This window comes from Pituophis catenifer, unplaced genomic scaffold, assembly GCF_029215685.1.
Source record: "Pituophis catenifer annectens isolate HBS135680 unplaced genomic scaffold, rPitCat1.0.hap2 SCAF_3, whole genome shotgun sequence".
Taxonomy (NCBI): Eukaryota; Metazoa; Chordata; class Lepidosauria; order Squamata; family Colubridae; genus Pituophis; species Pituophis catenifer.
In genome coordinates, this window is record NW_027256883.1 from 56,374,330 (window position 1) to 56,518,508 (window position 144,179).

At 36.8% G+C, this 144,179-nt stretch overlaps 1 protein-coding gene across 1 annotated transcript; it reads right to left on the reverse strand.

Annotated features, from left to right (window-relative positions):
• Positions 1-2,684: 2,684 nt before the first annotated feature.
• LOC139315910 (cadherin-19-like) lies at positions 2,685-71,665 on the reverse strand. Its single transcript, XM_070942412.1, has 12 exons — positions 71,613-71,665; positions 47,870-48,097; positions 44,112-44,208; positions 31,862-31,963; positions 30,131-30,289; positions 25,561-25,745; positions 23,055-23,311; positions 22,054-22,190; positions 17,443-17,564; positions 9,114-9,231; positions 4,441-4,692; positions 2,685-3,325 (listed from the first exon to the last, which is right to left on the reverse strand). Exons 2-12 carry the CDS (start codon positions 48,065-48,067, stop codon positions 2,832-2,834), a joined length of 2,121 nt encoding a protein of 706 aa, XP_070798513.1. The 5' UTR covers positions 48,068-48,097; positions 71,613-71,665; the 3' UTR covers positions 2,685-2,831.
• Positions 71,666-144,179: the final 72,514 nt, after the last annotated feature.

The window sequence follows — 144,179 nt, forward strand, 5'->3', positions numbered from 1 at the left end:
CCATTTCAACCCCAAATAACCTCATAAAGAGCCATATTTTAACTTAAGAAGGGGGTTTGAGCTGAATATCCTGAATACTTGGTTCCAGATGTGGGAGGCCTTACTGAGAAGAATCAGTTCCAGGAAACTTGCAGACGATTCTACAGTGGTGAGATCCTATATACACCTTTTCTCCCCGATCTTGCTGGATGTGCAGATTCATGCCAGAAAAGGCAAATTCAGAGTTATCCATTATTTTTTTTTAAGATGATGGTCATTGTCTTGAATTGCACCAAGATGCTGACAACAACCATCCAACTTCCATTAAATGAACCAAGGGGTGCTATTGTACTTCAACTGTTGCCTGCTGAACCAGCTTTCAAATTTATTTATCAATTTTCTGTAACATCACATTTACATGACTGACTTATGACTCATTACCTATACCCATGTAGATCATTCAATAATCCAGATATAAAATGACAAAGGAATGAATGATCACGAGTAAAGACTCTTGGTCACAAGTAACCAAGGGGGGGAAAGTGTAATTGTGAAAATAGTTTTTTGCCTCATATTATTCCCTTGCCAATGCCATGAGCTCTACAAAAACCCAAGATTGCAGGCTAGCTACATTTGCAGAATATAACCCAATCAGAGCAAGATGATTTCTAGAAGGTTTTGCAAAGCTTTGAAAGGATCTTCAAGTTCATGAGATTCTATCAGATTTTGCCTTCAAATCAAATCTCTCTGAGACATTGAACTGAATCAGATGATTTCAATTGTTTCAGAGTTCAAAGAAGATTTGGGAATCAGCATATGTTCCATGTTTAAACATTGTTGCAGAATGACCTCATGGGGCCTGAATGATGTCATGGGATCCAATATTGATATGAGCCATTGAGGTTTATCTCCTTCATCAACACTGCTTATCAGAATACTTGGGGAAATATTATTTTGTTATTTGTTTCTTACTTTTCAGTTAGATTTTTTAAAATGTAGGTCTGCCTGGAAGGACAAAAGAAGGGACAGCTTTGAGTTTATTTTGCTTGGTTTGCTCTCTCTCTCTCTCTCTCTCTCTCTCTCTCTCTCTCTCTCTCTCTCTCTCTCTCTCTCTCTCATCACCTCTTCCTCAAATTCATATCATTCATTAACTACCAAATAGCTGAATAGTAAGACAATATCTATTCTTTCAGTTTTCCTAATATTGTTTTGCATTCTCTCCACCATCCCTTCAAAATATTAAACAGGACAAAAAGCCTGCTTTTCTTTTTGCCTGAGAGTGAGTATTTTCAGCAAATAAATGACTCTTAGATAAAGTGCTTGGTTTTTAGTCCATTGTGTATAATAAGAGTATTCCTTTATATAATATTGTATCATGTACAAAGAAGTCTTGATGCACTTGCTTCTCATGCATGCTTTTAAATTGTTCCATAAACAAGTGTGGCTAACCTTGACAATAAGGCACCAATAAGCTTGTAGGTTCTAAGTCCAGATGGTAAACTCTTTCTTTCTTTCTTTCTTTCTTTCTTTCTTTCTTTCTTTCTTTCTTTCTTTCTTTCTTTCTTTCTTTCTTTTTCCTTCCTTCCTTCCTTCCTTCCTTCCTTCCTTCCTTCCTTCCTTCCTTCCTTCCTTCCCTTCCCTTCCCTTCCCTTCCCTTCCCTTCCCTTCCTTTCATTCTCTGCAGTGGTTCAGTACAGTTCTATGTAGGCTATCTGCTAACAATCTAAAGACTGCTTTAGTCTTTTTTGTCTAAACCGATTGCTGCCTTAAAAGAGATACATAGAATATTTTAAAATTTGATTGTGGTGGAATTCTTGAAGCTATGTAAGTCACATTTTGGTTTTAATATCCTATATAGATTTTTGCTATTTTCATCCCATTTTCCCAAGAGTAGCAGTCACAAATATCTTAATATTTTCCCATAATACTCCATGATCAATGTTTTAAAATGTAATTAAATATTGAAACTTGAATAACTTTTATCTGATCCTTGAATCACAAATTCAAATAATATCTTGCAACTGCTCAATCTCTAATTCCAGTACAGTGATTCCACAAAATTTATTAACAAACCGTGCTTTTATTCTAGAGTGTTTTAGAAAAATAAAATAATTTATATTCTAAAGAATATGTAGAGACATAAGCAACAATCAAATGCTAAGTTTTGTGTAATAGCAAACTGGTTAATTTATCTGGGGGGAAAAAGCTATGAGACTTAAGACAACTGTAGGAAAATATAGGAGGTTTGATCTGGGGATTTACCTATACCTGATAATGTAAAACACATATTATTTTGATCTTCCTCCAGGTTTCCAGTTCATCCACATTATTTTTCATGTTTCTAAATTCATTCATATATAATTCCATATAATTGCATTTATCTTTTAAAACAAAGTGTGTGTGCATATATTAGTTTACTATGATGATAATTAAACTGTAGTCAATATAGCTACAGTTTTGTAAATAGTTCAAAAATTAACATTCTGCACTCTAATGTCTTTCTGAAAACTTTCTTAGAAAATACTTTTTCCGTTCATGATTTTAATATGACTTTTGCAAAATAAAATATCCCCGTGCCTACTAAAACCCAAAAGATAATCTGAGAGTATCGCAATTTGTTATTTATTTCAGAATCTTCTTTTTAAGAATGTGTGTGGCTGATCTCTTATTCCCATGTGTTGACATATTTTTTCCAGTTGTGATAGTGTGTATTAGAAAAGGATGTGTCAGCAATAAGATTTGTGCTGAGTTTAACAGTGCTTGGCAGAGCCATCAATTAATCTGTTTTCAGATTATCCTAATCACCCTTCCAATTCTTTCCCACTCTTTTGATATTAGCACTTCTTAACACTTCACCATTCTGCTGAAGTGTGGTTATTCATGCTTCCTGAACTTTTGACTTGAGGTCTTAGTTCAACAATGTAATCAAAATGGTCATCTATAAGTGATCCCACTGAGTTTGATTCCAATGAACTAAGGGATCCAGCCAATGAACCAGTTCCTTCAAAAGCAAAAATCTGGAGAGAATCATAAGGAGGAACATCTGGATCACAATTAGCTTCTTCTAGCTTTTGATGAATGAATTCCCGGAATATTGCACTTTCAGGACCAACTTGGAGAGATTGCCTGTAAAGGCTCTGGATTTCTGTTGTAATATTTCTTCGTGGCTTGTGTTGTCGCAGAACAGTTTGTGGTCTCAGTGCAGAAATATCAAAAGCCTCAGTGTCCTGTTCTCCACCTCCTTCATCATCATACTTGAAAATATTCTCTCTGAATATTTCTCCTTTCTCGTGAAATGCTGCTGGCTTTGTTTGGTGCTTCAAAGCCACAACTGCTAAAACAAATACTGGCAAGCAAGCAAACAAAACAGGGGAAAAAAAGATTAACAAATATTTGAGAAGTCTGCAAAGAACAAACATGCAAATCCTAGCCAACTATGTGGTTAGTTAAATTGTGTCTGTGATGGAATGAGGTCATATTTTTAGGTGTCAACTGATAATCTAAGTAATGTGCAAACAGATGTTTAGATTAAATAGTGTGACTGATGAAAATGTCTAAACATAATTGATACATTATGTTGGAGCTAGATATCCTTCTGTAGAACAGAGGAGGTTAAAATTGACTTTCCATTTCTTTTTTCCCCTTCTGACCAGCCTCCAGCGTCCACTGAAATGAGCTTTAATGAACTGTGGACAGTGGTGAATATTATGAGTTAGCTTGGGGAAGAGATGAGCAAAGAGGTCACATTGAAAAAAATCAAACCAAAGTCATTGTGGAGTGTTTTGGACAAAATCTATCTTTCTCCACCAGTTTTCAACATTTTTTCCCTTCTCTCTTCATTCCAGTGCCACAGCCACCAAGTTATTTGCCATAGGTTGGGGGTTGGGAGTTGGGAGGGGATCACTGGAGGCTGGTAAGAAAAAAGGGCAGAAGAGCTCAGATATTTCATTCATCTTATCATGTTCTGGATCCAAGCCATAATGTTGTCATCTACCAAAATAAGCAGCATGGTCTAATCCAGGGGTGTCAAAACGGGATTTCTTTGAGGGCTGGATCAGCATTGCAGTTCTCCCCTGGGGGCTGGCCTGGGGGGGTGGAGATGAGAAGGACAGCACCCTGCAGCACCCTGCCGGCCAAAAGGGACATGGGGACCTGGACACAGCCTCTGTGTCCCATTTTTGGCTTGGATGGCCACCTGAAGCCCACCCCACCCCCCACCCCCGCTGCCCTGTTGTGGCTGGCAAAATGCTGCAGAAGGCCATCCAGCCAAAAATGGGGTACAGGGAGCTGCATCCCATTTTGGCTGCCAGAGGCACTGCGGGCTGGTCCTTTGCTATTTCCAGGCCGGCCCCATGGGCCAGATTTAAGCAGATTTAAGGCCTTCAGTTTGACACCCCTGGTCTAATCAGTGAAAAGGTAGCAGAGATGTGTTTTGCATAAAACAGAAGAAAAAAAAATTACCTAATATTATGAGTAGGCAAGCCACAATAGCAACTAAAGCTTGTATGCTAATCCCCATTGAAATCAGGAATGCTCCATATCTACAGGACAAAAGGCTAACTTCTTCATTACAATCACATACAGTGACTGTTAAAGTGCTGGTGCCAGTGAGAGCAGGGATTCCATTGTCCACAATTAGTATGGGCAAGGGATAAAGAAATTGTTCAGAATGATGGAATCGACTTCTTGTAGTAAGGATCCTGGCAGTGTTATCTGTAAAATAATAATTTAAAAAAAAAACTATTTATGGACAAATCAATTTCAGTGCAAAATTCTCAAACTGAATTTAAAAGATGCAAATTTGTATTCTTGTAAATTCTACCAATATAACAAATAGTAAAAAAAAAAAAATGTAAATTATAACAAGAGGGATGTGGTGGCTCAGTGGCTAAAATGCTGAGGTTGTCGATCGAAAGGTCGGCAGTTCAGTGGTTCGAATCCCTAGTGCCGCATAACGGAGTGAGCTCCCATTACTTGTCCCAGCTTCTGCCAATCTAGCGGTTCGAAAGCACATAAAAAATGCAAGTAGAAAAATAGGGACCACCTTTGGTGGGAAGGTAACAGCGTTCTGTGCACCTTTGGCATTTAGTCATGACCACAGAGACAACTTTGGACAGTGCTGGCTCTTCGGCTTTGAAACAAAGATGAGCATCAACCCCTAGAGTCGGGAATGACTAGCACATATGTTCGAGGGGAACTTTACCTTTATAGTAAACAAAAACCTGACTTTCAGTTCTGCAGTATCTAATAGTTCTTCACTTTCTCTGGAAAGAGGGAGTTGTATAAAATATTTCTTTTTGCCACTATTGCATCATTTTCCACAATTCCTGACACTGTCATTGGTGTCCCCATTGTTTTTGATGAATACATAAAATTTCACTTTCATTTTTAAACAGATGATATCTTTGCTTAGACTGAACTTCTGAGCTTAAAATATTTTGTTTTATTACTATTTTAAAAATGTGCTTTGGAAAATGTGCTTTGGAAAATGCTTTAAACTGGACTTGAATATTATATTTATTTATGAGTAGCTGGGGTAACTTATAAAATGGCATAACACTAATAAAGCTGTGAAGACTTTCAAAGACAGTGCTTAGAGCAAAATACTCCTTCAAAGCTGCTTTGTTGAAGAACACAATTGTGTTCTGCTTCTAAAGAACAAAGTGAATCTTCTGTTCCTTTTCCATAACTTTGTCTGCCTCATTTGGCTTCTAGACATGATGGAGGAGGCCCCAAAACAACATGAAGTGCCTTGATAAATCATATTATTGCTGCACCACTGTGAAGTGAAATTTGGGCATGTACTATACATAGGTTATGAGTAATGAAATGCCTTTATGTAGGGTGCTATCATTGACAGTTAATCATGGAATACTAATCTCTGAATTTAGAGGATTTACTGGTGTGCTAATTCCTGAGTTATATATTAACTTAAAGCCCAAATCAGGGCCAGATATAAATTACAAAATACACATTTTACCCATATAATATCAATAGTCCTTTAGGAAATTGTACTTAAATATGATGGTGTGGGATTCAGGATACCTTATTTTGTTATGGGACATTTTAATCAAGTCCAAAAGTGAACAAGTCACTTCTTATTTATACCACCATGAACTTTCCAGAAGTTAACTTTCTTGATTTATTCAGTTAGCCAGAACATTTATATAATTAGCAAAGTAAATATGAGCAATGTATGCTTTGGCTGAATTAGAAATAGCTCTTCTTCTCTGCAGGCTACCTTTAGTGATCATTTTTGCTGCAATTTTTATCAGCTGTTCAACTTAGATTTTCCCCTCAGATTTTTTTTTTTTAAATTGGTATCCCCTACATTATTCTTTCTCAGTTTTCAGTATCCATATGAATGCTGCATATCACCACAGCACAGAAAAGTCATCCCCACCATGACATCAGTAGAAAGAACTAAAAAAAAGTTATATAATTATGAATTTCATTTCTTTCTACTTCATTTCATTTTAGCAAATGTAGTTTAAGCATTTATTAATATTACACCTTTGCTTCATTTTAAATCTCTTTGCTTTTCTATATACTTTTCTAGTACCACTCAGCACTTGACAGCTTTACCAAATAATAGAAAGATCTTCCTATGAAACTTTGCCATATTTAGAAAGCAACTATGAAACTATCAAATAGGTTTGTATCAGCGGTGAAATCCACTTATCTTCGCTACCCGTTCGGGAACGGGAACATGTGGGAGTATGCACGCGCTATGCATGCGTGCGCTCCTTCTGCACGTGTGCAGAACCTTCTGTGCATGCACAGATGGTAAAAAATGGGATGTAATGACATCCTGGTGGATGGGTGGAGCCTCCGGCCACCGGTGCTACCAGTTCGGTGAGCTGGATAGAACTGGCGGGGGGGAATTTCACCACTGGTTTGTGCATTTTTTAAAAAGAAGAATCTGATTTACAGATTTATAAAATAGCTCTTAAAATTCTTAAAATAAGAGCCTAATCGATTAAACTTTTCAATGATGCCAAGTATATCTCAATAACTTATTGGAGGTCCTACCAAGCACCCTATTTTCAGCCATTCTTGTGTAGATTTTTTTTCCATAAAAAGAAAGTAAATGTAACAGACCACAACTCTTTTTCCTTTATATTTGATATAACAGACAATATTGAGTTGTCATAGGCAAATAAGTTAATAGGGTATTTTATAGAGGATAGATTTAATAATCAAAATTATAATAATGAAGAGAGTTACATTTTCTGTCTGCTGCTCATATACAACATATCAAATATCATGAAAATAATATTCGTATCTTGTAAATCAGTAGTCTGATTCACAAATACCTATTTCCTTTTCAGAAAGCATTCCTTAACCCTGGGGGAAAGTTATCTCTCGAGGAGAACAAAAGTTTCCCCTGGGGGAAAGTTATCTCTCGAGGAGAGAAAAAGAGGCAATGCCAGAGGACAGAGAAATTAAAAAAGGAAGGATGAATAAAAGGATTATGTCTATACAGAGGAAAGTACAAAGGACCACAAAAATGATTTTTCAGGGGCCTATAGTTGGCTTCAGATCAAGTATTTATACTAGTGGTTATTACTTCAGCTCATGGCTAATGTAAGATTCTTTATGCAGGAAAACTATATCTCTAAACTTACTATCACTGACTTATCTGCACCCTTGCCTACTAAAAAAATAAGTCTAAGAATAAATGCTGTTTAGAAGCCAGAGATCATGTACCCAGCTTGACCAGTATCTTAAGTCATATATGACCCAGTCACAAAGACTTGGCCTCTGGTAAAAAAAAATCCCAACAACACAAGACAGAACAGATAATATTTCTTAGCTAGGAATTCCTCAAGGGATTACAATCTTATACTTTAAAGCAATGGATAACAAAACTGAACAGAGTTTATGACTTTATAGTAGAGATGACCTAGAGCTTAGAGAAAATAGTGGAAATAAATTTGGGGAATAAAAAATAGCATGCTGGTTATAACAAACTAGAGGAAAATTATTGGGAGATCTGGTACTTTCTCTTGTCACCTCTAATTCTTCCCTGGATAATTTCTTCTATGGTTGTCTGTTTTTGTTATCAATCACACTTCACAACATTTTACAACCAAAGCTCTTCGAATAACTCAAATCCGCTTGTCAATCCATAGCACCTCTGATGACCTTCTAGCCTCTGGATAATTATTTTTGGTAGTGAGAATTTACTATGATATGAACAATCTCTCAAAATAGATCACTGGACTCTCGAAGTCCATTTTTAAATGTCTCATTTAAACATTGAGGTTTATTAGCAAAAGATCCACCATTATTACCATTATTAACAAAAGATTCCCATTAAGACATCCCACATCTCCTATGGACTACCACAACAGTCATACCCACTGTGGGGCAAAACAGTGTTCAAGATAAGGATGTCCATATAAAGATGTCCACAACCAGCAGCAGTGTCACTGCCAAGGACATATGCATGGCAATAGTGACCTCCAAAGACAAAGAGGAAGAGTGGCTGTCAGTTGTCAGGCCTCATAATCTGGAGATGAATTAGGCCCACATATTACATGCAATGAAGCAGGCACAGAGGAAATGGAAGCGAGCCCCTTGGAAACAGGTGAGTAGGGTACTTAGTTGAGTGTTGCCATGTTACCCAGCAGGGAATACAGCTGAGGAACAAGAGCAGGACTATAACAGTGTTCTGGATGACCAAGTAAATGGGAAAGAGAGGTTGCCAAGTAGCCAAGAGACACTACTCAGTGACAATTCCTGCAATTGGCACACAGCAAAGAGAAGTTTTCAAAGTGCATGGAGAAGGGATCTTTAATAGCTCTCAGGAGTCTATGGACATTCTCAATGAAAAGATGGTCGTCCCAAAGGTATTTTCCAAAAGGCAATTGGACTTTTTTTTTTCCTTTGAGGAGATGTATCTCTGGCTGTGATTCTGAGCCATGGCAGCTGCTGATGTCAACAGGGGTGGGGGGGGGGAACCCAGAGTAGTGGTGCCCTTGGAGGCCATTTTTCAAAGTAAGCAAAGTAAGCAAAGTAAGCAAAGTAAGCAAGTAAGTAAACACTCCTTTGATATGAAAGTTCTGTTTCTAGTCTAATAATGAAAAAGAAATGAATTAAAATATCTCAAAACCACATTTAATACCTACTTTCATTATCTTCAAGTTCAAAACTGGAACCGTTTTTGCTCTCTTCCATCAAATAGAATGAAAAATTATGGTTTTCCATAGCATCATCTTTATCTACTGCACTGATTGTTTGGATGAGCTGGAAACAAAAATCAATAAACAACGTGTTTAGTGCCAAACATTATTGCTTGGCTTTTAATGCAATGGGTCACAACTGCAGGCAATATATTCTATTCAATTAACAAAGTTACAATTGGGTTTGTCTCCAAAAGGCAGAGAATGTTTTAAACTGCTGCTACAAACTGACATTATTTAATTCAATCTTTTTTAAGGGTGTTGATTTTTTTTTTAAATGCCCTAAAATTATGCCGCTTGATTTTCTATTGATTGGAAGGAGATAAGCAGTAAATTCTTGAAGTAATGCAAATTACTTTTAGAATAGCAATGCAAAGGTTAACTAAAGTTTCCATAAGCAACAAAGAGGAACAGGAAAAGGAAATGAATAAAGTATTCTACCTTTTGTTTTTTAAGATGAAAAGTATAACTTTCTATGTTTGAACAAATCCTTCAATACCTATTTCCTTCCTGCACACAAACCTCATTGGCATAACTTAAATGATGTATTATGGTAGTTGTGACCCAAAGATTGTGACAGGTTCATGTGCTGAATTGTTGATTCTTTGAGATTGTAACAGATTGAATATGGGAACACTCAGTTATGCTTTCAAAGAAGGAAAATAATCCCCACTGACAAACATATCAAACTAAATTGCCATTTGTAAGAAAAAGTAAAAATTAGCATGTTTTCATTAAAAAAGGGGTAAGTTTCACATCTCATAAACAAGTCATGTTACAAATGCCATAATAACCCATCATTTCCATTGCAGAAAAAAAAATCTGCTACTATTGTCAGTAGAAGTTGTTTACCACCTCACATACTATTTTGAAAACACTCTTTATTTCCCATTTCAATTCAATTTTATAAAGCACCCCTTAATAATTAACCAGTTGGCATTAGAAAATCTAATTTGACTAAAACCAGATAATGTATGCATATTTCCATTAAGGTTTTAAAATTGTTTTCCCACTTTTTTCCTTAAAAAGGAGCAATACCTTGACTTTGTCATCATAATATTTAAGAAGTGCACATTTCTTGTTACGCCTGACATAAAAGAAATATTATGATTGCATCAGTAACATACATTTAATTCACCCATCACTCATGGAAAAATGTGCGTTGGAATAGCATATTTTGGAAACCCAGGCATTTAAGTATTAGTATGTTATATTGTGCCTTGGGGCTGAATCAACAAATTTCAATTAGACTACTATATGAATGAAATTATTGATTCAGCTTACCAGGATTGCAATAGGTGGCAGTCCGACTTTCCTGTCTCAGCATTCCTCTTATGGACTTTCTAAGGATCATTTCCTGTTGCTATAATTGCATGAATAACAGAGTTGGAAGGGACTTTGGAGGTCTTCTAGTCCAACCCTATACCACTTCAGATAAATGGTTGTCTAATCTCTTCTTAAAAATGTCCAGTGTTGGAGCACCACAACTTCTGGAGGCAAGTCATTCCAAATATTACCCTGTTTTCCCCAAAATAAGACATCCCCTGATAATAAGCCCAATCGGGCTTTTGAGTGCATGGCAATAAGGCCAAGTGCTTATTTCAGGGTTCAAAAATCTTATGTTTTAACTATCAGGAAAATTCTCCTAAATTCCAGGTTGCTTCTCTCCTTGATTAGTTTCCATCCATTACTCTACTTTAAAGATGTGAAAAAAGAAACATTTTACACACAATATAGGTTTTATGGTTGCTGCATGTTTTCCATACTTTTTCTTCTTTTGATATATTCCTATACCAGCAAGTAATCTACCTCATACACTGAGAAACAAACACCAATTTCTCAGGGTTAAATAATGATGATGTAGATGTGCTAATCTTTTCTATGTGCTCACGTTTTCTTAGTGTTTTACCTATGAACATATAGATAGCTATAGACAATAAATGTCAGGCATTCAACTGTTTTGTCTCCTATATTTTAACTAATCCTAGGAAAGCTTCATCTCATAAAGCAAGATACAATTAAATTAAAACATGCATCAAGTATTTATTTGTCTATTTGGTATGTGTGTGTATAGATAAAACATTTGGGGCAGAATCCAGCAAAATCAATAGGTTACTAAAAATATGAATTCTGATGTTGTGGCTGAATTAAAAGTGGAAAAATAATCTAGAGAAGTACATAGTAAGATATTTTTGGCACTTTCTTAGTTTTTTAAAGCAAAAGTAGAGCCATAGTTTACTGGATGAATATATAATTTCCATTCAAAATACCCCAGATTCAATTTCTGGCATCTCCAAACTGAGCTGGGGAAAAAAAAAAAATCTCTTCCCAGCAACCTTGGAGAACAGCTGCCAGCCATTAACTACCTAGGATTAGATGGACCATTGGCAGCTTTCCATGCTCCTAATTTGGCATCTAACAGCCAAAGGAGGAGGGAATTGCTTAGTAAACAGCTGGATTTCCTTGCATTTTTCCCCAGATTTAAAGCTTCTACTGGCAATATAAGAAGAAAAAGAAAATTGTCTATTTTCTAATTCAAAGTAGCTAATGATACTGAATAAATAATGACACCACTGGGTTTGAGTCGGGAAATTGGTGATGAAAGAAGGTTAATTCCCCATTTTGCAGACTGAACTGGTCTATAGTCTTGGATATTCCACATTGTGTTCAGTTTGGTCTTAGATTAATTACTTAAATGTAGCAAATGATTGGATTTTCCATAGACTGAATTTTAAAAACAACCGTAGTGCACTAATTATGTTTGAATCAAGGTTTAGAATGAAAAAGTAATATAGTTAGACTATATTTTGGAAATCCAGCATCTGCAGTTGGCTTATTGATTGTAATCTAATTGCTAAGAACTGTGTTGTAACAAGCCTCATTAATCTGAAAACTGAAATTATCTACAAGGCAGTGAAAAAGACAACTGGGTACCTGCCTAACATTTGCTTAAATGGACTATGTGTTTGAAATAGTAATTTAACACTCTGAGAAAGCTATTCCTATTGATGCCGGCTAGACACATTTTCCCGCATTTATTTCTACATGTTGTCATTCAATCTGATAAAAGGCAATTTGCATTCAACATTGTTTTGAGAGAGTAGAGAAATTTGGAAACACTTTATGGTTAGAGTAGAATTTTGCACTGATTTAGCAAGGAGATGGCTCTGTATCTGTTGTCCTTTATTTTGTCCTTGTATCTTCATCAATTTACATCAGCCTCTATTCTTCTCACACTTCCAGTAAATCCTAAAGGAAGTTATCATGGTGGAAGAGCAATGATTAGGCTGTTTCAGTAATGATATTCTCAGACAAATTTGGAGAAATTTTCCCCCCAATATCTTTTCCCAGATTTGGAAAAGAGTTTGGACAGGATGATTGGCCTATCTTTAATATCTACTATGGCAAAAAGCAAATAGATGCATCATGCAGGTACTTAGGAGAATGATGAAAGAGCCACATTTTAAAAATATGTGATCAGAATCATTTTTAACTGCCAGAAAAGAAAGAATGTTCTATTCTGTGTGGGCACTTGATTCGGCAAGGTAGGATAATGGAATCTCACCAGTTGACCTAGACTTAAACGGTTATTGTTTATAATATTTAGGATATTTTTTGAAAAGGAGCTTATGTCAAGTCAACAGGCCTTGTTTTTATTATAATTGCTGATTTATGTTAAGTGCTAGGTAAATAAGTGTTGTTTTACCATTTCTAACCGAAAGTGCACACTTTCACCCACTTTACAATACATTAAATTGAGTAAATTGCCATATTAAATTCAATCCACAGATGATCCTCAAATTACAGGGATTTGTGTCAAATTAAATGTGGAAAGACACAGATAAATTCAATGTTTTGTGTTCAGCTGGATCTGATTCTTGCGTTTGAACAAACAAAAATCATATCTGCAAGGCATAACATTAGTCACCAGAATGTTTTCAAAGTGATTTGGGAAAACAGTTTTCTCATTTCTGTAGAAAATGCACAAATGATGGGTAAATATGATTTTTTTTTGTACAAAAATATGTACAAAATAATATATATTGGGTAAACATATGTCAATGTAAAATACATTTTGTAAATTTTTCATTTTTTAAGCAATTTACTGAAAATAAATAATGTAAAACTAACATGGGCTAGTTTTATAGTGATTTGTATATCCTAATTCTATTATGAGCAGGAACAAAATTGGAAGCAATATTAATACAAAAAAATAAAAATTGCAATATGCCCTATCCTCTTATAGTAAGGTCAATTGTAAAGTACTTCTTCCTGTTACAATAGCTAAACAGGAAATATTTTCAAGCTTTTGCTTTTCACATTATTTTTCTACTGAGAGATTTGAAGCAGAACATTCCAATCCTTTTTTCTGTATAGTTCCAGGTCATCATAATTCTAACACAGTCCAATTCTTTCCTTTGTAATACCTTAGACCAATTTGGTCCCCTTTTATATTGTTTGATAAATTGCTGCCATTCTGGCATACTTGTTGGAAAGGAAGCATTTTTGAAGGCAATAGAATTTATCTGCAAACTGAAGCCCTTCTGTAGATGTGGTGACCTACCTGCCCTACTATTTCAGGTGTGACATTATGCAGCGGAATAAGAAGTGTGACTGCTTGGTGCTTCATGTTCCTCATGCTATGACATCCAAAGGGCATCTTTCCATCTCCTTTAACAGAAATATATTAACTTTTCTTCTTTTTGATACAAGGAACAAAAAATCAAGGGCAATTGCAAAGTTTAATTAGTGTAGCTAGTGCTTGGCCACCTACCACTGACAGCAAAAGATTTATGCCTTCAATGCAGAGCTATCATTAATCAATTTAGTGCATCTATAAAATTCTTTTAATCCTAGGTCGTAGAGTTGCCAGGTGTCCACTATTTGAGCGGACAGTCCGCTTTTTTCACATTATGTTCACTATTTTTTTTTCACAAAATAGTGGGCATTTTTTTTATTCAAAAGCTTTATGATGAAATGGTACGTAATCTAAAGCTGTACAGTCTAAGAGAATAAGGATAGGAGAATCGCATTTTGTCTTTTTTTTCATAAGTTAGAATGAGACAAAGATCGAATATCCATTGAACTCGATTCTCCGAAAAAATTAATGATGAGATTAAAATAAAAATATATTATAAAATTATGTACAGTTCACATTTTTAAAATGTATTGTAGCTTGTGTCGACTGATCTAAAATGGCATCGAGTGATGAGAGTGACAGCGGCAAGATTTCGAATTCTTTAAAATGAAAGAGAGGAGTGTGCAAATACACCAAAGACTGGGAAGCTACTTTTGCATGGATTACCAACAACGAAACCGACAGAACAAATATGACAGCCTACTGTAAATTGTTTGTAAGAAAATATATAATTTAATTGTAATTTTTTTTAATTTTTTTACCAGTTAACCCCCCCCCCTGCTTGTCCGCTATTTTTTGGAAGCAGACCTGGCAACCCTACAGGTGAGTTTTGATACTCAAGTTTATCTTCAGCTAAGCCATATCAGAATTTGATACTTGTATTGTGATATCTGGCTCAGTCCTTCAAACATCACGTGCAATGTAATGGACAATCTGTTCTGTGACTCCCCCCCCCAGCCCCATAGATGGTACTTTGCCACAAATTATGTTCATGAGTTTGTTTGGGTTTTTTTGATGCACTAGAGCAGTGATCTCTAACCTTTTTGCCATTGTGTGCCAGGAGAGGGGAGGCGGGGGAGGTCCACATGCACGGAGGCCCACACCGATAATTCTATGCGCCTTGCCCTGTGCATGCGTGTGCAACCTCCCTCCCCCCCACTCCTGGCACTCAATGGCCCGGTAGGCCCGTTTTTCTTCTTACCTGGTTCCAGATCCTCTCTATTTATCTGGGAAGGATGAAAACAGCCCATTTCCCAACTCCCAGTGGGGCCTCTCTAGGAATCTCTGGAGGCTGGGGACAGCAAAAAACATCACTTCCTGTCCCACTGGGAGTTGGGAAATGAGCCATTTCAGGCCTTTGGAGGGTCTCCGAGGGAGTGAGAAAGGCTGTTTTCGTCCTCCACAGATGCATAGAGAGGATCTGGAGCCAGGTAAGAAAGAAAAACGGGCCTTCCCCATGCCCCCACCCCAGGCCCTCCGGAGGCAGGAAACAGCCTGTTTTCCTACTTCTGGTGGGCCCAGAAGACCCGAAAATCAGCTCATGCCAGAGCTGAGCTGGCATGCCCACTGATATGGCTACGTGCGCCACCTGTGGCACACGTGCTATAGGTTTGCCATCACGGCAATAGAATAATGTTTCTGAATCTTGGAAATATTAAGATGTCTGGCTGGGGAATTCTGGGAGTTGAAGTCCCCACATCTAAAACTTGCTAAAGTTGAGAAACACTTTGCTAGAGTTCTGTATCTTCCAGGACAGTGACCAAAATGTAGAAAATGAGTTGGAATACTGATCTCCTATCTTCTCCTTTGACCTTTAACACGGGGCAAGAAAATTGTAGAAAGAAAATGTATAGTTGTTTACTCCCCTTGACCATTCTTCATCAATTCATGCAATAGAACAGCAGTAGAAAGTAAAAGGCAATTTAGCAGTTTTGTCAAAACCACTGAAAGTCTAGCACTTTGCACATTGATCAAGATACCGTAACATGCATACACAAAAGAGGTGTTGTTTTGCTCATATTGCTATAGCAATCTTCTTAGCCTTTTTGGCTCTGTTCTTGCTAATGTCAGTCATACATGTATGTATACAACACATATATTGTCCCATATTGTCCCATCCTATTTTGAAGATCTATACAGGAATCTGTAAAACTAAAATTATGGACTCATGGGGAGATTGATCTATTCACACAAAACAGATGATATTCTTGCTCAGCTGCTAAACTATGCATCCAGTTACTGGCTTTTTTTTTTTTTTTTTGAAGGAATCTAAGATAGCAAGGGAATCTTCCCTCATAGTTAGTATGCTCCCATTAGACAATGGCATTGCCTGCTTATAACTAATGCACAATGCAGAGATCAACATGTGTTGATCATATTTTCATGATAATGATGATTCATATGTCAGACATCATGGTGCAGTTGCATTATCATATAATTTATTGAATGGTATGATGATACACATATTCTTGTTTTGATGCTATCAGACCCTCCCAGGTAAACCCAGTTTTTTTTAAAAAAGAATTAATTTTTCTTAATCATATGATGCCATGATTGTGAGTGGTGCAGTGGCCTAGAGGTAGAGCTCTTGCCTCACAATCAGGAGGCTGTGAGTTTGATCCTAGGTAGTGGCAGATATTTTTCTCTCTGGGCACAATGAGTAACTATCTGCTGCAAACTCTGCATTGGTGACAGGAAGGGCATCTGGCCAGTAAACACTCAGCTCCATTCAGTTGCCCCGACTCAACCCCAATGCAAGGGATAACGGGATCATTAAAAGACAAAAATAAATAAATGATGCTATGATTGTATCAACTGAAGACACAGATACACAGAAATAAAGCTTTGCTGAAGGCAACAGTACATCAAAGAGTGAAGATTTCTATTGCCCAAGTAATGTAATTTAATATTTCAAGTGGAGTAGGGAATGATGCATTGTTTTGATTCTTAAAAGTATTAAGATTCTAAGAATACCTCTACTCTGCAGGTTTATTAGTCTTGTGTAGAACCAAGAACCAATCAAATTCTGGCCATAAGTGATGATAGATGCCTTAGCCAGTTGGTGCTCAGTTTTGGCCAGGAAATGAAAACTAAAACTAAATGAAATTGAGATTATTCTGCACATACATTTGATCTGATTTGATTAAATCGCAGGAAATGATTCCGTAACCCTAAATTGGAGATAGAGGACAATGTAGATCAGGACATCTCTTGGGACTCCTCAATACTGTTTTATTTTATTTTCAGTTCTATGCCAACTTTATAACAGTGAAGGATAAAACATAGAGAGAGGTAAAGGAAAACTAAGCAGGGGATAAAAATCACTTATTTTTTGTAGGTAACACTTCATTTTTAATCCTAGCATACAACCATTCTGTAAAGACAAACAGAACAATATACGGCTATCAAGATACAAGTAACCTGAGGTCAGAACAAAGCCGCTCTTTGCATTTCTGATGTAGAAGTAAAAAGAATAATATTATAACTAGATAAGTCATCAGTGACAGCTGGAAGAGTTTACTTCAGATTCATGCATGAACAAAAAATTCTTACAAGATTTCCTATAAGTAGAAGAAAGAAACATTGGCAGATCTCAGGAGAATTTTAATACTTTTTATGAAATAATGTTAGTCTTACCTGTCCAGCTCTTGAATTCTCACACACATACGTCTCATAGTATTCTGCAAATTCTGGTGCATATTCATTTGCATCAAGAACTTTAATATAAACATTTACTTCTGACATTTGTTTTGGGTTTGCTAAATCACAAGAAAACAAAAATAAAAAACCAAAACAGAATGGAAAGTCAAGAGCTTTTTCTTTACTGTTATAAGTTCTCTCTCTTTCTCTACCTCTTCAAAAATCCTTTCTAAGGAACATTGTGAGGTTCAGTTTAGATTTTAATAAAAAGTATTATATACAAGATTATATTCCACATTAATATATGACACAATAAAATCACAATAAAACAATAAAGAGTTTTGCATGTTATCTTTTGTGTATCATGTTATAAAAAAATCTTCAATAATGATAATATAAGAAATGATTCATAAATGATCTAATACAACCTTGGCAACCACAAATATTAATTCAGGAATATTCTGTTTTAGATTATTGCTATAATATATATTATAGAAATTAAACAGCAAATAAAAAAGTTCATATTCCTTCATGCGTTCAAAAGTTGAGGGAGGGAGGGAGGGAGGGAGGGAGGGAGGGAAGGAAGGAAGGAAGGAAGGAAGGAAGGAAGGAAGGAAGGAAGGAAGGAAGGAAGGAAGGAAGGAAGTTGGTTGGTTTTGTAAATAATTGAGTGAATATATGTTAAATTCAAATACTTTTGCACAGATGGGTCTTTGCTTAAGGCATTCAGAAAAGCACTATATAACAGTGAATTGCCCTATATTTAAATTAGCTTAATTATCAAGATGATTTGTGAGCTGTAAGCTAGACAAATGTGTAAAGCCACACTTTTTCCTTAATTACTTAAGTGAATTAAAGCACAATATGGTACAATTTGCTCTGTTATATACTCAACTGAATTCAGTGGAGCTAGAAAGTAGGCCTTTCTTATTGCAAGAAAGTATTCAAAAATTGCAGCCGTTACCTTCTACTTTCTAAGACACCTTTCTATTAGTGAATGATTAAATAAATAGTAAAGTAAAAGATTATTCACTAAAAAGAAAGGTGAAAGAGTTTCTGGAAATAATTTCAACAGCTGTCTGTGAGAATTTTCCATTGTGCCAATGTGCTATAAATGCATACAATATTATCAGAAATTTGGATAAATAATTTCTTTTGACTATTTATGTAGCATAACATGGAAGCTAATGTGATATCATGCAGAAGGATTGTGTAGTAAATCTGATATTGTTTTAAACAAAATATTTTAGGGTATTTGTTACAGCATTTCTTATTCTGTCACTGGTTGGTAAGGCAACTAATATGCAATTAATCTGGTTTATTTTTAAGAACTGGAATATAGGATTACTAAAATTAATTCACCTTTTATTGGTAAATCTCTGCAATAAAGAGGTATGAAATGCAATTTCCAAATATAATACACATTTAATATTTGAATATATGTTTATTCCTCCCCTACCCATCCCACCAAAGTTATGTTTTACATTTGCATCTTTGTTTTTCTTTCTTTCTTTTCAGTTAAAGTTGATTTACAATCAATTATAAGCAATACAGTTAATTTATAATATATAGATAAAGACAAAGTGTGGTACAATTATAGCAATTATTTTTCTCACTCGAAAAAATTTACTTCCCAGATGATTAAGCAACTCAGGTACTACATGGATACTTATAAGCATCAGGGCATTTGTTTGGGGCAAATGTATTGTAATTTTGTTTTCAGCATGTATACTTGGAATTTTGAATAGATAATTCAAACTACTGATTCTGTGGGCGTGGCTTGATGGGTCTGGTTTAGCTTGGTGGGTGTGGCTTGGTGGGTGTGGCAGGGGAAGGATACTGCAAAATCTCCATTCTCACCGGTTCTCTGAACTACTCAAAATTTCCACTGCCGGTTCTCCGAACTGCTCAAAATTTCCGCTACCGATTCTCCAGAACCTGTCAGAACCTGCTGGATTTCACCTCTGGTTTAGGTTTACATATCATTTCTGCCCTTAGTTCTGGACTTAGCTGCCATTTTTGAAATACATTAACAAGCAACTCCCCTATTCTTTCTTGGATGTTTACTACACATCTATCTTTCCTTCTATTACTCTCCTTGCCTCTCCCATTTTTAATGTGATCCAAAAATACCATAATTCTAAACTAGAACCTCTGAATTAATTTTAGGTCATTCTTTGATCAAACTGATTCTGATATTTGATTTTCACATTTTCACAATATGTAATCCCTTTCAAAAGTACTCATATGAAGTAAGCATCACACATGCGCTAATAAATGGAAATTTGTATTTCTTCCCACTGTACCAGCATCAGGTAAACTAACTACAACAGACTATTTCTTTATATTCATTCTACAGAAATATTTTATTTTAATTTTAGCTGCTGGATTTACTGGCTGTCATTCAATTCACTTACTTTTGTCTCGTCTATGAAGATTCTCGGTCATCCAGGTCATGGTTGTCCCAAAGGTGCTTTTTTCAAATGGCAACTGGACTTAATTTTTGGCTTGAAGACGTTTCGCTTCTTATCCAAGAAGCTTCTTTGGTTCAAAATTGAAGAAATTTCTTCGATAAGAAATGAAATGTCTTCAAACCAAAAACAAAGTCCAGTTGCCATTTTTAAAAAAGCACTTTTGGGATTACTTTTGTCTTATTTTCTTTAAAAAAAATAGTTTTTTTAAATTATCTTAATTGTTTACCTCTTTGGAACAGTGCACATTCATCAGCATAGCAAGATATAAGTGCTTATTTAAATAAATAATTAGTAGAATTATAGTTAGATAGTTTTGACTTTTTTATAATTATTAAGAATATTTTATGATTAAAGTTCTTTTGCTATGTTTTTGTGATTTTTAAAAAAGCAAAAAAATCTAAGAATATGAATGAAAATAGTCACATAATGCCTTGACGTTGTGCATATAAAATCCACTATTTTAGCACATTTAAAATGCTGTATCCACCCAGCTGGGATTCTGAAAAAAAAATAATGGAAATGAGTTCTCCTTTTATTTGGCTGAAGTGTTTGTGTTATCCTTTTAATGAAAAACCATACAGCTTGTCCTAGTGAAGAACCAATCTTAAGATAGATAAAACTGTCCCTTTATGATTTGCATTTTACCTTTTTATTATGAGGAACTAAGAATTTAGCAGAGACTGTTTAGTTCTAATTCTAATTCTAGTTCTAAGTATTTTTTTAAAAAAAACAAGCAAGAAATAACATCTGAAAGGCAAGGTGACTTACAAAGAAATGCATAGATTAAGCAACTTGCAATTTGCATTGGAATTTAAGGTAACACCAACAGAATTTTTATTTTCTTGCTATTTATCTATTGTTATGCATTGACCAGAGTCTCCTTGGGTGAGATGAGTGGCTATGTAAATTTGATTAACAAATAAATATAGTTGGAATTGAAAAGCGTTGGCTATATATAGTTAAAGAAAATACAACTATAAAAACCTATAGATATCCTAACAAAAATGCAACCCATAATTGAAGAATATAAAAATACCTCCCTCAACAAGAATGCTATCTAGACATATCTCCAGTTCATAGGAGGCCCAAGCCTGGTCACATAACCAATTCTTAAGAAACTTTCAGAATATCAAAAGGGATGGAGCTATAAGTCTAACTGAGGGAATGTGCCCTCAGTTTCATTGCCCTCACTAATAAAGAATAAAGTGAAATTAATTTTATTAATTCATAAACTAATAAAGAAGTCTGTGAAATTAACCACAGTCTAATATAATATAAGCTCTTGTATCAAGAGGACAATTTCATATCCTGCAATGTGCCTTAAAATGTTAATTATTTCCATTATACAGGTAGTCCTTGACTTACAACAATTTATTTAGTGACCATTTGAAGTTACAATGTCATTGAAAAAAAATGACTTCTGACCATTTTCCACACTAATGACTGTTGCAGCATGCACTTGGTCACGTGATTTACATTCGACAACTGCTTGACAACTGGTTATGGCGGTTGCAGTGTCCTGAGGTCATGTGATCATCTTTTGTGACCTTCTGACAAGCGAAGTCAATGGGGAAGCCAGATTCACTTAACAATTGTGTTACTAATTTAACAACTGCAGTGATTCACTTGCCACAAATGTGGCAAGAAAAGTCATAAAATGGGGCAAAACTCACTTAACAAATTCCCACTTAGCAACCTAAATTCTGGGCTCAATTGTGGTTGTACATCAAGGACTAACTGTATTACATTTTTTTTTCCTTTTAAATGTGCTATTTTGATCGAAGAAAAGAAAATTTTAGATTTAACCCTAACAAACACATCCCTTTTCTTAGTGTTACCTTTTGAAACAAGCAACAAAGAAACAGGAAATTCTCAACCGCAAAAGATGAACCCTTTGGAAAATAATTACTATAAAAAGATATTGGCATCAGAGATATCTGCAGGGGTAGTTAAGTAAGTCAAGTTGATGATGGTAAATGCATGAGCCAAGTTCTAGTCCCTTTTTACAAGCATCATAGTAAGGTGGGTTTGGATTTCACCATCAGAGCTGCCATCTTGACTTTTTGACATCCTTTCCTGCAGATGCCCCTGCATGATGCACATTTGGGACAAGTACCTTAAATCTCCTACTCACTTGATTCTATGGCAGTAACAGTTAGATTGTGCCAAATCTGTTTCTCTCGGTCCAGAGGTCCAGTTATACTAATTGTTCCATTGTGGGCATTAATACTGAAAAACGTCTTTAAATACTTGCGATGGGCAATAGAATATCTACACACGAAAGAGAAGGGGAAAAAGAGAAGAAAGAGGAAGAGTGAGTTTCTGAGACCTGGAATATAAAAATTTCTTCATAAAGAAGGATGTATAAACTATTGTCAGTGAAGGAAACAGAATTGTGTAGCCATGAATATGGATATGTGTGCTTTGGCTATTCAGAAATCATGAAAAATGAACAGTGATAAACATTTAAAATTCACTGCTGCCAAGATCAAAGCCCCTCTTTTTATGCGCTGAAATATGTTCATACCTGTATTAGACTGAAGCAAATCTAAAATGCATTATTCATTCTTCTTTCACAGACAGGCTCCCAGCAGGTGAAGGACTCGATTAAAAAGAGACAGTGAAGTGCCACTTGTGAAGTGACTCACACTGGCAACTAAGTTGGGCTACAGCAGTGCATTTTTATTGTGGCTGCTTTGAAACAATGTCAAAGGGAAGAAAAATACTAAGAGGAGAAAGGCAAAAGAACAACTACCACTTCCATTAAACATAAAGGATAGAAAACCCTTGGAACAGGGAGAACAAAACCGATAGATTTATTTTCATAGACTTAGTGACCCATTTATTTTGCTTAGTTTAGCTTTCCTTCCTTCCCTACCTTCTCAGAGCAGGAAACTTTATGAAAGTTTCCTTTTTCTGAATCCCAATGAAGCAAGGGATACAGTGCAAGCAGGAGATTTATCTATAATCTCCATTCTAATAAAATAACTACATGTCTTATATATCAGATATACCGCACCCAAAGACCTACGGCAACGATCTTGGGGAGTAATCTTCAATGGCATTAAAAACCATATAATACTATTATTTTCAGTCCTATCTATATCCAGGCATATCTTAGGATTTGTGGTGTACCTGATTGGACTATCAATATCATCTGGATCTCTGGCACTCACAGATCCCACAAATGAGCCATTCAAGTTGTCTTCAGCAACCTCCATGAAGAATTCCTCTAATACAAAAACTGGAGGTTCATCAGCATCCTTCACTATGATCCTGAGAATAGTTTCATCTTCAAACTTAGCGTCGTTTTCAAGGAAGCGCTTTTCAACATGCCGGTTAATGCCTTTCACATTTATTTTGTATGCCCTTTGGCTTTCATAATCAACTGTCTATAAAAAAAAAAAGAAGAAGAAAAATCTGATACTGAGAAATTGACAACAATAAGCAGGTAATTGAGAAACATTGTTTCAGTTTCACAGGGAATGTTTTCAAAATAGGCATGTTATCTATTTCATTTTTCTCCCTTGAGGGGAAGAAAATGTTAGTGTAATCCTCATGTGCATACTTTTTACAATTACCTTACTTACTAGTTGGTTTTTGGTAGTATAAGTTATTGTGTGGTGTTTCATCCTGTCCAGTGATCTGACACCTTCCCTGGGTTTCCAATCCAAGGGAAATAGAATCATTATGAACAAATCCCTCCAATGTTTCCCAGCCAGGAAGCATGGGGAGATAAGGAAGAAGCAGAATTGTGGAGAGAGGTTGAGTCTGGAATGGAATGCAACAGCCACATCCATCTTGCCACGGTCAACTTTCAGACACCATCTTGCCACAGCCAACTCACTGTGGCCATCTCTCTGTGGCCAACCCAATATGGCTATCTCAATGTGACCATCTCGCCACAGCCAATGCACTGTAGATAACTTGCTGTAGGACAATTCCATGCAGGATAACTCAGCACAATAAATGTTGTCTGCCACTGATTCTTCAACATTATTTCCATTGACAAAAAATGGAAATAATGTAGAAGAAACAGTGGCAGATAACATTTATTGCATTGAGTTGTGCTTTGTGGATTGTCCTGTGGCAAGTTAGCCACAGTGAGTTGGCCACAGCAAGTTGGCCATGGTGAGATGATCACAGTGAGTTATCCTAGACCCCTTCTGGGGGGAGACAGCAGAACACATAGTCTTTGCAATGAACAGGTATGATTACTCCATAAAAACAGAAGCAGCATTGGTTGCTTCCCTTTACTGCCATTTCATCCTGGGCTGCTGGATTGGGTCATTATGTTCTGTGCTGATTTCATTTACCTTTCTTCCAGTTGATCTAATGGTGGTCTGTAAAAATTACTCTTGTTACTCTTGGTCATTGTTTCTTACTCTTTTTCTCCAGCATATCTTTGCCCATCCTTGAACTTCCTACCTGGCATCCATTTGCTTTCCACCCATTCTGTGTCCACTGTACCGCAACCTTTTTAAGTACTTCAGTAGCAACACAGGCAGTTCGGAAGGAAGTTGTACAATTGCAATGAATGCTATTCCTTTACTTCTAAGAATCTGGACCATCAGTTTTCTGTTTCCCCAAAGTTTCTATGGGCCTACAGTGGAATGAAGGAATAATCTGTGTCTTTTGGATTGATACAATAAGGTGAGTAATGAGTGGGAACACTAGAGAATATATGAAGGGAGTGTAAAAGTATGCATGTGTGGAAACATTTTGGAAAGCAAAGGAAAAGAATGGGGGCTATTGAGAAGAAAACAGTTCCTTAAAAAAAAAAAGAAAAGGTAGACCTTGGGAGATCCGCTCAATAGAGGCCATCCGTTAAGGCAGTGGTGGGATTCAGCCAGTTCACACCACTTCGGGAGAACTGGTTGTTAACTTTCTGAGCAGTTTGGCAAACTGGTTGTTGGAAAAAATCATTAGGGCCAGGGGTGGGTTCCACTTACCTTTACTACCGGTTCGCAGTGGGATCTCACACTTCTGTGCATGCGCAGATCACCAATGATGATGTCATGGTGGGTGGGCAGAGCCTCCCGCCGGTTTTACTACTGGTTCTATAGAACCAGACTCAACCGGGAGCAACCCACCACTGATTAGGGAAGAGAACCTGTTATTAAATTACTTGAATCCCACCACTGTGTTAAGCCTTGCCTTTTTTATACAGATCAGAAGGCTGAAATACAGGGACAAACTGATCATAGCTTGAAAAAGTCACAGTCTGAGCACCAATCCAGCTTCATTGCCAAACCACTACAAACCAGACTGGAATTTTAAAAGCAACATGGGAAGTAAGTAGTTTAGCCTGCAGTGCAAAATTAGACTTAATAAGGATTGCTCAAAAGAGTTAAGACAAGAGAACACATTTCTTGAGACAATCTGAAGCCAGCAGAGTTTAGCACAGAATATTTAACTTTCTCAGTCAAGAGTGATTAACACTGTTCCTAGGTATGCCACAAATAAACTGCCCATTTTATGAATACATTATATTGATCGTGCTAATGTAGGATGAAATCTTGGAAAAGAGGACGGAACAGCTTTTAGATTTATTACAACTTCTTCCCATATGAATTTATAATGAGTAAAGCTGTTTGATTTTGCCTGTTTCCCGTTTGTAATGTAACAGATCACATCTCACCTTGTTTAATATGACAATTCCTTCCTGGGTGTCATTATTAGTAATGATACAAATGATATGAGGGTTATCTTCTTCTATTATATAATCCATAGCTGCATTGTCTCCTATGTCACTGTCATTTGCCATGATTTTGCCAAGGATGGTGCCCACAGGAGCTGCCTCTGATACATTCATTTCATAGCGCTCTTAAAGAAAAGGTGATTATCAGTACAAGCCTGATTAAATGTTCATTGTTCATTTGACAGCAACAAAATGTAAATTGTGATCCTTTCTGAGAATCGCATTGTTATGTAAAGAATTGTTGTAACAAATATTTCTTTGTTTGGGCTATTAGCTCATTGTCTTTAATAGCTTTTGACTGTTTAATTTAACCATTCTTGAATTTCAAAAGAAGTAGCTGTATAGAGGTTTTTTTTTAAAAGTATTGCAATATAGAACTGCTAAATCTCTTGTGCCTGAAGTTTTTCCTTTTAACTTGACACATTTATATCCTTGTTTATAATTAGAATAACACCAGTGAACAGTAGAACTTCAAAATATATCAAAGTTCTTAATTTAAATACTGATCAATTCGAAAATCCATTTCCCAAAGCAGATAAAATAAAGAAAATTCAATCAACTTTTTCCTGTTATATCCATATTATTGTCACCTTTTTTATTGACTCATATCAAGAGATTGCTGTCTCCTCTCCTCCCCCATCCCCTGGAAGCTATTTTCATATATCAATCACATTAGTTATGCTTCTGCTACCAGAGCATGAGATGCCCTCAAAAGCCTTTTCTCCCCTTGCTTTTATCTGATTCTTTTTTCTCTATTTTCTTTTCCTAATTGGGAAATGAAAGTCCTGGTCTTCTGATGTGTCTCTTTCATTCAGAGCAACCAATAATAAATACATAAATAACAACCGCAAAATCCAATATATGTATTAAAATAAAAATAAAAAACAAATACATTAAAGCAACTACAGTAAGGTTTCATCACATAAAAGTCTTCTGCTCTTACATATGCAAATCAAGATTCTTCTGAACTGTTTTATAAATTTACTTATAACAAATTAAGAACAGAGGCTCTACCCCCCCACCCCTTAGTTAGTTACTTTGTTATGTAGCATTATTTGATTTTGTTGCCTATTTTTTTAACTTAATTTCAAAATGGAATTTTGTGGATAACTGGGAGCCACCGTTTAAAGAATTTTATGTAACATGACTGTTCTTGTTACTCACACTCATGCCTAAGGAAGTTTATGGGAACTCTCCTGAGATGTCTTGGAAACTAACACTACGAATTTGAGATCCTATCTCTGTTTTAAGCCAAGGGATGTTTTCATTTTCTTAAATTAAAAAATCTGTTGGATTGCTATGAACTACTTTGCTTTCCATGTTATCCCATATTGGTTTATCACTACTTCATCTTCCTAGGGTTTTTGTCCTTAGATAACTCTTATTTCAGCTCTTCAACATATATTGTGTATATCGTATAGCCAAACCTGAGTACAGTAGTTGTGTGGTAATCGTTTAATAAAGAAAGACAGAAAAGGAGATAGCTTTAAAGATGAAGCAGAGAGGAAAATAATTCCTTCCGGTAGCATAATAATTACTATTTTAGAAAAATTCTGAGCTTCCAAACTTTTTATACATGACAACTTGCTGCAACATTAGCATAAAATAACCGACATTTAGTAAATTAAAGTTAGAGGCAGATTGTTATGCTTTATTTATTTAAATTTACTATATGCTCAGCTCCAATGGAGTTTTTAATGTTTTTAGAGATAGATGATGGCAAACAAATAGCAATAGCACTTAGACTTATATACCACTTCACAGTGCTTTACAGTCCTCACTAAGTGGTTTACAGAGTCAGCATTGCCCCCAACAATCTGGGTCCTCTTACTACAATCTATTCTGTTTTATTGTTTTACTGTTTTTACAGTTTCATTATTGTTTTATTTGTTGGTTTTATTACCAGCAATTGGTAACTGGTTATTGTTGTGAGCCCTCCAGATTTGCTTAAGATGCATAGCCATATAAATATTTTTAAAATAAATAATCAGTCAATCAATCTTGGGTCCCTTCTATGGAACCAGTGTGTTTTGTATGAAGTGGGGAAAACTCAGGTGATAAATTTTTGTTTTTAACAAGACTGGTACATCATGTGGATGTTACCTGGGAAAGACACATGGTCTCTCCATTTTATTTATATTCTGGTAAGTGTTAGGGTGGACTACCATGATCTACTTTATCACAACTTCTTCTAAAAATGATTAAGAAATTTCAGGCAGAACAACATACAGCTGCTTTCTCAATCCCAGTGCTAATTTAAACTTGAAATGTTGGGTGAGGTACTTTCACTTGTAGTAAGCTTAGTTGCCAGTAGAGGTCCTTCTCAGTTATTGTAAGAGAGAGATTGGCAAGTACAAGCTTAGGAAATGTATGGAAGGACATTTATATATTATCCAATATGTATCCAATATGTATTGATCTTAGAAGCATCTTCAGGTCATTTTTCTCATCAGAAAAATCTCTAAATCCGCTTGTTTTTCCTTAAACTGTATTCTTAATAATAAACCAATAGTAAATTCTGATTTACTATTGGTTTTAATGGCAATGTTTAGTATTTATAGTTTGTATTGATTATATTGACTCATTTGAAATATGATTATAATTTAAAGGTTTCATTTTTAAACATATTCCAGTACATAAATAAAAAATGCAGCACTGACAATGCCTATGGATACAATGATAGCTGTATTAAATTAGTGACAGCTCTGCTTGTCCTAGGCAAGGATGAAAAAAAAAAATCTTCCTAACTTCCTTATCCACTTATTATTATTATGGTTGGTTGCACAGTCAGCCAGATGTTTAGACTAGATTTGGCATTTTTATCTACCTATCAAATTCTTCCCAAGGACCTGGAATAGGCAGATGCTGTTGTTTGATGGTGTCAAAGTATTGTTGCAGGATGTAAGCTGTTCCAAGAAAGCTGCCTTTTGCAATTCACTGATGGTGATATTGTCAATGATAATGGTGTTCAGATGGGGCTCCAGATGTTTTAGGATTGTACCCAAGGCACTATCACTATTACAACTATCTTCGCTTTCTTTTGCTACAAATGCTTATATCTACCTGTATTTTCAGGCCTTTGTATTCTGTTATTTTCTTGAACTCTTTCTCGCTATTCTGCTTTCTCCAGATACTGCCATGCCCAATAACCAGACTTTTTTGTCTTTCTTTTTTTTTTCAAATGCAATCTTTTTATTTATTTTTTTAAAAAATAATTTTTATTGAAAACAAAAACTTTTAATTTGGTTCTTTTAAAATTTGGTTTTTAAAAAAACAAAAAAGTTTTTTTACAATTTTCTTCTTTTCAACATTTATGCACCAGTAAACATTTCTTACATATCCATTTTTCTCCCTTACTTCAATTTACCATTTATACATATGATTCTAATATTGATTTATATACATAAATATAACAATGTAGTCGATTTCAATCATACATTCTGTATCCGTTCCATTTCCACTTGTTTGTTACTACATTTCAACTCCTATATCTTCCTCATTTACTCTTTCCTTACCCTTTATACCTCTCTTCTAACCATTCATACCATTTCTCCCATACCATGTAGTATTCTGTTTCCTCCTTTTCTTGTATTTCTTTTGTGAGCTTGTCCATCTCATCTTTTTTGTCTTTCTTATTGACAATTGTTAAGTCTGGGGTTATGTGGCAGGTGCTTGTCTGTTTGAATTTTAAAGTCCCAGAGCACTTTAACTTCTTCATTTTCTATTATTTGGTCTAACTACCCATCAGTTCTTGCTTGAAGACAAATGATTATGGAAATAGAATATTTTAGAATGGAATATTTTAGAATATTTTAGAATATTTTAGAATAGAATAGAATAGAATAGAATAGAATAGAATAGAATAGAATAGAATAGAATAATAGAGTTGGAAGGGACTTTGGAGGTCTTCTAGTCCAACCCCCTGCTTAGGCAGGAAACCCTACACCACTTCAGACAAACGGTTATCCAACATCTTCTTAAAAACTTCCAGTGTTGGAGCATTCACAACTTCTGGAGGCAAGTTGTTCTACTGATTAATTGTTCTAACTGTCAGGAAATTTCTCCTTAGTTCTAAGTTGCTTCTCTCCTTGATTAGTTTCCACCCATTGCTATTTTTCCTACCCTCAGGTGCTTTGGAGAATAGCTTGACTCCTTCTTCTTTGTGGCAGTCCCTGAGATATTGGAATACTGTTATCACGTCATCCCTAGTCCTTCTTTTCATTAAACTAGACATACACAGTTCCTGGGTATGCTATGATTATATTTATTATATTAAAACTTATTCCAGAAATTATTGTTACATAGTATTTATATATCAGTACTAAGAATTCAATGGCAAAACAAATTTGTTTAAGGTTCCTTGATGAGGGTAATCAAGCTCATACATAATAATTATTAAATGTAGACACAGTGTAATACTAGCTTTCAATTACTGTTAACATACTAGGAATACAATATTTATGCATAGGTATTCAAATGGTAAAGAATAATGAAAATACATTCAACTTACTATGCTGAAAACGAGGAGGATTGTCATTAACATCAGATAGATTAATAGTCACTGTTGTTGTACCTGAAGGTCCACCAATTTGTTCAACTGTAGCTTTGATAACAACAAAATACTTATCTTGGGTTTCTCTGTCGCCTGGGTAGGCCGTTCTAACCACACCTATAAAATATAGAAGGAGCAGTGAACAGCCATTTTGTGACAAACAATAAACCAAGGGCATGATCTGGATAATTCTTTTATACTAGATTTACAAAAGAAATTTGTCAAAACTTGGATGAATCTTGTGAGAAGGAATAAAAAAGAAATAAAAATAAATCAAATTCTCTGACATTATTTTAATGGACTAAAGATTAAAACTGTTAGAATTAAAAAGGAAGAATAGAAAGTTAGATCATTTGACCAAGGTTAAAATATACTGTTCTTTTTTTCTGATCACCTGTAATAGACTTTTGCTGAAATGACAATATTGTATGAATTTGTTTATAAATAAGAGATGGGTCATGGAATGAAGATATTATTGTTTATACATTAAAAGGAAGTAAAATGTTACTAATATTGTTTATACTTCTTGTGGGAATTACTTCTTTATATATTTTTTTCTTTACTATAAACATTTTTTCTTTCTTTTTTTTCTTTGCACTTTTTATTTTCTCTCTGCTCTTCTTTCTTTTGGTTTGCATCAGTTTTTACTATTGCAATTATAATCTTTAACAAAATCATTATTATTTTTGGTAAAAAGAGAGACTAGTCATTGTGGATTAAACCAAAAATACAACTACTATAATTGCTTATTTCCAGTGGTCAACCAGATGTGATGTAAAAGCAAATAGTAAATATAGTCAAATTTGGGTGGCTGTTAATTTTATACATAAATTTAAAATGACCAATCAATCAATCACTATGATAATGATCATTATTAATAGTGTTATTCTCAACAGCTTTATCCAAACAATTGCCATATTTTTTGACATTTTAGTTAACTGTGTGCTACCTGAATTTTTTTCCCTTTCTGTATGACCTGAATTTCTCCCATTGAGTTTCATTGCAGTTTACCTGAATTCTAATACTAAATAAAGAAGAAAAACCTGGCATATTCACTTTGTTTTTTTACAGCTCTGTCTTCATTTAGCTTCTAAGATGCAGAGTTCCAAACCTTATACTCTTTTCACAAATGTAAATTCTCCAGCACCTCAATATCTTGCTAGCTCTCATTTGCATTCTACACTATTATTTTGAAATGTCACGGTCACATAGCATTCCAAATACTCTTGCATTTTAAAAAGATCTGGATGATATTTATCAACCTCACTCTCTGTTAGAAACCAAATTTCGAACTTATAGTATAGGATATTTTGTTTTATAACAACCTTACATTTCTGCATGGAGAAAAAAAATCATATAATTTATATTCAGTGTTATAATTTATTAAATAAGGGAGGAAAGTCAACATTTGTTTACCCAAGGAAGATTGTTAGATTGAAACTAGATCACGATAGCTCAAGCCCTTGATTCAGTAAATAATACAGTACATGTGGCTTTCCAATTTTCTAAATGAGATAGGATAGGTGGTATGTAAATCAAATAAATAAATAATAAATTATAATCTTACTGAATTAAATCTCATTTATTTACTCTTTGAAGTAATCATAAAAATGAATCTAATAAAAATTATAGAGTATAATATACTTAAGTGATTTATTGGTGATACTTAACTTAGAAAAGAAACAATACCTGAAGTTGGTTCCACAGAAAAATAGGGCTGTTCTGGCAGAATACTGTAAATCAGACGAACACCTGTTGGGTATGTTGCCGTCACCTGAATGACTGAGGTACCTGAGAAAACATTGGATGAAAAATCCAGCTGTTGTGAGAATATTGATTTTTGGATAGAGACATGCTCCCCTCAGTTATGATATTCTGTTACATTTCTATTTATTCTATAACATTAGTCCTTTAAAGGCTTTTTTAGGCCAAAGTGAGAAAAGGCCAATATCCCACCCACCCACCCTTTTTAAAAATAATAATAATAATAATGTCACTAAGATCACGGTCTTAGTTCTAAAGATGTAAAATTCCTTTAGAACACGAAATATGATCTGCAAACGTGGCAGTCACTTGTTTAAATCCTTGGTGGAGGTCCCTATTTCATGAGTGATGAGGAAGTAGAATCTTTCTTTATTTGAACGTAAGCGCTGCCTTAATTTCATCCATTTGCTCAGTGATGTACAAATGTTATAACTCTGGCCCTTTATTGAATTTCACATTCTGAATGGATAAGGAAGCTGATTTTGGTTGTCCATGACGGTAAGATGGAGTTTCTTTGTAATTATTTTATGTTCTGTATTTTTGCTTTTCTGTCAGGAATGAGGGCTATTATGGTCATAAAAACTGTACAATGTTGGAAATGCAATGATAGTTGGAATATAACAAGCTTTAAAGCTGCTTCACAAATCAATGTGCCACCCTTGGTTCTACAAGTAAAATAATGTGCTGCTTCATGACATTTGCTCTGTCTTTGACAAATCCAATAGCCAGAAGAAGCTTCCAATAAGATATGAAAGAAGCTGGACTACACCTTGGTGCATGAGTCTCTTGGGAGCTTTGAGGAGACATAAAACACACTGAAGATGTTCATAACATTTGGTGGACTGAGGCAAAGCTGTGCCATCCGCACCTGGGCAGATAAATAAATCCATTTAGAAGCATCGCCTACAGATACAGTGATCATATTTTCTTGGAAAATATAAAGGATGAACCTGAAAAGGGGGCAAATCTGAAAGACATTCATGAGGATAAACATGTTGCTTACTGTTTATAATAATTCTTTTTATATTTACGAGTTTGCTTTACAAATAAAATTAAAGAGCAAAATTTAAAAAAAAACTTTAGAAGAAAAACATTTTCTGATAAAAATACCTAAAATGAAACAGTAAACGTAACTTTATGTTAAAAAGACAATCTAATTTCCCCTTTTTCCCCACATTAATGTAGAAGACTGGGCACTAAGTGTACCATTGTACAGTAAAAGTTAAATGACCAAAACACTTGCCAAGGTCAAAAGTGACTGTTTGAAAAATAAAGAAATCTAAAGGACAGTTTTCTGAAATAAAGATCTGCCCTTTATTATAAAGGATTATTACAGTATCTATAAGAGGGCAGAACAGCTTTTTCAGATAACTGAATATAAGACACCAGTTCCAGTTAAGCCTTTTTCAAGGGACAATTCCTATGGATTCTGTTTCCCTATCTATGCTATATCCTACTTTCATGCCTTTGATGTCACTATCTTAAACAGTACAATACAGTACAGTCTAAACTTGGCAATTTTAAGAGTTGGGAACTTTAACTTCCAGAATGGTTGTCTGAGGAATTCTGGGAGTTGAAGTCTACAAGTTTTAAAGTTGCTAAGGTTGGACAACTCTGGTCTAGTCCTACTCACATTTGCCTAAATTATATTATTTTATCTACATGGTGGGGAAATTATTTTTAATGAAAGCTTAATGAGAACACATCTCCTTATAAGCCAGGTTTTAATTTAAGAATAATAATAGAATATGACAATTAATCATAAATGGGAAAGCTGAATATATCTATCATTGGAGACCCTTTGCAATAAATAAATTAGCAAAGATACTTGAATTACATTCAGATTTACTATTATTCTCCACGGAAGTAGTAAACCTGACGGAATTCAGGTTAAACAACTTAAACTGATGTTGTCAGTAATTTTAATACTGCTATTAACATTTATTGGCTATCCCTATCGTTCCTTAATTTTGGCTTGTTTAAAATTATGTTTTATTGCATTCCAGCCTGAATGTCTATACATTTAATAAATCAGTAAAATGAAGAAAAAATGGATACAAAATGGTCAAGCTGCTAAGGCATACTTTTCCCCTTCCTCCCCTATATTATTTATCCATTAATGGTCACTCTTCTTTTTATATACTGTATATACTTTCTGCTTTTGAAAGTATACATGTTCACGTGTAAGCATGTGAGCTGCTCTATTCTTTTAATTTTCCAGTTGCAGTAGAGTGAAAAGATAATAATAGAAGATTCTGGTCAGGAAGAAAAAAAAGCAATTGCAGTGTATCAATTCCTAATTTAATGCCTATGGTATGGCTTGAAATAAAGAAAGAAACTCCAAACAAGTAATGCAGCTATGATCCTCAACAGGATTCTGATAGCTTTTCATATCCTTGAGGTCTGGAATGAACATTTTCTACTGAAGAACAGATACTACAATCCATCTACTGAAGACAATTTCATCTCTACTTGGGAATTGTCTGTCTTCTGGACCTAAATCTGATACTATCCCAAGGGCCTTTGGGGAGATTACACCCATGAGAAAATATTCCCAAGCATTCTCTCTTTTTTTCTCAGATTGCTATGAAAAAAACTCATATCCAACTCATTTCTCACCCAGGTTTTAAATTTAAATACAAATCAACCTCCCTGTCAGATGAAAGAAGACCTACAGCATTTGTTAAGGCTTGGAGTATCACATTTTTCCATTTGTTACTGGATGTTTTACCTATAAATTTATCCGGAGAGCCCCAAAGGATTTTTATTTTCTGGTTAGAAAAACTAAGATATTATCTGTAAAAAAAAGTTGATAGGGAAAATGATTGCTGTTAAACCATTAGAAAATCCCCAAGCATTCTTTAAAATAACAACTTCCATAATGTGTTACAGACAACCCGTGCTACAGAGCCCACATTGCTTACATTCTGGGCTTAATTTAAAATGTTTAACCCATAAAGCCCTTTATGATTTGAATAGAATAGAATAGAATAGAATAGAATAGAATAATAGAGTTGGAAGGGACCTTGGAGGTCTTCTAGTCCAACCCCCTGCTTAGGCAGGAAACCCTACACCACTTCAGACAAATGGTTATCCAACATCTTCTTAAAAACTTCCAGTGTTGGAGCATTCAAAACTTCTGGAGGCAAGTTGTTCCACTGATTAATTGTTCTAACGGGCAGGACATTTCTCCTTAGTTCTAGGTTGCTTCTCTCCTTGATTAGTTTCCACCCATTTCTTCTTGTCGTACCCTCAGGTGCTTTGGAGAATAGTTTGACTCCCTCTTCTTTGTGGCAGCCCCTGAGATATTGGAACACTGCTATCACATCTTCCCTAGTCCTTCTTTTCATTAAACTAGACATACACAGTTCCTGCAACCGTTCTTCATGTTTTAGCCTCCAGTCCCCTAATCATCTTTGTTGCTCTTCTCTGCACTTTTTCTAGAGTCTCAACCTCTTTTTTTACATTGTGGTGACAAAAACTGAGTATAGTATTCCAAGTGTGGCCTTACCAAGGCATTATAAAGTGGTATTAACACTTCATGTGATTTTGATTCTATCCCTCTGTTTATGCAGCCTAGGACTGTGTTGGCTTTTTTGGTACTCAGACTTCTGTACCACTCCATAATGCTTTACAGTGCTCTCTGAGCAGTTTACAATGTCATCATTTCAAAGGTGTCTTAAGATCCACCTATATCAGCAGGCCTGGCATTCCCAGGGATGGGTGAATTCATGAGGTGGCTCCGCTATTATTAACATCCCTCCACTTATAATTTCTTTTCATATTTTAGTTCTGCTTTTAGTTTTTAATGCTTTTAAAATAATCATTACTATATAATAGTTTTAGGTAATTAATTTAGGTAATTTAGATGTGTTTAATGTTTTATTGGACTGTTGCATGCTGCCCAGAGTCACTTTCATGAGATGGGTGCTATATAAATTTGATTAATAAATAAATAAAATGAACAGCTGAAAAATGGACATGAGTTTCTGGATTGTAAGCCACCCAGAGTTATCTTGAGGCAAGATGGGCAGCCATAAATTTTACAAATACATATATACATACATACATACATACATACATACATACATACATACATACATAAATACATACATACATAGTTGGCTACTGGGGTTGCTTATGTTTTATATATGCATATGTTTCTAATTTTAACCTAACTATTGATGTTTTAATGGATTGATTGGGTACCATCAAGTCACAATTGACTCTTAAAAAACCACATATATAGATTTTCTCCATAACAACCTGTCTTTAACCTGATCTTTTGGGTCTTCCAATGGTGTAGTCATAGCCACTGTAACTGAGTCCATTCACTTTGCTGCTCTTCTTCACTTTCCTTCTGCCTTTCCCAATATTAAAGCCTTCTTCAGAGGATTAGGTGTTCCCATAACATTTAGTTCATAGAATAATTTGAGCCTGGTCATTTGTGTTTTGAGTGAGAACTCTGGGTTGATTAATTCAGTGATTTATTTGTTTGTTTTGTTGGCTTTGTCCATAGTATTCTCAGGAGTCATCACCAACATCAAAATCCAAAAGTATCAATACTCTTCTTATCTTGTTTCTTCAAAGTCCAATTTTCATTTCCACAGAATATCATGGGGAACACCATGGCTTACATGACTCTTCCCTTTGCACATATACACACATCACAGCATTTTCTGAGTTCTTTATGGCTGCTTTGCTAAGTGCTGGTCTGCATTTATTGTATGCCTTTTCCTTTACTGTTGAATGTTTTGTTACTATATATCTCATGAGTCGCAAATTTTGGGATTCTTTCATGATTGCAGCAGGATATAAATGTAATAATAAAAATAAACAAATGTCACGCTAGGTGTGTGGCATTTTATTAGAAGAACATGTAAACTCTTCATTCAGCTTCAATCACTGGGATACCTAGTTAATTAGTGATGTTAATTGGAGGATGCACTCCAATTTGATGAAGCTTTAATTGAAATGTGCCAGTGAATGGCACTCCAGACTGAAATATTTTTCTCCCTCTTCAAAGCATTAGATCAGTAGAGGCATGCTGCCTCATTCTAGATGCAAGGAGCATGTCCTTTACATATGCAGACCCCTGCCGAAGGAAAGCAGCCAGCTGAATTGTGTTCATGTCAGCTTCACTGAGGCCCAGTGACTTGATTTTGAAAATCAGTGTGCCATTTTGAATAAAATCATTTTAACAGTCAAGACAGTTAAAAGTCAAGACAAAATAGACAGTCAAGACAAAATAGAATGGAGGTTCCTCTGAAGCGATCATTAAAAATAATGGTTTTTTTCAGGCTTCCCTGTAATCCTTTGGGGGGGGGAGATGGAATCTTCTGGAGCTTTAACAGCTGCATGTTTTTTAAATGAGCGGACTTCTTAAAGCAGCCACATTTTTTTTTTCCAGTTTGAGAACTTGTGACTGTTTTGTGACAGAGAGGTGTCACATTCATGTGGTGTTTTTCCTAATCAGCTTCTAAACTTTTGAAAGCATTATTAAAAACACTAAGTATGAATATCATGGAAGTTAAAAGAGAATTATGGGAACAGTTTTAAAAATGCTTTTTAAATAAAACTTCTAGTCCACCAAAATGCCTAATAAATATGGTGTATTCTAATCATGCTCATATACATGTTTGTTGACATTTCAGCTACATAAATGAACTATGTTTTGGGAAAATGCCTAAGGGAATACTATACAGTTCCATTTGCAAAAGACATGATTCACTGTTATGGTTTCCTTGAGACTAATGAAATGTATATGGAAGAGGAGGAGGAAGCTGCCAGATAGTGTGCTGAATCTTGAAACAAATGTCCATTCATAATTTCATATTAAAATATTGATTCATGAACAATTTTACCCGGTGTTCTGTCTGGCAAGGGTTCATGAGTTGTTGTTGTTGTTGTTGTTACTGTTGCCTCTTCCGCATTAAGTCACACGCGTGGGATATTCCCCTCCTCTGATTGGTTAGCGCAGCCGGGCTCTCCCTATATAAGAGCTGTCAAACACCGGCTGAGGTGTTCTGTTCCCCGTTGTGTATTCTGAAGTAATAAACAGTTCCGTTGGTTCATCTAGTCACCTCATGCTGAGTTTGTTCGGATTTAACACTGGCGACTAGGATGGGATGTTTCTGAGGCGCCCATCGAGTATATAACGGTCAGACACACACACACACAAGCCGTTGAAGTAAGGATGGCTCCTCCAACTTTCGCCCCATACAATGCTGCTGCCGAAACTTGGGACGCGTATGAGGAGCGGCTTGAATGCTTTTTAGAGGCTAACGATTTTACAGACCTCTCTAGCAGTAAGAAAAGGGCTCATTTTTTGAATGCTTGTGGACCTGAGGTGTTTGCCACCGCCAGAGCATTAGTCACTCCACAGCCTGTACATACTACACCCTGGGATGTTCTAAGGGGAAAACTGAGGGCTCACTATGCCCGACCCCTTCACGAATAGCACGTAGGTTTAACTTGAGGCAAATCCTGCAGCAGGAAGGTGAGCCTGTTAACCAGTACATTGCCAGATTGCGAACAGCCGCCCTGGACTGTGAATTTCGGGATCTAGACGATGCCTTGGTTGAGCAGCTGGTTTGTGGGGTGTATGACATAGAGTTGCAGAGGCGTTTATTAGCAAAGAAAACCTTAGATCTTCAAACTGCCATCGAGGAGGCTCAGGCGGCAGAAATGTCAGACAAATCTGCTGTGGAAATTTGGAAGTTCCAAGCCCCTGTTAGCCAAGCTGGGGCTGTCCATTCTGAGGAGGTGATTTCTGAGGACGAGCCAGATGAGTCGGAGGTCAGTCACCTTAAGGCATTCGCTGGAAAGGGGAAGCGGTCAGCCGAGAAAAAAAATCCTCCATCCTCCTGTTTAAGTTGCGGCGAGAAACACCCCAGAGCAACGTGCCGATTCCGTTCTGTGACCTGCCGACGTTGCGGCAAACTGGGCCACCTTGCAAAGGTTTGCCGTTCAGGACACCAGAAGCCACCCACTTTTAGACTCAGGGACACAGCGGTCAACAGCAGTGAAGACTGTTTTGCGATTTTCTGAGGCCGGCGGGTCACGGAAGTGACCACCCACCATGGCTCCGTTGCACGATTGAGCAAGCTGTTCCTGACTGTGAAGATCGAAGGCGTTCCGTGTTGGATGGAAGTCGATACCGGCTCATCTAAATCTATCGTTTCTTGGACCAACCTCAAAGAAATGTTGTCTAGTCTGCAGAAGAACCTGATACGCCCCTGCCCAGTTAAACTTCGAGACTATCAAGGCAATAGGATTCCAATTATTGGGCAGGGTCGTTTCCTAGTGGAAAAAGATAATTTTACTGGTCGCCTCCCTTTAATTGTGGTAGACGGTTCTCTCCCCAGTTTGTTAGGTTTAGACTGGTTTAGTTCCCTGGGGCTTGCTATTTCAGGTATTCATTCTACAACGTCTGAAAGCGAGTTTGATGTGTTAACCCATGAATTCGGAGATGTTTTCGACAATACCCTGGGTAAATATGTGGGCTCCCCAATTTCACTAAATTTAGACCCCAACGTTGCCCCCAACGTTGGGGTCAAACCCCGGAGAGTTCCTCAAACTCTCCGGGGTTCAAACCCCGGAGAGTTCCTCTAGCACTCTGTCCTAAAGTTGAGGCAGAGCTGGATAAGCTTATCACCCAGGGAGTATTAGAACCCACTGACCATTCCAGGTGGGAAACACCAATTTTCATTCCTATCAAGCCAGACGGCTCGGTCCAAATCTGTGCTGACTTTAAGAGTACCTTAAATAGGGCGTTACAAGCCAACCCCTATCTGGTTCCAGTGGTTCAACACCTGCTCCACTCCCTGGGTGCTGGCTCCATTTTCGCTAAGTTAGATTTAGCCCAAGCTTATCAGCAGCTCCCGGTGGATGATGCCTCGGCCGAGGCTCAGACAATTGTAACCCACCGGGGGGCGTTTAGATGCAAGCGCTTGCAATTCGGTATCAGTGTTGCCCCGGGGTTGTTCCAAAACTTAATGGAACAGCTCCTGCATAGACTCCCTGGGGTTGTGCCCTATTCTGATGATGTGCTCATCTCCGCTTCTTTGCGGAGTGAGCTCGTCAGCCGTGTTAGGGCTCTCCTTATTTGGTTTATGAAGGCTGGCCTCAAGTTGAAAAAAACTAAATATCAAATTGGAGTGCCACAGGTTGAATTTTTAGGGTACTTAATTGATGCCACGGGTATTCACCCCATTCCTTCCAAAGTGGCAGCTATAAAACACGCTGCCATTCCCACGTGCAAGGCTTTTCTGGGGCTCCTCAATTTTTATAGTGTATTTTTACCCCATAAGGCTACTGTTGCTAAACCCCTTCACCGCCTTCTAGGAAAAAACATACCCTGGTCTTGGGGGGAGGCGGAATCCCGCTCTTTCCGAGCTGTCCAGGATTTATTAACATCCTCTGCTGTCCTGGTACAGTACAGCTCCCACTTTCCATTAGTTCTAACGGCTGATGCATCCCCTTTTGGCATTGGTGCTGTCCTTAGTCATCGTTTTCCAAACGGTTTGAAAGCACCTATTGCGTACTATTCACGCACTCTTTCTTCTGTGGAACGTAGGTAGAGCCAATTGGACAGAGAGGCACTGGCCGCTGTGGCCTCTGTCAAGAAATTCCATGATTATATTTATGGCCGCCATTTCGAACTGGTTACCGACCATAAACCCCTTCTAGGACTTTTAGCAGGGGACCACCAAACACCTTTGATACTCTCCCCTAGAATGTCACGTTGGACTGAATTTTTAGCAGCTAATAACTATACCAAGGTCTACAGGCCGGGTAAGCAAATAGCGCACGCTGATGCACTAAGTCGTTGTCCCCTACCATTGTCCGTCGTGGACCCTGCGCCAGCATCCTTGGTACTCCTTGTGGAGGACCTGCCACTTCCCTTGACCGCAACTGACGTTGCGGCCCACTCAGCTGATGACCCAGTCCTGGCTCAGGTGCTTGACTGGGTGGGTAGGGGGTGGCCATTGGGACGTGTGCCCGAACAGTTCAAGCCGTTCAGGCTCTGGCAACATGAACTGTCTGTCCACCGGGCTTGTCTCTTGTGGGGGCATAGAGTGGTCATTCCCCCCAGCTTACATACATCTATATTAGAATGTCTACACAAAGCCCATCCAGGGATTGTTAGGATGAAAGGACTGGGTAGAAGTTATGTGTGGTGGCCTGGAATTGATCAAGATATAACCGAGTGGGTTGGTAAATGCCATATGTGCCAACTCTCAAGGCCAGTGGCACCATCTGCCCCCCCCCCCCCAGGGAGTGGGAATTTCACGAGTTCATTTAGATTTTGCGGGTCCTTTCATGGGTCGCCAATTTCTTATTGTGGTGGATGCCTATTCGCGATGGGTTGAGGTGGAAATAATGCCATCCACTAACTCGGAGGCCGTTATATGGGTATTGAATAAGTTGTTTGCTACACATGGCCTTCCGGACGTCTTGGTGTCCGATAACGCCCCACAACTGACGTCCACCCCATTCCAGGCATTCTTGGCCAGCCTAGGTATCCGCCATGCCCAGGTATCCCCTTATTGTCCATCCAGTAATGGTTTAGCGGAAAGGACCGTGAGGTCAGCTAAAGAGGCGCTGGCCAGGCTTGGGCCAAGGGGTTGGCAGGAAAGGGTGTCCACCTACCTACTGTCTCAACATATGATGCCTTGCATGAGTACTAACTGAAGCCCAGCCGAGATGCTGATGAGCCGCCGATTACACACCATGTTAGACCGTCTGCACCCCTCGTACGCACCGGAACGGCCCATGACAGGCTGCTTGCCACCCAGGGTGTTTACTGAGGGGGACCTGGTTTTTGCTCGAAACTATGGGGGCGACCCTCGGTGGTTAACAGGACAGATTTTACAAGTTACGGGCCCCTGCTCTTACAGGGTCCTGCTTGTTGACGGCAGAATATGGCAGCGCCATGTGGACCAGTTACGGAGACGCTCGTTAGTCCTGGTTCCGGCGGGGGTGGACAGACCGTCATCTGGTGGGCAACCAACCCCCATATTTCATCCAACTCCAAGCCCACATACGACTGAGAGATTACAGTGACGCCCCAAAGAAATGCAGCAGTCTCCCGACTTACCTGACATAGATGCCCGGGGGTCCATTCCAGAACACACTCCACCTGTTGAGCCAGCCACTCCTCCACCAATACCTGAACCGAGCCTGCCAGTGGCCAGTCCCGTATTAAGGCAATCCGAGCGAGAGCGAAGGCGCCCGGAGTACCTAAATGATTACGCTTGTGCGATCCAAGGGGGGAGGGTGTTCTGTCTGGCAAGTGTTAATGAGTTGTTGTTGTTGTTACTGTTGCCTCTTCCACATTAAGTCACACGCGCGGGAGATTCCCCTCCTCTGATTGGTTAGCGCAGCCGGGCTCTCCCTTTATAAGAGCTGTCAAACACCGGCTGAGGTGTTCCGTTCCCCGTTGTGTATTCTGAAGTAATAAACAGTTCCGTTGGTTCATATAGTCGCCTCATGCTGAGTTTGTTCGGATTTAACACCCACCTTTGACTGATATGCCAATTGTAGCCCTTTTTGTAACCAGAGATCCTTGTGATGGTGATCTATGGTTTTATCACCTCTAGGTTAGACTACTACAACACAATCTTTTAGGGCTACCTTTGAAGACCATTCAAAAACTACAGTGCCAAAACAATAGCAGAGTAACACCTTTGCTACTTGTGGTTGCCAATTGGTACTTAGTTAAAAATGCTGGAGATCACATGCCTTGTCCTTGAACTACCTTTGAGACTGTTTCTTCCAAAGAAAATCTTCCTGTCCTTTTCTTCTTTTTGAGAAGAGATGCTTCTGGTTCCTCTCCTGGATAAGATTATGGGATATAGATATGGAGATATTTACAATATCTCCGAACCATATTGTACATTAGTATCTTTTGCACTGGAGATAAATTCCTTGTGTGTCTAACAACACTTGGCTAATAAATTTGTTCTATTCTATATTTTAAATCTTTTATATCATGGTCTTTCTGTCAAGAAGCAGCTTCACCTCTGAGGCTAGATTAACAATTTCCATGCAGAGCTTTCAGAAGGTAGTTAAATGCTCATATTCTATTGTGCTTTTGTTAGTTATCTGGTATGGCTTGCTTATTACCTTGATTTCCCCACCCCCAATTAATTTAATTAATTTCAGAAAAAAAAACTATTGTAATTGTTTCTTGGCATAGAAATCTGAGCAAGAAATAAATTAACATCTCCTGGAACTAAATAGATTATATGTGTTGTAGGTGTAACAGCATCTGAAAAAGAACTGAAATGAATTTGAATGCACTTTAGGTATAAGATGCTGCTTTTCATTCTCCTTCCTCTTCATTACAGCATCAATTATTTTGAAAATTGTCAGAAACTGAGTGATCTATACTGGATCAAGACCTCATAAAACTGCCCAGATATATCTACAGTACCCAAATACCATGCCAATTCTAAGAAGCAAAAATTAAACAGAGAGAAGACACGGTCAGAAAGATGGAGCTATAAACTGAATCTAGTGCAAATTGGAAAGGCAACAACAAGAACAACAAGAACAACAAGAACAACAACAACAACAACAACAACAACAACAACAACAACAACAACAACAACTGCAACACTCATCCAAATTACTGCTAGGTGTCATTTTTAGTAAGACTCCTCAAGCTAGATGAAATAGACTAGGTTTTTTAACTCTATATTCTTATCAATACTTGTTCAGCTAAGTAAACCAGATTACAAGTCTCTAAAGAGTACAAGTCTCTAAAACTGTAACTTTTTCAGGCCGAGGGTATCAGAAAATAAAGGGTTTTCTGGATGCAAGCCCTGGGAATTTAAGTTAAAGGGTTTGATTTGGGGAGGGGGGTTGTTGTGGGAGGAGATCCTAGAAGGCCACTCACTCACTGATTCTTATTGGACCAAATCAGCAAAGCATATTCTTGAATGCTTATTTTAAAGAAGCAGAAATCTCCAGAAAGTAGAAGTCCAAAAATGGTGTGTCCAGAAAATCCAATCAGGGTATAATGGAATGTACAGGATCTTTAAAATAAAGAATCCTTGTGAAGTCTTGGTACTTGGGAGAAAAAACCACATTCCTGTAGCAACTGCAATAGTTATTTTATCAGTACCCAAACAGCATCAATAAAAGAGCTAAGTACAAAATGCCATACCTTCTGGAGACATTTCAGGAACTGTAGCTTCATAAGGCCCATCCAAGAATTGTGGACCATTCAGATAATTATCTTGCTTGTCTAAGTCAGACTTCAGCTGGAAAAAAAAAAGTATTAAGCTGATCTGCAAATATCATTCAAGTAAAGCTCATTGTTTTCAAAATGAAGTAAAAGAAGAGAGAAAGACGGACACGGTCAGCAATACGTTTTAGGTTGAGATTCATATTAACAGAAATATTAACACGCAAAAAGCAGGTGAACTGATGCATTGGTTGTCTGCCCAAACTTGTTTGTTTGTTTCTGATTCAGGAAGAAAATTCTTAAAAACAAACAGTTGTAGAATATGACATTTGGGCTGAAAAATATTAAAAAATGCTAAGTCCAAGAGATGATAGGTCAAACAACAACAAACAAAACGATCCAGGGTTTTACTGTCTCTCCCTTCTTTTTCAACATTTCCCTGAAGCCAATGGGTGACACTATATATCATTGATGATATCCAGTTATACATTTATGTCACTGTCTAGCCAAGTGAAGCTGTTTTACTTCTGTCCCAATACCTGGACATTGCAAAATGATACATGTTCTACTCTCACATTGCTTCTGATCTATTTCCAACAAATCTCAGAAGTTCTGAAAGAACTAAATATCTCCAAGCATGACCCTATAATTTAATTTTAATTTTCCATACATGGCCTCTGCACATATGTCCAGCTTTGATCTTGATCCTACTTCTGGATTTTTGAAGCAGAAGAGCAAAGAACGTTCCTGGACCAAACCAAAGATCTGTTTAATAGGTCTCCTCTACCTTGGGTGTTTAAAATTTATTACCAGTGATTCAAGGAGGTATTATACAGTCAACCACACCTGGAGTTACCCTCTATGAATTTATTTAGCTCCCTTTTAAACATTCCAAATTGGTGGCTAATACCACATGTGATGGCAACATACCCCACAGTTTAACTTTGTTTTGTGTAATATTGTATTTTAGAATAGAATAACAGAATTGGAAGGAACCTTGGAGGTCTTCTAGTCCAAACCCTTGCTTAGGCAGGAAACCCTACACTACTTCAGACAAATGGTTATCCAACATCTTCTTAAAAACTTCCAGTGTTGGAGCATTCACAACTTCTGCAGGTAAGTTGTTCCACTGATTAATTGTTCTAACTGTCAGGACATTTCTCCTTAGTTCTAAGTTGCTCCTCTCCTTGATTAGTTTCCATCCATTGCTTCTTGTCCTACCCTCAGGTTCTTTGGAGAATAGCTTGACTCCTTCTTTTTTGTGGAAGCCCCTGAGATATTGGAACACTGCTATCATGTCTCCCCTAGTCCTTCTTTTCATTAAACTAGACATACACAGTTCCTGCAACCATTCTTCATATGTTTTAGCCTCCAGACCCCTAATCACCTTTGTTGCTCTTCTCTGCACTCTTTCTAGAGTCTCAACCTCTTTTTTACATCATGGTGACCAAAACTGAATGCAGTATTCCAAGTGTGGCCTTACCAAGGCATTATTAAATGGTATTAACATTTCACATGATCCTTTCTTACATTTTGTTTCATCATGTGAAAGTTGTAACTGTAGAAAAACTCTAGATTTGCATACTCTGTACAAGCCTTGATTTTATATATCTTCACCTTGTCTCCATTATTTTGCTTGACTCTAAGTTAAGAAGCACCCAAAGCTGTAATCTTTTCTATAACGGAGTTGTTCTATTTCCTAATAATTTTGTTGCTTTAAAGAAAAAAAAATTCTCTTCCAGTTCTATCATATGCTTTCTGAAGTGTATGACCAGAAATGTATACAGCATTCAAAATGCAGTCTTATTAGAGTTGTATATTTAGAATACTTTTATTTTTGAGTTCATTTCTAATCATTCCAAATATGGAACTTGTCTTTTCTTAGTAGGCATACAAGTGCCATAGTGAATAATAATCACATTGCATACTGAGCTAAGTCTCCCCTCCCCTCCCAATCAGGTTGTCAGAATAAATAGAACATTGGTTTGATATGTTAGGATTAGTCTATTAGTCATATTCAAAGGGAAACCATCAAGAATTGTTATAAATGCACTGTAGAAATTCACTGAAAAAGCCACTTTTCGTTTTCTATGTACACTATCCTTTATGTGGGTCAAAATGTTCTGAAGTCACTTTTTTTTTGGCATTCAGATTAAAAATCCATATTTGAATTTCCTTACTCTTTTGTTGATTTTTTTAAAAGGCAAACCATTGGATAGTATGAGTACATTCTAAAAGGATACCACAATTATGGATACATGCATTTTAATGTATGTCTCTCTTTGCCCTTTCTGAAATAAGTCATCATTCTTCCATCATGGTTGCTTTGAAAAAGCTGTGAAAAGTAATTAATGGATTTTGAGTACTTCACCCTTTGGGCCCAATTAAATTTTAGCACCAGTTAATTAGTGGTTAAACTTTTTGCCATTCATTCAACTTGAAAGTTGCCTTACAGAAAAGGTTGCAAGATCTAAGTATCAAAAAGTGGATTTAGGTGTGTTTTTGTTTACATGTTTGGTCTTGCTTTTTCCAGCAGTAGAGGAGAAGGACACAAAAGATGAGAGGAGGAGCAAAAGAGGAGAAGAGGAGGAAAAATTTGGAGTAAAAATTAGTAAATGTGCAACCAGTGTCTATATTTTAAGAAGGATAAAAAATAATTGCTCCTTGTGGCAAAGCCACATTAAAGTAATGAACCATGCAGGGCCCTAGAGCTGTCTTACTGGTAAAAGGATTTAGTATTAATCTGCTTCATTAAAAATTAATGATGAGTAAATTAGCCATTACTTAACATAATAAAATATCCAGCTAAAATACTGGTAACTCATTCCTTGTGCTATGTGTCTACTCCAATGAAGAACCAAAACTGAATAACAAGGGTAACAAGGGTCAAAATCAATGGCCAGATGTTGATAATGAATCAACTGTTTAAAATTATTTTTGGAAAACAAAAAGGGTTGGTCAGTTCCACAAATTTGTCTTACCGACCAGGAATACTAACACTTGAAGTAGGTTTTCCAAGACACCTACTAGTGGTATTGGAGCTCACATTCCCCAAATTGCTGGGGCTCTATAATTCAAGAGAAGTCCAAATAACCACAAGGGACTGGCAGCAATGAGAAAATGCCAGTAACTGTTTGGTGAATCTCTACAGAAGGATAGCACCTTTTATTTTATTTATTTTTTTTAAAAAAAATCAAAATATAAATAGTAAAACTATTACTACCTTATGGATATTCAGTCATACAGGAGTTGTTCTCTTGCTAGTCAGGTGATATCACTGACAGTATCACATTGAGTGACACTCAATGTGATACTGTCAGTGTCACATTAGATCAGAGGTCTTCAAACTTGGCAGCATAGCTGGCTGGAGAATTCTGGGAGTTAAAGTCCACAAGTCTTAAAGCTGCCAAGTTTGAAGACCTCTGCATTAGATAATCTAATTGGTTTTGCTGCCTGATGTCCCACTCCACCAGATTCCTATGCCTAAATAAAAGCAGATACAGAATTTCTCCTGATTCATTTAAATGAGAACCTTTAGGAAAATAGTAGCGAATGCTTCTGTGCTTCTATGTCTTTTATAGATCATTGTATATTGCTACATATACAATATAACACAAGAAAGTTTCAAGAAAAATTCTTTCTCACCAGACCGGATTAAAGGAAAGCTTAGTCAAGCAGCCAGATACCAATCAACACCTTGGTCTCTTGCTAATCTCCTTTCAGAAGAGTTACCATACCTGGCCTGATTTCAAAGGAAGTGTTGACATCATTTCTTCCTGTGCAACCAGCAAGCTCCGAACATGGCTATGTTTCACACTCTGAGATCTCATCAAACCTTGTTCCTTGTTCTTAGTATTACAATTGTGCATGCAGGGAAGACATGGCCCCACGTGAACGAGGGCCAAAGCAAAAGAAATCCATTTCTGGCAATACATGCTGATAAATCCTTTTCAATCAATATGCATCTGCAGAAAGAAAGAAAGAAAAAGGTAACTCTTAGAGCAGAAACCTTGTTTCTGTGTCAAACGGATAAAAACCACCTTTAAAGAAAAGTATCTTTGATTCCATGTTTGTTTTTCAGAAACATGTAAACCCACAAACAGGATAGAGACAGGAAAATCATCTTTATCATAGCTGACCAATTAAGCTTCAACATTATTGTTATGGAACCTAACAACAATTCTAAAAAAATATTCAGCCATATGGTATAAGCACCTAAAGGAGAAAACAACAAGTGTTTTTTTTTCTATTTCTTTTCCTTTTCTTTCTTTCTTTCTTTCTTTCTTTCTTTCTTTCTTTCTTTCTTTCTTTCTTTCTTTCTTTCTTTCTTTCTTTCTTTTTGTCAATTTTAATCAATCCTACAATAGTATATATGAACTTGTAGCTCTGTTTTTTTTCTCTTAGTGAAAGGTTTTCCAGCCTTTAAGATGCATCGATTCCCAACTCCAAACATGCTGTCTGGGTAATTCTCAAACTTGAAATCTATACTTCTTAAAATTGCAAAGGTTGAGAAACACTATCCTAGCAGGACATCGAGGGAAACAATGGCAGACTGAAGATAGCTCTGTAGTGTATGGAGCTGACAGCTTCAGCGAAGAGAGGAGTCGGAAAGTGGCTTGGCTCCTTGAACTGTCTGGATCAAGAAGTGGACCAGATTTCTCACAGGTGCTCCTTACAAAAATCCCCACAAAAAGATCATAAAAAGAGTGGCTTCCAGTGAGTTTCAGAGCTCTGGGATCTATGAGAAAATCATCTTCTCTAAGCTGTAGTTTGGCTCCATCAAATGGACACTGGGTTTGCGCAGTTGCTCACTTAATCAATTGTGGAAATGGCTTGTTAGCTACTTTTTAGATATTAAGAACCTTCAGAAAGACAGGTTTCATTACACCACGTTATTCTCCTTCAATCCTCAGTGAACGAAGTTTCGTGTAAATTTAAGAACGTAAAGAAACATATTTTATTTTGATATAAAAAACCAAAAGGAGGACAAAAATGTTGGGTTTGGAAAGTTGCAAATAGAAATAAGACTTTGAAACTAATTATGAAACTCCTTCCTGTGGGTTATTTAACATTTCATTAAAATATATGAAGCTTTTGAATTTAATTGCAAGAAATCTTTCCATGGGAAAAAGGGGTGGATTAGGAAGAAAAAAAAATGATAAGAGGAGACCTGAAGGCTGGTCACCAGAGGTAACCAGAAAGAATTAAAAATTACAATTAAAGGCAAAGTAGTATATTGATACAGAATGGAGAAAAGTATTTTAATTCTGGAAGAATTCAAGACTATTTGGCAACAATGTACTGTACTTAGAACTTTCTTTAAAGACTGTCTACTACTATAAAAGTGTCTTTAGAAGAAAAGGTGGATGACAATATATCTGAGAATCAGACTGTTTTGGATAAGGATTTAAAAATGACAGACTACAGGAATGATATGGACAAAGATGTTACACAGGACTTACAAATGAAACCAGGTGATATTTTAATAGCTACAAGGGACACAAAGATATTAAAGTAGAGCAGGGGTGTCAAACTTGTGGCCCACGGGCTGGATGCATCACATGCTGGCCACGCCCACACTAGTTTAACAAAGGGGGGAAAAGTCATAATACGTCACATGACACCAATGAGACACCACGAGTTTGACACCCTTGAAGTAGAGGAATGACTTGGATATGTGGATTTCAACTCAGAAGAGTGACTTGGACTTTTTTTTTTACCTTTGACTTACAGAAGAGATATGTTACAATTATAAAAGAATTCCAGAAAAAATAAAGAAAAAATAAAAACCAACCAACCAGCTTTTGGGACATTAATTAAAATGAATAACCATCAAGACTTTTAAAAGCAGAAAGAAAGATTATTGGCTCATTCAATCACAAGAAATATATATATATATGTTTTTTTCCTAATAGATTTTAATGGGTTTTATTTTATGAAGATGAATGATACGGCTTTAAATGTTTATTTATATATTTTATCATTAATATATGAAATTAGGCATTTTATAAAATGCCTAGGCCAGTGATGGCTAATCTTTTTGCCATTGCGTGCCAAAAGTGGGCAGAGCATGGGGAGGGTCATAAACACGGGTGCCCACACCCATAATTATATGTGCCCCGACCCCACGTATGCGTGCATGACCCCCCCCTGTGCTCCCCCTGCTTTTGGCAGGCAATGGCCCAGTGGGACCGGTAGGCCCGTTTTTTGCTAGGAGCCTGGGTAGAGCAAAAAATGGGCCTTCCCCACCCCCCAGGCCCTCTGGAGGCAGGAAACAGCCTGTTTCCCTACTTCTGGTAGGCCCAAAGCCCGAAAATCAGTGCGCGCCGGAGCTGAGCTCACATGCCCACCAATATGGCTCCACGTGCCACCTCTGCCATCACAGGCCTAGACAATCTACAGAATGCCAAAATGGGTCATCAAAATATGAAACATTTAATATTTCACATATTTCCTAGACATTGTATGCAATGCCAAAAGGCAGCCTAGCAAAGTATAAAGTATTTCCACAGAAATGACATTCTAATCTTCTTGTTGCAACAGGTAGATCAATACTAGTCTTTTTCTCTTGTTTTTTTAGTAAGAAAAAGCTGTACTTTATTTTGCATTTCTTCTTTCATTTTTATATACAACTTTTCAGTACAGAGTTAGGGTTAAGCTTTAATGTTTGAGTGCATATAAAACTATCACATTCACTTTATTAAAACTATGTTCTAGATTAGCTAACACATTTACCTGTTAAAAATAAAGAATCATGGTTAAGAAGTTTACAACCCTTTCTTTAAGAGAATTTTCTCTTGTAGCAATAGAATGTTGCTATAGCTTGGGCAAGGACTTCTAAATGCTTAAATCATAATTTAAAAAGTAACTTTTTCCATCTCTCCTCCTGCTTGGATCCTAGGCCTAAACTAAAACCAAGAATTTTTTTACAAAAATGCACATTCTAATAAAAATATCTAGATTTTTTTTTTTAAAAAAAAATATTTTTTAAAAAAACAATTCTATAACAATATTTCTTCACCAATGTGAAAAACTGTGCATTAAGTTTACACAATAAATGTTAAATCACCAAAATAAAGGACAAAAGTGAGTTTTTGAAAAATAAATACATCTAAAGGACAGTTTTCTGAAATAAAAGCAGAGGTGGGTTTCAGCAGGTTCTGACCAGTTCTAGAGAACCGATAGTGGAAATTTTGAGTAGTTTGGAGAATCGGTAGTAAAAATTCTGACCGGCCCCGGCCCACATCTATTCTCTGCCTCCCAAGTCCCAGCTGATCGGGAAGAAATGGGGATTTTGCAGTAACCTTCCCCTGGATTGGGGTGGGAATGGAGATTTTTCAGTATCCTTCCCCTGCCATGCCCACCAAACCACACCCACCAAGCCATGCCACACCCACCAAGCCACACCCATAGAACCAGTAGTAAAAAAATTTGAAACCCACCACTGAATAAAGGACTGTCTATCAAGAGATGCATGGCGGTCCAGATCCTTAAAAAAAATCCTAGCCTCTAAACTCTGCAACTAACACACCCAGAGTTTTATATACAACAATAGAAACCAGTTTCAGAACACATACTGGATGATAATGGAATTTTCCACTGGAGCCTCTATTAACATGCACGTTATTCATCAGAAAAATAGGTAAGGACATTTTTTTTATTGAGATTTTAGGATGGCTAGAATTATAGACTTCCTCCCCAAATTTTGTACATCACTTTACATAGGATGATAAATTATTTGTCCGAGACACTTTCTATATTCCCTATTATTCAAATGCCATATAGTTCAACTTTCACTGAACTCGGTAATAAAAGAAACATTATCAGACCTGACTAACAAGCACCATTCAATATATCATCATTTTCACCTACCTCACAAATGAAATAACTTCATTTTTTCCCAGCAAATTAGACAGGTGTCACGCTTAAAAAATCAGTTCCGGATTGATAAAAATATATACAGTATATATATATTACTTTTCAGCTGTAAATTAACTGATAATCTTCCATTTCTGACAACAGTTCTTTTGCCTAATGCATTTCAATTGTTATCTTACTATGTATAGAACAGAATATTATAAAGAGAAGCTTGTTAATACATTGATGACACATTCTACTGATATATTTATCAGTTTAATAAGTCTATAGAAGTTATGTCCCCTTTTTATAAGAAGCATCTCACTTTATTGTCAGATTGATAAATTATTGGCCCATAACACCCCAGATATAACTGTGGTTGAAAAAGAAGAAATGGTGACAATTTGATATGGCAATACCAGGAGACAGTAGAATAAAAGGCAAAGAATTGGAGAAGATCATAAGTATCAACATCTGAAAATCAAAATCGAAAGATTACGGGCATAAACTGGACATGGTGGTCCCAGTGGTTTTCAGCACACTTAAACTCCTTTGTTATTAGACATGGAAGTAGGTTTGCTATATGAAAGTGTATTTCAAAAAGTTAGGTTGCTGTATCCAACAGATTTTCATGAATTTAATTGCTATTAGATACAGAAGCATGCAGTCCATGGCCTGTCAAGAAATTAATTCAGGCAAATTTAGGAAAGGGCCTAAACAAAAGAAATTATAATTTTTCTGGCTATATCTTCTTTCCTACCAAGGGAGATATACTGCTATTTTAATGGTGTAAGATTGATGATAGAGGATTACCTGTTCAGTGGTGAAATCCATTTTTTTTTACTACTGGTTTTGTGGGTGTGGCTTGGTGGGCATGGTGTGGCTTGGTGGGCGTGGCTTGGTGGGCATGGCAGGGGAAAGATACTGCAAAATCTCCATTCCCACCCCACACCAAGAGAAGGATACTGCAAAATCTCCACTCCACTCTGGGGCCAGAGGTGATATTTGCCGGTTCTCCAAACTACTCAAAATTTCTGCTACTGGTTTTCCGAACTGCTCAAAATTTCTGCTACCGATTTTCCAGAACCTGTCAGAACCTGCTAGATTTCACCCCTGCCTGTATTCTACTTTCTACATATGTTCTGCCACCATTACATACTGTACAAAAAAATACTTAAAGGTGGAACAACTAAAGTAACTGTCCCTGTTAATTATCCATAGTATTAATTTCAATGCTTCTGGAAAGTTCTGTGTTCCTTTATATAGAGATAATATAATTTGTTGCCTGTTCTTCATTGTTCTCCCTGCCTTTGCCTGTGTTTCACCTGATTGTGAAGTTTCCTGATGTTCATAAACATAGAGCTATAAACAAACATACAGTTATACTTCTTACTAGCTGCACTGAGTGGATTATTTTGACTTGTGACTAGGAACATGTACTGTGCAAACTAATCTTGGAAATTAAATCACCCACTATAAGATTCTAGGTTGTAACGTATGGAAATTATTTTGTTTACCTCCCAAAAAAGTATTTTCAGAAATTCAGTTACCTATATTTGTTTTTCTGACAGATTTCCATGAATTTTATTTGTTGCCGAATATGAATATGCATAGCCTACTTCATGTTAAGAATTCAAACAGATTCTTTCATTGCACACTGAGGAATTGGAGAACTAAACAAACATATCTCAACCTGTCACCAACATACAGCCCGAGCATGCTTCATGCTAATCAGTAATTATTAAAGGATCATTTTTCACACATAAAAGAGCTAGTTTTTTATTATTATTATTATTATTATTACAGTTAAGTGAGATTCATCCTTGTGATGCTCTCTATTTATTTTTTTCTATTTGGTTAATGTTCTTCTTTTATTGTCTTTATGCTGATATTTTAACTCTAGTATGTAAGCTGCCTAAAGTGAGTTTGATGACTGAGGCAAATAAATAAACCAATGAATAAATGCATGCTGAATATTCACAGAACAGTTGTTTGATCATCTTATAGAGATGTTTTATGTGACAATAGCTTCATTGGCTTTCATCCCATCTTTGAGCATAATTAAACCTTTGGTTATGACCTGAAAAAAAAATCAGATTCTTGGATCGAACTGATTTTCTCCCATATGCAGCTGCCTGGGGATGTCTGGGAAAAGTCATTTTTAAATATTCCATCACTATCAGAAGGACAATTCTAAAGCAAATACAGGAAACAAATCTAACTCTATTCCTGCTCCATCACAGCAGCTGGCCCAGCCTCATTTGTCTTGCCCCAGTGCCCCACAAGATATTGAATTTTAAACTAATTTGTCTGTTAGACAAATTACATTTTTTAACTGACAAGTTCCGCTCTTAATTTTATTTTATCTTCGTTGTTAACTATCTTATATACCATTTTTAAATGCAAATATCAGATAAATACTTGATGGATAAATATTTGTGTAACATCTCCAAAAATAATACATTTTAAAACTCAGTTTACCCTATTATAAATATTACCTTTTCAAGGCAATTAAAATCAAAATGCTGCCAAATTTTCTTAAAGTATGATGTCCTGGATGCCATAGATATAGTAGAAAAAGCTTATTGCACATTAAATAACTCAGATCATCTGAAAAGTTCACAAGTATAGCTAATTCTACAGATACCTCTGAGATTTGAGATTATTTCAATCAATCAGACTAGAGCTGGAAAGGACCTTGGAGGTCTTCTAGTCCAACCCCCTGCTGAAGCAGGAGACCCTATACTATTTCAGACAAGTGACTATCCAGTCTTTTGTAAAAAAAAAAAAAAAAAAAAACCTCCAGGGATGAAGCTCCTATAACTTCTAATGGCAAGCTATTCCAATGGTTAATTGTCCTCACGGTGTCCTAAATATAGAATTGCCCGTTCATCTTTGCACAGACACACAAACCGATTGTTATTAACAAAAATTCCTCAGTAAAATAATTTGATTTATCATTCAGTGACAGCTTTAAAGGGCTGAAATTCTTACAGGTATTTGCTGGTGAAATCATTGCCATGATTGGTATTCCTCAAGAAAGTAGAGTGAAAAAAAAGGAGGACCTTGTTTATAGATCCTATGTCTGGAAAAATGGTCAGAACCCAACAAGTCTAAGTTTATGCTAGTTTTTGGTAGCAAAGATCCCAGTCTCAGAAGGGAGCTTGTTTCTGATTGGGGAGTGTTTATTCCTCTACACCAGGGGTCTCCAACCTTGGTAACTTTAAGACTTGTGGACTTCAACTCCCAGAATTCCTCAGCCAGTAAAGCTGAGAGTGTATATTTGCAGTTTTCATACAAAATAGGTTCTAGTGAAAATGTACTTATATTTTAATTATTTAATAAAACTTAATTTGTTTCATTCAAATATTTGAACACAAAGAAACTGGGACATCATGAGTTCTAGCTCTTTTTTTTTTTTTTAATTTGATTTATATGTCGCCCTTCTCCGGAGACTCAGGGCGGCTTACAATGCGTTAAGCAATAGCCTTCCTGTGACCATGATCAAAAGACTGGTAAATAGACCAATCCCATAGAACCTCACTAGATAAGGAGAGGATGGGCTATGGCCACTTGTGCTCCAGATGGCTGCTCCTAAGAAGAAACAGCAGCACAATGGTTTCCTATGGGTTTGAGCCAGGGGTGAAATCTAAAATTTTTTTGCTACCAGTTCTGTGGGCGTGGCTTAATTAGTGGGCGGGGCTTGGTGGTAAGGTGACTGGGAGGGCGTGGCTTGTTGGTCAGGTGGGCGTGGCCAAGTCAAGGTCACTTCTTTGCCCTTTTTAAACCTACAAAACACAACACAACACAACTGGCTCATCCACAATATAAAAGCAGCTGTGCTAGACCCAAAATGGCCCCTGCAACCTCACACAGCCACAAAAAGCCCCAAAAAACAACTTTCAAACTTTACACACACACAACACAACACAACACAACTGGCTCACCCACAATGTAAAAGCAGCTGTGCTAGACCCAAAATGGCCCCTGCAACAAGCAGGAACCTTACACAGCCACAAAAAGCCCCAAAAACCAAATTCCACATACAGCTTTGTGAGATTTTGTGTGTTTGTGTAGTTAGAGTGAAACACTATAGAAACACACTAAATCTCAGAAAGCTGCACAAATATTATTTTATTTTTATTTATTTTTATTTTTATATAAAATCAGCTAAATTTAAAACTTCCTAAACTTTAAATGGCTAGGTCTAAAAAAAGTACAACTAACAAAAACCCCAATTAACTATTTTTTAAAGCTCCCAAAGGAGGAAAAAACTTACCCAATAGAACAGGGGTCTCCAGCCTTGGCAACTTTAAGACTTGTAGACTTCAACTCCCAGAATTCCTCAGCCAGCTTTGCTTTGCTGGCTGAAGAATTCTGGGAGTTGAAGTCCACAACTCCCTGCCTGCTTGATTGCAAGCAGGGAGATTCAGTTGCTTGCTGATGCAATAGATTGCAGGGATTACAGTAAGGCCAGCAGCTAAGGTAAGCAAGCTGAGGGGTGGAGGGAGAGGGATTTTTGCTACTGATTAGCAAATCATCAGAGCCATTTAAAAGGAAAAAAGTTTTTTTCTTTTACTGATTAGCAGGCAACTGAGCTGGGATCGTCAGAGCTTGGTTCCTCAGAGCCATTTTAAAGAAAAAAAAAGGCTCTGATGATTGCGCGGCTCATCTGGGCATGGGGGGCGGGGACAGGGATTTTTGCTACCAGTTCTCTGAACTGCCCATCGCTACCTACTCACCCAAGCCGGTCCAAACCGGGAGCATTTCACCCCTGGTTTGAGCACTGGGAGATGAAGGGAAACCATCATAGTCTCAATCATGGTGGAGCATTTCAAAGAACACTTTCACTAACCTCACTTTTCAATTGGTTTCAGAAATCATTTGTTTATCTATCTCAAGATTAATAGAGATTATCAAAACACCAGGTTTGGAAACCATCCGGTGAGTTTACCTTTATTCTGGTATAAAAGAAAAAATAACTATAAGCTTAAGAATTTGAAATAAATGGCAAAAAACTAAATAAGACTTTAATTTAAAAAATGAATTAAGGGACCAGTTGAATTTGGAATTTAGGACTTTTGCTGTATGTTTTGGGAAATAATTATGAGATGTTTAGTCTACCTTAGTCTACCTTAAGTCATAATCAGTTCAAGCTTTATTTTTTCAGAAATTGGACTAAAGACTAGACATAAAAAGAAAAAGAGATTGATGGTCAGAATCTGAATCAGAGTGAGAGAGGTAGGCTTGCCTTTTGTCTTTGGCCAGCACTGAAACAAAATTACACAAAATGATATGTATTTTGTCAACGTTTGTTATTATAGAAAAGGCTAGTTTATATTACCATGTAAAAGTAAAAAAAAAAAAAAGAGAGAGAGAGAGAGATTTGATGCTATTATCTCATTCTACTGCACCAAAGGATATAAGATGACAATTCCGTTTCTTTCTTTTTCCCCTTTGCCCTACACTTTTCCCTTCCCTTTTTCCTCCCTTACTTTCCCGCTATTTCCTTTTGTATTTTTGTATTTTATATTATAAACTAATAAAAAAACAGAATTGGAGGACTCATAAATGGTAGTTTTTTTCCAGCTGATTCACCTATTTCTGAATAGGAATAGTGGCAAAAAAAAAGCCACATTCAGTTTAAGATTCAAATATCTGATACCTCTTTTCCCACTTATATCTGCCAGCCAAGTAAGATCTGGTGGGAATATCCTTTAGTTTGTAAACACTGGTTTACCATCTAGCATTCTATGTGCACCCAGACAGTTATTGACTTATTCATCAAGTTGTATATTATTTATCTCCTTAGTTTACAACACCTGCTATTTCCCAGCTCATACAATTTTTGGGATGTAGTTTCCAATAATAACATTAAAAATACAGAAATCACTTATCTCCAAACTTAGTAATATAAATATAAATAAATAATTAATTTTATTTATATAAATAAATAAGGTATTCAATACCAAAGTCAATAGAAATCACAAAAAAAGCCTGCCAAATGGCTGGTTAAATAAAATGATCTTTACTACCATGTGAAATACCAGTAAAGCTCAAGACAGTGGATGTTCTACAAAATGGGGGCTAATATGATTTGATGCAGGGAAAAGGCTCTATGCTATTCTCTATACATGCACACATGGGCTGGGTACTTGGAGGGATGGAATCTGAAATACCTTGGAGCCAGGTAACATAAGTGAAAACTGGCATTTTAACCTGGACTTGGAATCTTATTAGAAATCAGTGTAGGAATCAGATAATATATATTCCACTGTGGTATAGGTTTGTACCTGCTAGTAACCAGGCCCATGCATTTTGTACCAACTGAAGTTTCTGGGTCACACTACTCCATGTAGAATATTGTAGAATAATTTAATTGTGTAGTGATGAAGGTAAGAGTTATATTGGGCTTTGAGTTCAGATAAGGCTGCAATGGATGCACCAGTGACAACAGGGTAAAGACCACCTACATACAGGTTGATCCAGGAGAAACTTCAGCTGTGGACTTGCTGTTTCAAGAGAAAGGTCCTTATCATTTAAAATTTATTATAGAACCATCTCTAAACCAATAAATTGCTGTACAAATAGCAGTTCCACATTTCTACGATTATACTTGAGTTTGTTTCTACCTATTCAGACTCTCATACACTCAGATATCAGGTTAGGGTTTTCAGAGCATCTTTGGCTTGGCATAGGACAGCATGCTAGTGATATCTACTGCAACAACCAAAGAATAATCATGAGCCACCCAGAGTCACATATATGTGATGGGTAGCTATGTAAACAAACAAACAATGAAATGAAATGAAATAAACTCTCCTAGCAATTTTATGTTAATGCTAAATAGCAGAGAGAAAAGGCTAAATCTTGTGGATTTGACTACATCTCTTTTCCTAACTACGTATTAGAAATATCTACCAAAATAGGGGTGGAACTACCATAAATTCTGCTGATTGTCCAGTGAGATACCATGGTTGATTAACTCAAAAGTTTCTGAGATATCTAAGAGTCCCCACCACAAAGAAAAAAAATGTACATCTATACCAGAAATGCCAACAAAGGTCTTCTTCCAGAATAATCTGTTGCTTTCATGTACACTCATTATCTGTACAGTGATAAATCCTAAATTGTCTATATACATGACTTTCTGTTTTTAAATCAATGTTTGCCTTAATTTCAAATCTGTTCTTGGGGAAAAAAAAACTATATAAAACTGTATCCCATAAAATTCATCTTATCAAATGTATATTATGGCCTTAGAGTTGCATTTTGTTTCTTCCCTACTCAAAGTATATATGAACCTTCTTGCAATTGTTTTTAGATTCAAACCAGTGGTGGGTTCCTCCCGGTTCGGCCCAGTTCGGCCGAGCCGGTAACGGTGATGATATGATGTCACTGAACCGGTTCTCTTTTTTCGTAAGCTGGGCCCTCCCACCCCCCCCCCACATTATTCTTACCTTTTATTTGGCCCCGTCCCCAATCTATTCACTGCCTTCTGAGTCCCAGCTGATTGACTAGAAGGAAAAAAAACTGTTTAAACTCTTGCCGCGGGGCTTCAAAGGGCTGCCCTACAGCTGATCAGTGTTAAAAGGCAGTGTGGTGGTAGTGTTTAACAGGTATTTAACAGGTAGACCGGTGCCTCCAAAAACAAATGGGTAGACCGGTACAGCTCTGCAAGCAGTTAAAAGCCTGATAGACCAGTACCTCTGCTAAATCCTAAAGAATTGTCACATGACCATCAAACCACACCCACAAAATAACCCACGCCCACAGAACCGGTAGTAAAAAAATTTAGAACCCACCCCTGATTCAAACCTCCACTTTCCAAACATAGCAGATGTGAATATTTCCCTTTGTTTCAGGGAGATGATACAGATATTATGCAGTTCACTCTGGTTGATCTTAAACAAGCCCTCAGAAACTTAGTACAATAATGCAGGGAAACTAGCTGGTAATATTAATCCTCAGAATGATGGCTTTGGCCAATAAATGAAAGAAGCTGAACTGGATAAGAGAAGGGCAAGAGTCTGCTGCAGATGAAGAATTTTAAATGCCTTAGAATAATATATCAGGATTCACTGTCATCAAAAAGACACATTAAATTTCTGGTTCTAGTGCTCAAAGAAACTTTCCAATAATTGTACAATTATTCTGTTGGAAAGACAGAAAACACATCTCTACATTTCTGAAATAATTTGCTACCGTAGCTCAGCTGCTCTAGGGTTCTTCCCCAGCCCTAATTACAAGTAAATGGGGGGAGGGGGGGGAGAAAGAAATACACACAAAGTTCCTAAAATCAGTTTCACACATTTAAAGAAATAGTATGGATTGGACAAGCAAAGACTGAGGGAAAAGTGTGTCTTTTAATATTTAATTATTGGCTTAAATGTGTTATTTCCCCATAGGACTAAATCTTCTTGCCCTATTCAGTCAATTTCAGTCACCATGGTCTTAAGCAATTTTGGTAAACTCTCATAATATGGCCTATTATAAAATGTATCTATGGATTTTATATATGTTTTAGAATTTATCTGGATTAAGAAAGTATCAGAGAAAAGTTTTTAGATATCTGAACTTCAAGCACATCAGAGAACAACTAAAACATCATAGATAGCAACTGGCTAGCTATGTAATTTTACTTCATTTACTTTACCATTCTAACTTTTGCTCTTTAGAATTAGGTTTAACATTCAGTAATTTGGTGGGGGAAATTTAGTAAAGACCATAATTTGACAAACTTGTCCCTGTGATTCTGATCCTGTTGAGCCCATTCTTTATGTGATACTTCACATGATTTATAATGACAGGCAGAATTTCATCTTTCTTTCATTATTACATGACCCAGCTCAGCCTGATGAATTTTATGGTAATATTCGTTTATCCACACAAAAATGTTTATTAGATATAATTTGATAAAATTTTGCATAGCAGCTGTCATTACCCATAAACAAACGACCTTGAATTCTACTGAAGGATATGTACATATGGGTTTCTTTACATTTTTTTTAAACGTCATTTTATTTTTGATTGCTTATGATTGATTGATGACAGAACAGGTGGATGGATTGGGTGATGGGAAGACATCCAGATAATTTACTTCCTTTAGGAATCTTTGTGATCAATGCCATCATCACCACTTTATCAACAACTTTTCCCAGAAAATGACAGTTACAGATAGAGCAGAAGATGGCTGGAATGAGAGATGTCTTTTTCAAAAAAAAGAGTTGACCTCAATCTCCCTCAAAAAAGATCTCAGATCCATCCATTCACACTCTTTCTAATTGCCTGAAGGAATAGGAGGGCCCACGAGTGATTGAGTTTATGGAACTGAGTGTCTTATTCAGTTCATCAAGGTCAGATAACATTACCAGAGGCAACTGCATTATCACATTAAATTTGTCCAACTGGTATCTAAATGAACAGGAAACTTTATATATGCAAACAATTTCACAAACATGCCATAACAGCTCCTCCAAGCATTGTCCTTGGTACGGCTACTGAAAAGGAAATGAGTTATTCTTTAAAAAGCTGCATCATCATTGTTAAGTGAATCTAGTTTCCCCATCGACTTTGCTTGTCAGAACGTGGCAAACAGTGATCACCTGACCATAGGGATGCTACAATAGTTGTAAGTGTGAAAAAATAATTATAAATCACTTTTTTCAGTGCTGTTGTAACTTTGAACCTTTACTGTTGTAAATCAAGGATTGCCTCTATTTTAGAATAAGCAACTGGGGAAAAAAAAGCACTCAGGAGCAATTTTGTGCTAGCACTGCCTTCCAGGTCACTAGAAAAGTCTCCAAGCACAGTCAGGAAATCACCCGCACCCATCATTTGCTTCTAATGAACCATTCAAGTAGCTCTGGATGTTGAGTCATGGCAACTGGAGTCTATATTCTTTTTGGTTTGAAATGTTTTGCTGCTTATCCAAATAGCTTCTTCAGTTTGACCAAGTTGATTAGAGGGATCTTGTATATGTCCTCTAGGGTAATTTAATTTCCTTGCTTATATAAGCTTGTTAGGCCCCTTGGGTTCATTAAGTGTAACCTCCCTAGTGGACTTTTGAAGTGGTCTCGATCTTTCTGGGGATTGATGCAAGGGCATCATAAAAAAATGGGAGACAAGTTGTGTCTGAGGCCTCCACCTCAGGGGTGGGTTCTACTTACTTTTACTACCGGTTCACAATGGGATCATGCACGCGCATGCTTCTGTGCATCTGCAGATCATTGATGATGACATCCAGGGTGGTGGGCGGGGCCTCCCGCCGGTTTTACTACTGGTTCTTGTGAACTGGTCCAAACCATCACTGCTGCACCTCTATTGATGGAAGGATTTTCCTCTTTCATCATCATCATCTTTTAACAACCCCATAATCCCTTGTGGGATGGAGTCTGGGTAACTGAATGGAGCTGAGTGGTTACTGGCCGGATGCCCTTCCTGTAGCCAATGCGGAGTTATGTTCAGCAGATATAATCTCATCATGCCCAGAAAGAGAGAGAGAAATCTGTCTCTACCTAGGATTGAACTCACAGCCTCCTGATTGTGAGGCAAGCGCTCCACGTCTAGGCCATCACACCACTCTAAAGATTTTCCTCTTTAACATAAATAAATTCCTTTCCCAGACCATCTGTCTTTGGTGTCCAAAAGGTGAACATTATGATCCACAGAATAGTATCCTTTTTCTTCTAGGTGAAAGTGGACTGCTGTTTCTGATCCTATGGTGTTGCTGATTCTGGTCTTGTGGTGTTGGGCCCGTATACAGTACCTTCTGTAAAGGCTGCTTGATTTTAGGATTTAGGAACAACAACAGCGCGCACACACACACACACACACACACACATTATCAACAGCCTCCAAAGCAGACTTAGAATTTCCTAGCCCAAAGCCTTCAAGAAAAGCTATGTTTTTACCCCTTAATAGAAGACTATCAGCTTGACTATAAGGTATTAAAAGCAACATAAGCATAGTAAAAGCATTGATGGTAATTAACTTAGTATAATATGTTCATATAATAGTACCCTCAGTACATTTCCTAAGCAAATAATTCCCGCAATACAGCAGAAGTTTTTAAGCTGGACAAATTTTTATACCAAGTTGGTGATTAGGAATTTTTTTAATGTCAGTTATAATTGTGTTAGTTCCAAATCAAGGCATTTTACTTCAGGAAGTTTTAGCAACACAGACCTCTCCCAAGTACTAATACAGTTATTAAATGCTGGAAGAAAGCCAAAATTCAATTGTATCTTGGTACTACCTCATCATTATTCATGATTTAATCAGGATACTGAATATGGTTTACATCCTTATTCAGATTTACTTATACATGCATTATATGCTTGCTATTAAAATTGTTTCCTACCATGAAAATTTTCAACTAAGATTATTCAGAAGTGCACAGTGTTGCTGTCTGAATGTTTTTCTGTCATTTCACATAATGAATAAGGAATTACCCATTTATATTTACTCTATTTATAGCGAAAAAATATGGAAAGATTGAAAGAAATTGGGATCAGACCAGATTTAATGAAACTATCTTTGTGTTCAAGAAAAAAAAAATTAATCTTTTCCTGAATTCAGTTAATTTCCTGAATTCAATTTATTGACAAGAAACAAATGCAAGGAGAGGTAGGTAGGCAGGAACTGGAAGATTCATGTAGCATGACCTCATTATGGTTATTCATAAAATATTGTAAGGTGAACAGTGATGGGTTGCTCCCGGTTCGGTCCGGTTCTATAGAACTGGTAGTAAAACCAGCAGGAGGCTCCGCCCACCCACCATGATGTCATCATGGGTGATCTGCGCATGCTGCACACTCCCATTGCGAACCGGTAGTAAAGGTAAGTGGAACCCACCCCTGAAGGTGAAGACTAAAAATGGACACTTGGTGAAAGCTCAGTGAATTTGGGTATGGTTTGCATCTGGAGAAGAAGCCATCTGAAGCTTCTACTGACAGGCCAAGCCACTTTTATTAATTATTTCAAAAATACTTTATGTATTTTCATATTGTCAGAAATGGGAGTAAATTTGTGTAAATCTTTTTAAAATTAAGTTATTTTAGTGTGATTCAACTAATCTTGTTGTTAGTCATGAAGTCATATTCGACCCATCGTGACCCCATGGACAATGTTCCTCTAGGCCTTCCTGTCCTCTACCATCTCCCAGAGTCCATTTAAACTCACAGCCACTGCTTCAGTGACTCCATCCAGTCATCTCATTCTCTGTCGTCCTCTTCTTCTTTTACCCTCAATGGTTTCCAGCATTAGGCTCTTCTCCAGTGAGTCCTTCCTTCTCATTAGGTGGCCAAAGTATTTGAGTTTCATCTTCAGGATCTGGCCTTCTAAAGAGAAGTCAGGGTTGATCTCCTCTAGAACTGACCGGTTTGATCGCCTTGCAGTCCAAGGGACTCACAGGCCAGCACCATAGTTCAAAGGCCTCGATTCTTTGGCTCTCAGCCTTCCATATGGTCCAACTTTCACAGCCATACATTGCAACTGGGAAAACCATAGCCTTGACTACACACACTTTTGTTGGCAGGGTGATGTCTCTGCTTTTTAGTATGCTGTCTAGACTTTCCTCCCAGAAGTAAGCATCTTTTAATTTCTTGGCTGTAGTCCCCATCTGCGATAAAATCTGGAAGCCCAGGAAAATAAAATCTGTCACTACCTCCATTTCTTCCTCATCTATTTGCCAGGAATTGAGAAGGCTGGATGCCATGATCTTAGTTTTCTTAATGTTGAGTTTCAAGCCAACTTTTGCACTTTCCTCCCAACTAATCTAGTATTTCATAATACAAACCAAAATTGATGGAGGGATCAATTGGGATATGTGACATCATAATACATGTAGAGAATCATATCACTCATACCAGATGCACCCAATTGTGTGACAATAAAGACCTTTTGCCAGGTGTTATGGCACTAGATAAAAAATGCAGAGAACAAATTATGAATTAAGATGAGATCACTCATGACCAGTCTCTATTCTGAGACCCAATCTATTTTCAGAAAAAAAGTCCTTTGGGAACAGCTATTATTATTCTAATAAAGCTGAGTCAGAAACTAACAATAAACTGAATGTATAAAAATCCTGTTTATGAATCAGCTGTACACATGCCAGTTCAATTGAATTCAGTGGATTTACTTCCAGATAGGGGTGTTTATATAGGATTAGTGTTTTGAGATATTTTGTCTAAACAGCAATTAAACTACAGCTAGAGGAAGATTGATTTTATCCATGTGATTCAGGGGTGGGTTCTACTTATCTTTACTACCGGTTCGCAACAGGGCCGCACACGTGCTCTTCTGCGCATGCACAGAAGCACTTTGATGACATCAGGGTCAGTGGGAGGAGCCCCCCGCCGGTTTTACTACCAGTTCTATAAATCCGGTGCAAACAGGGGGTAACCCACCACTGATGTGATCATGAATATGGATATATCTTTATCTTTTTTTACATATCTTCCTTTTAAAAACAGCTTTAACATATATCACTCTAGTCAGCTCGTTCATTAATTTCCAGCCAAGCATTAATCAATTACTTATCTTAATAATCAAAAGGATTACAGTTTATTGTATAGTTTTGTTTCCAACATTATTTTTAATTTCCCTTCCCCAATGTAGTGATTTTTAAAAGGATTGGATTCTATTAGATACATGTGTACAACATATAAGATTATGGAATTATTATATCCTAAAAACATTTCAGACTTCAAAAAGGTTAAAATTTTGATTTGTTTTTGTTTGGCTCACATACTAGTTCATGTTTGACAAATTATCAAGAAAAATGTCAAAATGGACAATTATAAGATTGTTTATGGCTATTATTATTTTCTTCTGACAGGTTGGAAAATGCTAGTGTGCTTTTTCACTTGTTATTGCTTTGTGCTTAGTAATTAACCAATTCTTTCCCCAAGAATATCCAACCAGAAGATATGCTCACTTTTGGGAATTGTGAGAAAGAGCTGAAAAGCAAGAATAAAACAAGGTTACAATGGGATAGCTTCCATTCACTTTAAAACTAAAGAGACGTGTCACTTCACTCAGCTTCAGTTTGCAAATATCAGTTTGGGAAACCAAATAAACAAGTAAGGATATGACAGAGTGGAAAATCTGTGGAAAACCACATCAGTGCCCCATGAAATCTGCCATTTTTAAAAGCATGTTATGCTTCTATGTTGAAATGGGCACGATGCAGAGTCATCTGTATTATGCTAGTTGAAAGGAATCAAAATGAATAGAAATGATGCATTTTCTCTCCATTCACTAGTGACTCTCCTTGGGCATAACTTGTGGGGATGTGAAAAGTAGAAACAGATTTAGAAGAGCAAGTAACCTCTTTGATGAAGAATAAATAGAAATAGGCATTATTGTCTGGAAAGGGAAGGAAGAAAGAAAGGGAAAGATCTCTAAAGTATAGTTCAGGCTGTTGACTAAGAAAGGGAAGTTTATTCCCCTTCAGAATAAACAAACAAAGAAAAATAATGAATTGTCATTGGCAAAGAGATTAAAAGGAAGAGGGAAGTTCCTCTTCGGTGAACATTAATAGATCCGAATAAAAGAGCCTCAAAGAACTAAGTACATGGAAACGGTAGTAGAACTGACCTACTTTTATTTACTCTTTTCAAATGACTGGTAAGCTTCATTGGTGGAGTTGTAGTGGGTGCAGAGTGCATGGAGCCAGATTATGACCAGGTTTCTGGATCATAAACTAGCTATTTCACATCAGCTACAGTGGCGGTCTGCTTTCATTTGAAGCTGTTGATCTCAATATATTTACAGCTTTCCATCATTTGGGATCAAAGACCACTTAAATTCATTTCAGGATCCTCAAGCATTATGATCAAGCTCTGATTAGAGATTTATTAAATGTAATTGTTAAATTGACAGGCATAGGGAAAGTGCTATTTCAGTGATTGCTCCATATTTATGGGAAGGCAGGATAGTGATGACCAGTATTTTTTTTTAATTAAAACACACCTTCAGCTTAAAGAATAATGTTAGATGTCTACTCACTAAATTTATAGAAGAGTTTATATTTATGTCCCTTTTACATGCTGTCTAGAAACTTTGTTTTATCTAATAACATTTTTAAGGGAAGCCTTTTCTCTGCTGTTCACGCCTACATCACCATTATGCAGAGTGTAGAATTCATGCTGGTTAGCCTTCCTAATCCTTGTAAATAAAATCTGTGTTCTTTTGATTATTGTGAATTAAATAAAGTCTTTCACTCTGATATTCTGGATAAATCAGTGAACCATTTTACTGTTTTCTAGGATATGTTGTCCTCGTGGTTCTGGCCAAAGCACTATGATGGATCTCTGCCTCTACTTTTGTTATAAGTAAGCAAGCATATTATGACATACACAACTTTGCCTGTTTTTTCCTCCTTTCCAGAAGCACATTCCCCCCTCCCCCACATATATATTTTAACTCCCTCTGCTATTACAAAGATAGAGACATACCCACTTGCAGATACATGGTATTTTGAATTTTGATTTATCTATTTATAACCTATTTGGAAAAGGAATCTAGAACTGAAAGCAAAAAGAGAAGGAAAATAAAGCACTGGGACTCATGGACAATTATGCATTCTTATGCAACAGGACTTCAAAGAAGACACCAAAAGAACCAAAACTTCATGAGGATACTTTTAAGTAAATACAATTCAATAATTCAGCTATCTTGAGTTTGAGACCCATTTCAGTTAAAAATCCTGCTCCTTTCTGTTTGTCCCTGTCTATTTCTTCTGTCAAATATAATCATCTGTTTTCAAACAACTGTCAAAGTATTTACATCTCTAGGAGTTCCTCACAATGGCAGGCCCAACATACCATCTCTTTCCATGATGTCCAATAAGAGGAGAAAAAAGATTTCATTCCCTCCCTTCATATTTTTGAGTTTTCTGTTGCTTTGATCAAATGGGATATGGAACAAAGTCTTAAATGACTGATATGCTATAGAGAAAGAAAGAAAGAAAGAAAGAAAGAAAGAAAGAAAGAAAGAAAGAAAGAAAGAAAGAAAGAAAGAAAGAAGGAAGGAAGGAAGGAAGGAAGGAAGGAAGGAAGGAAGGAAGGAAAGAAAGAAAGAAAGAAAGAAAGAAAGAAAGAAAGAAAGAAAGAAAGAAAGAAAGAAAGAAAGAAAGAAAGAAAGACACATCCAGTCAAATTTAGATCCAGGTAATAGTATAGCAAGCTATTCCACTTCCTCCCATCACATTTAATGTAACAATAGATTTGCATTCAAATGCCAGATTATCATTAACAGCTGGCATACCTGATCATTTCGTAAAATGTCATGCAGAAATAAACTCTGCTGATTGCTCCATTTCCTATTTGTAAAGAAAATAGATGCCTTTGGAGTGAGGAAAGTGATAGTACAGATAAACAACACATCCCATGTAAAGATTAAGTCAGATTAGACAAAGATTGTGAAGTAAAACTCTTTAAAGATTAGCCAAATTAAAAATGCCACAATGTTTTGCTGGTGATGGCCAAAACTGCAATCCTAGTATATTTATTAGGAATCATGAATAAATTATAATTCAATAATATTTGTAAGCCACCCAGAGTCATCTTGTAGAGGAGATGGGTGGCATAAAAAATTAATAAATTAAATAAATTAAACTTGCTACTTAGAGTGGAATTTCCTTTATTGTAAGCAAACTTTGGATTTATTTGGGGTAATATCACAAAAATATCACAAAGTTCAAGTGATTCTTGTTTATTGTGATGTAAGATCATACTGTAATAAACTGTGAGTATAACCTTGGGAGACAGGAAGAAGATCCGCATCCTAGACACATGAAATCTGAGTCCAAAGGAAAAGGGAGAGGAGAAAGCATTTGAGAAGAACCTCTCTACTTTTCTGGAAATCAAAGGCAGAGGAAGAGTGAAGAGCTTTCAGACTTGCAAAATTGTGTTATTGTAGTGGTGGGATTCAAATAATTTAACAACTGGTTCTCTGCCCTAATGACCAGATGGGTGGGTGGTCAGGGGGTGTGACAGGCAGTACTTGGCCTCCTGTACTCCCCTGAGAGCAAAAATGGGCTGTGGGGGGGACACGCCTCCTGTGCCCCATTGTAGGCCTAGTAGGCCTCCTGAAGCCTCCTGAAAGTGAAAACGGGCTGCACGGGGGAGGGGGCTCCCCATTTTGCCCCATTTTGTGCCTAGTAGGCCTCCCTGCACTTACCTGGGAGCCAAACTGAGGCACGTGGGGACTTCTGGAAGGGGCAGGGAGGGGAGGGGCCACCAAGAAATTTAACTACTGGTTCTCCCAAACCAGCCTGAACTGGTTGAATCCCACCACTGTGTTATTGTAACCTTACAGCAAAAGTACTATTTGCATTCATGGTTTTGGTTTCATGGTCTCAATTACCTTGAAGGTTGACACATACCTACACTACACATTTCCTTGGCACTTCTTCCTATTGTAACCCAAATTACTGCCCTCAATTTTCTGGGATCTACATTGAAAGAAAGAGTCCTCCTGGATCAAATTAATGCCTATCTAATCCAGGGTTTTGTTTCATGATATATCAAAGCAGATGCATCCTAGAAATTTGTAGTAAAGCAAAAGATCAAAGCAACAAGCAGCTATAGGATGCTGTCATTGATTCTGATGTTATTTAAACCAGGAAGATTTACAGTCAAACAACCTCATCCTTCATGAATATATTTATTGTCTAAATTGGTGACCGTTTTATTCCTCATATGGGTAATTGGGTAAATCATCACTTAATATGTAATAACCAAGTGGTAAATAAGCATTTGGGAAGTTAGATATGTGTCATCAAATGAGGAAAAAGCAAATTGTTCATTCATGCGTGAAATATCTTTCAACAAAGAGCACAACAGACTCATTATCAGGAGAGATCTTTCCTTGCTCGGTCTTGGAATTTATAAAGCCATTTATCAAGTATTGTACATGATACTTCAACTAAATGCATATAATACTTTCTTACAATAAATAAGACATAATAAATGATAATAAATAATAGCATCTCTCTGTGTGCATTTGTGTATGTGTGTGTGTATGTGTGTTGTGTGACAGGAAAAACAATTTATTTCTAACTGCTCAAGGTCTGTTTCTAACACTTTATACTACTTCAGAAACAAATTTCTATTTCCCATCTATTTCCTCCGTCTCAAAAATCAAACAACAACAACAAAAACAACAACAGACAAATATCCTGTAAGAAGGAAATCACAAAACATACTGTTGCTCTCCCCCCTGGTTTAGTTTTATACTCATATAAACTGGATAAAAACAAAAATTATAGACTCCAGACATCTTCTCAATGAAAAACAGTAAAATATTTTCCAGCTAAATTATTTAGGATTGGGCATTGGATGAATTTTGGAAAATATGAAACACTGAAGTTAAGTTTTGCCCTTGCAATTCAACCAAAAAAACAGCAAACAAAAGAACAATGAGGTTGTTCCAGATGTGTTATAACACTGTTTTATCATTAAAGTGTGTGCTTGAAATGTATGGTGTATTAGATTAGGAGAGAAAAAAATATTTAAAGAAAACAGATTGACTCTTCTGTAGATTTCTTGTTCTGTTTGTCACATATACAGTGAAACATACTTCTGTTTGTTTGTTTATTGCACACAATGATCAAAATTTCCATACCTGCCATGAAAACAATGAATCTGTGTAACCGTTTTTTTCCAATTATAGCTTTGTTGTCAATGAACGGTTTACAACTTTCAGAGGCAGTTGCACTGAGAATATATTACAGTTTGTTTGTTTGTTTGTAAAGCAAAATTCTATGGACATCTACTTTGAAGATATTTCCACTCAAAAGAGTTTACTGCATAATAATACAGGCTAGGTAACTTACAGAATTGTGTTTTGAATGTAACCGAAACTGGATTTTTATTCAAAATGTATATGCAGTGAAAACAAAGGCAACTGGTCTAGTTTATATTTATACCTGTTATACATTTTCAGCCATACTGCATACATATTGAGAATTATTGTTGTTGTTCAACCTCCTCCTAGCCAAAATATGATTTTATGAATACATTCAAAACTATTGCTACTTTAATTCTGATACTCTTAATTAATGTTTGTTCTCTTATACTTGAAAAAAATCTATGATAGAAATAAAGGTGGAATTCCTTATCTTTAGTAAATTAGCATTGTAATTTCACAATTAAGGTGTAAAGGTCTGCAATCAGAGCTGTGGAATTGATATTCAGAATTTACACAACCAAATTACATCTGTACATTTAAACCTCTTTCTAGCAGGATTATGTATTCATCATCCCATCATCAACCACGGAGTTATATACATAAATAGATAACATAGTACTTGTGGAAAACAGACTTATTTTCTGAGTTTCTTACAAGGAAGGTAAAGTACAATATTTTATACCTTGAAAATGGCATTGGAAAACACAACCCATTTATATTCTAAGCCCAAATACATTTTTTGGATTTTAAAGTCACATTCTAAATAATTACATATTACTTGTAAATAAGCATGTTTTTAGAAACAAGGAATTGGTCTTTCTTGAAATTTCATTTAAAGCTGGCTGAATTTTAATTTTCTTTTTAATTAAAGGCATGAACATTATTTTTTCCCCTGTGGAAAAATAAATAAATAAAACTTACCTGTGGTACCAAACCTTCTAGCTTTAGGAAAAAAATGAATACGGAAATTGTTAATAAATATCTGATAAAGGGAAATAGAAATCCTTTTGAGTTTGGGGCTTTTGAGAGCTTTGAGAAGCGACAATTTCCTGCCAGTAAAAGGCACTTATGTTTTTGGATTTGAAAACTCACAGTATGTCACTGGTTACTGCTTTCTATTTTGGGTGTTCCTCATAAAACACTGGCTCTTTTGTGTAAAGCATCATAATGCTTCTCTGATGTTGAGGTTGAATCCATAGTTAAAATACAGCAAGATAGTGTTTGTGAACAAAACACAAGAATTCTCCCTCTACCTCCCTCCCTCCCTCCCTCCCTCCCTCCCTCTCTCTCTCTCTCTCTCTCTCTCTCTCTCTCTCTCTCTCTGTGTGTGTGTGTGTGTGTGTGTGTGTGTGTGTGTGTGTGTGTGGAAAGGACTTAATTTCAAGTACATGAGTAGTAAAAATGTAATACATTTTTCATATGACTGTTTATATATGAATGGGACACAGACATCATTTATAAATTAGTGAAGAAAACAAATTATCAAGTTGGATCAATCAAATGAAATACAGGAATGACTCTTCTTACATTAATGAAATCAAATCAAACTTTTATTATAGCCAAAGACCAGCATATTCTCAAGCTAAATATATCTATTTGAACATAAGAAGATATGAAATTAATTCATTTAGCTGTCAACATAATAAATGTTATCCCCCACTGTTTCTTTGATATTATTTCCATTTTTGTCAATGGAAATAATGTAGAAGAAAAAGTGGCAGATAAGATTTATCACACTAAGATCCTGCATGGAGTTGTCCCATGGCTAGTTGTCCCATGGCAAGTTGGCTGTGGCCAGCTATCTCATGGCAAGTTAGCCATGGCAAAATGGCCATGGTAAGATGGCTGCAGTTCTTGACCTTAAGATGGCATGGCAAGATGGCTGAGACAAATTGTCACATTCTGTTTTGGGAAGGCCTTAAAGATCTACTTATGTACCTAGATTTGGGTCCTAAGAACGCAAAGGGTCTCATTTCCTGGCACTGTCCATATCTAAAAGTTATAATGTATCATGGCTTCTATGTGTATTCTGTTTTAACTGGTTTAATTGATTTTATGATTATTCATCACCATGAATTGTTCATCACTCATGAACATTTGTTTGAAATGGGTCACTATTTGAAAGAAAGAAAGAAAGAAAGAAAGAAAGAAAGAAAGAAAGAAAGAAAGAAAGAAAAAGGAAGGAAGGAAGGAAGGAAGGAAGGAAGGAAGGAAGGAAGGAAGGAAGGAAGGGAAAAAACCATGAATCTGTCTCTTAGAGCTATCTTTTCCATGAATGCTGTAATAGCATAGTGGCTACAACTCTGATCTTTTAAATAGATGGTTGGTAATTCAAACCCAATTCAAACCCAACAGAAACATTTTCATTACTCTTCTTTTTTCTTTTCCCTGTGTCCTTCTTTACATTGTGGGTTTTTTTTTACATAATATTCTGTCCCCAACCACACGCACACACACCAACAGACGTTCAAGAGTTAAAGACCAAACCAGCCGGCAAAATCCTTTTCCTTATGATAACGGAACTTGGCAACAACCTAGTGGCTGCCTGCCAAGAGTTTATTATTTACGAAGAGGAGAGATAACTTCTCCCCATTCCTGGTACATCAAAAGAAACAGCTCAATAATTATAGAGTCAATCAAGTCCAGAGATAATCCAGCAAAGTCTATAGCAAAAAGTCCGGCAATGCAGAATGGCGTGGAAGCTTTCAGCTTTGTTCGTCACAAGGTTTGACTGGCCACCACGCTCCCTTTTATATCCTGTGGGGTGTGGTCCAGTGACTCAGCCTAATCTCGGGCACGCCTTTTCTTCTGTTGCACACGCTTATCTCTGTGATGCTGGCGTGGATCCAGCCAAGACTCATTACCCTCACCACTATCCATCTGTGGCTGCGTGGACGTGCTTGGCCCTGGCCCTATCTCTTGCCCTTCGGCGGACACCGAAGGCATTGCCAGAGAGGATGGTCCTGGAGAGGGAGGCCTTGCCAACTCCTCTCCTTCACTCTCGGAGTCCTTTCCTGCCGATGACACAGGCTCAGGTAACGGAGCCACAACACTTAACTCCAGCAGTGCATCAATTCATTATTTTTATATTATTCACTATTTCACTGTAAAAATCTCAGCCCCCAAATTTAATTTCATCCTTAGCTCCTAAATAAACTCAGTTATTCTGCAGCTAGAAGTAAAGAATCTAGATCAAATATTGTATGTAGAATAAACAAAATTAGAGAAGAGACAGGTATTGATATATACGTCTTTAAAATCTGATTTTCTTTTTTAAGTATCCACAACTGTTTTACTTTTAACGAGCATGAAGTGAAGTTCACAGGAAAAGTAGATTGATCTAAACACTGAGAAATAACTATGGTAAAATTTCAAGCAGATGGATTTCTTTGGGGTTTTTATTATTTTATTGTATTCTACTTCAAATCCCAGTAGGCTCACAATGACTATCTTCATGTAAAATAAAACATTGATAAATAAGAAGAAAAAGACACAAAATACATAAAGGAATAAATAAAATTAAATTAAATTAAAAAACCAGCAAAATTCAGCAATCTTTCAGTTGGATCACAACCATATCTTCCTTTTCTGCACTGGATAGAACAAGCATTTTCAGGAATATAGCTGGCTTGTTATCAACTCAAATGAATTTCCAAAATGTGAGAATTTCTATTGAAAAATACTACTTTTAAGGCTGCATCAGATGTCTACCATTTAATAGGATAGGGAGTTAAACATGAAAAAAGTTAATCCCTCTCATAACCAAGGTCTTAAACTGTATTTTATAGATGACAACCCACACCATTAATTTCACCCAGAAACTGATCGCAATCCGTATGGATCTTGAAACAGTGGGATCTCCATAGTATACTAGGATGCACTTATCACTACCTGGCAGCACATCCTATTTCAACTGTACCTTCTGAATGTTCTTCAAAAATAGCCCATGAAGAGTGCATTACAATAATCCAAGTGAAAGTTGACTACCAGTGTGAATAATAGAGAAGGAGCTCATGTTTCAGGAATGCTTGCAGCTGTTATACAAGATGTATAACTTTCCCAAACCCCCCATAACTTTAACCTTAGACTGTCTACTGTTGACCCCACCCCTTTCCTAAGGGGTCTGTAAGGGGTGTGCATAAGCGCACCAATGTACAGTCCCTGTCCTACTGTCCCCATTTAGCCGTATCCTTATCCCGTATTCATAATCATATTTATACATATATCTGTTATCTTATACGTGTTTGACAAATAAAATAAATAAAATGTAACTATGAAAACATTCTCCAAAGAAGAAAACCAATCCCCTAAATTCCCCCAAAGACCATCTCCCAGTCCTTCAAACATTATTGAAACGAATAATCCGGGTAAACCAACCCTTAAAAAGGCTCCTTCTGACTTGAAGCTGGGCCTGTCGTTTATTGATTTGCAAAGGTATCCCTTCCCCTTATTAAGTCATTGCAGCCGAGAAGTAGAATTCATAAAACATACTTACCTTTTTCTTGTAGTTCCACCTGCTAATGTAGGACAAGCAACAAAGAACAATAAAAAGTGTTTCTTGGAAATATAATAATTTTCACTTTATTTGAGAGTCTGTTCTACCACATATAGAAAATTGGAAACAGCAGGTGTATCATACTTGATAGACTTTGATTAGTGTTGTCTATCAGTTAGTAAAGCTGTAACACTTCATTTCTTTGGGGATGAGTTGAAGAGTTTTCCAATACCTTTAGAGAGAGGAACTATTACCTGTATCACAGCATAACATAATTACTTACAAACTGAGTGTTTTAAAAGACAAAGTGTAAACGTTTTGTGAAATTACCTTATATCACTTATAATGAATTAAATATAAATACTGTGATTCATTCATGTCTCACCTAAGGTGAAAACTTTTTTCACCCTTAAATTTCCTAGTTTTTATTGCTTTCCTAGAAAACAATGTGTCAGAAAATAATGTTATCTCCTCTATATCTCTGCTAACTTAATCTTAGTTCAGATGTGTATTTGGAGCAGCACAAATCTCCCTCCACCAATCTCTTGTGATGTGTCACAAATGGTTTGAAGGCATGCTACATCAAGCAGAACCTCACTTCCGTGACTTCACCTGATTTGAACAGCCTCCATTTCTCCTTCCTGGTGCCAGCAACCTGTGATGTCACATGACTTCTGGTTTCAGAACCTGAAAGACTCACCTAGGAAATGTTTGCCATGAAAAAGGTTGAAAACCTTTGCTATAGGATGCATACAAAATAAGGAGAAAAAAATATTGTGGTAAGAAGCTTCAAATCTGGAAGATCTTAACAAGCCTATTTGGACTATTGACCTGTCTTTTCTGCCACTAACTTGGTGCTCATTTGTAGAATCCCTCCATTCCAGCATCTTGAGCCTGCTCCAAGATCCAGTTCTTGCTATGTAACTGTGCACAGTACAAGTTTTACTTTGTTCATCTCTTTTCAAGCTCTGTAGTTCTGAACCAAAGACATCCCTCTCATTTGTACTTAATAACTAATGAAAAGACTTCCCGGTGAAGCTTTGAAAATCAATGGCAGTAATTCTCAGTTCAGCAGATAAGATTACCAGGAGAAAAAAAAAATGGTTCAACTTGTGCCAGATGGAGCTTTTAACTTAAGGATAACTCCTTGTTATCTCTTTCCTTTCAATGTGCATTTTTTTTAAAAAAATTGTGAAATTATTGTATCTTTTACTGTCATCACTATTATAAATGCTTCTGTTTCATTGATAAAACTTTAACTGAACAGTCTTCTTCACTATTACTCTTGGTCATTAGATGCATAAGATTATGATTATACTGTATTTGCCCTAGGTATTTTGAAAGGAGGGAAAAAAACTAAAAATACTTAGGCTAGCATACACAATATGAAATATATTAGTACAATTAATATAGATGTAGCAACAGCAATAATAATAATAATAATAATAATAATAATAATAATAATAATAATAATAATCAACATGTTACCACCAACAGCAAATGCCGCCTCTGCAATGAGAAAGATGAGACAGTCGACCAACTGATCAGTGGGTGCAGCAAAATTTCACAAACTGACTACCTACAATGCCATGACCGTGTTGCTAAGATCATTCACTGGAAATTGTGCCAGAAGTTTGGAACATCAGGTTGAGAAAGTTTTAGAGAATGAGAAACTCAAGATCTTGTGGGACTTTAGGATTCAGACTGACAGGCACTTGGTCCACAACATACCTGACATAACAATAGTTGAAAAGAAAAAAGTATTGTTCATTGACATTGCAATACCTGGTGATGCACAGATTGAAGATAAGCAGCAAGAAAAAATCACAAAGTACCGGGACTTGCAAATTGAAGATGAGCGACTGTGGAAAAAGAAATCGTGTGTTGCCCCAATTGTAATTGGAGCCCTTAGAGCAATACCCAAAGGGCTACCCCGCTATTTAGAAATTCTAAATTTGCCGGACTTGAACATTTTGACTCTACAAAAACCCACCTTACTCAGAACAGCTTACATCCTCTGACAATACTTTAACAGTCCCTAGGTCCTTGGTTAGGACTCGAGCTGCTGAGCTATTAACCAGCCTCAAAGGCTGTGAATCTCACTAAAGATTAAAAAGTAATAATAATAATAATAATAATAATAATAATAATAATAATAATAACAACAACAACAACAACAACTTTTATTGTCATTGTACGTGTATACACAGTATACCCATACAATGAAATTCACTTAACACCCAAAGACCCAAAGACCAGGTCCAACACACATAACTATCCCCAAACACACTCCCACCCAGCACAAGTAATACTGTGCAACAGCTCACTGATGGTGGCCCTTTAGTTCATTGTTGAGTGTAATTATAGCTCTGGGATAAAAATTATTCAGAAAAGCTGTAGTCCGAGTTTTAATTGTTCTGTATCTTCTGCCAGAAGACAACAGTCCAAAAAGATTGTAAGCAGGATGGGAAGAGTCTCTGAGAATGTTATGCAACTTTCTCAAAGTTTTGAAGATGTCATCCAGGGCTGGTAACTGGAGCCCGATGATATTCTGGGCAGTTTTAATGATTCTCTGTAGAGCTTTTTTATCTGCTACAGAGCTGCTCCCATACCATGCAAGCATGCTGTATGTCAGGACACTCTCAATGGTACTGTGATAGTAGGACAGAAGTAGATGCTGAGATAGATTTATCTTCCTGAGCATTCTCAGGAAGTACAGCTTCTTCTGTGCCTTCTTCACAAGCATGTTAACATTCATAGTCCATGAGAGGTCCTTCAAAATACAAATGCCCAGAAATTTAAAACTACCCACCCTCTCGACCTCCTCACCATTTATGTACAATGGTAGATGTACATCTCTCTTCCTCTTGAAGTCAATTATAAGTTCTTTAGTTTTTGTGGTGTTGAGTGTGAGATGAATAATAATAATAATAATAATAATAATAATAATAATAATAATAATAATAATAATAATAATAATAATAATAATGCCTGCCAGGTTGGAAAGGTTTCTTAAGCACCTTATAATATAGATGCACTTCCTCTGTCGCTAAATAGGTCTTTAATGGAAATAAAGGAATACAAACTGAGTGAATCAGGAAGGAATGGCCGTAAAGATTAAAACAACACTGAAAGGTACTGGTGCGAAACACAGAAAGCTATATCAGAAGTTAGGAAAGGAGTATGGAGATGCACAGTTGATGGAAGATATATGGAATCAGAAGTGAGAGGGATAAAGTTGTAAGGAACCATCAACAGCAGTCAATACTTCTAAAAGTAAACCAGATGGAAAAGCTACAAAGGATTACACATTTGCAGGCAGCCAAATTAGCAAACTAGTTTATCGAGCAAATACAGAAAACAAGAATAATCCTAGGTGCAAAGCATCCCAGTTAGTTCAAGGGCTGGCAAGATAAATGGTAAGGTCCAGTTTCTCTGGAGACAGCTCTCTACTAGCCAGATGGAAAATAGCATTCATTTATGAGCCTAGCTGGGCAAGCTCTAGATCAGCTTGATAATTGAGCAAAAAGTTCAGGAAAAAAAAAACAAACCTGTTTTTAAAGGGAAGGAAAGCTTTAAAATGGTAAGGTAAGAAAGATTATCATTATAATTTAATCAGCCTAAGGTTTGGAAGATGATCATTGTAATTAGGTACACATAGCACAGAGATTCCTGTGAAGCAGTTCACAGGAATCAGATTCCTTGAAGCAGTTCTGTCTACAAAGCACATATGCCAACTTGTTTTATTTGGGAAGAAATTTTCAACAAAAAAGAAACAAAATGTTTCAGTTTGGTATGCTCAATTCTGTCTTGTCTGAGGCTAAGACATTCCAGTCGGCCTTGGTCTCCCATTTATTCCTTCTCCAAAGCAATTATTGGGATACCCTGAATCTTTATCTTTATACCCATTCTCTCTCTCTCTCTCCCTCTCTCTCTCTCTCTCTCTCTCTCTCTCTCTCTCTCTCTCTCTCTCTCTCCCTCCCTCCCTCCCTCCCTCCCTCCCTCCCTCCCTTTTCTCCCCCTCTCTCTTTCCCATAGGGAATAAGAATACATTATAGAATGGAAAATACCTGTCTTGAAAAAAGTATCTTGGAATCCTAGTAGATTACAAACCAAATATAAGTTGACAGTACAATGTGGACACAATAGTTCAATAGCCTTTATTGTCATTGTACATAATGTATACAATAAAATTGGTTTAGCCTCCACTGGTTCAATCCATAACAAAAAAATACGAGACAACATGAATAGTATAGAGAATAATCCTTATACAAGTATTTGGGAAGAAAAAAAAACTAGTCATACATTTCAATATGTATGTGGAGTGATTGTGATTGTGTTTAGGAATCTGACAGCCCACAGGTAGAAGCTGTTTTTAAACCTGTTTGTCTGGCTAGCTATACTTCGGTATCTTCTGCCAGATGGTAAAAGTGAAAAGAGACACCAGCCAGGGGATGAATCTTCCCTAAGTATCTTCTTAACAAGAAAATCAAGGGCGTTTTTAGGCTGTGTTAAAAGAAGTCAACTTTTATAATGATAGGAAATAATTAGACAACTGTGATCTGTTGGTCATTGTTTCAGAGATATTCCCTTATTTAACACTCACACTCCTATGCATCCTCACCAACACTTGCTATGCTTTTGTAACATGTTTGAGATCCCTCACATCCCCAGACACCCTCCCCAATCTGTGTCATACCCCCATGCAATATCCGTGAGTCACAAGGCATATTTTGTGCATCTTTGTGCACCGTCCCAACCTGCATAACACATCTTATTTATTCCCTCCCACCCCTCTGCACCCCTTCCCAAGCAACCTGATATCTTTTGCACCCATCCATGCAGCCCTGTATACCTTCCCTAATTGGGGGGGGTACAGCATGTGTTGGGAAGGGTGCATGGTAGTGCATGGAATTGCATGAGAAGTATGGTATGGTATGGTATGGTATGGATCGGGGAGGGAGGGCATGTTTCACAGGTTGGGAGGTGTGCATAGGGTTTCATGAGAGGTGTCATGTAGGTCAGGGAGGGTGTGTGTGGGTGCAGCATGGGTCAGTAAGAGTCCATGGGGGTTTATGAGAGAGGTGATGAGGTTGGAGTGGGCACACAGTGGTCAGAAAGGGTGCATGAGAGGTGTCACTTTGCTTGCGGGAAGCTGGCATGAAACATTAGAAATTAAGATCACATGATTGTAGCAGCACGGCAATGCTGACCCAGCAGCAGTATCTGAAGTGGTCACATCTTTCCCAGATTTCATTTCCATAATGGTAATGGATCCCGGCATTATGTAAATTATCTTGGTTCAAAAATTATTGCCTGATGATGGATCATTTCACCAACTGAAGTTACAGACAGACACAAGAGCAGTAATATATAGAGAGTTCCATGTTATTCAATTCTATCTTCTCTCTCAAAACTTATAAAAGAAGATTTAATTCACTAATAAATAACTAAATAACTAAATAAATAAATAATTCACTAACTAATAAATAAACACAGTCTATTTCCTCTGCGACAAAGGCATTTCTTCCTTTATGAAGGCTGATATTATGAAAGAAAGGCATAATGAATAATGATATATTAGTTCATTGATATTAGCAGACAGGAAGAAAATATTAGAAAAACTTAGAATTTACTTAGACAGTAAATTCACTTAGTATGTATTTAAAAATGTTGATATTCTTAAATTTATTTATTGTATTGTTGTTGTTAGTCGTGAAGTCATGTCTGATCCATTGCGGCCCCATGAACAATTTTCCTCCAAGCCTTCCTGTCCTCTACCATCCCCAGAGTCCATTTAATCTCACGCCTACTGCTTCAGTGACTCCATCCAGCCACCTCGTTCTCTGTCATCCCCTTCTTCTTTTGCCCTCAATCTTTCCCATCACTAGGCTCTTCTCCATAAGTTCTTCCTCCTCATTAAGTGGTCAAAGTATTTGAGTTTCATCTTCAGGATCTGGCTTTCTAAGGAGCAGTGATCTCCTCTAGGACTGACCAGTTTGATCGCCTTGCAGCTCAAGGGACTCGCAGGAGTCTTCTCCAGCACCATAGTTCAAAGGCCTCAATTCTTTGGCTCTCAGCCTTCCCTATGGTCCAACTTTCACAACCATACATTGCAACAGGGAAAACCATAGCCTTGACTATATGTACTTTTGTTGGCAGGGTGATATCTCTGTTTTTTAGTATGTGGTCTAGATTTGCCATTGCTTTCCTCCCCAAGAGCAAATGTCTTTTAATTTCTTGGCTGTAGTCCCCATCTGCGGTGCTCTTGGAGCCCAGGAAAATAAAATCTGTCACTACTTCCATTTCTTCCCCATTTATTTGCCAGGAATTGAGAGGGCCAGATGCCATGAGTTTTCTTAATGTTGCGTTTTAAGCCAACTTTTGCACTCTCCTCCTTCACCCACATCAAGAGGCTCTTTAGTTCCTCTTCACTTTCTGCCATTAGAGTGGTATCATCTGCATATCTGAGGTTGTTGATATTTCTCCCGGAAATCTTAATTCCAACTTGTGATTCATTTAGCCCTGCCTTTCTCATGATGTGCTCTGCATATAAGTTAAATAGGCAGGCAATGGTATACAGCCTTGCTGAACTCCTTTCCCAATTTTGAACCAATCAGTGATTCCATGTCCAGTTCTCACTGTTGCTTCTTGACCCGCATATAGGTTTCTCAAGAGACAAATAAGTTGGTCTGGTACTCCCATCTCTTTAAGAACTTGCCACAATTTTTTGTGATCCACACAATCAAAGGCTTTAGCATATTCAGTGAAGCAGAAATAGATGTTTTTCTGGAACTCCCTAGCTTTTTCCATGATCTAGCATATGTTGGCAATTTGATCTCTAGTTCCTCTGCCTCTTCAAAATCCTGCCTGTACTTCTGGTAATTCTCAGTCCACAAACTGCTGGAGCCTAGCTTGTAGGATTTTGAGCATAACTTTGCTAGCATGTGAAATGAGTGCAATGGTGCAGTAGTTTGAACATTCTTTGGCATTGCCCTTCTTTGGAATTGGAATGTAAACTGACCTTTTCCAATCCGGTGGCCACTGTTGAGTTTTCCAAATTTGCTGGCAAATTGAGTGTAGCATTTTTACTGCCAGTGAAACCAGTGGAGCATAATTCCATGAAACTGTGGATCAGAATTTCAATTAAGTTAAAGCTATGTACCATAATTAAAGTGTTAAATTTAACAATGAAGAGTTACACAAAATGGCACCAAAGTGTTGAACAATAAATAAGAATGAAGGAAAACAAAAAGGTGGATTCTAGTTCAATTTTAAAGCCTATATGAGAAGAAATGAATATGATTTTATCACTCTGCACAATGAAAGAAAAGATAAATATTGCAACCTGAATTAAATAAGAGAGGAAGTACTTTGGTTTCATTATAATTTCATTAGTTTAAAAAATGCATGGAGGAGTAACAGCCTTCCCTGTAATATTATCACCTTTAATGAGAGTTAAGTGGAAAATATGAAATACCGAGAGGACGTGGAGTTCAGAATGAAAGATTATGAGAATGGCAGAATAAATTATTGGAATTATTTTATCAATATGATTGAAGTGAACAATAAAGCCGATTTTTTCTCCCTGTGCAATTATTCAGGTGAATCTAATTTTGTGATCCAGTATACAGTGGCATTATTTTTTTGTAGAATGAAAGAATCCTTTTAAAATACCCACACATTATTATGATATGCAGATAATTAAGACTGATTAGCTGTGAACACTTTAAAATGTCTGTGCTGCTAATGAGCTATTTCACAAACTTCATTATAGGAAATAAAATATATTTATAAATAATAGGTACAATGCGGCCTAATTTAAGCAAGAGAAAACTCAGCCACCACATTCATAGCAACAGGAAAAGGAGAGAGAGAAAGAGAGTTTTAAACACAGGCTATATTTTACTAATCATTTGGAATTCATTTAAGAGGTGATTTTGACCTAAAATGTAAAATTTGTTACTAAAATTTGTTCTGTGGGCATGGCTTGGTGGGGGGTAATGTGACTGGGTAGGCATGGCCAACTTTTTTTTCTTAACTTTTAAAAGCATTTTTTTCTACAACATCTTCGGCGAAGAGGTTGTAAAAAAATGCTTTTAAAAGGCTCTGATGATTCCAGCTGAGCCGCGTGATCATCAGAGGCTTTTTTCCTTTACTTTTAAAAGCATTTTTTTTCGGCCGAAGAAAACATGCTTTTAAAAGTAAAAAAAAAAAAAAAACCTCTGATGATCGCATGGCTCAGCTGGGCATGGGGGGGGGTGGCAGGGATTTTTGCTACCAGTTCTCTGAACCACTTGCTTCATCGCTACTGGATCAGGCAATCCAGTCCGAACCGGGAGCATTTCACCCCTACCTAAAACAGATTGTAGAAGAATGTGGAGTTACATAAACAGAGCCATTGTCAGATATCTTATTTTGCATAGGTACAAAACTATCTTTAGAAGACTCTCCATATTTGCTTATTAGCAAGAGTAGGAAAAGTACAGGCACAAATGTACCCATGTTTAAAAAAGAAACAATGAATGGGACTTTGAGACTTTGTAACTACCATCTTAACATTTTTGTAATAATATCCCCAAAATGCACACAAATCTGACTTCCTACTTGTTTCTTGGTCCTTCTTAATTGGCAATGATCCAGGTGCCATTTTGGATGCTGCAGTAATGTGGAACCAGACATATCACACTGCTGATCTGATTCATCATGTTCATAAGCTGGTTCAAATGCCAGAAATTTGCCTGGCTGATTCAAACTAATGGCACTGAACTAGTGGGGCCTATATTTATGATATAACTCCGAGCCCCTCTGCACCTTTTCTCTCCCCAAAATAGCAGGTAGACATTCAGCAGAATCAATACTGCTCAGAGAATAAGCTTCTGCCACTTCCTGATGCAAAGTTGGATCAATGTAATGCTCCTGAAAGGCACTTGCCAGAATCCAACAATTGCCAAAAGTACAGCCGAATTGTAGAAAGGTGAAAGCAATGATGATAAATAAGAATCTTGGCTCCTTTCAAAGCTAAATAATGACAATCTGACAAATATTGTTCTCCCTTTCTTCCCATGAGTAGGAACAGTTCACAAGATACTGTATTCCATAATTACTTCTTTAATAAGATTTTGTTTTAATGATCTTAAGCTCTGTGCCCATCAGTTGCTGTAACTTCCTATCGTTTAAAAGTGCTACATTCTCTCAATTATTATCTTTGCTTTCAAACATTAGTGTAACAAGCTATAATCGTTAACTTTTCCATAGTGAAATTTACCTTGTCAGTTTATATCATTGCCAATTGCATATTTCCTATGATGGTGAAATGTTTTGTTTTTGTTTTAATTCCGTGCATGAATTTCTCTCTGGGTTATTCTCAGAATAAACAATTGTTTTGGTTCCTGCCCTATGTAGGTTCAAAATGAAATTTTTATTGGGTATTTATTGACAGCCTCAAACAAGAATATATACCTTAATGATTATAAACACAATATTTATAGGATTTCTTACACCTTTGGTACAGAAATTTAGGAACACTCCCTCCTCCTCCTTTTCCCTTTAACAACAACATTTATGACATAAACTGGAACTGAGGCTGGCCACAAGTAATATATTTTCTAAGGAATGATCAACAGAGAATTTGAAGAGTATGATTCCTTTTCCACTGGGAGGAAAATACTATTTTTCCCAGTGGAAGAAGGTTTGGAATAATTGCGGAAGGAAGGAAGGAAGGAAGGAAGGAAGGAAGGAAGGAAGGAAGGAAGGAAGGAAGGAAGGAAGGAAGGCTCAACAAGAATTGTAACTAATGTCATTACCTAAAGTAAGGAACATCATAAAAATCTCCAGCCTTATGATAGCTTCAAATGTACAAATGAGTAATGACATCATCTCAAAAATTATAAAATATAAAAACAAGCATATAAATAAAGCACAAGATTAAAGAACAATTTTATAAGCCAGATATTATTGTCCATGTTAGATTAAAGTATTTCTTCCAAAGGCTTTCATATGAAGTTAGAACTGATTTTTCATCACTCAAATGTTTCCTCATATTCAGAGCAGCAGCAAAAATGTGCTGAAAAAGGAACTTTCTTTATATATGTTTAGAAAGTTCTCCATTGCTATTTTCTTTTTTAAAGAAAATAAGAGTTTTCTTTTTTTTTCTTTTACACACACACACACACACACACACACACACACAGTTCTACTTTTTAAAATAAATTTGAGAAAAGTTTTTGATGGACAACCACTAGCAAGAAACAGCAAAGCTCTGATCAAATGTGGGGCATCTCCTGTTGCCATTTATTATATCCATGATTGTGTCATTCTTGCTATTAATGGCAATCATTGCCTGGGTATCTAGCTGATTGCTGCTAGAGGAAAGAGTGTCAGGAGTCCTTTGATCTGATTCAGCATGCCAATTCTTGCATCATTACACTTTTAGTTTGCTCCGCAACCAAACACTGACCCCTAATAACTTCATCAGACTCCAATTTCTTTCTGCCTAAATGCAGATATATTCAGAATGTGTTGAAGATCTACATGATGTGTCAGATGGTAACGATACATCATTGCATCTGCATAGATTTTACTGTAGATCATGATGATTGGGAGGAAAACAGCAAAAGAAAAGATTTATTTACAATTAAGAATTCCCTTAAAGGTGTAAACATAAAATAAGCATATATTAAGCATAAAATATCTGGGTTTTTTTATTTTATTTTTTTGAAAAAGAATATTCAGCATCTAAATGAAATGTAAAGTGTGGATTCATTGGTTCTGAATGAGAAACCTTGCCAACTTCCCCCATCTTTTACATATTTGAGTTAGAAGATTAATATCTCAGTGCCATTTATTGACTATTCTAAAGTACTACATCCAGGGAAAAAATTACCATCTGAGCAAATTTGTGCATCACATTTGATTATTTTTTATGTCAAATCCCAAGATATATGACTCTTCCTCCAACACATCTTCATGAAGATTTAATGGGTTATTTTTAATGAGTAAGCTTTTTTTACCTCTTCCTGCTGTATTTTTCTGTCAGGTTAATTGTTGTGAAGTAAAGTTGATAAATTTCTTTCTCTTCCTCTCCTTGAGAGTGGGATTTCATTGCTTTTTTAAAAATACCATACAGTACTCAATGACAAGCCATTTTGAAATCTTGCCAAGAAAACTGCAAGGAGTAATCCAGGTGGTTGTCAGGAGTCAATATTAACTTGACAGCACATCTGCCCTCACATCCACACAAATAAGATTCTCAAACATGCATTTGATAAGATACCAGACTGTCTCCTCTGCCTTCTCTTGAAGTCTCTTCACCAGTTATCTCTCCCCTCTGTCTTTGCCCTTTTGGCCACCTGCCTACCCAGTGGTGGATTCTACTGGTTCGGACAGGTCTGGGTGAAACAGTAGCTCCAACAATCAGCTGGGAGCGAATTGGTTCACTCCAACGATCAGGACAGCCCGCCCCTGCACTTTATTTACCTTTATCTTCTCAGTTGATTGGTGCTGCAAAGTGGATTGCCATGTCTCAGCTGTGTTACTCCCAAGTGGTAACACAGAAGATTAGTATTTGTAAAACTGTGAAGCGCGCACTCACCGAACCATTGTTAAACTGGCAGCATCCCACCATTGTGTCTACCCACTGCCACCAACTATTCCTGACTACCAGTCCTGCCTACCTCCACTCTGCTGACCACGCTGCTGACCAATATACCCACTAGTGCCTTCTTTCATGCCATTTGATTTGATGCTGCTCCCAAGGCCTCTTTTCACACACTAGCCAATTCTTCCATTCACATGCCAGTCAGGGTTTCCAATCATGTCCTGCCCATGAATGTCCTGCTCATTTTTTCATGAAAAAATCCCAACACATGAAAGAAAGCCCCAGGTGCACCAACGTGAAATAAGGGCCCTTCTAGACTGATTATTCTTTCAGACTGGTGCTAGCGGAGGCCACCTTTTGCATACCAGCAGGGTATAAAGAAAGGCCCTGCCTGAGGGTGAAAGTCAGCACCCACCCACCCTTCTAGAGAATGAAATATTTTGGGGAATCTTAAAAAGGCAGGATGGGAAAAAATCTTAAGGATGGCAGAAACCAGCACCAGTCTCTCTGCCCCAAGCAGAAACTAAGGAGGCCAGCTTTTAGAAATGCAGATTTGTTAATCTATTCAGAAAGACTGGGTCAGACAGAAACTCCAGATAAGCAATTAGGTAAAACAAGATTAGTTCAGACAAACAGCTAGAATTTACATTTCCCCTTTTGCCCTAGAGCCAGCCATGACCCCTACATGACCCCATACAAATAAAAAAAAGGTATAAAAACCTACCCTATTCTCAACTCCATTTTGTCAGCTGTCCCAGAACTACACGCTGTGTGTGTGTTGGTTCTGTTCACCAAGAAACCAATTTTCTTTCCAATCAGCCTCCATTTTATTCTCGGATTGGAACTGGACCTGAATTTTTCTTCCAACAATGCACAAATGGAGGGCCTTACTGGTGCAAAAGAGAAGCCCTGAGTGATGGAAACAGAGATGGCACAAAAGAAGGCCTCAGCCGGTACAACAGTCATGCATAGTGCAGTAGATATGGCCATAAGAGGCTGGGCTGGGTGCCAGAGACAGCTGAAGGCACAGGTAAGTGGGTAGTCTTAAGGGTAGGTTGACTGAGCCCTAATTTTCTTTACATGCCCATGGTGGCACTGCAATGGCCTAACTGTTGAGGATCAGTCATAAGCAGGGGTGAAATCCAGCAGGTTCTGACAGGTTCTGGAAACTGGTAGTGGAAATTCAGAGAACCGGTAGTGGAAATTTTGGGTAGTTTGGAGAACCGGCAAATACCACCTCTGGCTGGCCCCAGAGTGGGGTGGGAATGGAGATTTTAGAATATCCTTCCCCCAGGAGTGGGATGAAAATGGAGATTTTGTAATATACTTCCCCTGCCACGCCCACCAAGCCATGCTCACCAAGCCACACCATGCCCACCAAGCCACGCCCACAGAACCAGTAGTAAAAAAATTGGATTTCACCACTGGTCATAAGCGCCTTCCTGTCATAATTTTGAATGGTTGTTGAACGAATAGACATTAAGTGAGGACTATCTGCATTGAGTCTCATAATTCCTAAGTAAGTTTCATAACAATTTACTGAAGAATTCAAATCATAAGAATATTTTGAGGTCAATGCCTCTTTTTTTAAAAAAAATAATAATAATAACCATTGCTGGTTTCTTAACGCAAGTGATTAGAAATGATAGAATCATAGGATTGGAAGAGATTTTGGCGGCGTATGGATCTAAAAAGCATGTAGACCTTAAATAAAGCCTCTAGGTGGCTATCTGAATATTCAATATTGTGGAGAAGTATTGAGAATTAGCTGACAGATAACCAGTATGTGCACAGCAAGAAAAAAAGGACAGATATAATTTAAAAGAATGAAACAGAACATAGTTTTAATAATAGCATTACATAAATTAGTTTGTAAAGCATGCAAGTATAAGACTATTAGAAGATTAACATTAAAAGGTGCATAAAATGACTGTCTATAAACTATGCTCTCTCCTTGGATAAGATGTTGTCTTTCATCTATATTTATAATGGCATATCTCATATCATCCTATTCTTTAGCTAAACAACAGCAATATTGATCCACTACTCTCTTCTAAAGGCCTCTGAGATGCTAGAGATCCTTATCCAAATATCAACTTGGCCTATTTTGAGTATGAACTGCTGAAGAAGGCTATTGGCTAGGGATAAAATTAGTCTGGTATAAGGTTGAACAGTTTCTCTCTCTCTCTCTCTCTCTCTCTCTCGAGAGAGAGAGAGAGAGAGAGAGAGAGAGAGAGAGAGAGAGAGAGCAGTGAAATATACACACACACACACACAAAGACACACACACACACACAGAGTGGGGGGGAGAGAAGGGGAGAGGGAGAGAAGGGGGAGAGGGAGACTAGTTTGTGCTCAAGTGTAATAAAACAATAGTAAAAAGCAATTCATAATAATTCATTTAGCTCTTATCCTTATCTCATTCTGCTAACAGGAAAAAAAAATGCTCCATAGATCTTTTTCTGTCCTCATGAGAGATCCATTATCCAAAAGATAGACAAAGTCTGGAAGATGTAAATGGTGTACAAGTTGATTGACATTATCGTAAAACAAAGTTGTTATCAAGGCTAGCAAGTATCTACTGGTATTCTCTTTTATTGCCTCTGCTGAACATTTTTACAGATGTAAACATGCTTTGGCAAGACGAATGGAGTGGTAAATGTAATAAACTAAGCACTCATTGTATCCAAGAGGAATTAGGTTAAGGCTCTAGCCCCAGCAGAAGGAAACTGGGAGGAACAGAAAAAAAGAAAAAAAAAACTTCTGCACATATAGACTCCCTCCCTCATTCCTGGAGGATAAACTGAGGCCAAAATGAAAACCTTTCGGAATAGAAAGAAATAATTATAAAGAGAAAATAGCCCTGCTGCGGGAAATCTTTTTATTTATTTTCCTCCTCCCCTACCAAAGGCATCTCAGCAAACAATGGCAGATGTCACCCTGGATAGGAAAAGTGGCAAATGGCCATCTACGTCTGTTTGTGGGTTCTTTCTCCAGAGTCAAGCTGTTCTCTCCCCCCACCCTCCATGCCATTCAATGTGCAATGTGCTTGTGAATGCTTGATTTGGTTGGAGAGAATGGAAAAACAAAACTAAAACAAAAAAGGGCAAAGCTCTGGAATTCAATAGAAGGTCAAAATGGCAATCTTTTCACCAGGCCCCATTTCCTTTTGTGCTCTGACATCTGGCGTCCATTACTAGGACAAATTGGAGCAATTCAAATCATTAGCAGGGATGAAGGGTGAAGGAGAAGAATTTCTCTCCTTCTCTAAACCCGACCAGTTGCAAATGCCAGGACTATAAGATTGCCCTTTGTCATTCACCCCTTCCATAATAATAATAAAAAAAAGCCATAACAAACTTGATGCCCTGAATTTTCAGCCTGTTACAGCACAAGCTCAGCCTAAGACACATATAACATATTGTCTTTGTCAATCAGCAGTCCAACAGTTTGATGTATATTGCTCATGAAAATGCATTTTGCACTGTGATCCAAGGCATCACATAGGTTCGTTGTCATTACAAGGAAAAAAATATAGTCTCTCCCTGGAAAATATATACCAACGTGCAGCCATTCGACAGCTTTGTAGAGTTTCGTCTTATATTGATGTTCGGCATTCTTTTTCTTTGCTGGCATCAATTCGCTAAACCGAGAAGCCTTTCATTTGAAGGATCACATGTGCACAGTTAACAAACCTACCTAGCTGCTACCTGCTACAGGCAACAATGAGTATATAATCTATACGTCAAAGTCAGATTTTCTTTAGAGAAATAGCGATATTATGTTCAGAAAGATTGCCTTCCACAAGGGAAGCAATAATTTTATATTTAGACTTTTTCCGCTGAAAAACTTATGCCATAACTTGGATGGAGTTTCACTTTTCAAGCCAGGCAGCTCATTCATATGAATAACCTCTACTAGTAACTCTTTATTCCAGTAACAAAGTTTAGTTTTAAAAAGGGAAGGGAAGAAAGAAGGGTAGAAAGAGAATTAGACACTTTTTAAAGAGTCCTTTGTTATAAATTGAATCAGGTACATTTTACCCAAGGGAATGAAGCAAGCCGAGCCAATCTATTGCCACTGACTATTACATGACTGATATACTCCTACAGAGACATCAAACTATCATCTTTTTTTTTTTAAAGGAATACAATTAGCTCCTTTGCATTTTTGGCTGACAGATATTTTTATGTTCTGGAGCCTTCACCGCTACTTGCTGATATTTATAGTTTATAATACTTTGAACATTCTGTTATAAACACCCATTATTTGAACATGCAAGGAATATTTTTGCATATATTCCCCTTACCTTCAGAAGTTCTAGCATTCCAGCTCTCTCTCCCCCACCATTCATTTCAAAGCAACTGCAGCCAGTTGCTAATTTAATTGAAAATACAGTAGTAGTAGAGGAAGTTTTTAACTCTTCAGCACAGTTCTTTGATCTAATCTTCCTTCTTTGAAAGTTGCTGTTAATTTAATGAAGACAAAAATATCCCTGTATGAAAGCACTTTGATTTTTTTTTTTAAAAAAATATTCCTGATTATGGATTGCCTGTGTGACACCTGATTTATCCTAAAGTGTTAGTTTAATAAAGGAGTCAAAATAGCTGTGTCTTTTGGGGGAACCTTTATCTTGAAAAAAGGGAGAAAATTATTTTTGCTTTTAATGAAGCCACATTATATGGGAATCAGTTTATATCTTCATTTATATACCGTATTTTTGCACTATAAGACATACCTGACCATAAGACGCACCTAGGTTTAGAGGAGGAAAATAAGAAAAAAAAATCAGGCGGAGCCTGAGAGGACCACAGATAGGTGTCCTCTCATGTGCCAGTTCTGACTATTGACTCCTGCGCTGCGGAAAAGAGACAGATGAGGCGGGCAATGACAAAGACAGAAGAGGAGGGGTTCAGCACTGTAAAAGGACCCCACCATCATGGCACGGCTGCTATTCACCAAAGGACCTTTACCAAAGGACTGGCAAAAAAAGGGTGTCTTATGGAGCAAAAAATACAGTAATTTAACAAAGATATTCTTTCTTTCTTCCGTTTTTCTTCCCCAAGCTCATTCATTCACTATTTTTCTTATATATCCTCCCTCCCTCCCACCCCACCCCTGTGCCTCCTTTAGAGCATTTTTCCTATGGACATTTGATGAAAAAGTCAAATGAAAGAGGCAAAGAACTTCCAATATTGGTATAAATGACAGCAATGTTTTGTAACTATAAAAACACACAGGGCAAAGTTCTAGCCACCTCATTCCAATTATGTTAATCTCCCTATAACATTAAAGCATTTTTCAAAACTCTAGCTGCTACCTAATTTAAGACCTGTTCTGTTTTCATTATCACCCTCTGCAAAATCCCAACATCATTCTAGAAAGTGATAGGCCTTGTAATCTTTGCCTCAGAGCTGTGAGGTTTCATTTCAAAATCACTTATCATCTCTTTAGAAAAGCAAATGACATAATCAAGCTGGAGTCAAATTGGAGACGCCTGCATTACCTTTATTGACTGCTTTCACTGGTGTAGCTTTTCAGAGATTTCTTTGTTAAAAGAAGTAGAAAACAGCACTCAATGTAATGGACAGTGTCGAAGAAAGTATGTGTATCATAAGTCTTCTGGTTGATCAATGCTTTCCCAGAGAAGCCTTATAATCAGAGGTGAAATTCACTTACCTTCCCTACCGGTTCACAAATGTGAGCATGAGCGAGGGCACGCTTCACTCACACATGCCACCTTACACGCATGGTCAGCCTTCCATGCATTCTGTTTGCTTGCATGTGTGCCTTCCACACAGGTGCACAGCCTCCAAAACATGGCTAAATAGGACGTCATTACATCCAGGCAGATGGGCAGGGCTGACCTCAATTGGCACAATGGATTCGCCTGAACCGGACAGAACCAGCTGAATCCCACCACTGCTTATAATGATACAGATAGTCCTGACCTATGACCAGATTTGGAACTAGAATTTCTCTTATTAAGCAAGGGATTTGTTAAGTGAGTCATGCCCACTTTTACAACATTATTTTGCTATGGTTATTAAGTGAATCATAGCAGTTGTTAAGCAGTTGTTAAGTAAATCATAGGGTCGTTAAATGAATCCAGCTTCCCCTGTTGAGTTTGCTTGTTGGAAGTCATCTGGGGAGGTGGTGAATGGTGATCATGTGATCGCAGGATGCTGCATGCATTGTAACTATACGTGGGTTGTCAAGTGCCCAAATTCTGATCATGTGACCATGGGGAAGCTGCAATTATCATGAGTCAAGTTATAAATTACTTTTCTCGGTGCCGTTGTAACTTCAAACGGTCACAGAATGAATTCTTGCAAATCGAGAACTAAACTTGTATGGCAAACTTTCAATGGAAGACTTTCAATGGAAGAAGTACCTGCAGAGGAGAGAGTCTTGAAAGTTTACCATGATGGAAGATTACTGTACAATAGCACAAAGGCTTCCAATAATCCTAATTCAAAGAACTACATGAATTCTGATACTCCTTTCCTAATAGTAACCAATCATTAGCAATGTAGATAGGGATGGGATATACACAAAGAAGAAAACTTCTCTTAATAAAGTTTTCCTTTATTATGAGGAAAAAAGAATCTGGCTGCTGAAATACATTGCCTAATTAAAAAAAAAAAAGAAATAGGGTTTTTTTTTGCCTTACATATCTCTTCTTAGTTCCACATCCTTAGTTGCAAGTTGATTAGATAGAGAAATTGGTATTAATGTGTTTCATTAATATCCTTATTGCATTCTTATAATATAATAATATTTAATATTCAATTTCCCTAAAATATATCAGAATATAAAATCCCTTGTTTGGCTGGTGCCATCTGCTCAAAAGACCCAAAACAAAACAGAACCCAACATTGAATGTTAATGGAGTATATTAACTAAGCTAACAGCAATGAATAATTTCCTGAGCTGAACCTCCCCTTGAATTCTTCCAGAACCTTTGACTCATTTACCCCATCATTTCCCATTACTAGTTTCTTTCCTTTTCCCCCCTGCCTCCTCTGAGTTCACACAGAACAACCATTCTTTACCGAATTCTATTTTTGTTGAAGCCAATTATATTCCACATAATATAGTCCCACATATTTTCCAAGCAACAACTCAAGTGCCAAATGCTAGACTCCATTAACTCTAGATTTTTTCCAGCAGCTTCAAAACTACTGTTATGATTGAAAAAAATAAGGTGACTAAAAAGGCTTGTATCCACACACTCTCATACAGATATTAAGTCCTACCTATCAGTCTTCTTCTCCACTTGATGCAATAATCAAAGCATCTTTTTTTTATCAGAGTAATAGCTAAATGTAACAACTTGCATCAGAACAGAATGCTATAAATAGCCAAGAAAACAAATAAATAGGGGCAGAACAAATCAGTCCAGAGTTGTGACTGGAGATACAGATGACTAGTCTCAAATTATCATATTGTGAAGACTCAGCTGCCTTAATAAGTCTATAATGCTGGGAAAGATGAAAGAAGGTGAGAATGACCAGCAACAAGTTAGATTGACTCAATTATAGCAATGATGTGGTGCAAAACTAGAAACCACAGACTAGCTTAACATCAATACTTGAGAAAATTCTTGAAAAGATAATCAAGCAGTGGATTTGTGAGTGCCTACAAATGAACAAGGTGATTACTAGAAGTCAGCATTGGTTTGTTAAAAACAGATAATGCCAAACAAACCTTATTGCCTTCTTTGATAAAGTAACTAAATTAGTGAATCAAGGAAATGATGTTGATATAATATCCTTAAAATTCAGTAAGGCATTTGATGAAGTAGACCACAGCTTACTTCTTAGTAGGGTAAAACAATGAGGGGATGATAGTATCACCACCAATTGTATTTGTAGTTGGCTGAACAGCTGCACTCAGTGTATGTCCTTAATGGAATTATATCTACATGGAGGGAAGCATGCTGTGGGGACCCCAACATTCTGTTTTAGATCTAGTGCTCTTCAACATTCTCATAAATGACTTAGATTAGGAGACTGAAGGGGCACCTATCAGATTTATAGATGACATCAAGTTGGGGGGAATTGCTAAGACTTTGGAAGATAGACTCAAGATTCAGAAGAATCTTGACATACTTGAGCATTGGCCCTATCCAGAAAGATGCAATTCAGTAGTAAGAAAAGTAAGGTTCTGCACTTAAGCAGGAAAAACCAAATGCACAGGAACAAGATAGGCAGCAGCTGATTAAACAGTAGTGCCTGTGAGAGGGATCTAGGTGTCCTGGTGAATCATTACTTAAGAATGAGTTAGCACTATACTGCAGCTGTCAAAAGGCCAACACAGTTCTAGGTTGCATCAACAGAAGGATATTATCAAGATCGCAGGAAATGACAGTACTGCTCTATGCTTCACTAGTAAGATCACACTTGGAATACTGCATCCAATTCTGATCACTACAAAACTCAAAAAATGCTGAGGCCCTAGAAAGAGTGCAGAGAAGTGCAACAGAGATGATAAAGGGTCTGGAACAGGGGTGAAATCCTACCAGTTTGGACCAGTTCAGGTGAACCGCTAAGGATTATTGGCATCAGTTCGCCGAACCGGTAATAATCACCCCTCATTGGCCTCATCCACGCCCGGCCAGTCATGTCTTCTGGCCGCTCGATATTCCACAGAATTCAATGTTAAATGCAGCAGAGAGAATGCTAACTTTTCTCCCTCCATTCAGAATGGAGCTGCTGCAGCCTGTCCCTTTAAGGTAGTCCCCAAGAGGGAGTGGGATGGGGGGGAGCAGATGGAATGGAGCCGTTTTCATGAAAGGCAGGAAAATGGGGAAGGGGATTTTCCTACCTGTCATCCATTCCTCAATCTCAGCACAGACTGAGGGAAGGATGGTAGGCAGGAATATTCCCCTCCCCATTTTCCTGCCATTCACGACAAGGAGTGGCTGGGAGGGGAGGGGCCAGTGAGGAGCCCCTCGATGTGAGTGATGTCAAGTTGGCCACATCCACCCAGTCACATGACCTTCCCCGCCCCAACAAGCAGAACCGGTAGGAGAAAATTTTTAATTTCACCACTGGTCTGGAGGTTAAATTGCACAATGAATTGCAAAGGGAACTAGGTAAGTTTAGTCTAATGAAGATAAGACTTAGGGGAGACATATTAAGTAGTCTTCCAATATTTGAAGGGCTCTCAGGGGGAACGGGGTTTCCATTTATTCTCCATAGCAACCGAGGACAGGATAGCTTGTGAGAGGGAGATCCAACCTGAAAATAAAGAGGCATTTCCTGACACTGAAAAGAATGAATCAGTGGAACATCATTTTCCATCTCGCTATGCATTTATCTAAGAGTGCTATTGTTATCACCATTCTGAATCTTGTTAGATGGCAATATAAAAAAACTTATTAAATAAATGGTGTCTTTCATTTTTTAAAAGAAACATATTTTCCTTCCTATAATCTGTTCAAATGTTTCTTTGTGACCAGTAGTGAGAAAACTGCTCATTTAGATTAAAAACAAGAGTTTATGATGGTGATCTAAACTGATTTCCATCAAGGCATGTGTTAAATTCTAGTTTGTTGGAGACAGAGACAGAGAGAGATGTCAAAATAGGGGAAAAGGAAAATGACTTTAGGATATAAAAGGACAGGGAGAAAATGATGTGATATGACCTGATGTTACATCCAACAAGTATTTCCCAACTTGCAGCCATGGAAACTTGAATACTACAACTCCCAGAATTCCTTTCTGTATGGCCATAGACATGGTAGCTGGAAATTCTGGAAATTTTAGATTGAAAACACTTAAAGGCAATCAAGAAAAAAATTGATTTGAGGAACTATTCATATATATTTCCAAGATGATCGTTCATTTCTCCATCCTCAGAAGAAAGCTTTATATATCTTTGTGTCCCACTGCAACTATTTCAAGTTAATTTCTTATCAACATGTTTGCTGCAAAAATCTATGGTAGATAGATTTTGTTCAGTGAGAAATATCAACATATTCTAAAGAATCAATTCATCCACTTCATGGAACATGTATCGGAATCCTAGAGGAATGTATTAAGGAAGATAATGTTAAATATTAGTTTAAATGGGGACTATTTTAATATTCCTTAGAAATGAAATAAGGTGTCATAGTTGTGCAGAGTTACAGTCCAGCAAATTGTGGTTTTATGAGATACTGGAATTAAGGAGCAACTTCTCCTTTCATGTAGCACCAATCAAAGATTTGGTGTTGGATCTGTATCAACTGAACAGGAAATTGAAAAAGAGAAGAAAACATTCTGCTGAATATGTACTTCTTTAAGGAATCCATAATAATGATTTCAAAAAGTAAAAAGTGATCAAGATAGAAAAGCAGCTAGTAGTTATAAATAATATGTCAAAATTCTATCTCAAAACTAGTCTAAAAATTGAAATATTTAATTTTGTGATACTAACTAGCAGATAAAATAGTACAGTAGACAGAATGGATTGTGTTATGTAGAAAGCTTGAAATAGATTTTTCTGCTATGCAAATTAAAACCCACATAGTAACTAGTTGCTCAAGGCAAACAGCATGTGATTTTACAGGAGCACTATGTAGCTAGAGTACTTTTCTATTGCTAAATTGAATTTTATGGTTGCTGTGTTGGGCAGTTAACTTTATGACTGTCAATACCAACAGTTAGTATATTGGGAAGAGCACAAACGATGAGATTAGTATTAGGTTCACATACCATTAGGAGTGAAATCCAGCAGGTTCTGAAGGTCCTGGAGAACTGGTAGCAGAAATTTTGAATAGTTCGAAGAACTGACAAATACCTCCTCTGGCTGGTCTCAGAGTGGGGTGAGAATGAGATTTTGCAGTATCCTTCCCCCAGGAGTGGGGAGGGAATGGGGATTTTGCAGTATCCTTTCCCTGGAGTGGGATAGAAATGGAGATTTTGCAGTATCCTTCCATGCCCACCAAGCCACACCTTGCCCTACAGAACCGATAGTAAAAAAAAAAAAATGAATTTCACCACTGCATACCATATATATTAGGTTTTCTGGAGGTGAGAATTCTTTTAGATTTCAGGAAAAAGGGAAGATACGTTTGTAAAGTGAAAAGGGAGGGAGAGGTATAAAATAAGGGGAGGAGGAGAATATATAGTATTTCCCATGTCAGAATAGTAAGAAAACATGCTCGAAACATGCTTGAATTCAAATATCATTAACCCTTGGGTTGGAAATGCTCTCATATATCTCACAAATGCATACAGTAAAACAAATTTACAGAACTCAGAACTTGGTTAATTAAATAAAACAGACTCTGAAACTGACTTTACGAATCCAAGTCTGCTGACCAAATGCACTAGATCCAATCTGTTGCTTCCTGCTTCAAGAGAGCCTGGTTTTCCCTAAATTTCACATGATACAGAGCTGAGGTCGTGCAGTGGTTAGAGTGCAGTACTGCAGGCTACTTGAGCTGACTGCTAGCTGCAATTTGGCAGTTCAAATCTCACCGGCTCAAGGTTGATTTAGCCTTCCATCCTTCCAAGGTTGGTAAAATGAGGACTCAGATTGTTGGGGCAAGATGCTGACTCTGTAAACCACTTAGAGAGGGCTGTAAAAGCACTACGAAGTGGTACATAAATCTAAGTGCTATTGCTATCGCTATCTCCTCTCCAAGGCAAAATGAAGGTGAGGAAAAAGTGAAGTGGCTTGGAATCAAATTTAGTGGTACATATCTCAGAATTTTGGTGTATTTGACTGCAAATGGAATATGAATAATGCAAAGCCAAATATATAGGGAACAAATCATACATTTGTGAAAGAGGACATTTGGAAATACTCATTTCTTTAAAGTAGATTTTTCATTCCTGTATCTCAAAGGGTTCAATTTACAATCATTCCCTTCTGAATTTATTCCCATCTTTCTCCATTGTAGAGATGGAAATGAAACTAAAAGGATGCATAATGTGAAACTTGCCTGCAATTTTCCTGCCATGTTTTTACTGCTTCTTGTGCCAACAATCTGCCATCTTAAAGCTGAGTAAGGTTGATTCAAATTTAATTGAGTGACATTGTCACTCTCAGGATCATCCTTCTTTCTCTTCTCCCATAGCTTTCAAATTTTCTGTGAAATTATATTTTCAATAGATAAGGGAAAGACAACATATTGTCCAGGGTTTTCCATTTTATTTTCCTTGACAGCATTGATTTCTTTAAAAATAGAAGAACATCTATTTCCTTTAAAAAAACAAAACAAGATTAACCCCCAAAGTAACCTCAAATTTGCTTTAAAAGTGCAGATTAACATGGCTAGATCAGACAACTAATACAACAGTGTTATTAAGAGATCAGAAATTCAGCTTCAAAAGCCAATGTTTTATAGTATCTTGAAAGAACAGCTTGATTGTGGATTTATCACAAAAAGCTTAGTTCTGATAGCCTGAACACTTAAATAGTTCAAATGTATTTCTACTAGTTAGCATCTATAGAAAATTCTATTGTATATACTCGTCATCTGCCATTTCTCATCATTATGACCTCTAAAAATTAAAGGATTAATGCTATTGAAGGGAATTCTATTTTTAGACACACCCACTCACATATCTAATGACTTCTTTATTATTTATTGGCCACATTTTGGACTGGAAGACTGATTAAAAATACAGGGAAGAATTGAAATACGAGATTTTTTTTTTAACTTGTGCTCAGCCCTGTGATATAAGAAAGTAAGTAAAAATTAGGTAACTTAAGAATCTATAGATCAAGAATAATTGAGTCCCTTGGTACAATAGCAAGGTTCAAGCTTTATGAAAAAGATAAGTTTATGTATTTTAATAAACACACAACATTGTATTTGTACTGTAATCTACCTAAAAATTTCCCTGAATTTGTTTTTGTTTGGTATACCCAGACTCATGGATATGCAAAGACACACAAACATACATGGAAAGAGGATTGTATAGTGAAAGCTAGGACAATCACCCACATTCTTTGCATACTTTACAACAAAGTTACAACAAAGTGATGGTTTAGCAGTTAAAGATGCTGAACATATCATCTGGAAAGCTAACAGCCCAGGTTCAAGACCCAAGTGCCATGTGACGAGGTGAGTCCCTGTTACTGGCCTCAGCTCCTACCAACCTAGCAGTTTGAAAGCATATAGAATGCGAGTAGATAAATAGATACCATTTCAGTGGGAAGGCAACAGCATTCCATGCACCTCAGCATATAGTCATGCTGGCCATACAACTATAGAAGTGTCTTTTGACAACACTAAGAAATAAAGATGAGCACTGCCCCCTAGAGTTGGATATGACTGGAAAGGGTCATATCTGTTCATTACCTGTTCAACAAAGTTATGTAGAACTGTAAAGCTCCTCACCTCTTGAAATTAGATTAAAATACTTTTTTTCTTTGGAAAAATAATAATTCAACAGCAATTTGTTTTCTACAAAATTTAAATGAGAAGGTTGAGAAAATAATATGGGAAAAATTAGCACAGTATTATTCTTGTATTCACACCACAAGGAGAACCCAGCAGACTTGAATAAGGCACCTATAGAATTTGCAACAAGTAGTATATTAGGAAATCTGTGGGCGTAAGTAGGAATAAAGTGTCCATTCTGTAATGTAACCAAAATAGGACTACCAGTTTGAGCTGCAAACATTGAGTTAGCCATTTTATGCCAGCGAACAGAACATTTTGGACCTCTTTTCTGTCATCTAGTTTTAGTTAATGTGTAGCTCTAAACAATATAGCATGGGGAAAAAAATGACCGCAAAAGGTTTGATTAGAGCTATAAACTAAATAGAACTAGATGACAGCAAAAAGCTGCAAACTATTCTATTTTCTAGCACATAATGGCCAATTTGGCAGTTTGAACCTTTGAACTCTCTTTATCTTTTGTATTTGGCCCAGTTTATTATCATATAAATATTTCTGTGGATGGGTTTGGGCTGAGCCTAATTCATATTACAACTTGACATGACTACTTGTTTAGTGCTTTAGAAACTCCTGAAATCTGCCATTACATCAAGAAGGAAAAATGTCAGGCCTGCCTCAACTTGAATCTCTAATTAAGAACCATCCTTAGCTCCATTTGTTGAGAAAGGTATAGTTTACTAGAAGTCAAATGAATTACAATAGTGCATAGCCAGAACTGAAAACCATGTACCAAAATTCCCAAGTCTAACTTTTCCCTCCCTTAGTTACCTGCCATCACTGACCTCCCCCCACCCACCCCCATCCAATCAAATTCAAACAAGATGTTTTCAGAACAGTCAGTTCAGGTGTTTGGTATCCAGCTGTGTTCCGTTCCCAGCCGGTTGATCTTGAAGCCCATCTCAGAGACATACAGTGAATCTTCTATTTCCCTCGAAAAATCCCCCACTTCCCACCTAGCCTCCCTACATTTTATGGCAGCTGATACTGAATGATTGTGAAGTGCAAGTGTGAGGTGGCAGTTGACAGATTTAAAAAGCAGCCTGTTTTTGAACCAATATCCTTCAGTAAAGATTTCTGTTTTGTAAAAGTTTACGATTACCTTTCACAAATGAGTTTTTTTTATGTCCTGTGTATATTGTACTTTAAAGGGTCACACTTCAGGGTTTTTTTTTTATCTTATCATTTCTTCCATGTGCTGCAAAGGCTATTATTCAAAGACCAGAGAGATGCCACCTGCCACGATTACTGTATTTGCAACATGAAAAACAGACTGTCCATGGTCCAAATGCATTGGGTTTTTTTATCTGATAATAGCAGTAGAATATTTTTACCCCTTTTCACCCTTGCTTTCAGCAAGTTTATAACCGATGTTTTGTAATGATAGCTGCATAAGATTTTGTCTGCTTACCCAAAATCACCAGTGCAGCATCAGATCCTATGTCCAATTTAGTGAAGAATATTTTGGGGGGAAAAAAACGTACTGTTTCTGTCTCCAGAGTTAGGTATATACTGCCAAATCTCTGTCAACTTGAAGGTAACCCCAGAGTCACATGTAACGATTTGGATCTGGACTCATTTAGTTGAACTTTGCTCCTGCTGAAATTGATAGTTTCCCAACTGATTTCAAGAGCCATTAAACCTAATATATTTTGGAGTCCAAACACCCTTTTTTTTTTTCCATCATTGGATGAAGTAATTTTCAATAAGACTTGGTCAAGTTAGGGGTAGTTCTACGCCCTTATGTTTTGTGTTTAGTTCATCAAAATTTTGGTGAGAATGTGAGCATATGGAAAATCAGTCGGATTAGTTCTTCCTTGCTCTTTGGATGCCCGCTGTAATGCACTACTCACTGTACATGCCATCTGTTACAGAGCTTCAGTCCTGTGCTGAGTAAAGAGTTGTACCACTGGAGATTAAACAAGTAAAGATGGAAGAAAGTAGCAGTAAGGCAGCCAGGGATGAATGATGTGCTATTTTAAAACTGCTAATTTATTTAGTATTCAGACTTTATGGAGGAACCTTTTGTCACATCATCCATCACAGAATGGCACTAGAGAGATGGGGTTTAGAAAAATTAAAAACCTGTTTGTTACTGTAAACCAAAGAGCATGAACAACATCCATCAAACACCGACAGAGGTGAAGATAAACAAGAGTTGGTTAGAACCAATTGATGTGCTCTGATTTTTTTCTAAGTTCCAAATTATTAAAATGCTTCAGATAGAGATTAAGTATCTGTACTGCAGTATTTATCTCTTCTCTCCCATCTTCATGGCTATATATAAAAATGCAAATGCTGAAAAAAATGGCTATTTCTTACACAATTTTGCAGCTTGGGTTACCACCCAATTTTTAGAAGACACGCCACTAATATGTGATATTATAATATCTAATATAACCAATGGACACATGATAGCAGTGTTCCAGCAGTTGAAGGGCTGCCACAAGCTATTTTCCAAGGCACCCAAAGCCCAGACAAGGAATAATGGATGGAAGCTGATCAAGGTGAGATTCAACGTAGAAGTAAGAAGAAATGTTCTGACTGAGAACAATCAACCAATGGAACAGCTTGCCTTCAGAAGTTGTAGGAGCTTCATCACTGGAAGCTTTCAAGAAGAGATAGGACTGCCATTTGTCAGAAATGATGTAGGGTCTCCTGCTTGGGCAGGGGGTTGGACTAGATGACCTACAAGGTCCCTTTCAACTCTGTTAATCTGTAAATTAAATATTGGGCTCTCCTCTCCTTTTTCTTTTTAGTCTGTTACAGCACCTGGAACTTTCCATGGTAACATTAGAGATTATTTGTTTTGCAACATCAAACAGGGAGAGAAAGAGATATATTTAAAAATAAGACAATCGACACCATGTCTCAGTAATGAGTGTGTTTCAAAATTGCACTTTGAAAGGTGGGAAAATATTAGGCGCAACTTTGTTGCTTACAGCTGCCATGAACTGTTTGGCCCAGAGGGTCTGGATCCCAATTCTCTGCACAGCTTGCTTTCTTGACATCTGTTTAGACGAGTTGAGGAACCAAGATAAATGACAGACTAGAGATAGTTTCCCTGGACTGGCAGATCACAGTCATGTTAGAGAAGGAAAAAGACCAAAACGAGTTCCTGGTCAGGGATGGGCCTTAAGACCAATCCCCATGTTGTTCCTTATGGGGATTCTTAGACTCATGGAGTGTCACTTACCTGCTTGACACAGTTATGGATCCAGACAATGTTGCTCTTAAAATTGTGAATTCTACAAAAAGGCAATGCATGAGGAGAAGTTTTTCAAGGAACAGGTGGCTGTCACAGGTGAAATTTTGCTGAAAAAAGGGATTCAAAAGTCATCTGTTGAATTTGTTAGAGGGGTAAAACAGGGGTGAATCTAGCAAGTCTCAGATCTATATTTTCAAGTCCTGGACTCCCAGTAGGCTAATTGGTTCCCTGGACCTCTCCATTTTGAGACATTGACAAGCATTTCCTCTATGCTGCCTGTCAGCAATGATGAAGAAGAGTTCAACTCATGTCAGTCTTTGAATTGGGCAAATGAAGACTTCGCGGGAGGGGAAGGTTTGCTTTATTATTTCATCTGTTATAGAAGATCATTTGTTAGTTGTTATTCCTTGAATAAAGATGATGGCGATGATGATGATGACAATTTTTTGTTGCATGGCTGTCCACTTGCCAAGCAACTATAACCTAGTACCTGCGTTATTATAAGGCAGGTTCATTTTCACAGAAATAATTTTGTTGTTGTTAGTTGCGAAGTTGTGTCTGACCCGTTGCGACCCCATGGACAATGTTTCTCCAGGCCTTCCTGTCCTCTACCATCCTCTGGAGTCCATTTAAGCTCACGCCTACTGCTTCAGTGATTCCATCCAGTCACCTCATTCTCTGTCGTCCCCTTCTTCTTTTGCCCTCAATCTTTCCCAGCATTAGGCTTTTCTCCAGTGAGAAATAATACTGAAATAATAGTGCCTATTCAAATTCAAGGGATTTCTCTAATCATGAGGGTGAAATTTTATGTACAGTTTTAAATATAAAAGACATACTCCCTGGAGTGTGCATAGCTGCATGAAATTGAAAACATTCTTCACTTAGGGTCCTATCTCTAGGGGTAGTAAAAGATACTTGACATGCAACTAGTGATGAACCAGTATTTTCACATCCTTTTTGATGCCTATTAAAACCCTTCAGATGGTTTGGCTATGAAAGACCTTACATTTCTTTCTGAATTGTGCATAAGGCAAATTGTATATAGCAATGAGAATGATTTATTTATTTATTTATTTATTTATTTATTTATTTATTTATTTTATGTGATTTATATGCCACCCTATCTCTGTAGACTCAGGGCGGCTCACAACAATAAAACAAACCAATGAAACATAAAATACATACAAAATACATAAATGTATAAATATAAATTTGAAACATATATTAAAACCCATTAAAATAATCAAACCCCCTCAGTCCAGGTTGGTAGAGATGCTATGAAATAATATAGATTCTGTATTTGTAAAGGAACAATTTTAATTTATATTTCATGTTTCCACACCAGGGAGAAAATGTGGCTGTCCTTCAAATTATCCCCTTTTATGTTTTGGGGATTTAGCTGTTGGGCTAAAAAACCATTATTTGTAAAAAAAGGTACACATTACAGTACGTCTATCTGTTCATCCATCCATTCATCATCTATCCATCATCTATCTGTGTGTACATGTACATGTATACATACACACAGAGAGAGAGAGGGAGATTAAATAATTCTGTACAAATGATATGCAAATTTTCACACATTTATAAACTGTGGGGTGACATCTTATATTTTGCAAACTTTAGCTAATGCAATAATCTCCCTCTTCTGTTTTCCATTATCTCCACATCATTCAATCAGTATCCCAGAATTATAACGAAGAGTGTATGTTTAACATATATGTCATTACACTGACAGACAAACACCACTGGAAATATGCAAAAAGAGGTCAGAATTGATTTAAAACTAAAGATACATGCAAAATTAATATCAAACATTTTTACAACTCTAATACTCATTCCTTATTGGTCAGCTGCTTTATTTGAGATGCAAATTTAAGCATCTTTGTTGTCTCTTTATTTGAGACAAATTTAAATCCTGATTCCTCCAATGTCTTCATTTTCACTGATCACCCAGACATGCCAAATGAGCATATTCAGGCTCATTTTGAACTCTACACAATGCCAAACAGATATCATTCTTCTTTGATACAATCTTCATTGTAATTTCCCCCCTCTCTGACAGGACTCCTGCCAAATTCATCTCTGATCTCACTGGTATCAGTGAATTAGACATTCCCTGCTGCTGGCTTCTTGGAATTACTTTTCTGATTATAAAGCCTGGTTTGATGGGACACAATCATAATTTTGTTCTCAGTTACCCACCCAAAACCGTATTGCTGAGAGGTCCCTTTGAATAAAGAAGATGACCTAATCATTCAGTCCTCCGACTTGGAATTCAAACATCTCTATTGAAATGTCAAAATCAACTCACCCTCTCTCCCCTCTTTTCTATCACTAAAAGTGTGAAAACAAACAGTTTGATTCACGGTTAGGCCAGTTCATACACAGATAAAACTAAAAAGTTTATATACATTTTAAAAAAAATAGGCCATATGCCTATTTATTACTGCAGAGACAATTTCATGTGCATTAAATATTCCTGTGAAACTTATTATTGGAAAAGAAAGAATAGGGCAGGTTAGATTCTGTGAGGCAATTTCATTGCACCCAAATCCATATTGTATACAGAATACAAACCTATTATTATTTGTAGGGAAACTATCTCAGTGTCTGAAAGAATTTACAAATTACACACATGAATACAAACATACATACATACTGTAGATACATACATACTGTAGATACATACATACTTTACATACATACATACATACATACATACATACATATCAGGGGTGGGTTCTACTCAGTAGTGGGATTCAGCCAGTTTGCACCACTTCGGGAGAACCGGTTGTTAATTTCTGAGCAGTTTAGCAAACTGGTTGTTGGAAGAAATCATCAGGGCAGAGAACTGGTTTTTAAATTACTTGAATCCCACCACTGGTTCTACTTACCTTTACTACTGGTTCGCATTGCACCACGCGCATGAGCAAATCATCTATGATGACATCTGGGGCAGTGGGCGGACCCTCCCACTGCAAACTGTCCAAACCAGGGGCAACCCACCATTGATACATACATACATACATACATATATACATATTCAATTATTAAGCATGCAAAATAATACTGCCAAAAAAAGACTGCAGGTAACTTGAACTATTTTGAATCTGAATGTACTTCAAATATTCATGATCATGGTGTAAAGTATTAAACAAAGACCCAATCATTTAATTATCGCTAACTAAATTCATATTCCATGGGCATGCTTCTGATATTTTATCTTGCTATTTATTTTCTCACTGAAATGTGAGTAATTAATTTTAAACTCCCTTGAGCCTATCACAACAGCCTTGGGAAGCGGATAACAGTCTACAAGAGGAAAACCATGTTGTCAAGATAATTTTACTGCAGCCTGATGTTTCTTGTGCTATTCTAGTAAAGATCACTCCATTTCACACACATAAAAATGTATAGACAATCAATCTTGCACACTGGCTATTTTTGGCACTTGTTCCCTTCTTATAATGCCCTAGGACACCTCAGTATTAACTTATGGCATGGAATGTGAGATGTTTACATGGTTAAGATTCTAAAACGTGAAATAAAATTGCAGAACCCATCAACTGCAAGAAGGACAAGAATTTTCTCTTTAAGTTGTATTCATCATTAAAAAACTACTTTGTTGGTTATTAGTCTGTTTTTAATTAACTGCTACTAATCATCTGCCATAATGGTGAAAATGGGTGGAAGATAGATAGATAGATAGATAGATAGATAGATAGATAGATAGATAGATAGATGATAAATAGATATGCGATGAAATGTTCATTGTCTTCTTATAGTTCCATTTTAAACTTTTTTAAAGTTTAAAGAGCAGCTATAGAAAATTAATGAATAAATAAATAAAATAAAATAAATCCATAAAGCTTTTTTTTTCTCAGCCCTATCAGCACAATCTTTCTCTGGCTACAAAAATTTATATCATTTTTTGACTTTAGCTCCTGGCTGTGCTCAAAATACATGCTCCCTGATGAAGACTCTAATCTCTTTCAATTCAGATCCATTTATTCTGAGACTTTCTTTAAAATTTTATCTTAAAAAAAAACAGCAACAACCCAAAGCTCTCAACAATCTGAAATTGGATTTCTTTCTCTCTGTACTTTCTCTCACTTTCTTTCTTTCTTTCTGATGAACGACAGCCCCACCTGTAGCCAGTCATACAGGTGTATCTCTATTGATTTCAGGCAGAGCAAACAGCTTAAATCTATGCACTTAATTATATTTCTTCTGTGCCATGAAGAGTATCATACGTGTGCTTTGTATTCACAGATTGATGATTTCCTCACTGCTCTGAAATGCTTTGAAAAGTGAGATAAAAATAATGCAGCCGGCGCAAAGCTTCAGGGGGGTGTTTTGATTTAATGATTCTTCAAGTAATGTACTGTTTCGAAACCCCTTCATGAAGCTGTATGTCCCCATCCACCCCATTTCTAAGGAGCAAAATGAAGTTGGCACACTTCCTTAGTGCACCTCCAATATTTTAAAAATGGAAGCAAAGCACTCAGTCTAAAGTGACCCTGCCACATCGTCTTATTATACAAATGTGATGGTAATTGTGTCTCTTTCCAAAACAGCATTAGAACCCAGCTTGGTGGATAATTATTATGGAATAACTGCATCCCCCATTGCTCTCCTACATTGAACACTGATCTCTCTAATTAATCAAGAAAAAGGATCTTGAGAGTCATAGTGGATAGCATAACAAAGATGTTGACTCCGTGTATGGCAGCTGTGAAAAAAAGGTAAATGTTATGCTAGGGATAATTAGGAAAGGGACTGAAAAAATAGCTCATTGTGGTGCTCTCATGAAAATCTATGGCATGCAGAAGTTCTGTATACAGCTTTTGTCATAATCACACACGGCACAGAGAAAGGGGTTAAGGAAAATGTATTTTTCATTCTATCACAATTCTGTGCCAGCAGCCATTCAATGAAGGCAATTAAAGAGAAATTTAAAACATACCTTTTTCACACAGAATATAGCTAGCCAGTGGAATTCACCACCACAAGACATTGACTAGAATAGTTTTTTAAAGGGTATTGTTTAAATTCATGGCAGATAGCTGTGTTATCACAAGTTTGGAAGAAGCACATCTCCCAACAGTAGTTGCAGTGGGGAAATAAGGCGAGGATGGCTATGAAGGTTTTCAATCACCCAGGTCATGGTTGTTTATTTATTTATTTATACTTATTTATTTACTGTATATTTATGTATTTTTATTTATTTATTTATTTATTTATTTATTTATTTATTTATTTATTTATTGAGTACATATTAGATAATATATATGTATAAGCATGAATTGAATACATAAAATGAATACAATTAAAGGGAATATTAGGACAGGGATGGTAGGCATGCTGGTGCTCTTATGCACGCCCCTTACAGACCTCTTAGGAATGGGGTGAGGTCAACAGTAGCCAGTCTAAGGTTAACATTTTGGGGGTTTGGGGATGAAACCACAGAGTCAGGTAGTGCATTCCAGGCATTGACTACTCTATTGTTGAAGTCATATTTTCTGCAATCGAGTTTGGAGCTATTCACTTTAAGTTTGTATCTATTATGTGCTTGTGTATTGTTGTGGTTGAAGCTGAAGTAGTCATTGACAGGTAGGACATTGTAACAGATAATTTTATGAGCTACAGGTCATACCTGTATTCAAGAATTGGTCTAGCAAATGTTTTGTATGTGATATTACCAGAGAAGAAGCTACGCAAGATTAGGTTTAGAACTCTTAATGCCTTTTTGGTGATGTTGTTACAATGGGCTTTGTCACTTAGATCATTTGATATGAGTACTCCAAGGTCCTTGACAGAGTGAGGGTCATCTAATTTTGGTTGTCCCCAAATTCCAAAAGGTAACTGGACTTTCTTGTTTTTTTTTTTTTTCCTTTGAAAACATTTTGCTTCTCAATTCTGAAGGACTGAAGAAGCTTCTTGGATGAAAAGCAAAATGTTTTCAAAGAGCAAAAACCAAGGATGTCCAGTTACCTTTTGATAAAGCACCATTGGGACAACAGGGGAGAGAGTTTGCAAATATCCCAAAGAGATCTGGTTGGCCACTGTGAGAAACAAACTGTTATATTAGAATGGGCTTTGCCTCTTAAGTACTTATTATTCATTTCATGTCTTAGCAGTAGAAGAAGAAGCATCTGTAGTACAGCTATCATCTGAATTTCCTTAAAGCTGATACTTGGCCAGAGGCGTATTGGAAAGAAAGAAAGCTCTTTGAAGTACAGATTTGGCATCTACTGCCACTCTCTGCTGCTCATCATCTTTCTACTCTGTAGTAAAGAGAGGGTAAAAGCATCAAGGCAAGCTTTGAACTGATACAATCCTGATCCCTGTGCTCTGGAATACTCAGAAATCATAGATGTACATAAATGTTTGAACCATATTTATAGATTATAGTATTTGTATTCTTTATATTTGAAATGATAGTTTGGTTTCTAAGATGAACCTGGGAAAAATTGAACATGAAAGTCATTCCCCAGAAAATTCAATGCTCTAGGAATCTAATATTAGAAGAATCCTACACAGACTGTAGTCTTTATATAGGGTATTAATTCCCATCACTGCACTAATTTGAAATCCTACTTTTCTTTTAGTAACTTTTTAAAAGAAAAGCTCTAGTCCAGGGCTACATCGTTTCAAATCAGCCCAAGGGCCACATTAGGCTGCAGCATATTCAGGACTTCGTTTCAAACTTAGATGAGATCAGGCCAGTAGGTTTCAGACAATTTTAAGGAAGAAAATAGAAATCTATTTTGCCCATGAAACCTCTCATGTCTCCCAAATGCATACCCACAGTGGTGGGATTCAGCCAGTTCGCACCACTTCGGGAAAACCGGTTGTTAACTTTCTGAGCAGTTTGGCAAAGTGGTTGTTGGAAGAAATCAGAGAACTGGTTGTTAAATTACTTGAATCTCACCACTGTATACATGCATAAACTAATAGCTAAACTAAATGAATGATATTTGCATGTACTGTATCTATCTACAGTATCTATCTATCTATCTATCTATCTATCTATCTATCTATCTATCTATCTATCTATCCAGTGGTGGGATTCAAAATTTTTACTACCGGTTCTGTGGGCGTGGCTTGGTGGGCATGGCAAGGGATGAATACTGTAAATCTCCATTCCCACCCCACTCCAGGGGAAGGTTACTACAAAATCCCCATTTCCTCCCAATCAGCTGGGACTCAGGAGACAGAGAATAGATGGGGGGATCACTACCGGTTCTCCAGAACTGGTCAGAACCTGCTGAATACCATCTATCTATCTCTTTTTATCTATCTATCTATCTATCTATCTATCTATCTATCTATCTATCTATCTATCTAGACACTGCCCATCTCACTATCCAAGTGACTCTTGGTAGTTTACAGATAGAAGCCATAAAAAATTCTCGTGCTACTTTTGGATATCATATTATTCTTAAATTTATATACTTTTTAAAGTCTTGTTCATTTTGTTGCCATTAGATTTTTTTTTTTAAAAAAGAGGAAGATTGGTCTTAATGAGACCTTTTAGTTGTGCATGTACACTCCTATTTTTTAAGATGTCTTTACAGGTTTATTAATGCACTGAATAGTAGAGGATCACACTGTGTACTTCATGCCTGTTTCCTCATCCACGTTCTCTGCAGCACCTTCTAATACATAGCAGATATCCACTTATATCCTACATTTTTCCCCTAAAACAGCCTGTTCTAAACTTGTGTTGAGGTATTGGCCCACAGACCCTCAAATTTGGAACTATTATAAACTCCAGTCAGGTAAATTGTTCAGGATTTTTCTTGAAAAAGCAACTGAGTTTTGAACTCCAAGAAGCAACTATAGCTAGAAGCTTCAAGTACAAGAAGTGTCTGCAGTCTATTTCATAATGATATGTTATCAAGCATGAAGAGTTTTCAAACTTTTTGTTAGTGAAAAAATTCTCAAAATCCCCAGTGAAGAGGTAAAGCTCTAGTGTTATAAATTTTGCTGCTTTTAAGTGAACTTCCCTCTCTTAATTTGTCATGGAACCCCATCAAGTCCAAATGAAACATTAGGATTCCATGGAAAAAATGTTAGCATACCTCACACTTATTATACAAATCATGCCTAGCTGAATAAGTTAAAGGTGTTTTCATTTAAAAAATGATTTGTAGAAGATAAAAGAAACAAAAGAAACCAGAATAGCACACCTGCAGATATATAATAACCATTTCTCAGTTATTATAGCAGCTCAACCAAATTGTAGCTATAGAATTCAATCAAAGAAATGTTAACTCATAAAAATCTTACTGACCTTAAAACTGACTTACAGCTGGTATGCATTTTGATTTGTAATCTTAAATGAAATAGACCTTTTTGATTATGAAATTTGATTTCAGAACATCAAGACTTAACAGTTTTGGGTTTTTTTAGTTTTCACTGCTGTCCATTCTCAGACATTTTTATTCATATGATCTCTCATTTTTTAACTTCATTTTTTTTCATTGACACTTTCTTCAGCAATTTATGCCTAGATGGTAAATAACAGTTATTAAGTATTATATCACCTGGCCACACATGCACAATCTATTTTATTATATTCTTGATTTTCAAATTGCTATTTTTGTTAAAAACATTTTTTTTGTACACTGACCAATAGTGCTGTATTCGATATGATATGAGGCAATGTTTAATATTCAGAATTGGTTTTACTGCAGTGCTTTTTATACAGTAAATCTTTATGCCATTACACAATTTTCTTTCTTTTACTCTTTTGATTTGAGAAGTGTAGCATTTCAACTGGAAAATTTTAAAAAAGGAAGCGAAAATAATCACCATTAATTTGTTTTGTTTCTATTTTTATTAGTTTAATAAAATATAAATTACAGAAATTCAAGGAAAAATTAAAACAATGGAAAAATAGGGGAGGAAAAGGGGAAGAGATAAAAGTGTAGGGGAAAGGGGAAAAGAAAAAGAAAAGCATTGACTTCCGACTCCTTTTGGTTCAGTAGAAGAAGGTAATAAGTACAACCTTAGCTTTTTACTTTTACATAATAATATATACCAGCCATTTCTATAATAGCAAACCTAACTAATCAACAAAACCCAAAGTCAAAGTTTCATACTTATCACTAATACTCTGTTTAAAAAAATAGCAGATGGGCATCTCCATCTGCCATCCTTTAAATAAAATATTGGTAAGTTAATATGGCAAGGGGCAAAAAACCAAGAATTAGATATAAATTATTGCAAGATGCTAAGGAAAGAGGAAGTTTGGGTTTACCAGATTTGAAATATGTACTTCAATGCCTGTTGCTTGGTTTGCCTAAAAGAAGGGTTGACTCTCCAAAATAAGTGGTTACTTGAGCTGGAGGGCCTTGACAAGATTTGGATGGCATGCCTATCTATGGTATGATAAGGTTAATATAAATATTGATTTCAACAACCACTTTGTTAGACACACCATCCTAAGAGTTAGAATAAATATAAAGTAAACTAAGGTTCTCTACAAAGATGTCCCTTTGGTTTTCATCCCCGTAAACTCTTTTACGGAATGGTGGCAAGGCTAGACTGATGTACTTAAGGCCAAATAATACTTTTTTAATTATGGTGACCCATCCTCAAAATCTAAAGAGCAGTTGGATTTAGAAAGATGTGTTTGCCATTATATAGAGATGGGGACAAAGTGGGCAAAGAATTTTGGATGTAATATAATGCTTGAACAATAAGAAAATGTATGGATGAAAAGTTTAAATTTTACATTAAATTATAATTGAAAAGAAAAATTTTATATGGCTGATCTACCGTTGGTAACCAATACTGGACAAATTGTCAAGAATGTATAAAGGTACTTCAAATGAATGTTGAAAATTTAAATATAAAGAATGAACTTTTTACTATTTGTGGTAGACATGTGATAAAGGAAAGAAACATTGGAGAAGGATTTACATCTTAATGCTGAAGTTTCTTAAAGTGAATATTATACTTTTTTGAAGTTCTTTAACAGATAAAGAACTTAAAAAATGGAAAATTGATAATATATATGCTGACAGCAGCAAGAATATTTTATGAACTAAAATGACTTGTGTCAGGCATGGAAGCCATATTTTGCATTGGGCCTTCAGGCCTGCCACATTTCCTACTGTGGGAAACTATGCGGGGGAAGGGTTGTATGGAGCATGGGTGATATATAGTCCTAATAATAACATTTTTTTCTCAGAGAGTCAAGGTCCTGGAGGGCTGGAATTTGGAAGCCTCTCCAGATGGGATGGTGCTTTGATTGGGCCATGTGATAGATTTGTGGGTGCTGGGCAGGGACTTGGACTTTCTGTTGGGTGGGAAAAACCTGGAAGCTTTCAGATTTGGATTTTCCCAAATATGTCAATATGACATCTCTAATAAAATGGAACTTTGAGGAACTTCAAGCCTCAGAGTCTTCTTTCATTGGGGATGTTACTTGGAACCCTGACAATTTGATTCCCACAATGAACAAATGTCTACAAAAGTTGATAGAGTTAACAGAGATGCCTAAATTGACTGTTTTGATTTTTAAAAAACACAATTAATTTTGTTTCTACTTGGAAACCACTTTTGGACTTTGTGCTTGAGGTGGAATCATCACAAGTTTAAAGGCATGTGAAAGAGGCATTCAATTTAAGTCAGAATTTAGAAGGGACCAAACCTACAGAAGTCATCTAATTTTTGCTTATTTCAATCAGACTCATTTGAAAAGAAAGTTGTTATTGAAAAGTGCCTGAAAACAATGGTAATTGTCATTAAAGTTACATTTTAAAGCTTGTATTATGAATATTCACATGTTAAAAAGCAAGCAAGATGATTACTCTAAAAATGTTCTTGGCAAGTGAATATTTATGGTAAATCAGAACATATTTAGAAAGCAGGCATATGTTAAGAAATGTTGAGAACATAAAAGTTTATGAATTTATATATATATTATAATATATATAATAAACATATGTGTGTGTGTGTGTGTGTGTGTTCGTAGATTTTCACGGATAGAGGTATGCAAGTCTTGATGTATTTGGGTCTTTTCCCATGTAAGATTGAGAGTATCTTGGCGATGTTTCGACGAGGTCCCACTCGTCATCTTCAGGCTTGATGCCTTCAGCTTGGTGCCTGTGCAAAGCCCAGGCACTGAGCCAAACCAAAGCCCAGTTTGTGGCATCACAGCCATCTGCTCAGGACATTACATCAACTACTCAGACCACTACCCATTAAAACACAAAAGACTAATGGGCACACATAAGGACCTCACCCACACAGGATGTTACGAAACAGCCAATTAATCTGCAAACATCAATTCCATCAACTAATCAGGATGTAACAACACAGGCAACCAATCCGCTCACAGCAACAAAGCTAGCACCCCACACCTCCCCCATCAGTATTTATAGTGAGACGGCAGCTCCGATCACGCTTTGCTTGCACAGGCACAAAGCCAAAGGCACGAAGCCTGAAGATGACGAGTGGGACCTCATCGAAACGTTGCCAAGATACTCTCAATCTTACATGGGAAAAGACCCGAATACGCCAAGACTTGCATATATATATATATATATATATATATTTCTTTAAAATTTGCAGAAAATCATTATGTCTTATGGTATTAAGCAGACAATAAAGTAAGTATTTAATAATTGAATAACCCTAACTCTAAGGTGGAAACAAAAACGATTTAAGTTTATTTCTAATATTGGTGGTAATTTTTTTTGTCATTTTTAACAGTAGTTGCTGGTATGTATTCCGTTCAGAATTGATTAGTTCAGATACAAATGAAAGATAACCAGAGATGGAATTCAGCTGGTTTGCACCAGTTCAGGAGAACCGGTTGTTAACTTTTTATCCAGTTCAGAGAACCGGCTAATGCCACCTCTGGCTGGCCCTCCCACCCCTTCCCTCCCAGGAGTCCCGTTTTACCTTCCAGATTGGTGCAGGAGACCTTCCAGGCCCAAAATCCCTGCTCTAGGGTGAGTTGGGAATGGGGATTTTGCATAATCTTTACATGGGGTGAGATGGGAATGGGGATTTTGCATTATGATTGCTCATAAGTAAATAGGAACTAGTAAAAGAGGAATGGAAAAATCCCTATCTGTAGATCAGCATTTTTCAGTCTTAGCAAGTTTAAGATAGACGAACTTCATGCTGCCTGGGAAATTCCGGGAATTGAAGTCCATGTTCCTTAAAGTTGCCAAAGTTGAGAAGCATGGGTCTATACTAGAGTTTAGGATTTTCAATTCCTGTTTAACTGGTGCAATTAAATAAATCAGTTGTGGTTTTGTTAACAAATAGTGATTACAGCAATATGAACCATTACTGGACTTTTTGTGAGAAATTGAAATTAAAAATTGATCTGGGCTTTCATAATTAAATAAAGGATCATGGAAATAATGTAGACAAATGTTAATCTTAGAGTAAGAGTTTGATAATTTTTAAAACTTATATCTGTACCAAAGAAACTTGGAAGTCATTCTTTTTCAGTTTTCCTTCTTTTCCTTTTGCTTTCTTACACTTTCACTCTTTTTCTTTCCTGAGCCTTTTCTTTTTTCAAATCTGTTTTTTATTTGTTTATCCCTTAGCTTTGTATTTTTTTTAATGTATGAAGGATCAAATACTCAGCCATTATAATTCTACATTCCTTATTTATAGAAATCATATCAAAATTTAGAATGAAATCCACTGGGAACCATCTCATATAATGCAGGCTCCGAGTCCCTCTAATCAAAAAGTGTTTATCGATACAAGAGAATATTTGTAGCTCAGGTTTGAACTGTGGGTTCCTTGGTGCTCTCTGAGCTGGATGATTTTCTTGTAGATGTTTCATCACCAAACTAGGTAACATCATCAGTACTAGAAGGGAGTGGAGTTTGCTCTTATTTTCATATACTAGTGGCTTACTCTGTCAGTGTTGATCAGTTGCTTCACAAAAAGTGTTTTGATTTGTGCTGGGTCTCTACAGCCTCAGGCAGAGAACGCAGGATTCTACCCGACAAAACATAATCATCTGTGTATGACTTTATGATTACAGACATCACTGAATGCAATTAAAAGTAAAAAAAAGTAACAGAGATTAAAACTGAGCCAGATTGATCACAGATCTTGAAATTATTTGCAAACCATTTCCTCGTTCTTCCAATACAATGTGTCCTGATGTTAATTCAGTTTCAATGTTATTTGGTATAATGATGCATTAATAGTATACAGATAGATAGCCCTACTGATAAGAGCCCTTTTCCATGATCTCTATATAGACAAATCACATGGAAGAAAACCAAGGAAATATCATTATGCATGTCAAACTATTCTAGGATGGGATAAGTGACCAGTTGTTATTTTAAAAGAACCATATGGAAGGAAAAGTAGCATTTAACCATAAAAGAAAAAAGCATGCATTGCACAATAAGAAATGAGTATAGTGAGTTATACTCATTTATAAGTACTGCAACCAACAGAGTTCACATCTGCTCAGGTGGAAAATATCCAACAATCTTTGCTGAATAACTGTTTCGCTTTATCTGTTGGACTCCTCCACTTGCTGGATGTAGGATTTTTAGTCCACAACACAAATTATTTATTTCATATTAAAAATCATTCCTTTGAGACACAGATAGATCTCACAAGATATAAATGAAATTAACCTCTTCAAAGGAAGAGTGAAAGGTCACTAATTGTTTTAAATATCCATGTGAAAAACAATAAGTAGTGAGGGATATAAAAATAGAAAGGTGTGAAAGTCACAAGCAGCAGCACCGAAAATCTCCAATGAGAAAAACTATAGAAGAACAGCTGAAATTCTGAAAACACCTAAGATGTTACTGATCTTTTGGCTAAAATATATCATCACAAAGCTTGCGGGAAGAAGATATACATCAGAAACCATAGAAATCAGAAGTTATAAAGATTAAAAGAGTGTGTGTTCCATTTTTTAGGAAAAAAAACCCACAAACATTTAAATAATATTTCTAGCCAAACTCATTACTTACTAATTAAAAATGAATTAATCAATTGTAACAAACATTTCCTGCTTGCTTCCATTGGATTTTGCAGGTTTTATTAGATATCAACTTTTAATCACAAGGTCAGAGGAAATGTTCCTTGGCTCTTTTCCTAGCTATATTATATGTATTATATTATCCCCAAAAGGGGCTATGATAAATCTTCTTTTGCTTCTTGCTGATTTAAACACAGTTCCTCAAGTAGTCATGGTTTGAGGCAGAGGAATGCTAATCGCACAGCTGTGAAATAGCTGTCAGTCTTTTGAATGTTGGTTGGCATCAGACAATATGTCAGAATAGGTTCATGAGGCAGATGGCAAAATTTGAGGGAGACAAAACTTAAGGAAATTCTTTGCTAGTTATAGGCTGTATACCATAACCCTAAAGTTGTGGGGTTCCCACAGCTTCCCTCTCAGAAGCTTGTTTCAAAGTAACCATACATCATGAAATAATTTTCTCTCTGGAAGCTCTGAGGAGGAGGGGGGGAAATCAGTGGCCAAGATACTGGATTTTACATTCATAATGACTCTCTCAATGCAGCATGAGACTATTTTGGTGATTATGTTTACTATTCACTCATCCATTCCTCTATAATAAAAGGATATGTTACCTGTATTTCCACAAATTATAGAGTTGGCCAATTCTTTGGATGGCTATTAAAAGGAGATTAGACTGATTAACTCTTTTTATAATGTATCTTTGCCAGAATCTGTTATTTCAGCAGCAGTTATTGCAAGTTCTATATCGGAAGCTAATAATAAAAAATATTAAATGATTAGAGAGCATTAAGCATGCTTCAAAATCACTGAAATATTCTGAAATTAATTATAGATCTCCAATTACTAAAATTATGATTTATAGCGATTGCTCGGAAAGTTATCAAATTAAACAGAAGATTTGTGAAGAATATTCCAGTGTGGGCAGTGCTGAGCTTCAGGATTTCATGATTTATATATTTAAATCTGTATGACTGATTTTCTGATGTTTTACTGGCTACTGTGGTTTCTTTAAATAATAAATCAATAAATGATTATGCTAATGTTGGCTTAAGGTAGGTATCAACTGAAGATCTGACATTGGTTTAACTCACCTCTCCACATTATTTCTCTTTCTTTCTTTCTTGGGCTCTTTTTGCCCTGTTCAAATCTACTATTTTTGCTTATATCATTCCCTTGAAATTGTAAAGAATTTGCTCATCCTTCTGTAATCAAAGAGGTTTAAAAGGAACACATCTCATCTCATGCCTTTTGTTGTTGGATTATATTCTTTATCTTTAGAAATGACCAGAAAAACTTAAAAGTGACTATAAACAAAAAAAGAATATCTGTCTATTATCTACAGTATCTCTTTTTATTTGTCTGTCTGTCTATATGTCTATCTATCTAGCTAGCTAGCTAGTATCTGTCTGCACTAAGAAATAATGCAGGGTTTTTTTCATTCATGGGTTTGACATGGTTCATTCTTTTCTTTTCTACAGCTTTTTTTTTCCAGGGGAAAAAAAGTATTTAATGATATCTTACAAACAGAATTGATTTTGTAGTTTTAGGTTTAATACTTTTTTCACATAATTTCTTCACAGTATAGACAAGTCAAGTCAAGAGATTTGACATGCTTAATCCTGTCTGGGATTGCGGTATGATTCAGAATGATTTCCCCCAATTAACTGAATTGTGATATCTTCCCTGAGTTTTGTAGCTTTGTAACTATCACAGATCACAGTAATGAAGTTATGGGTTTTGTTGAAAAGTTCCCAAAATTGACAGCTTATGACTTCCTTCATTAGATCTTGGCTATACATAGCATCTACCAAGGAGGAAAATAACATCAGATGAGTCATGACACTGCTGTGCAAACAAGGACATACATTATGTCATTCACTTCATGATGTGACTGATAATTTTATATAATGCATGTCATTTGCATATGGATACCATGATACATATTAAATATTGTGGCTTATACTTGATGAATGTGCTGCCTAGGTCATTCTATAGTTCAAGCACTAGCCCAAAAGGAAATTATATGGTAACAGAGCAGTTGATTACTTTTTCTCTGAACTAATGTAACCAAACTGCATTAGGTAGGGTCAAAGTCAAAAGTACATTGAAGCTAATGGTAGGCAGGAGAACATTAGCAAAAGGTCGATGTAAACCATTCCTGCCCTTCTGTTGCCATTTTTTCCCCATTCTCTTTCTGACCTCCATAAATTGCTGCTTTGCCCATCGCTTCTCCTTGTAGGAAGGACAAATCATGCTTACCAAAGATCTAAGTTGATTGTGTGTTTAATGTTTTTGAAATTAGACTGACAGACACAGATGGCAAGAAAGAAACAGATTGTCCCTTAATTTTAAAATGTGGCTGTAGGAAAAAAAAAAAAGTAATCTACTCCTAAAGTAGTGCAGGAAACTCTAGAGTTTCAGAAATGGTCCAATGAATTTCAAGTGGGTTTAAGAACAATTTAATCCATCTCAGTCTCTGAGGTAAGATTTGGGTGGTGGGGGAGCTCTGTTTTTACATAGTCTCCCACGGGAAAAAACAGAATTACCATAGAGTAGAGGAATAATAGAATTTGTAGCTGGATTTTTATGAGGAATAAAGTATACAATTTCCATGGAAAACATTGGTGGAGTATTCATGCTGTATTCCTTTAAAATCTATTTTTGTATTTTTTAAATATATCATCTGTAGCTGATGTTTTAGGACAGAATGTGATTAAATTTTCAGTAATAATGGCCCCTTCTGTTGAGAAGTATCTTGCCAGAACTCAGAAACATACATAGAGGAGAATTTTTGTAAAAAGAAAGGAAGTGCATGAAGTTGATTACTAGAGTCTACAGCACAAATATAAAGACTCATTTAGATTTTCTATTTCCATGAAGCTTTTGTTAGGGATCGAGAAAACATGGGAACTAATTTTAGCCAATGTCAAACTGGCTGTCTATGTCTCATCTTAAGAGCAATTGCTTCAATTTGACAAACATTAGAAACATAACTATTTAAAATAATAATTCAAAATATTAGAGATAGGAAAATATGAGAACTGTCTGACTGACATTTAGAAATCTGGTAATGGTACTTAGCATCTGCCTGAAAGAAAACTAGTTTAAACTGAACCATTTATGATTAAAGCTGCCATTTGGGCATATGCTGCTTCTATTTAAAACTGCTCTTTCCATGTTTATACAGTCTGGAGATGAAAGGAAGAGAAGTGGAAAGTTTCTGAGTCTTTTAAAACAAGTTAAACTTCATTTCATTGGCACAACATTTAGAATTCTTCTGTTTCTATATTTCTGCCATTTGTGATTCTGTAATGGGCATAGAGAAACAAGCAACCATTATTTTTATTCACTGAAAAGCCCATTAATTAGAAATATCAAGATAACCTTTTGACTTAAAACTTTGAACAATGTAGTGTGTCAAATCTAAGGATAAAATTGCAGTCTGCTGACAGTTGGGCTTGCCAGTTTTTACCACTGTCAGCATGTATAAATATACACAGCTATACAAGTAAAATAATATTGATGCTCTTTAAGGAGTATGTCAGGCAGAATTATACAATAAAGCAATGCTTCATGCTGTAATGGGTTCTGTCCTAGAAGTTGATGATAAGATCTTATTTTATTGAGCCTGGGTTGAATATGAATATAGCCCAAATTAAAAGCAAGACACTGTCATCAGTTAGAAAAACAGATTATTGTAGAAGTAACATCAGATATATTGATTTCAAGGTTTTGACAAAACACAATTAAGTCTGGATCCAACCCATTGCTATTATTCAGGTCAGTTGTTCCTATCCCTTTCTATTCTGCTTTCTCTTCTCTCCTTCTATTCTATTTTCTCTTCTCCATGAGTCCCTTTCCCTCTTAAAATTTTCCCTTTCCAGCAGCCCTTGTGCCTTTGTCCTGTCTTAGGTCTCCTTCTACCTCATCTTTTTTTGGTCTTCCATTTACCAAGCTTCTCTTGGTTTAGCCCAGTGGTGGTATTCAAATAATTTAATAACCAGTTCTCTGCCCTAATGACTGGCTGGGTGGGCATGGCCATGGTGGGCATGGCCAGGGGGTTGACAGGTAGCACTCGACCTCCTGCACCCTCCTGGAAGCAAAAACGGGCTGCAGGGGGCTACGTCCCCCACCCCTTGTTTTGGGCCTAGTAGCCCTCCCTGCACTTACCTGGGAGCAAAAACAGGGCACATGGGGACTCCTGGAAGGGGTGGGGAGGGGAGGGGCAGGGCCAGCCAGCAATTTAACAACCCAAACCAGCTGAATTCCACCACTGGTTTAACCCCATATTCCTGGGACATACAGAAACAGAACTGAGGCAGAGTGTAAGGCTGAGCCTGAGTGATGTTGGTCTGGAACAAGTTTCCATTATAGATACACAATTTATTGAAATAAAATGCTAGGATTGTATATATCTTTCAGTACGTGTCAGATGAAATACTAAAACTACATTAGTGCAATCATATAACTTTAAACACAGCATTTCAGATATTAATTTAAGCAGAGTTAGTCTGAACTAGATTTAGATGCTTGAAAGAAAGATTCCTTCATCATTTCATGTGCAGAAATTGACGGTTCCAGATTCAATATTTAACAATCATTTTAAGATGTATCCTTCATTGCACCTGGAGGCAATAGGGTGTTTCATGAGCACAGAATCTGTTACAAGATGTACATGTTTTATTGGTACTTTATTGGTATCCTAGGCAGAATTCCCCTTCATGGATTACTTCCTTGTCATGATGAAGGGGCTTGCGTAGCTCAATGAAACTATGAGCTATGACATGCAGTGCCACCCAAGATGGACAGGTCATAGTAGAGAGCTCTGAGAAAATGTGATCCACTGGAGAAGGAAATGGCAACCCACTCAAAACCCCATGGTCAGTACCAAAAGGAAAAAAGATATGATACTGGAAGATGAGCCCCTCAGGTCGGAAGATGTCCAATATGCTACTGGGGAAGAGCAGGCGGCTAGTACTAGTAGCTCCAGAAAGAGTTAAACGACTGAGCCAAAGCCGAAAGGACACTCAGCTGTGGATGTATCTGGTGGTGAAAGGAAAGTCTGATGTTGTAAAGATCTATTCTCCATATGAACCTGGAATGTAAGATCCATTAGCTATGGCAAATCTAGACAGCAAACTAAAAAGCAGAGACATCACCTTGTCGACAAAAGTATGTATAGTCAAGGTTATGGTTTTCCCAGTTGCAATGTATGGTTGTGAAAGTTGGACCATAAGAAAGGCTGAGTGCCAAGGAATTGAGGCCTTAGAACTATGGTACTGGAGAAGACTCCTGCGAGTCCCTTGGACTACAAGGAGATAAAACCGGTCAGTCCTAGATGAGATCAACCCTGACTGCTCTTTAGAAAGCCAGATGCTGAAGATGAAACTCAAATATTTTGGCCACCTAATGAGAAGGAAGGACTCACTGGAGAAGAGACTAAGGCTGGGAAATATTGACGGCAAAAGAAGAATGGGACAATAGAGAATGAGATTGTTGAATGGAGTCACTGAAGCAGTAGGTGTGAGCTTAAATGGACTCGAGAGGATGGTAGAGGACAGGAAGGCCTGGAGGAACATTGTCCATGGGTCGGACATGACTTCGCAACTCACAACAACAGGAAGAACAGTTGCTTAGGCAAATTCCTTATTTGGTAGAATGGCTGAATTAAGAAACAAAGAAAAAAAAATCAAACCATGGACTTCTTCATTTTATGTGAATATGAAACTGAACTATTGTTTTTGCCTTTTTTGTTATTAGGATGATATCCAAGTAGATTTACTAATGTTGGTTCATAAGCAAAGATCCAATTAAAGTTCATGTTATACATTCAAAAAAATCTCTCTCTCCCTCCCTCCCTCCCTCCCTCCCTCTCTTTCTCCCTCTCCCTCTCCCTCTCTCCCCTGCTATAGCAGAGTTATTCTAAGCACCCGACTCAAATACCTTGGGCTGCATCCAGGTCTTAGTGCCTTGTGAAAGGCTAGCAAGGCTGGGGTCTTCCAAATCCCCAGAGAGATGTTGTTTCATAGTTGCCACTGGAAAGGCATGATTCCAGCATTCTCAAAATGGTGTTGTTTGATATAAGGGAGCTGGAGCATTCCTTCTCTACTAGATCTGGTGGGGAGAAGGGAGAAAGGTCCCACATATAGTCTGGCCTGATACCATGAAGAGTTTTATAGGTGAAAACTAGCAGCTTGAATTGTGTGAATAGTCTGTTGGAAGCCAATGTAGCTTACAAAACAATAATGTTATATGTGCTAATCAGAAGCATTAAATCTTCACATTCTGGATTAGCAACAGATTGCAAGTGCTCTTCAAGGGCAGCCCCATGTACAGCGCATTTCAGTAACCCAAATGGGAACTGGCTCAAGCATGAGTCTCCATGAATAAAGCCTTCCAGTCCAGGGATGAATACAATTGGTGTATAAGATGAATCTGTACAAAAGTTCCCCGGACCACAGTTGTCACTTTTTCACTGAGCAGGAGCCAAGAGTCCAGGACAACTGCTAAATCATACACCAATTCTGATTGGGGAAAATGCTGAGTTTTCTAACTGTGTTTCCCATGCTGTGTTAAAGATGGAAAATTCCAGAGCTAGCAGGAGGCAGCTTAAAAGCCAATTCATCCAGTCAGGCTTGCCAGGGCTCAGCTGAAGCCTATTCTCCCCCATCCAGATGCTCAAAGCCTCCATATGTCAGGGAGACCTTGACAACATCTCATGGTCAGCAATGGGTGAAATTCTACCTTTTGATTGGGGAATCTGCATTCTTATTATTTAATATGGAAAATATTTATAAGTGGTATAATGTTTTGTTTTATGTATGAAGGAAAAGCTTATTCATTTTATCAGGTAATTATCATCCAAATTTGTTTAGGGTCTGTTGATCCACATGTCCTTAAAATCTGTTTCTTAAAAGTCACCACTCTCTTTTCTTCTTTCTTTCTTCCTTACCAAAAGAAAAATGAATTTAGTAGACAAAAATTAAAAAAATGAAATATGCCAAATTTGATAGCAGTCAGCAGAGGTTTCCAGACTGTGTTCCCTTAAATTCTAAAATTACCCATAAAGCAGGGGTGCTATTCAGCAGGTTCTGACAGGTTCTGGAGAACTGGTAGCAAAAATTTTGAGTAGTTTGGAGAACTGATAAATACCACCTCTGGCTGGACCTAGAGTGAGGTGGGAATGAAGATTTTGCAATATCCTTCCCCAGGAGTTGGGAGGGAATGGGGATTTTGTAGTATCCTTCCCCTGGAGTGGGGTGGGAATGGAGATTTTGCAGTATCCTTCTCTTGCCATGCCCACCAAGCCACACCCACCAAGCCACACCACACCCACAAAACTGGTAGTAAAAAAATTGAATTCCACCACTGCCATAAAGTTTTTGCGTGAGGCATATTGAAATGAATTTGGACATGAAAATTGTTCCCAGAGTAACAAATATCTGTGGACAAAATTACAGGCAAGTGGGGGAGGGTGTTGTGTCTATGTAGGTGATAAAGAATATTGCTGCTCTTCCCTGAACATGATAAAGCTTACTTTCAAGGGAGAAAGTGAAGACAATAAGTAATCATGCATCATTCCTTTAACAGAAATAATCTTTTCTTGCTTTATCTTGAGACCTGAAACAGAGAGAGATCCATGTCAAATTCAAAGCATGTTGGTCTGTGTTGCTATGGAATTCCTTTGTATTATGTGTCAAACTTCCTTCACACAACTGAGGCAGGAAGATACCTACCAGTAATCCAAGAAACAACTTTGAAAATACCTTTGATCATGAATGCTTATTAGAGGAAAAATATAAAGTGACACTCTTAGAATTGACATAGTGATTTCCTTTCAGATGAGGTATCTACTTATAACCTATTAGGGGACATCAACCCTTGATTCTTTCCTCATATTCTTAGATTCTTTCTAAGTCTGAGAACTTAACTCCCACACCATGTTATTCAAAATCATATCTAAGTCAAGGCCTTCTAGCATGATTTGTAGTTCTAGTAGGAAGACTAATCAGTGTGTGGCACAACAATTTAGTTACCCCATGCTTGCATGAATTTTGGAGGCTGTGCTGGCCATGTGAGAATGGCAAGTTATACCAGCAATTTTGATGCAGCTCTGCGGTCTCTAAAAATCATATGAAAATGGGACATGCTTCTGCGTAGGTTCTGAAGACTGCAGGGGCCATGGAAGAGCATTCATCAAAATTGCTTCAAGTATGAAGTTTGTGCAAACCAGAGCAGCCTCAGATAAGCTGCAGGGACATGTCAACAGAAAGAGAACATTGTCTGGAAGTAAGCAGTGTGCAGTGTGTAGCATTGAGCTGTGGGGGCAATTGTGTTATTCCACAAGGTTCACACAAGGTTGGCACAAAGTGGTCTTTTTGAGTAGTAGCAGTGGTGTTACAGCTGAAGTCAAGGCCCAGGCCTTGACTTAAGACCCAACCTCAGAGCTGCTGTTCAGGGTGACCCAGATAGCGGGGTAGATAGGGAATCAAGTTACTTATTTTCTGAATTTTTGACATATCAATCCTATCACTGGTCTAGGTCCTCTAAAACATGCTTCTCTAAAATTTATTTTTCTCTTTAATTCCTATTAATAAATATTAAACAAATTCCCTAATTACATTTTTAGAAGAATATATACAGGGCAATTATTGTATGCCCACAAGGGCTTATGTTATTTTATGAGGCTTGTAAAGTGCTGGGTATTCTTTATTTTACTGGTATAATATGACTTTCATAACAGCCAGCTGCACTGAAATAACTAGTTTCCATGAGAATTTGCCTTAAATAATCTTACTCCTTCACTGTTGTTTGCTGTATTGAGGTGCCAGTGTTTTAAACAGACAGCTTCCAAAGAAATAAGCAGTGATGAGATTTTTCAAAGCCACTGAATAAAAGAGCCAGTATTTTAAGATGGAAAGGCCTAATTGCTCCACATACCCAGAATGAATATAAGTAATAATAATACAATCTTCTGCTGACCAGGAAGTCTAATTAAATCTTTATTTCTCCTACAGAACAGGTAATGTGGCCAATATTCCTTCCACTTTAATGAAGTGATTTTTAAACTCAGTACCTTAACTTCTGTGACTGACTAGTGTGAGGTAAATATATTGTTAATAAAGACAACTTGCCATAGATACAAGTGTATATGGATCAGATCTGACCATCTGCTCAAAATCTAAAGAGCATTTGAATAATCTGGAATAAATGTTCATTTACTGATGATGGAAGAATAGATGGGTATGAACATGGTTCATTCCAATCTGGACAACAACAAAAGTCCAGACGTCATTTCTTCTTCAAAACTTAGCACTTTTGACTAAACCATCGTTTTGCCATTCTTTGCCCCAATCAAAATATTTTGACTGACTACAAAATTGGAGGGAAGAACAGATGAAGATGTCCTAAATTGTATCATATAGTCCATAACTTCAGCTTATTTTATGTTTGTTTGTTTGTTTATATCCCACCTTTACTATTTTTTTTACAAATACTTCAAAGTGGCAAAAATATCCAACACACCTTTCTTCTATTTTTCTCACAAAAACTACCCTTTGAGGTGAGTTGGGCTGAGGTCCAAAGTCATCCAGCTGGCACTCATGAATAAGGTGGAACTTGAATTCACAGACTCCCACTTTCTTGCCTAGTGTCTTAACCATTAGACCAAACTGGCTCTGTTTGTTGTTTCTTGTTAAGACCTTTGCCCTGAGTATCTTTGGACCAGAATTAGCCACATACCTGTTCGAGGAAGAACCAGTTTAATAATAATTTTAAAAAAACCATATACCAGTAGGTTCATCTCTTATATTTCCACACAACCCCTGCCAATCACCTACACTGCATTTAGAAAGAGTGTTACTTTTCTGCACAAACTAAAAGTGTGCATCAGTAGTACCCTAATCCTCCTAAAATTAAATGTTGGAAATTTGATAATTGCTGCAAATTTTATCAGATTCTGTTCCGGAAATAACAAAGAGACAAGTGACATTAAAAATATGGAATTTTAAAAGCTGTAAACTATCATCTCTTCATAGAGGTCATTGTTTTCTGTAGCTTTCCTTCCTGTCAACCAAAAAAAAAAAAAGTTCTATTTATGCTTTTTCTGTGTTAGACTATAAGAATGAGCGTGTATTTTTCCAAAGCATATAATAGATTCATGTGTGTATCCCGCTTGCTGAAGGATGAAGATATCTTATTAAGCATCTGTTAAGGACATGAATCTATAACAGCCTACCCATGGCCTTGCTGCACTTCAGTAAACAGTTTTCCTGTGTCTTCTTATAGAACCAAACCTATCATATCAAATTAAGGCTAAGGGCAGAAGTCTGCCTTGCTCCAAATGGTTGTGACTCTTATTGGGAAGCAAAAGTGGGTTTTTTTCCCTTTTGCCACTGACAAACACGTGTTGTTTGTCCAAGGAAAGGATGACAAAAAGACCAAGGCTGCCCACCTATTTTTGAGAAAAGTACTTCAAGGAGCAAAAAAATAACTAAAATTATGGTCATTCCTTTTTTTATTATTATTATTAGCTCGTGATCCCTCTTTTCTCTCTCATTCAGCTACTCTAAGCAAATGAGCCTGCTACTGCTGCTGCTTTAAATACAAGCAAAATACAGCCACCAAAATGAAACAGAGCTGCAAAAAATTGGGAGTCAAAAATAAACTGTTTCTGAAATGAGGGATGTTACCAAATGAGCTGGTAGAGAAGGAGAAGGATTAGAAAGCACCTTTATACACGTCTCCAGTTCTTGGACACCACTCCGGTTTCAAGCAAGATAGTGGGGCACTTGAAGAAACCCAGGCCTTAAACACAATCCATATCCTGCTTACAAGAATCCCTCCAATGGATGGATATGCATTACCCTCACCAAGAATCAGTTAGTCTGCCTGCCTTTAAATATCTGGATTTTTTGTTTATTTGTTTGTTTGTTTTTTCCAGATATTGAATTTGGGGGTGTTTAGAAAAGAAAAAAGCCCAGAATCGAGTGGATGTGATTCTACTGAGCTGGGGCTGCACAAAAGCTATTTCTGCCAATAGCTATCTGGGTCTCCCAGGAAGCAACACAGAGTTGCAGTTTGTCAGCAGAAAAAGGGCCCAAGAACTTGTGAATGAGATTTCACAGAACCTAGGGCTGAAGAACAACTAAGTTTACATAGGTAAAACCTGGCTAGAGAGAATATGCACATAAAAGCCTATGAAAAAAGAATATATATATATATATATATATATATATATATATATATATATATATATATATATGTATGTATGTATGTATGTATGTATGTATGTATGTATGTATGTATATATATATATATATAAATATATATATATATATATATATATATATATATATATATATATATGTAGGTCTTTGGTTATTCGGGTCTTCTCCCACGTAAAATTGGAAGTGTCTTGGCGACGTTTCGACGAAGTCTCATTCGTCATCTTCAGGCTGGTGTTCTCGGCTTCGTGCTTCCAGGAGCAATGTGAGATCGCAGCTGTCTCTTCCTTTTAACTGCTAGTGGAGGTGTGAGCTGATTGGGTGGGAACTTGGCTGTGTTCTGATTGGGTGGAGGTGTGTTCTGATTGGTTAGGGGCTTGGCTGTGCTCTGATTGGCTGGGGTTGTGTTCTGTTTGGGTGGGGGCACAACCCCAGCCAATCAGAGCACAGCCAAGCCCCTAACCAATCAGAACACACCTCCACCCAATCAGAACACAGCCAAGTTCCCACCCAATCAGCTCACACCTCCACTAGCAGTTAAAAGGAAGAGACAGCTGCGATCTCACATTGCTCCTGGAAGCACGAAGCCGAGAACACCAGCCTGAAGATGACGAATGAGACTTCGTCGAAACGTCGCCAAGACACTTCCAATTTTACGTGGGAGAAGACCCAAATAACCAAAGACCTACATACAAACACCCGCGAAAACCTGAGAAAATATATATATATATATATATATATATATATATATATATATATATATATATATATATATATATATATATGTCTTTGGTTATATAAATGTATATATATATATATATATATATATATATATATATATATATATATATATATATATATATATATATATCCCATAGAAATATATCCCATAGAAATACTGACCTTGTGAAAGAATTGCATCCAAGAGCCTACTGTATATATCAAAAAACAATCAAACACAAAAATGAGCTCAACTATCCCTTACAGTAGCAACATGAAAAATGTTATGTATGCAAAGCAGATGTTTTGCTGGTAAGCTAGGGTCCTTCCTAAATAATATGCATGCTAAGAAGATGCAATTCTGTACACCTAGTTCAAGAAGAGGTATTTTAGAACATGTGGGGGCATAAACGTAACACCTGTCTGGAATTCTTTAAAGTCTGCACATCATTTCCCAGAAGCACAGAACAGTGGCAAAGGGCAGCAATAAAAAATAAGATGGAGATTTTGTGTGCCCTGGAACTCTTGTGCGAACTATTTTCCAAAAACTCCATAGTCCTAATACATAACAACAAAACAAAATCTACTGGGCTCTAAGAGGTGGACTTAAATCCTCTTAGTTCTACACATGAATTTATTTTGTTTTTCTTAAAATGAAAACAGCAAGACTTATTCTGGACCAAAATGTTTCCCGGCAATAAACAAGAAAGCCAATTATGCTACTTTTACAGTCACCTCAAAAACAAGCCAATGTGTTGCACGGAGACTAATGTTCTCAACTGACTTCAGAAGAATGCGTTCATAAATAAAAGAACAGGTGATCTGAATAAAAATGATAAAAGTAACTTCTCACCCACCTTTTCACCAGCTTTTTCTCCATAGCAATGAGAATACAGAGGTAAACGCTAATGAGAATGAAAGTATTCCTCAGCCTGCTGAAGAATTTAAGTGCTAACAGATAGTCTGTAGTTTTTTGTGAGTACAGAAACATGGTGAATATACTTGAAAATGTCTCTAGGAGGTCAGGCAATTATATTTTACAATAAAAGAAAAGTATGTTTTGTCAGGGTTCCAAGTAACACCCACTAACGAAAGAAAATTCTGAGGCTTGAAATTCCTCAAAGCTACCTTTTATTAGAGATGTCATATTGGCACATCTGGGAAAACCCGAATCTGAAAGTTTCCAGGTTTTCCCCACCCAAAGAAAAGTTCAAGTCCCTGCCCACACCCATAAGTCCATCACATGATCCAATCAAAGCACCGTCCCAACTGGAGATGCCTCCCAGATCCAGCTTCCCAGGTGCAGGGCAAGATGACCTTAACTTTCTGAAAAAGGAATGTTATTATGACTATATCTCACCCATGCTCCATACAATCCCGCCTCCCAATTTCCCCCAGCACTAAATGTGGCAGGACTGAAGGCCCTATACAAAAGATGACTTCCAGGTCCAACATGTTTTTTGAAATTGAACATTATTTAATTTTGATTTTTTTCCTTTTAAATTTGTATTAATTTACAATGTTCTTTGCATAATATAAAGATGAAATATCTATTTCCTACATGTTCTTTTATTTTACATGGAAAATCCTTTGACAGCCAACTGCTCTTTCCAAAATGTCATGCAATAGATGAGGCAAAATAAATGCAAAAGATATGACATCATTTTTGTATTCATCTTAAGAAGTATGAACAAATTATTAGGTTGATTGGTTTGCTTCCATGAACCAATGGAAGATATTAAATCTAAAATGTGTGTGTGTGTGTGTGTGTGTATTTGCAATTTTATTAGGCATTCATCTAATGGTGGGTGCAAATCTAATATGCATTTGAGAACTTTGCTATTATCATTGATAATTTCTATTTTTTATATATTTATTACAGTTTTGCACCAAGGTATCTAAACTTGAAATAAAGAGGAATCTCTTGACTGTGAGAACTCTTAAGCAATGGAAGAGGCTGCCTCCTGAAGTTGTAGATACTTCCTCCCTAGACTTTTTCAATAAAAATATGGATTACCATTTGTCCAGGATGGTATAAGGATTCCTATACTGCAGGGGTGGGATTAGAAGACTTCCAAGTGCCTTCTAACTCTATGATTTAGTTATCAATCAATCAGTCAAACAAATAACAAATATATACAGTTGCCCATTTACCAGGAGCAACTCTGGGCAGCAAATAAGAAAAAATAATTACAATATAATGAGGTGGGGGTGGGGAAAGAAATTAAACAAAAACAAACATTGAGTCCCTGATAACATTTACATTCATAGATGAATCATACTGTGCCAATTTCATCCACATCTTTCCCCTATTGTCGGGGGAGGAAGGGAACCAAGTCTTCATGGCTTTTTTAAGATCAAAATGGGCCAACCCTACCTTTGGAGAACAGGCTATTCCACAAGGTAGGCACCCAACAGAAATGTCTTCAACACTCTGCTAGATAGCACCATTTCACAGAGGAGACCTAAGCACAACTTTTGTACCCAATCTGGAATGGGCAGAAATAATGAGAGGCAGTCCTACAAGTAACCTGGCCCATCCCATATAGGCCTCTAAAGGTGACGATGTCCAACTTGAATTGCATCCAGGAGTCTATTGGGATCAATGTGGATCATGTAATACTGGTGTGACATGAATATATTGTGGTCCTCCACTACTGCTTCCACCATTCATTCTGGACCATTTGCAGCTTCTAAATATCTTCAAGAGCAGCCCCATGTAGAGTGCTTTGTGTGGTCTAATTTGTGAACTAACTAAGGCATAGAATGACTGAATGCCTCCCAGTCTAAGAAAAGGCACAACTTGAGCACAAGATGCATTTGTTTCTCTTGACCATAGCTGCCATCTGCTCTCTGACCAGGAGCCATGACTCTAAGAGAAACCCCAGATTGTGCACCACCTCTGATTGGGGAGTGCATCTTGCCTCTGTTGTAAATTCCAAGCCCCTGACAATCACTTGACCTCTCTCCAAGATAGAAGTAACAAAACCTAACCTATTATATACAACATACAGTACTTTGTGGTGCTGTGATCAGAGGGTGTTGGATTGTTTGTGTGAAGAACACTATTTTAATAAGGGATTGGCTGTCACACTCTTGGATTGGGAGAAGACGAAGGTAGTGTTATGAGGGCAAAGTACAAAAACTAATTTTTGCTCTTCTCTGCACCTTTCTAGAGTCTCAACATCTTTTTTACATTGTGGCGACCAAAACTGGATGCAGTGTTCCAAGTGTGGCCTTACCAAGGCATTATTAAGTGGTATTAACACTTCACATGATCTTGATTTTATCCCTCTGTTTAATTGTGGCATAAGTTGTTGCAAGTCAGGGACACAGCCTTAATCTGTCCTTTCCAGGTCATTCTGTAGTTACTAAAAGGTCACAGCAAATAGTGGAAAATTCGTTTTAATTTTAGATAAATTTGGCAGTCATGCCAACAACTCATTTTTTAAAGCATGCTAAATTGCTAAGCCTTTTTTTATATAATAACAGGGGGGGGGGAAGCATCCGTTATAGAAATATATTTCAATTGACCAATGAACCAAGCTAAATGGAAACTGTTTTGAAACTCGAAGACAAAGTCTTGCAACATGCCTGAAGCATTTTTTTGTCTGCTGCCCCTACCGTGCTACCCCTCCTCAGCCCCATCAAGACACCAGACTCATTTATCCAGTCATATCAATTTATTGTGCAGAGGCGTCACTTCAAAATTGAACCACAGATGGTAATATAATGCCACATTATTATGTGACAGACTCCTTTTTCTTTCAGATGAATGGGAACAGACTTTATCTAGGAAATCAAAACATTGAATACCTACATTCTTTCTTTAGGCTGAATAAAGATAAACAGTCTTTCATACCCTCTGGGAAGCTATTCCTCGTTTTCTTTCTGAACGTCTTGTCCTGCCTTGCTTTCTGAACTGTGTTTTTTGCCCCTTTAAAAGTCCCTCAGTACAAGAAATGAAGTGTTACGAATAACAGCTTTGTAATTTCAATATGAGATACATTTTTCATTTTAAGAGGTTTATTATAAAGGTCACTGCTGACTGAATAACATGTGGAAATAAGATATTTAATAGAAGTGCAAAGAACTGCAACAGCTGTCTAAAACAGAAGACCAACAGAGGCAGCTAAGATCTTTTGAAGGACAGGCATGAAAGTTGCAGTTTTTTAATGTAACACTCCTTGTAATAGCAGTTGGCTTGATATTTTCCCTTGTTATCAGACTTCAGAGACTCACTGGTGGTAGCTTTACTGGCTGTTTGCATTTAAAGGAAATTTTTAAAAGCGGATAAATCTCAAAGAAAATGCAGGCCTAGCTGTCTTGTGAGAATGAAAGATTAAAAAAAAAAAGAATTCCTGCTGTACGGGGGCTGCCACTGACAGAGCTGTGAGAGATGAGTTGTATTGGAAAATAAGATAATGAATGTTTCCATTTTTGTCTTGACAGTTAACCAAGGGTAAGCAGAAAATGCTCTCAATAGAATTAGCCAAACACTGCCTTTGACAAGAGACTTACACAAAGGCACTTGTTATTTTGTGTCCTCCAAGAGTATTAGGAACACAGCCTCTATGATTTCTGGGAATTCTCAAAAGTTGTAATCCAATCTAGAGAGCATAACAGTTACTTTAGGACAATGATTTGGAAGGCAGGGGTCGATATAAAAGTCTGTTGCTTGTATCCTTACGATTTATATTGATATTGTTTCCTGATTGCTTATTTGTACCCCATGACTATCATTAACTGTTATACCTTATGATTCTTAACGAATGTATCTTTTCTTTTATGTACAGTGAGAATATATGCACCAAAGACAAATTCCTTGTGTATCCAATCACACTTGGCCAATAAATAAAAAAAAAAATCTATTCTATTCTATTCTATTCTATTCTATTCTATTCTATTCTATTCTATTCTATTCTATTCTATTCTATTCTATTCTATTCTATTCTAAAAATAATAGATGGAGATAGAGATATTCTTCACAGATACAGTATATATGTTTATTATGCGTGTTCAGTTCAGTTTTTGACTCCTGGCAACTGTTTGGACTAGTCTCTGAAGTTTTCTCTGGCAATGTTTTGGGAAGTGGTTTGCTCTTGCTTGCTTTCCTAGGGCTGAGAGACAGTGACTGTCCCAGAGTCACCTAAATGTTTTGGTGCCTAAGGCAGGACAAAAATTCAAGTCTTTCAGTTTCTAGCTTAATTCCTTAACTACTGCACTAAACTGACCATCCTAAAATTGTGGTATTCTTCATTCTACCTTTCCTGAGAGTAGGACAAGAAGCAATGGATGGAAACTAATCAAGGAGAGAAGCAACTTAGAAGTAAGGAGAAATTTTCTGACAGTTAGAACAATTAATCACTGGAACAACTTGCTTCTAGATGTTGTGAATGCTCCAACACTGGAAATTTTTAAGAAGATGTTGGATTTATTTATTTATTTTATTTATTTATTTATTGGTTCAATTTATATGCCTCCCTTTTCCGGAGACTCAGGGCGGCTTACAATGTGTTAAGAAAGAGCCTTCATACTTTTGTATATACCTGCTTAGTAGGGCTTTCACCCCCCCCCCCCAAGCAGTGTTCTTTTTAATACAAAGTCAGCTTATTGCCCCCACACACGGGTCCTCATTTTACCTACCTCGAAAGGATGGAAGGCTGAGTCAACCTTGAGCCTGGTGAGATTTGAACTTGCAGTAATTGCAGGCAGCTGGTGCTATTTAACAGCACTTTAATCTGCTACGCCACCAAGACCCCTCCATTTGTCTGAAGTGATGTAGGGTTTCCAGCCTAGGCAGGGGGTTTGACAAGAAGACCTCCAAGACTTCCAACTCTGTTATTCTATTCTATTCTATTCTATTCTATTCTATTCTATTCTATTCTATTCTATTCTATTCTATTCTATTCTATTCTATTCTATTCTATTCTATTCTATCCTATCCTATCCTATCCTATCCTATCCTATCCTAATTTTATTTTATTTTATTTTATTTTATTTTATTTTATTTTATTTTATTTTATTTTATTTTATTTATTATTTTATTTTATTTATTTCTATTCATGGATCAGTTAGCATGGACAAAATCATTTTAAAATGATGCACACCACTTGCAAATAAAAGTCCTTTTTATCGAACGAAAGTGAGTACTAACCTTTCATATTGCATTTGCTGAAGTTGTGGATGTAAGAATTAGGAAGATGGTACGTGTGATTTGAGAGCCAGCTCTCGAAGGTATGCTATCACATTGGTAAGTTTCATATGACCTGAATGCAGGCAAGTCCTTCTGAAAAGTCATTATAGTGCTTAGAATTAAATTTTCTTGGAAATATGCACTCATTTATCTCATCCTTCAACAAACTAAAAATGTGAGTTCAAGAGATCACCTGTGAACATTCTAATGCAAGAACTGCCTCAAAATGGATAAATGCCATCTGTTCTATTTTTACCATTTGCTGAAATTAGTGGATGCCTTAAAGCAAGGGAGACAAACCTATGGATATTTTGAGGTTGTTGAATTACAATTTCATCTCCAATGAATGGCCAGAGTAGTTGGCACTACTGGGAGTTAGAGTTGAAGCAATTATCTGGAGACCCACAGAACTCCACTCCTGTTTTATCACACATTGAAAAAGAACACTTCTATCTCTGCTACGCTGTTCGTATTCTTTCTCAAAGAATGTAAGAAACAAAGCCTATTTAAGTCTCTATATACAACCGAAACATACAATTATAGTGTATTATAAAAACAATCATATTTGATAAACTATCCAACTATCTTGCCATTCTGAATGCACTTGCAGCCACTGTGTGAAATCTAACTGATGATTAATCTTAGGTATTTACTCACTTGAACTGACAACAGTGGATGACAACTTTCAATAAAACATTCATTGTGATGCTCTGAGACCTTCAATGGTGCATAAAATAGATCCCAAACTGCACATTTCATGTAGTTTCTATTACACACTACACAAAAATGTCCTTGACATTCAAGACTTTGCCATACATATTTTAGCATGTGTCACTCCAGGGTGTATTTGAAAATACCCTCCACTTGCCTTTAATAATAATGACTTGTCATACAGTATCCAGATCTCAGTTAATCTAACATAATACAGACTTGATGGTTTTTATTAAGTGTCAAATGAAGCCCAATTGCTGCCAGAAACATTTTCTTCTTCTGTCATGCATTTGTTCCTAGCATGCTTCATTCCTGACCACTAACGGAAAAGGTTAACAAACTACAGTATTAGATGCCATTAATATTCAATATGCATGGCATGAGAATAATTTTGCACACTTTTTGATTCTGAAGACGTGGGGCCATTAATGTAGCCAGTCTCCATCCCTGTAAAAGGGCAGCATCCTGGACACATCCTCCTAATTTGAAAGATAAAAGGTCTGTGCAGATCTCTTGCTATATTAGTCCCTTCTCACCTTCATTGAAATTCAGGGTGCTGCTCCTGAATTTTGCAGAGCTTATTTTTCTTCTCTTTCTCTCTCCTCTCCCATTTTTGTTATTTAGGAGTGATGATTAATCCAATTTTCTTTTATATACATCTTTATTGAGTGTCAAATGAATGTAAAATGGATATAAGGCAATAAAGTCTCCAGCTGGCATTTGAGGCCATTTGATCATTAGTTTCAAAAAGCTGGTGATCATCTGTTCCTTTTTATTTCAAGGGTATTATGAACCTCGGGGCATGTACCCTCAACCCTCAAATGGCTCCAACTCAAGAAATAAATATATTCAGCAGGAATGATTTGATTACTTTTTGTAAAAGAAGGCATTTGTTTTATTTCTCGAATATTTCTTGATTTTATGAAAGAACCTGTTTTTTCAGCCCTTTCTCAGCATACTTCCATGGTTCCTGACCAATTCTTTTTTCTGTCTTTTATTGTAGCAAGGTTGCAAGTGGTAATCCTGGAGTACTTTCCTGGTAGCTCCTGCTTCCAGGAAAGAGTTCAATGGAGGAGTGTTCCCTTTCTGGGTATTTAATTGAGGTGGGAAAAATTGTAGATGTATTTTAGACATATGATTGCCCCACGAAAGGAAAGTTCCAAAACCCATACTTGAAGACTTTAACTTCTTCTTTTTTGCTTGGGTGATGTTATGAAGGGAGGGAGGGAGAGAGAGACAGACAGAGAGAGAGAGAAAGGAATCAAAGCCATTTCTTTTCAGCGCAAGATTAAATACCTGATCACCCCTCAGAAACATTTTTCACACACATAGAACATGTTTTTGTTTTTTTTAGGGGAGGAAAGGAGGCAATCAGTTTAAGTGTCAAATCAATTTGATATATGAAATGTGTATTGCATTGTATATCTCCTTCTCTTCTAGTATTTTTAGATTGAACTCAACTTCAAAAACACAAATACAAAGTAAAGAAGCAGATCATATACAACACATAAAAATATGTTATCAATCATAGGAACATAAGAAGCTGCCTTATACTAAAGTACAAATGATTCCACAAATGATTACGTTCAATATTGTTACATTTATAATGAGTCATACTATTGAGCTCTCTAGGCCACAGCAACTCTTCCCTCATTCCCAGTCCTTTCAAAAGCAGTTGGAAGATGCTCTACCATCATCTTCACCCACATCAGCTTTGCAATGCTGGGAAGCTGAAAGAATCATTGTCATGACTGAATTATGACAGAACCTGGGAACACCAGCATTTCCTCCTCTGTGCTCCTGTCACATAAAAAAAGGGAATAATATAAATTACTTACACTGTCAGCCATATTCTTAATTCATATAATTGGAAATGCTGAATGCAAATAATTAAATAAACCCAGTGGCTCTTATGAAAGGATCTGCAAATTGTCAAATTCTCCCTTTCCTTGAAATATCTCCTTAATATGGCAAAAATCCAGAAGTAAAGAAACTGGTTTAATAAAAATTAGTTGCATATTGCATATAATTAGGAGCCTGAGTGGTGTAGGAGGCTAATGCCTCCTACTAAGGCAGCATTTAACATCCAGCTGCCTGCAATTACTGCAAGTTCAATTCTCACCAGGCTCAAGGTCGACTCAGCCTTCCATCCTTTCTAAGGTGGGTAAAATGAGGACCCGGTTTGTGAGGGCAATAAGCAAATAGTGCATTAGTACTTCTGGCATCAGTTTCCTGGCCTTCCCTAACTAGGAGGGCTGAAGTAAATATTGAAGGCCTAATAGCATTTTTCTTCCTACCCTCTTATACCAAACAGAAACAGAGTGAGACAATTTTATATTTCTTTCTCATTTTCCTGACCTGAATTACTTCTTTAAGATAAGCTCTGTGCTCCTCTACATATACATGGACAATAGGGAAGATAGGAATAAAACTAGCATGGATTTTTCTCTATACCAAGTGGTCACTTTGTGGATTTGTGTGCTCAACAAAGAACATTGTCAATCCATTATCAGACTTTTTTCATTTGTGGAACCATTATTTTTTCTTTTGTGAAAAAAAAAAGGAAATGTTTCCACATAAGAAGGGAACATTATTTTTTCAAATATTTCCCTGTGTGCAATGCTTTGGATTCCACAAAGAGCATCTTGATCTCTTCCATGTTCCAAGCAGCAACTTCCATGTAACATGTTGATAAAACACAGTTTGGATGATCTCAGAACAAAATGTATGAACAGGTCCTAGTACAATTATTTTTAATCTACTGATGATGCAGACAATTCTTGTGAGACCTAAGTAATAAAAATTAAATAATAATAAAGAAAGATCATGTACCAGAAGTAAAATCCAAAGAAGTGCTAAATGGATTTATATTGTTATATACATACATGCATACACACATATATAATCACATACATATATACATATATGTGTGTATACGCACATATACTGTACACACTTATAAATTAAAATGTGGCCTTAAAGGTAGACTTTAAGGAACCATAATTACATCCCCTTTGAATTTCTTTTGAACTATGCAGGCAATTTTGATGATTTTTTTTTTATTTTGAAGTTCATTTAGAAGTCAAAATCTTCAAAGCCTCTTCTTTTTTTGGCACCCCATAAAGAAGAATAAATAATTTAGAAGTCCAGTGTACTTGTAGCCTACTTCAAAATTCACAGTCTGTTCAAATCTAGATCAGGGGATTAGACAGTGGTTTAGATGAATTTGTGATACTCTTGCTATCTCATCAGAGAGAAGATAAGTGCTGTTACACTGATGAAGATCCTTTATCTAGTTCCTGAATAGATTACTTTATCCTATAGCAGTGGTATGCAAACGACTTTTGCTCATAAGCATATTATAATTCTTTTTATATTGATTTGTCTTTATTACTGTTGCAATAAAATACTATGTCTGGTTAAAGTAACTGAAACAGTATCACTACCACAAAACTTTCAGCTAGGAAGATATTCATACATGTGAATTAATCATTAATATTAAGAGATACCTACCTCACATGGCCATTCAATCAACTAATTATCCATAAAAACGTATTGCTGCTTGAATTACTGCTTGCCAAAAAGTACTTCTGCCAGATTTTATGATACACCCTGGCCAAAAACTGTGCTTCACATACTGCACAGAGAGGAAACCATCTTGTAATAATATTCAGAAGTGGTATGATCATTTATTTGAAAAAGAGTGAGGGTAGATGCTAATGTTTCACATCCCACTGTGTAGTTAATTGGTTTTTACTAATACAAGGTATTCAATTGTATTCTTGGTGTTAATATATGGTCCTGTATTTTGTGTTTAATGAAAGAGGCATGAATTTTGGTATGAAAATGCATAAACACATGAAGCCAACTTATCAGGGTATCTACAGGAGGTGATCAAGGTAGCAGTTATGACAATGTGCACCCTTTTTTTACTTGTGACATATGGATGACATAGGTAGAAAAGGAATGAGTTCAGTTATATGTTTGTGCCTATAGCCTGACAAGTTCGACTTCCATAATTGCCCTGCTGTTGCGCCTAGGACTTGTATGCTATAACTCCATTTAATACAGTGTTTCCTAACTCCCAGTTGTGTGAACTTCATGTCCTAGAATTCTCATCAATGACCAAATGGAATTCCAGACTGTGGCCTTCTAGGACTTGAAGTCCACACATCTGTGACTTGGCAAGGCTGAGAAACACTGATTTAATAAATATCGAGCATTGACCAAAAAAAGCTAAAAACACTTTATTCTTGCAGCATTACAATATATTATAGAATAGAATAGAACAGAATTTTTTATTGGGTAAGTGTGATTGGAAACACAAGGAATTTGTCTTGGTGCATATGGTCATATGTTCATACGTTCATAAAGAATCATAAGGTACAACACTGAATGATAGTCATAGTGTACAAATAAGCAATCAGAAACAATATCAATATAAATCTTAAGGATACAAGCAACAAAGTTACAGTAATACAGTCATAAGTGGAAGGAGATGGGTGATGGGAACGATGAGAAGATTAATAGTAATGCAGACTTAGTAAATAGTTTGACAGTGTTGAGGGAATTATTTGTTTAGCAAAGCGATGGCGTTCGTGAAAAAACTGTTCTTGTGTCTAGTTGTTCTGGTGTGCAGTGATCTATAGCATCAGCTTGAGGATAGGAGTTTATGTCCAGGATGTGAGGGGTCTGTAAATATTTTCACAGACCTCTTTTTGACTCATGCAGTATACAGGTCCTCAATGGAAGGCAGGTTGGTAGCAATTGTTTTTTCTGCAGTTCTAATTATCCTCTGAAGTTTGTGTCTGTCTTGTTGGGTTGCAGAACCAAACCAGAGTTATAGAGGCACAGATGACAGACTCAATAGTTCCTCTGTAGAAATATATCAGCAGCTCCTTGGGCAGTTTGAGCTTTTTGAGTTGATGCAAAAAGAACATTCTTTGTTGTGCTTTTTGGTTGTTATTATTTAGAAGCCTTAGTCAGTAAACTTTATTTCTCTCCAGTTTCCACTGAAGGCTGAACTATAGGATGTCAGGTGTCAGTTGAAAATTCTTTTCAATGTGGAATGCAGTTCTCTACAGTGACAGATGTAATGTATAGGTATGTAGCTTTTTTTTTTTTTGGTAGATGAACAGAAAATGCAAGAATTAGTGGCATTTCTGCACACCTTTAATTAAGCATCTCTGTAAGTGTATGTAGCTTACAGTAGTAACACTCTCCGGTGTGATTTTTGAAGTGCTCCTAACTCTTTCCTGTTTACATTTGGGGTGGCTTATTCTCCATCTCACAATCAGCTGCCAAATAGTAGTAATGAAGGAAGACAAAATACTTTATGGCTTGTTATGTCCTGTGGCTTAATTAAAAATGAGCTGCTTTATGAAACTGGAGAGATTCTGTTTCCTTCCCCTCCCCTTAAAAAGTTTGAATGAAATTCTGAGTTATGTATATTCTGTACTTTTTTCCCCTGTCTTGCAAACATATTTGGAGTAAACATATATTACTCCAGCACTTGTCTACTATCCTTAGTGTGCCATAGTGGAGAATCATTGAATGAAGGTTCAGGATGTCTAAATTCAACCGTGAAAGAGGTAAGACACCTTTGTCAACATGGTTTCCCTTTCTGATCAAATTTACAGGAAAATAAGATGATAAAAATGGCCTTAAAGGATTCTCAGATATGCAACCATGACCTTCTTAGCGAAACTGCTATCAATAAAACTTGAACTTTTAAAATAAGACTTTTATGCTGTTAGTCCATTTCAACAGAAGCTGGGGCATCTTGTAAGAATGGAACCACCTTTGCAGTTTCCGAAACATTTTCTTTTTCTTCTAAAGAGGACTCTCTTTTCTATCATATATTTGAGATTTCATGGAACTTGGAAGAACCAGGGAAACTGATAAGTTATAGGGAAATATGGATGTATACATCAAATTATTCCTTTAAAAAATTAAAACAGGAGATAAGCTGAATTAAGGAAACATAGATATATTTATACTGTATCTCAGTTGGATATTTCTCAGTTGAGAAATAAGTAATAAGTAAAGGAGATAATACCTTGTGTATACAGGCAAGAAGCTGCCAGGCAAAATATAGAGTTTGGATGAGGGTTTATGGCTGGAGGAAGTTAGAAAAAGAAATTATATCCTCAGAGATATTAAGGCAAACAGAGATTACGAGAAGCATTAAGACATTTCTTCTTAGAGAGCTTAGAATCAGTGAAGGAAATCAGAATTATGACTTTCCAGCAAAGCCAGAACTCTGTCTAAGGAATAGAGAAACAAACTAAAACCCAGAAGAATGAGAAAAGATTTTAAAAGCTATGGGTGCACAAATGTACTCTTTTCCACACACACACATACAGAAAGTGGTGGAAGAAATTTTAGAAGTTTTGCCAGGAGATATTATTAAGAAAATAAGAAATAGTAAAGGAAAAGTTTAACCTAGAAAGGGGCAATATAAAGAGAGGAAAGAAATAACAGTTAAACCTTTAAGATAAAGAAGAAAGATTACTCCTGGGTTACCAAAAGACTGCACTTTGCCCATCTAGGGCTCCACACCCTGAATGCAGCAGGGGAGGAAAGGTAGCATGGGAGAGGTGAAAGTTGAAGCAATACAAGTAGTGCTCATTTAATGATGACAATTGCGCCTGGAATTCCTGTCACTAAGTGATGTCATAAAGTGTAATGTCATGTGACCACATTGCTTAGTAACAGCAATCCAAGCAATCCTTGTTACATTATTAAATAAGAATCATACATTGTTAAGCAAGGATCTCAACTTGCGACTTTCTGCTGGTTTCCCATAAGCAAAGTCAGCGGCAAAAGGTTGCAAGTCCCAAACGGCTTTTGAAAGCAGGTGGATATGTATTATGGAGTGACAAGAGATGGGAGGGGGTTGCTGCAGTGAGTGTGTATGTATGTGGGCGGTGGGAGGGGAGGTACTGACATATTCAGGAATTGTTTGACAAAAGAAAGGAAAGTCATACAAATACATGCCTTCTGACCTTCTCATAACTAAATACTTAACAGTTCACTACTCTCCATTCATTCTACAAAGGTTCTCTTTCTCCTTCAAAAATTATAAAAAAACCCATTGAGATATTTTTCCTCTGTGAATCCTTGGCTGGATGGCCAAGGTTGGGAAACACTGCTCTAGAATAAACCTGTTTTATGCTCATAGAAAAAGAATCAACAGGCTTGAAGACCTGTAAAAATGGAAATTTTCTTAATGTATGTGTATATTTGCCTCCTCACTCCTACATACAGTTTATGTAAATTGTGAGGTCAATATATCCTTACATTTCTGCCAACTCTCTTTCTCTTAATTTTTTAAATGATAAACCTTTCATTTCATCAGAAAAAAAAATCACAGTGTAGAACTAGATAAGAAGGCAAAACCTGTTATTAAATCAATTAAATGATTACAAAAATAATATGCATAGCATCTCTCTATGCCCTTAATATTATTCAACAGAGCACTAATTTCCAATTACCTTCAACAATTTTATTAAAAGTCCACTGCCAATTTCTAAACTTAAAGAACAACTACAGCAGTGGTGGGTTGCCCCCGGTTCACACTGGTTCTATAGAACCGGTAGTAAAACTGGCGGGAGGCTCCGCCCACCGACCCCGACGTCATCAAAACACTTCTACCACTGTGAACTGGTAGTAAAGGTAAGTAGAACCCACCCCTGAACTACAGTACATCATAACATGTTTAGAAGTTCTTTCTGCAGCCTACTACTACAGGTATAAGCTTTCCATTCCATCTTTACTATCTTGGTTTTCCTTGAGTCTCCAAATATTTAGCTAACATTCCTTGGCTGCTCACATAATCAGACTTAATTAGGATCTTGGAGATGGGTGAATGAAGGGGTCTTCATTTGATATTTTCCTTTCTTTGAAATGTAGTGGAATTTGGGGATAGAGT

What these genes read in the sequence shown, in the direction of transcription:
- LOC139315910 (XM_070942412.1), bottom strand. Translation starts at nt 48,067, where the DNA reads ATGTATTGCCAGAAATGGATTTCTTTTGCTTTGGCCCTCGTTCACGTG. An exon ending in GAATTGTCATATTAAACAAG is followed by an intron (nt 23,312 to 25,560) that starts GTGAGATGTGAT and finishes TTTTTTTTATAG; the next exon opens with ACAGTTGATTATGAAAGCCA. An exon ending in AGAATTCAAGAGCTGGACAG is followed by an intron (nt 9,232 to 17,442) that starts GTAAGACTAACA and finishes TTTTGTTTCCAG; the next exon opens with CTCATCCAAACAATCAGTGC.